The sequence below is a fragment of the Brassica napus genome, chromosome A2, assembly GCF_020379485.1.
Source record: "Brassica napus cultivar Da-Ae chromosome A2, Da-Ae, whole genome shotgun sequence".
NCBI lineage: Eukaryota > Viridiplantae > Streptophyta > Magnoliopsida > Brassicales > Brassicaceae > Brassica > Brassica napus.
In genome coordinates this window covers 20,350,781-20,494,959 of record NC_063435.1, presented here as the reverse complement: position 1 = coordinate 20,494,959, position 144,179 = coordinate 20,350,781, and the positions used below count along the sequence as shown (strand labels likewise).

The 144,179-nt window shown below is 31.2% G+C and overlaps 10 protein-coding genes, 3 long non-coding RNA genes and 1 pseudogene across 14 annotated transcripts; 9 read left to right on the top strand and 5 right to left on the bottom strand.

Annotated features, from left to right (window-relative positions):
• The first annotated feature begins 4,881 nt into the window (after positions 1 to 4,881).
• LOC106401252 lies at positions 4,882 to 11,136 on the top strand. The gene is made up of 2 exons (XR_002659194.2): positions 4,882 to 10,694; positions 10,815 to 11,136. It is a non-coding gene; the product is annotated as an uncharacterized LOC106401252 (long non-coding RNA).
• Positions 11,137 to 28,423: 17,287 nt separating this feature from the next.
• Positions 28,424 to 33,312, top strand: LOC106397596 (LRR receptor-like serine/threonine-protein kinase EFR). The gene is made up of 2 exons (XM_013838214.3): positions 28,424 to 32,648; positions 32,784 to 33,312. Exons 1-2 carry the CDS (start codon positions 30,002 to 30,004, stop codon positions 33,140 to 33,142), a joined length of 3,006 nt encoding a protein of 1,001 aa, XP_013693668.2. The 5' UTR covers positions 28,424 to 30,001; the 3' UTR covers positions 33,143 to 33,312.
• An 11,698-nt stretch (positions 33,313 to 45,010) lies between these two features.
• Positions 45,011 to 46,314, top strand: LOC106398616 (cytochrome c6, chloroplastic). The gene is made up of 6 exons (XM_048759636.1): positions 45,011 to 45,212; positions 45,311 to 45,443; positions 45,561 to 45,658; positions 45,750 to 45,781; positions 45,910 to 45,973; positions 46,039 to 46,314. The coding sequence occupies exons 1-6, from the start codon at positions 45,150 to 45,152 to the stop codon at positions 46,171 to 46,173; spliced, it is 525 nt and encodes a 174-aa protein (XP_048615593.1). The 5' UTR covers positions 45,011 to 45,149; the 3' UTR covers positions 46,174 to 46,314.
• Positions 46,315 to 46,906: 592 nt separating this feature from the next.
• LOC106402294 (glutathionyl-hydroquinone reductase YqjG) lies at positions 46,907 to 48,741 on the bottom strand. The gene is made up of 6 exons (XM_013843000.3): positions 48,604 to 48,741; positions 48,247 to 48,461; positions 47,980 to 48,156; positions 47,681 to 47,905; positions 47,457 to 47,585; positions 46,907 to 47,373 (listed from the first exon to the last, which is right to left on the bottom strand). The coding sequence occupies exons 2-6, from the start codon at positions 48,457 to 48,459 to the stop codon at positions 47,140 to 47,142; spliced, it is 978 nt and encodes a 325-aa protein (XP_013698454.1). The 5' UTR covers positions 48,460 to 48,461; positions 48,604 to 48,741; the 3' UTR covers positions 46,907 to 47,139.
• Positions 48,742 to 50,154: 1,413 nt separating this feature from the next.
• LOC106398615 lies at positions 50,155 to 50,850 on the top strand. Its single transcript, XM_013839142.1, has one exon. It carries the CDS (start codon positions 50,155 to 50,157, stop codon positions 50,848 to 50,850), a length of 696 nt encoding a protein of 231 aa, XP_013694596.1.
• A 1,646-nt stretch (positions 50,851 to 52,496) lies between these two features.
• Positions 52,497 to 53,984, bottom strand: LOC125588332 (TIR domain-containing protein-like). The gene is made up of 2 exons (XM_048759631.1): positions 52,972 to 53,984; positions 52,497 to 52,783 (listed from the first exon to the last, which is right to left on the bottom strand). Exons 1-2 carry the CDS (start codon positions 53,439 to 53,441, stop codon positions 52,519 to 52,521), a joined length of 735 nt encoding a protein of 244 aa, XP_048615588.1. The 5' UTR covers positions 53,442 to 53,984; the 3' UTR covers positions 52,497 to 52,518.
• An 11,897-nt stretch (positions 53,985 to 65,881) lies between these two features.
• Positions 65,882 to 67,651, top strand: LOC106398614 (uncharacterized protein At4g15970). The gene is made up of 3 exons (XM_022709647.2): positions 65,882 to 66,256; positions 66,362 to 66,727; positions 67,031 to 67,651. The coding sequence occupies exons 1-3, from the start codon at positions 66,077 to 66,079 to the stop codon at positions 67,511 to 67,513; spliced, it is 1,029 nt and encodes a 342-aa protein (XP_022565368.2). The 5' UTR covers positions 65,882 to 66,076; the 3' UTR covers positions 67,514 to 67,651.
• Positions 67,652 to 78,073: 10,422 nt separating this feature from the next.
• LOC106397315 lies at positions 78,074 to 80,939 on the top strand (annotated as a pseudogene).
• A 3,184-nt stretch (positions 80,940 to 84,123) lies between these two features.
• Positions 84,124 to 85,422, bottom strand: LOC125584526. Its single transcript, XM_048753149.1, has 3 exons — positions 84,552 to 85,422; positions 84,346 to 84,425; positions 84,124 to 84,213 (listed from the first exon to the last, which is right to left on the bottom strand). Exons 1-3 carry the CDS (start codon positions 85,420 to 85,422, stop codon positions 84,124 to 84,126), a joined length of 1,041 nt encoding a protein of 346 aa, XP_048609106.1.
• A 1,067-nt stretch (positions 85,423 to 86,489) lies between these two features.
• LOC125584525 lies at positions 86,490 to 86,948 on the top strand. The gene has a single exon (XM_048753144.1). It carries the CDS (start codon positions 86,490 to 86,492, stop codon positions 86,946 to 86,948), a length of 459 nt encoding a protein of 152 aa, XP_048609101.1.
• Positions 86,949 to 106,592: 19,644 nt separating this feature from the next.
• Positions 106,593 to 110,028, bottom strand: LOC106400252 (probable LRR receptor-like serine/threonine-protein kinase At3g47570). The gene is made up of 2 exons (XM_013840628.3): positions 107,195 to 110,028; positions 106,593 to 107,101 (listed from the first exon to the last, which is right to left on the bottom strand). The coding sequence occupies exons 1-2, from the start codon at positions 109,836 to 109,838 to the stop codon at positions 106,740 to 106,742; spliced, it is 3,006 nt and encodes a 1,001-aa protein (XP_013696082.2). The 5' UTR covers positions 109,839 to 110,028; the 3' UTR covers positions 106,593 to 106,739.
• Positions 110,029 to 111,074: 1,046 nt separating this feature from the next.
• LOC106399277 lies at positions 111,075 to 112,478 on the top strand. The gene is made up of 2 exons (XR_001279988.3): positions 111,075 to 112,050; positions 112,238 to 112,478. It is a non-coding gene; the product is annotated as an uncharacterized LOC106399277 (long non-coding RNA).
• Positions 112,479 to 113,994: 1,516 nt separating this feature from the next.
• LOC111210066 lies at positions 113,995 to 115,736 on the top strand. 2 transcript variants are annotated; one of them, XR_002661467.2, is made up of 2 exons: positions 113,995 to 115,295; positions 115,398 to 115,736. It is a non-coding gene; the product is annotated as an uncharacterized LOC111210066 (long non-coding RNA). The 2 variants fall into 2 exon arrangements; XR_002661466.2 differs by having other exon boundaries at positions 115,374 to 115,736.
• A 5,199-nt stretch (positions 115,737 to 120,935) lies between these two features.
• Positions 120,936 to 129,411, bottom strand: LOC106362888. The gene is made up of 14 exons (XM_048753139.1): positions 129,305 to 129,411; positions 129,091 to 129,214; positions 128,931 to 129,006; positions 126,756 to 126,833; positions 126,547 to 126,627; positions 126,316 to 126,459; positions 125,739 to 126,180; positions 124,704 to 125,635; positions 124,043 to 124,592; positions 123,009 to 123,664; positions 122,191 to 122,934; positions 121,744 to 121,974; positions 121,189 to 121,661; positions 120,936 to 120,989 (listed from the first exon to the last, which is right to left on the bottom strand). Exons 1-14 carry the CDS (start codon positions 129,409 to 129,411, stop codon positions 120,936 to 120,938), a joined length of 4,692 nt encoding a protein of 1,563 aa, XP_048609096.1.
• Positions 129,412 to 144,179: the final 14,768 nt, after the last annotated feature.

The window sequence follows — 144,179 nt, the reverse complement described above, 5'->3', positions numbered from 1 at the left end:
CCATTAGTGTATCTTTCCCACAAATGATCAATTAACGAATTTTGATGCACCAAATGAGTTTCTTTATCTTTGTTTTTTCTAAATCTACCAAATGCAGGTCAACAACATGGTCAACAACATGAACAAAAAAGACTTGGTCAACAACATGAACAAAAAGCTACTTCTTCATCTACCTCATTTGGACAATACTTTAATAATTTTGGTGGATATGGAGGCAACTTACCAGAATATTAAATCACAACTAGATTTTGACCCGCGCTTTGAAAATGCGGGGTTTTTTATTATAAAGAAAGTTTGATATGAATTAGTATTTTTTGATTGTACGTTATTAGTTTATTTGAGATTTTGTATGTATATATTCTTTTGTAACTCTCTCTTAAGTATGAAAATTTTATTCGGATCCAAAAAAAAATAAACTGAAACCGAGTAAAAGATATAGGTCTGGTTCGGTTCCGGATACATGGTAAATTACCTATTGGGTATGTGTTTGGACATGCGATCTCGGTTTGGGTCTGGATCTTACCGGAGACCCGATCGGGTACCCAAAGTATGCGAAATATTTTGTTTAGATTAGGTATTTTTGGGTATTTCGGATATGTTGCTGGTGTTACAGATATTCTTTTAACCTTCAAGTTTGGGTTTTCGGTTATAGTTTTGGATAAATTTTCAAAATTTTTAAAATATATTTGAGGTATTTGGATAACTTTTTGGTTCATCGGATCTGATTTCAGGTAAAATTAGTTTTTTTGACTATTTGAATATTTTTGGGTATTTGTTTGAATTTTTGGGTGTTTGTTCGGGTTTGGGTGTTTTCGGGTTTGGTTGTTTTCGGGTTTTTGGGTACTTCGGGTTTTTTCGGACTGATCCGGACCCGATACATTCCTGAAAATTATAAGTATTTTAGAGATATTTAAATTATGAGTCCGAACCAACCTAGACCCAAAAAACTAACCCAAACCCAAGCCAAAAAAATTTCAAATATCTAGTTGGCTCCAAATCTTTAGGACTCAAAGGACCCAAAATAAAAAAAGAACCGCCAGGTACCTAACCCAATGACCCAAATACTCAAAGCTACTCTCTTTCAATATATTTGTGTGTATTTTATAAGAGTTGCATTTGTTCACTTGATAAGACTTAAGATTTGTTTGGCATATTTTTAGCTAACTAAATAGTATAAATTTGTAGGATTTTAATATTTTTAAAAAATTTATCTTAAATAATAATTTTTATTTTAAATATTTTCATAAAATTATTTTTTTCGTAATACATATAATATTTTAACAGATGATTTGTTTACTTTTTTTGTCAAATTTGATTTTGTAAATAGTTGGATATATGTTTGACAATTTTGAATTACATTAAAAATGTTAATTTTTTCAGTGTTCAAAAGTTTATATTTTGTTGATAAGCACTTGCCGTATATTAATAATCAGGTTAAAGGTCGTCATGAATATCGAAAGATAAGTTATATCAAGGATTAAAATGTTTACATTGAAATCAATATATGGTTCGCAATCTTTAAGAAAAATGAATTTATCAAGGTAGTAAATTTAGCAAGAGATATTAATATGATTATGTGGAGGATAATATTTCTTTAATTGTCGTATCGAAATTCAAAAAAGAATCGATTATTAATATGGCTATTAATAAAAATGTTAGATGCTTAGAGAAAATAAAGGTAGGATCAAAAAATATTAATGAGTAGGTGCAACAAACCTTTTGTAAGCAGATTTTTAGGATGATTTTTTTTTAATAGTATAGATTAAAATATATAAAGGAAGACCAAAAAAAGTTAGTCTAATAAAAAAGGTCCAACAACCTTGTATAAGTAGATTTTTTCAGAATGTTTCCCTTTTAATAGTATAGATTATCTTTGACTTTATTTTTATGTTATGTTGCTTATTTCTAATTTTAGTATTTGTTTTCTTTGGCTAATTTCATAAAATTATTTTTAATTCTAATGCTTTTTTTTCTCTGGCTAATAATAATAAGTTTCAAACATTTATATATTGTCTTGAAGAAAATTATGTGATGTTTGCATAATTAAATTACATAAATAGTTACAAAATGAAAAGTTTAAAAATAAAAGGACTAGAGTATAAAATAAAAGGTTTACTCTATAAGGGCATCTCCAATGGCACACAAAAAATTTCTCTATATTTCACACTAAAATAGAGTAACTCTATTATAGTGTTGGATTTGCTCCAATAGTTCACTCTATAAAAGAATGAAATATAGAGTAATGTTATTTTTTTACTCTATATTTGGAGTCAAAAACAACATTACTATATATTTCACTCTTATAGAGTAACTCTATTATAGAGTGAACCATTGGAGCAAATCCAACTCTACAATAGAGTTACTGTATTTTAGAGTGAAATATAGAAAAATTTTTATGTCCCATGGGAGATGGTCTAATAGAGTAAGAAATAGAGTTATTCCAAATATAGAGTAAGAAATAAAGTAACACTGTTTTAGAGTGAGATATAGAGTGGAGTTGGAGAAGATTTTACTCTATAATAGAGTTTCGTATAAAAAATAGAGTGAGGTTGGAAATGTTCTAATAGAGTGAAATCTATATATATAAAGTTGAATTTTCCCTTCTTCTGACAAGTGGCAGGGGAATTTTTCGACATATGTCCTCATATTTTTTTTTTGTAGTTTAGATCTTTCTTCTTTTATATTATACTATTTAGTTCATATTTTTTTCATTGTGCACTATCGAATCATTATCACACTAACCTTCATTGTAATTTGAGAATCTATTTTATTAGTCACTAAAATTCAAGAAATAAGTAAATAATATAAATATATTTTACATGTTTTTTTTTGTATTTTAGATCATTCTTCTTTTATATTATTACTATTTAGTCCATCATTTTCTAATTGTGCACGATCTAATCATTCTCATACTAACCTTCATCGTAATTTGAGAATCAATTTTATTGGTCACTAAAATTCAAGAAATAAGTAAAATAATATAAATATATTTTAAATGTTTAATTTATTCACAACTGAATTTATCATAAACTTTCACTATTTTATTATTTTTACTATTTTCTATTATTTCATTTACAAACTATATTTTTATTAAACTATTAAAATCACAAAAATAACCAAATTTAAACCTAAAATCTCAACAATCATTGAGAAAAACAAAATGTCATAGTAATACTAACTCAATAAAGGTCTGGAGCAAAAAAGAGATCAAGACCGAAGACTAACTTACATTACCGGACCTTAGAGTGTTTTGGCCATAACAAATAGAAATAAAGAAGGATATAAAGATAAAATTTGAAACAAAGTAATCTGAGAACACAAAGAAGCTTTATCAAGCACCAACAAAATTAGCAATACACCGGTGCCATCCTCGAGCTATGAAAAAGAGCATAAAAGTCAAATCACCAGAAACTAGATCTTAAAAACCAAGACGAGTGGGGACTATTGACGGTAAGCCAAAAAAGAGAACGACAACACAAAAGACGACTGAGTTCTGATCCAACCCAAGGAGATATAGTTTCTAACATCAGCTGAAATCTAAGGAAGAAGAGGAGCAGCGAATATTGAATGGAACAACCTAAAATGACGCAAGAAACAACCGCACAACTGGGAACACCTGAACCCGATCTACAACAAATACGAGAAATCTCAAGGTGAAGAAGGCAGAAAGAACAAGAGCAGGAGGTGGTCTTTTTCGGCGATGGTGAGAAACACCGCATACCAGAAAGGTAAACAAAATACAAAGATGTTGATGGTTCAACGCCAAATTATGGGAAGAAGACAAAAATATCTTAAAAGTTATAATGTTCAAAAAAATGAAAAAAATAAAAGACAATTTTATCTTAGAATCAACAACTACATAAATGCAAAGTTATTGCAATTCAATATATTTTTATATTAGAAACTCACTTCACTACTAACAAGTACTATACGCACAAAACACATTATTACAAAAATAAAGATAAAATATATAAACATATCACTACTACTACTACATAACATAATAAAAACACCAAATAATGTTCTTAACAAATAAAAGTGACCACATAATTACATTATCCAAAAAATCATATCTTAACAGCAATAAAACAATATTCCGCGTGAAGTGCGAACACCCCCTAGTATAGAGTAATGTTGTTTTTTTACTCCAAATATAGAGTAAAAAATAACATTACTCTATATTTTACTCTATTATAGAGTAACTTTATTATAGAGTAAACCATTGGAGCAAATCCAATTTTTTAATAGAGTTATTCTATTTTAGAGTGAAATATAGAGAATTTTTTTGTGTGTTCCATTGGAGATGTCCTAAGTACGTGTGTAGTATGTGGTTACATGTGGGCACGCTTGTGGGGCCATGATGGGAAAAATAAACGGCGATGCCACGTTATGGTGTTAACCTTCAAAAACCTCTCTTTTTTTTCAAAAACCTCTCTGTTTCATTTACTATTTTAGTGAGAAAAAGATTTGCCATCTCTTTTTTCTGTTTCCTATTTTTTAACTTAGAAACAAAAATCAAAGTGTAATCGTTGTGTACTAGGTTAGTTGGGACATGATGTGTTTATATAAACAGGAAAATGGCATGGGTTTTAGGAATATTGAGGTGTTCAATCAAGCTTTGCTTGCTAAACAAGCTTGGATTATACTCAAAAACCCTGACAGTCTATTCTCTCAATTTATGAAAAACAAATATTTTGCAAATTCGGATTTTCTGTCTGCCTTAGGGATCTCTTGACTAAAGGTCTTTATAAATTGGTTGGAAATGGTCTTTCTCTTCATGTTTGGACAGATCCTTGGATTAGAGATGGACAAATGCTTAGACCGTTGATTAAAAACCCAGTCATTGACATTGATCTCAGAGTGAGTGATCTTATTGATTATGAAAGAAGAGATTGGATCAAAGATAAGCTTGAGGATCTCTTTTACCCTGAAGACGTTAAATGCATCTTAAAATCAAAACGATGATATCTAAAGATGACTTTTAGGTTTGGGGTCAAAATAGAAGCGGTGAATATTCGGTCAAATCAGGTTACTGGTTGCAAAATCAGATTACTAACAGTCAGTTGTTGATAGAAGCATCAGCGTTACCATTTATCAATGAGCTTAAAGTTCAGGTCTGGTCCTTAAATACTTCCCCGAAGATAAAAAATTTTCTTTGGAAAGTCCTTTCAGAAGCTATTCCAGTGGCTGATATGATTCTATCGAGAGGAATGAAGGTTGATTCTAGATGTCAAGTATGTGGACTGGAAGGTGAATCTATAAATTATCTCCTTTTCTCATGTACTGTGGCTCGGCAAGTCTGGGTGTTATCTCTCTTTCCAAAGCCATACTCAGATTTCTCCAGAGACTATATTTACTCAAATTTCCATCACCTTCTCAAAGTAAGTAAATCATCCTCTATGCCATTTGAAATAGCTAGGATGTTTCCTTGGATGCTTTGGCATATCTGGAAAAGCAGGAACGCGTTCACTTTTGAAGGCAAAGGCTTCTGTCCTATAGATACTCTTACAAGGATAAGACAAGAGGTGGATACTTGGTTTGTAGCTCAAAAAGTTGAAGCATAACAGAGTCTCTACCAAGTATTACCAAAAGCTCTTTCTAGTAGAAGTTGGATTCCTCCTTCAATCTCTTGGATCAAATGTAATCTTGCTTACTCTTGGGACAAAAAAACTAAATTGGTTGGAGTTGCTTGGTTACTAAGGAATCATTGTGGAAAAGTCCTTTTGCATAGCCGACATGCTATTTCTGATATTGATAGTCTAACCGAAGCAAAACTTCAATGTCTTCTTTTGGCTATTAACATCATGTCAAAATTAAAAATCTCTCAGGTAGTCTTTAGTACTGAAGCTTATGAATTGATTGGGGCTGTCATTCGTACAAAAGCTTGGCCCTCCTTTGCTTTCCAAGCTTCAGAAATCAACCTGGCCTTGTCAAAAATTCGAAAATGGAAACTACATGTTAAAACAGCTGCGACAAATCTTAGTGCCTATCTCATTGCTCAAAGTGCTTCTTTTGGTCCCTTTTTGTGGCTTCTGGGGTTCCTTTTTGGCTTAGGAATACTTTGGATAATGATATGACTTTCGTTTGATTGTTGTATAGAGCTTGTTTAGCTCTTTTTGATTCCTCACTTGTTTGAGGCTTTTGGTTTTTTTAACCCTCTTCTCTTATACTTGCTACCATGTCTATAAAACTTCAGATGTCAAAAAATAGTATAATCGTTTTTTGACACAGTACGGAAAATAAATAATTTAAAATAAATTTTGGGATAAATATGGAGTTTTTCAAAATCAACTCATTTTTTTTAAGTCAAATCCAAAACCAACCTCTTTTTTTGTCATTACTACTCATCAATGAATTTTCTATATCATACTTATGTTTTTGAATTATTTACAAGATTACCATTATTATTTAATTTTTTATTAATTTTGAAATTCACAAAAAAACCAAATACACCCACACCATTTCTTTTTATTACAGAAATGCCATTATCATCTATTTTTTCAACCATCATGAACCACCATTTTTGAGCTCGTAAAGCTCTAGATTTCAATTTTCAACCACTTTTTTTCTCATTCTAAACCAACAAATCTTCATTTTCTCTTATTTCCTCTACATTTCCATCTAAAAAACTCTCATAGCTTTCAATTTCATAAACAAAAATTTCATTTTTTCGAGTTTCTTCATTAGTGAATCGTTAAAGGCGATTCTTTTTGTTCATATTTGGAGTAATTTGGATGGTTGAGAAGGTTGGAAACGAGCTTTACACAAGAAAAAGATAACTATTTACATGGTTTTCATCATTTTTCAGATCTGTGTCGAGATAGTAGACTGTTTTGTATGTCTACGCCTATATACAGACGTACGATGTAGTCTACTTGTCAATGCACATGTCAGTTTTGCATTTGACCAAACGAATTTTTTTTGGTACCGCAGACTTCCCCAACAGTCTTCGTCTTTATTTTTGACAGCAAAAACAAAAATTTAGGTAGACTTACTAAGACGGCTACGTAAAAGAGGTTAGTTTTGGATTTGACCGAACTTTTGACTTTTTATTATAGACTCCAATAGAAGTCTACGAAGTGTAGACTGCCTGAGAAGTTTGCAAAATGTCAGTTTTGCATTTGACCAAAACTTTGAATCCGTTGAATAGGTTACTTTTGTGTTTGACTAATTTTTTTAAAATTAGTTAAAATTTTATTAAATTGTAGACTTCATATGTAGTCTTCTTATCTTAGAAAAAAAAAAGGTAGTCTACATGTGAAGTCTACTATTTAATTTTGGTCAAATGCAAAACTAACCCGTCGAATTTGAGAGTAGACTTCAAACGAAGACTAAAAATATGTAGATGTGCATTTCTATATACTCGTAGAAAGTCAAACTTGGTCAATTGCAAAACTAACCTCTTTCAAAAAAATTCAAAAATGTAGACTGCATATGAAGTCTACTTCCGAAAGTCAAATCATGGGTGAATTTTGGTCAATTGAAAAAACTAACCATTTTGAAGTGTAGACTGAAATGGAAGTCTACATGTATAGAATCACAACTTTTTTTTCAAATATAGAAAGTAACCCGTAAATTTTTCAATTGCAATAACTAACCCAAAGAGTAGACCTATTTGATAGTCTACATTAGTAAACTGAAAAGAACATCTACATCTTCGTAGATGGAATATGGAGTCTAGAAAAATATATTAAAAATTAATTTGTGTATTATTTAATAAGTTTTTTCAATGTTTTTTTTGTTTGACAGTGTGTATTAGTTAATCCTAATGGGTTTGAGTGATTTTGAAAAGAAAATCTGTTATAATTTTGAAAGTATAATACTTTTGATTTGACTATGTTGTTAGCTAATAATTGTAGACGTATTTGTTAGTCTACCTATATAGTTTTATGAAACATGAAATATTTCTCCGTTAATTATGTAAACTGTATTGTTTCCGGAAATAGCTCTGTTACCTGTTGTATACGGAGAATGAGTGGTGAAAGACTCTTTGTGGGAGTTTGTGGTCAATAATCGGAAAGGAAGAAAAATGTTCCTTGTACATGATTGTTGTACACATGGTGAACTTCTTGAAATGGCACAAGAAGATTACGATCTGGACAAGAAAATAACATAAAATACACATTTAAAATCTATAGATCTAAACTTATATTTTTTAAAGGTCAAGATGAAAACCATGAATTATAATACCTAAATGACAAGATAATATTGTGAGAAAGACTTGGGAAAAATTTAGAGAGAGAGAAGAGAAATGAGAGAGTTTTTGAGAGAGTGGAGAGAGTTTTAGAGAGAAGTGATAGAGTTTAAAAAAACTTGTGCTGCCACTTTAGAGATAGACTTTATAAATTTTATTTATATAGGGAGACAAAAATGTAACTAGGTTAAAATTTACGACACTCTAGACTTCAAATCTTTTGAAGTCTACTAAAATTAAAAATTTGGAGTAGATTTTACTATAACATAGTAAACATTTTTGGAAGTCTACTATAATAATTTTATTACTGTTGTTTATTCTTTATTATTTTAATAATTTTAATATATGATTTACTAAATTTATATCTTTATTTTTTAATAGTTATAGTATATGTTTTTTTACTCTTAAGGAACTCAACTAATTAGTTTAAATATAATGATTTTTGTAAAAACAATTGAAAAATGTAGACTGAAAATGATGTCTCCAGCTAAATATACTTTATTGTAGGTCTAGGAAACCCTAAACCAGAAATCTCAAACCCTAAATGTTTTTCTTTATAATAAAAAGTCTTAATTACTTCATCAAATATCAAATTATACAAAATATATACTACTAAACATTAATAGACAAATTTAAGTCAATAAAACAAAAACAAAAATCTAAATCTAAATCTAACCCTAAGAAGTCTACCACTAGAATAGATAACATGTTATAACCTTTTGTTTCTAAACCATATTGTCTAACACATGGTTACCAAATTAGAGTATATTCTTTAAAATTGTTCAATTATATAAAATTTTAATTTATTTACTTCATATTGATCATTATATATTTGATGATTAGTTAACAATATCACAATAATTATTTTTATACATTTTTAAAATTAAATTATTAGATCAAATTACGATGTAGACTACAGAATAAGTCTACACAATAGACTTCTTAAGAGGTCTACATATATGTACTTACTAATGACATAATTGTAAAATACATTTCTATTTTTTTTGTTTGGTAATAAGAGTTATATAGTATTTTTACCATCATTTTAGGTTGCTTTTACATTTGACTGAAAGTGGGATATACTTTTAGGTTTGATATGAATATTTGGATTGGTTCGAGCAATTCTCCCGGATAAATATGTGGAAACGATGAAAAGGACTTGTGTATTTAATGTCTTGTAGTCATTGTTAGACGTACAGAGCCGAATCTACGCATCAAAAGCTTTATCTCTCTCTATATATGTGATGTCTATAGACTCTTTAGAAAAAAAATATGTTATGTCTATGGACGAATACGTATGGATATAGCTCACCAAGACGAGATAATTGTACATATAAAAATAATATTTATAAATTTTGAAAATGACCCGTCGGTGTGTAAAACAAAATATATAGGAGTTGAATTTGAACAAGAAAAGAAACCTTTTGCTCTCTTAAAAACCTCTCTGAAACAGAAGAACACTAATCTCTGATCTCGCTGGGTGGCTGGCGCCTCCTCGGCTCCGGTCCGCCCCTCGCCCCTTGTTGCTTCTCCTCTCTCTTCGCCTCTCCTCTCCCTCCTTTCCCTTGCTTCCTTTCTCGGTGTTCTAGGAGTTTGCACCACCGCGGGTTTAGATCTGGCACTGTCTCTCTTGAAACTCCGGAGAAGCATGGTGGAGGAGTGGATGTGAGGTTCCTTCGGTCGGGCGTGGTCGTGGAAGTCTTGATCTGGTGTCATATCTGGATTCCAGAAGTAGATCTGTCTCTTTCCTCTGCCTCTTCTTCCTCGATTCTAGGCTTGGATGAGATGGCTCTCTTGGTTGAAGGCGTTTCTCGGTTTCTCCAGGCGGTAGTGTTGCGGTGTTTCGCCGCTTGTTCTGGTGTACTCCGCGGGGTTCCTTGTTAGACCGGACAGTCTATTTCTCAGGGGCTTCTAGGAGTTGATTTCGGTTTGAAATCGTGAAGGTCCGTTACGGGTTCTCCGTTGTGGTGCGTGTGCGAAGTGGAGAGTCGTTGGCCTTGTAAACCACGGTTTCTTCCTTCGGTGGCAGCACGTTCAGAGCCTGCTTGTTTCAGGGGAAAGGTCTAGGGCTTCCTCCTGTCCACTTTGACTTAAGGTGGTGCTTGCTGTCTCTGCTTTCTTGATGGACCTAGGTCTAGGGCTTCCTCCTGTCCACTTTGACTTAAGGTGGTGCTTGCTGTCTCTGCTTTCTTGATGTAGGTCCGGTAATCTGTAGTAGGAAGTTCCTCATGATCATCTATCTCTTCCTCTTTTCGTTAGCTTTTCTCCAATATTCTGCTTCAAGAAATGCATATTGGAAATATCAGTTGGGGATATGACTTTTTCATTAAAAGGTTTGTCATTTCTCACCTTCCAGATGAAGAACTTCTGCTTTAATAAATCGGAAAGACTATATCTCTCTATTTCCTACATCAAAATAATATATAACTAATATGTTTGTAGAGAAATTTATTGAATTTTCTATACACAACGCAAAATCTACTCAAGATGTTAAATTCAAGTAAGATTCTAATACAAATAATAAAGATTGGGAGCGTAGTCTAATTCTTCTGTCAATCGCCGAACTAATGGCATCACCACTGGAATTAGGAAATCATTTTCTTCTCATTGTGGTATGTAGGTTTTCGTTGGTATTTAACGGAATAAAATGGTGGAAAATAAAGGTAAAAAGGAAAGAAATAAAAAAATGAAAATGAGAATACAAAATGAAAAGTTATGGGAACAGTGAACCCCACTAACGAACGTAATGTGTCTGAGACTTGCTAGCATTGTCTTAATAAATTCCCTAAAGCACCACTGGCAAAAAGATCCTCCTACACATGTATACAATATATACATATACTTAATATATGTATAAATAAGGACTAAATATAAATAGTTATAATTTTTAATGGACAAGAGTGGTGGAAAATCATAAATGGAGATGCCACCAGAAAAGGTTACATAACCACAGGTTCTCTTTAGACAATAGTCTATATGTAAGTGTAATATTTCAAAACATAGCTTTATTGGCCAAATTATACTGATCATGAAGTCACTATAAGCATTCTAAATCCAGGAAATTACTTTTTTTCAGTTTTTGAAAAAGAAATTAGAAAACAACATCACATAAATAACATTAGAAAGCAGTTAGATAGTATATTTTTTATATTACTTTAATTTTACTATAAGTGCTATGCAAAATGTGAGGGTAGCACGGTAAAAGAATACACCGATTTTGTTGTTTTATTTGGTTTCTTATATATGTGCGAAGAAAACTCCAATATAGATAAAGAAGAAGTGTCTAGAAATCGCCTTTTCTCTCACCTCTGTTCCATCATTTAATCTTTCACAGGGGAGATGAAGAAGCAGTTGTGTTTTCTTTTCGCCCGTCTTTTCCGGTCTTTTCTGGCTTTCCTCCCGAGTTTCGGGCTCATGACTCTGGGTTTCGGTGGCTTCCACAGCTCCGCTTCGGAGGCTTTTGATTCTGCATCACGCTTCTTTGGTGTTGACGACGGCTTTTCACCGAGATTATCCCGGTTTTGTTGATCGACGTTTCTTTTCTCTTCCTTCGCAATCGACTCTCCTTCCTTGGACTCCTCTGTCTATTCCTTCCTCGTCACGAGCCGCTTCATCTTCGGGCTTACTCAAATCTTAAAATATGTCTGATTTGCATGCAAAAAAATCAATGGTTCACTACAAGAAAACATCGGGATACTGAGGGAAAAAATCGTCGGTATGTCGTCGGAATAACGTTATTCCGAGGACATACCGACGAAAAAAGTCCTCGGAAATAACTCCTCGGAAATTCATAATTCCTCGGAATTCCGTCGGAATTTTCCGACGGAATTCCGAGGAAACAAAATTCCGAGGAAACTCCGAGGACACAATGTTCGTCGGAAGGTTCCTCGGAAAATACCGAAGGAATTCCGATGGTCCAATCCTCGGAAGTTTCGACGAAATATTTCTCGGAATATTTATCGGAAAATTCCGAGGGAAGAAAGTTCCTCGGAAAATTCCGAGGAACATTTGTTCCTCGGAAAATTCCGAGGAACTTTCTTCCCTCGGAATTTTCCGAGGGAATTGAGTTTCTCGGAAAATTCCGAGGAATCCTTTCCCTCAGACAATTCCGAGGAACTTAATGTTCGTCGGAATTTACCGAGGGATAAAAGTTCCTCGGAATTATCCGAGGACCTCCATTCCCTCGGAATTTTGAAAAAAATTATTTTTTTAAAAAATTTATTTTTTTTAAAAATTATTTTTTTTTGGAAAAAAATTAAAATTTTTAAAATTTAAAATTAAAATTGAATAAAACATAAAATAAAACATAGTAGATAATATTCAAATTTAAATAAAACATTCAGAGTTTTTGGAAAAAAAAAAACTACGGGTCTTGAATGTTCGGGAACGTCTCGTTCGGGTACATCCTCTTCATCATGTCCATCATCTGCTCGTTCAGCCTCTTCTGGGTCTCATAGCCCGCCTGTTGAGCTGCCATCTGAGCCTCCAACGCAGATATCCGATCATCCTTGTCCTTCAGCTGAGCCGTAAGAACTTCTGGATCAACATACGCATGTGGTGCAGAAGAAGGAGCAGCCGACCGGGAGCGACGACCCAAACCGACCAAACGTCCCTTTTTCTTTGGAACCGACTGAAATATAAATAAAACGAAGTTAAGATAATTTAAATTGATGATAAAATAAAAATCAAGAAATAATTAAATTGAACTTTTAAAAAAAAAACTTACCGATTCAACGATTTCGTTGATTCGAACCCGAGACAAGTTGGTCGAGGCCGTCGAATCGTCATCATCGGTTTGAAGCTGAGACACTTCGTCATACACCTGAGTCTGGACCAGGTCGACCACGTCCCTCACAAGACCATCATCAATCTGGCCGGTCTTCTTGTTGGTATACGCCCTTTTCATAAGGGCGAGATCATCAACTGGGTGGCCTTCATTTTCTTCCGCCTTGAAAAAAAATAAATTAGACAAACATTAGAGATTTGAAAATGCAAAAAAAATAAAATTCTGAAACTTAAATAATTGAAGAAAAAGCGGTTGAGCTTACCATGCGATCCGCCAGAGTGGCAATAGATTGAGCACCCAAGTTATGCTTGTAGATGCCCTTTCCTTTACGGTCGCTCCTGCGGTTGTTGGAGTTGGTGGAAGAAGTTTCTTTCGTCTCTTCTTTATCCCAATGCGCACACAACTCCTTCCAGACCGTGCCGTTCATCGACTTTGGGACCTTTTAATTTAAAAAAAAAAAGTTTAATAATTTTAAAAATAGTTTAATAAATTAAAAATTGTTAATAAATTAAAAACTACCTTGTTTACTTCCCACTTCTTCTTCCACTCGTACATCTGCTTCCCATAGTTGTCCATAACTTTATGGACAAAATGGTGATAGATAGAGAGCGTATCATCGGCATTCCAGTTGAATTCTTGCTGAAATAGTTTAAAAATAGTTTTTAAGCACAAAAATATAATAGTTTAAAAATTACAAAAATCGTCGTTTTAATAAATAAAAAATAGTTTAATAATTAAAAAAATAATTTAATAATTACAAAAATAAGTTTTAATAATATTTAAAATGTCTAATAAATATATAAATTAGTTTAATAATTACAAAAATAAGTTTTAATAATATTTAAAATGTCTAATAAATATAGAAAATAGTTTAATAATTACAAAAAATAGTTTTAATAATATAAAAAATATAATTTAAAAATTAGAATACTTACCGCAAACTGCTGAAACCACAGATGCTGCTTCTCGACAGGGAAGTGAGTGAAAGTCGGATGTCCGCTGTCGAGGGCCGAGTACATCATACGGTTGATCCATGCGCTGATCCCGTTCCCGGATCGGTTGAACCTAACAAAAAAAATAAATTATTAATAAAAAAATAGTTTAAAAATTAAAAATAGTTTAAAAAATAAAAGTTTAAATTACCATGTTTGACCATGTCCATGTGGATACTCAGTGAGATAGGGAAGATGGTCACGACCGGGCTGTCGAACCAACTCCGCAACCCTCATCACTCCCAGAGGACCAGGTGCAGCAGCGGGACCAGGAGCGGGTGCAGCAGCGGGAGAGGGAGCAGCAGGAGCGAGTAATGGAGAGGGAGATGTTTGGTATGAGCTGTGGGGCGAAACGGAATCCTGAACATGGCTGGAAGAACCCCGAGACTGGCTCCCCATACCACCCCGGCTACGACGCTGGCGAGGCCGGATCTGATCATCATTAGACCTGTAAATTAAAAAAAAACATATTTAAAAATTAGTTCTAATAATTTTAATTAAAAAAAACAGTTTAAATTAAAAATAGTTTAAAAACATAGTTTTTAATCACAAAAATATAAATAGTTTAATAATTAATAAAAAAGTTTTAATAAATAAAAATACTTTAAAAATTTTAAAAATGTTTAATAAATATATAAATTTATATTTTACATATAAAATACAAAAAAAATGTTTTTAAATATTATATAAATGATTTTTAATCTTAAAAAGTTTTATAGATTTTAAAAATGTTTAATAAATTTATAAATCATTTTTAATTACAAAAAAAGTTTTAATAAATAAAAAATAGTTTAAAAATTTTAAAAATGTTTAATAAATATAAATTTATATTTTACATATAAAATACAAAAAAATGTTTTTAAATATTATATAAATGATTTTTAATCTTAAAAAAAGTTTTATAGATTTTAAAAATGTTTAATAAATTTATAAATGAATTTAAAATGCAAAAATAGATTTTATATACAAAAAACGTTTTCAATATATATATATAATTTCAAATTCGATTTTTATAACCACAAAATTGATAAAAACTAAAAAAAAAATTCAAATCAAGTGAAATACATAATCAAACTCCATTTTACACAAATCTACCATTCACCCTAACAAAATCTATAAATCTCATTCCAAAATCATCAAATCTACTTAAAAACCATACAAATCTAACCTAAAAGAGTGGGATAGGGTTCTTACATGATTATGGGGGAGGATTAGGGGAGAATCGCCGGAAAAACGGGAGAGAGAACGGTGGAATCGCCGGAAATCGCCGGAATCGCGAGAGGAGATGTGCAGCGGCGCGGAGAGAAAGAGAGAAATGGGGAAGAAGATCGGGCTCGCCCTAATCTTATGAGGCGTCCGACGGAAAATATCCGTCGGAATTTCCTCGGAAATATTTTATACTTCCGTCGGAATTTCCTCGGAATTCTATGATTCAATTTTCCCGAAATATTTGGCGGCTTCGTTTACCCGGTTAGATGAAAATATTCCGACGAATCCAGTTTCCTCGGAATACCCTCGGTAATCTCCGAGGAAATTCTGAGGAACCAGGGTTTGGGGTTTTAAAACATCGATTATTTTCGCCGTATTTCATTTCTTATACAATTATAATGCATACCATTGAGGATTCTTTGTATAGATGATCATAAACCATGAAATAACACAATTTCAAAAATAATTCTAAGTATTCCCTTTACCGTTTATTAAAGTGTATAAGTGTTTCTCTTACGTTGTGTGGTTTTCGTTCATGCAATCGTAAAAGTGTTTGTTATTGGATAAAACACCAAAGTTCATAGTTCCAAACATCATAATCTGGTTATGACACTTAATGAAGGTTATATACGTGTTATTCAATCCGTAAAACGTTGTTTTCGATTTAAAACCCCCAGTTCCTCGGAATTTCCTCGGAATATACCGAGGAGATTCCGAGGAAATCCTTATGTTCGTCGGAATTTCCTCGGAATATACCGAGGAGATTCCGAGGAAAAAGAATCTATAATCAAATCCCCATCTCCTCGGAATTTCCTCGGTATTTTCCGAGGAAATTCCGACAAACATAAAGAGTTCCTCGGAATTTCCTCGGAATTTTCCGACAGAATTCCGAGGAACTTGGGGTTTTCAATCGAGAAGATCTATTCCGAGGAAATTCCGAGGAAAACCTATCTGTCCTCGGAATTTCCTCGAAATTTTCCTTTAAAAAAAAAAAAAAAAAAAGGTCGAGGCTAGTCTTCTTCCGAGTCGTCATCACCAGATGAATCTGAATCTGGATCTTGGTGAAACTCTCCAATCACTGGTTCATCCTCTTCGTGAACGGCGGCTTCTTCTCCGAAGTCAGTTAAATCGACTACAAGGCCAACTCCACCTAAATCTTCTGCTGCACTTAAGTTGCCGGATGTGCTTGGTTGTAGTGGGTCTTCCAGCTCAGAACTTCCCTGAACTCGGCCTCTCGGGTTGAGTCTTGTAACAGTAACCCATGGATCATCTCTGTTCCTTACCCGGGGGTACTTGATATAACAAACCTGATCGGCCTGAGAAGCAAGAATGAAAGGATCATAATATTGCAGCTTCCGTCTTGAATTTACTGATGTAACACCAAATGCATCTGTTCTCACACCTCGATCTGGAGTGTTGTCGTGCCAGTCACAATAGAAAACAGTACAGCGCAATCCAACCATGCCCAAATACTTGATTTCCAAAATCTCATTTATGTGTCCGTAGTATACATCATCTCCTGATGCAGAACAAACACCAGCATCGTAAGTCGTACTCGAACGTCTCCTCTTCTGAGTTGTGAATGCATATCCTCGAGTACAAAATCTCGGATATGACTTCACAACAAAGTTTGGTCCAACGACCATCTCGCGTATCCAATCGTCAAATGTTTCACCTCTGGCCAAACCATCACTCACATAGGTAAACATCCATCCACCAAATTCTCTCTGCTTCATTTCTTCTAGTTCGTCCTCTGTGGCGTATCTATATTCTAACCGCTTTTCTGCCATGAAAATCCTTTCATATTGAAGAACATCTTCGCAGTTGGTGAGTAAATATGTTTGCAAATGACTGCGCTCCTGATCAGTAAGTCGACGGTCTTTTGGTTTTCCGCTAAGTCGTCCAACGTCTGTGAAAATGTCTGGAACCTTCCAATGATATGTTGCCCGTTCGCCTCTATCATCATGCCGAGCAGGTCTTCTGTTTTTGGTCTGAACTTCTGCTGGAAAGTAGTACTCGGCAAAGTTTGAAGTTTCTTCATTGATCATCTGTGCGACTATAGACCCTTCCACCCTACTTAAATTTTTCACCATCTTCTTCAAATGGAACATATACCGCTCATACAGATACATCCATCTATACTGCACAGGACCACCAAGCTCCAATTCTCTTACCAGGTGAATAACAAGATGCTCCATAACATCAAAAAATGAGGGAGGAAATATCTTCTCAAGGTTGCACTGAATCACAGCTATGTTAGTCTTCAAATTTTCAATACCTTCAAGAGTCACTGATCTTGTGCATAAATCGCGGAAGAAACCACTTATCCCTGCAATTGCTTCATGAACATTTCGTGGTAATAGTTCCTTGAAGGCAAACGGAAGGAGACGCTGCATCATTACATGGCAATCATGGCTTTTCAAGCCAGTAAACTTTCCTTCCTTTCTGTCGATACAGTTACGCAAATTAGATGCGTAACCGTCTGGAAATTCCACATCGTTTGAAATCCAATCAAAGAACGCATCCTTTCCCGCTGCATCAAGTCGGTATATGGGAAAAGGAGCCCTACCACTCTCATCAACATGAAGTTCTGAACGAGCACATATATCGACTAAATCCAGTCTTGACTTCAAATTATCCTTTGTTTTACCTTGAACATTAAGGATCGTGTTCATCAGGTTGTCAAAAAAGTTCTTCTCGATATGCATGACATCTAAATTATGCCTTAGTAGATGATCCTCCCAGTATGGCAGATCCCAAAAAATACTTTTTTTGTGCCAGTTATGTAGGTTTCCAACACCATCTACCGGAAAATGCTCATGTCCACCGACGTCTGGCGTTCTTTCTGCACCAAAATCTCTAAGTTGTGTCTTCAAATCTTTCCCACGAATTTCCGGAGGTGGACTGTCAAACACCCTCTTGTTCTTCGTAAACAAATTCCTACTTCTACGATATGGATGATCTGGTGGTAGAAATCTCCTGTGACAGTCAAACCAACACGTTTTCCTTCCGTGTTTTAGTTGGAAAGCATCAGTGTTATCTTGACAATATGGACATGATAGCCTTCCATGCGTTGTCCATCCAGATAACATACCATATGCTGGAAAATCACTTATTGTCCACATTAGTACTGCCCGCATTTGAAAGTTTTCTTTATACGAAACATCGTATGTTTCAGCACCTTGAGTCCATAGTTGTTGCAACTCATATATTAGTGGCTGAAGAAACACATCAAGTGATCTCTTAGGATGCTCTGGTCCGGGAACGAGAATCGAGAGGAACAAAAACTCTCGTCGCAAGCACAAGTTTGGGGGTAGGTTGTATGGTGTAAGAATGACTGGCCATAGAGAATACTGTCTTCCACTCTTGCCAAACGGGCTGAAACCATCAGTACATAATCCAAGGTAGACATTTCTTCTCTCATACGCAAAGTCGGGATACTTTGATTGGAAATGCTTCCACGCTTTTGCATCTGAAGGATGTCTGATCTCACCATCTGTTGAGTGCTCCGCATGCCATCTCATTGGTTGCGCTGTGCGTTCAGACAGATACAGCCTCTGCAACCTTTCCGTCAAAGGCAAATACCACATCCTTTTATATGGTACTGGAATTCTTCCACTCGTATCTTTATAACGAGGCTTCCCACAAAATTTGCATGAAACCCGCTGTTCATCCGCCCTCCAATAAATCATGCAGTTGTCTCTGCATACATCTATTACCTGATACGATAAACCAAGACCAGCTACGAGTTTCTGAACCTCGTAGTATGAGCCAGGAGCTACATTATCTTCAGGTAGAATACCTTTTACATAATCAGCAATCGCATCCACACAGTCTTCAGCCAAATTATAATCCGTCTTAATGCCCATCAATCTTGTAGCAGATGATAAAGCTGAATGACCATCTCTGCAACCTTCGTACAATGGTTGCTTTCCAGCATCCAACATATCATAAAATCTCCTAGCTTCGGCATTGGGTAAATCTTCCCCTCTAAAATGATCATTTACCATCTGCTCAGTACCTACACCGTAATCTACATCCGTTCTAATTGGATCTTCTAATCTAACCGGTGGCTGAGGTTCGCTAGTACTACCAAGTTCATAATCAGTTTCTCCATGATGATACCAAATTTTGTAACTTCGTGTAAACCCACTCAAATATAAATGAGTCCAAACATCCCATTCTTTAATAACTTTTTTATTTTTACAATTAGAGCAAGGACATCTTAACATACCTGTTTTTGCTTCCGGTTGTCGGTGAACTAACCCCATGAATTCGGTTATACCTTGTTGGTATTCTTCCGTAAGCAATCTCGTGTTCGGATCCAAATGAGGTCGATCGATCCAAGAACGAAAATAATTGGAAGAAGACATGTTTTTTATGAATCAAATTCGTGTGTAAAGAAAGTGAGAGGGAGGATGAAGATATGGTGTGAATGAAGAGGAAGAGGGGTGCTTGTATTTATAGGTGAAATCCTGCCGACGGTCCGAGGAAATTCCGACGGAATTCCGATGCAAACGGCTAGTTCGTCGGAATTTCCTCGGAATTTTTAAAATCCCCCAACGGCTCTCCAACGGCTCTCTAACGTCTATAATATTTCCTCGGAATTCATCGGTTTTTTCCGAGGAATACTAGTTTCCTCGGTATTCCGTCGGAATATTCCGACGAAATGTGTTTTCCTCGGAATTCCGTCGGAATATTCCGACGGAATTCCGAGGAAGCAAAATTTTGTATTTCCTCGGAATTGCCTCGGAAATGCCTCGGTATATTCCGAGGAATTCATTTTCCGTCGGATCGTCCGTCAGAATACCGCTGTTTTCTTGTAGTGGTTGAGGGATGATTGAATCTGTTAAAAATGTGGGTCCAGTGAGCGACTCGATCAATCGTGAAGATGGCTCTGTTGAGTGTCATTCATTACCGGCTCCGGCACCGCTGATGCGGAGATCTGTCGCCTCTCCTCTGTAGCGCCGATGGAAGATGGCTGACTCTTGCCTTGACACGTGTTTCAAGATGCATGACGTCTGTTCACATGGTGGGCAGCTGTCAGTTTCTTCTTCAACGGATTTTCATTTTGGGCTTACGGCTCAAAGTGGTTTTGTATATTGTTGTTCGTTTGTTGAGTCTTCTGTTTCTTGTTTGTAGGACTGGATCCAGTTGGACCTTATAAGTATTACAATATTTTAGCTATTGCATGTGTCATCATTATAATGTTTTTTAATGTTTCTAGATAAATATGTTGGTCCACTAAACATATATTATATACTTCTCATTAAATTTACCATAAATTATTATTGTTTGTCACATACCATAAATTAATTAACAATCTACAATTAGTATTTTTCATTTTTTCCTTAAATAAAAGCTAAGGAATTGCCAAAAGTGAATAACAGATATATTTGAAAATTAATAATTTTAATATAAAGATTTGATAACAATTTACATATTCTCAATTATTTTTGTTTAATTTTATATTATTAAATAAATTAAACAATCATATCAACCACATAATAAAAATTTAGATTTTTCCGTATATGTTATATTTTGAATTTTTAAAAATGACTTTAAATTATGAAAACTGTTAAAATTCTCACTTTGAAAATTTTATGATTAATAGTTTAAAATTTTTGAAATTAAGAACTTAATATTTAAATTTCAAAATTTGCATCAAATTTTCAAAAAAGATTATAAAGTATTAAAAATATTAAAAGTCCACATTAAAATTTTATGTTATTAATGGTTTAAATTCTTGTTAAAAAATACAAATGAACATAAAATCATATGATTAGAAAGTTTCATTTCATAGATAGTAATATTAGAAATATACTATATATATGTAATATTATTTAAATTTAGTTACATGCAATACAAAATAGAGAAAGTAATTGTTTAAATATATTTACCAAAAAATGATTGTAAATAAACAAAAATAATTTATTTAATTTATGTATTTGTGTCAATTTAATTATACACGTAAGGGTTAATAGTTTTTCAATATTCAACATATATATTAATTTGTTTCATCATATGTAAAAATGTTAAACAAATAATAATACTAAAAATAGTGTGTATAAAATATTCGTCCCGCGGGTGTTAAACTAGTAAAGTTATAAAACAAATTCGGAAGACCAAATAATTGGATATATTCTAATCCTAAGAATAACTAAAGCATCTTCTTAAATTAATCAATATATTATTATACTAGGTAATGATGATCTGGACTTTCCAATAGTACTCACTGTATATATGATAAAATATATCAGATGAGTGTTCGCTAAGTTGGAGAATGGAGAGCATATTAGGTAGAGATTTTGTGTACTTTTGGAAACACATGCCAATTTTTTCTAAATAATATAATTAGTGGAGATTGATCAGAACTTAAGGCTAACTAGTCTGTATGATTATGTCAGCATAATCTTTTATTAGATAGTCAATCAAATAACCTACAAACTTAATAATATGACCCACTTGCCTTTGGTTTTTGATCTATATTTATTTATTACTACTTTATTTCGAGAAATGGAAGGTTATAAATAATCATCACATTCACATGCCCCCATTAACGAATGACCACCGAAAACACGACAAGTATATAAAATGGCATAATTTCATAAATATTCTATCGATCAATAAATTTTGAAAATATAAGAAAATAAAACGCAGACAAGTATATACGTTTTAATATTTAAAGATTCAGTATTTTTTTCAAATATTATTAAGTTATTTCTAAAATTTATAAAAGTGAAAATAAACAATTTTAACTAATAATATTTAGTTATTCAATTAATGGAATAAAACATATCTTAAATAATAAAATTTTATTTAATAAAATTAAAAGATTTAACAAATCAATAAATGTACTAAAATAAGCTAAATACTTATAATAAGAAATGAAATTATTTTAATTTGTTTTTCTCTCTGTAATGTGTGTTTATCATAATATTTAGTGTAACTACTAAAAGTTTTTTCTTATAATATATCAAATAATAAATGCAATATTTGAGTCTATATAATTCTCTGTCATTTTGCCAGAATAATCAATCACATAAAAAAATTATTCCTAAGTCTTTATTCCGATATTAATATTTTATTATTTAATTATTTTTTTCGTGATTTCATAATTTAAAAGTATTTACCAATCAGAATAAATATAAACATTTATCAATATGCAGAAATTAAATTATGAATAAAATTAAAGTTTCACTATCTTAAAACCCGCCCAAGAGCCAACATAAATTTGCTTGTTTATATGCATATACAAGATTTCTTATAAAGTTAAAATTTAAGTATCTTAAATCTATCAAAAGGAAGCTATTTTGTTGTTATCTCGAGGTTGAAGATACACTTGTTCTGGAAACCAATTTATTAAGACTCTGAATAAAAAAATCGGATCTTGCGGATCTAGCAGATCAATCGGATCGAGTGGATCATGCAAATCTATCAATCTAAAATATATGTTTGAGTGGTAAAAGTGGATAAAAAACAATCTAAAATATTATACAAATTAAAGAAATATATAAAAGGTTATATTATTTATTATTTTCCCAATCTATACTATTATTTATGAAGTGAATTAGCTTATTTGTCATGTTCTCCATGATTTTAGGTAATTTTGCTTATTTATCATATTCTCCATGATTTTCGGTAATTTTGCTTATTTGTCATATTTTAAATAAAAACTACATTTATCTAAAAGTTTATGATTGTATATATGGTATTTTAATTCATGGAGGATTTGTTTAACACATGTACAAAGTAAAACTTGACCAAAAAATAATTGTATATATGATATCTTTAATAATAATAAATAATTAAATTTAATATAAACTATTCATTAAAAACAATTCTAAAATTATTTTAATCTTATTTTTAATATTAAAAATAAAAGATAAAAATTAAAAATTAATCTAATAAATTGAATTTTTCATAACAGAAAAAAATGTTTAAAGGATTCAAAATTTGTTTATTATTATGTATATAAAGATTTTCAAAAATATTTACAATACGTGAGAGTTTTCAAAAATTTAAACACAATAACGAATATATTTTCTGATGAATTTTTTTATCATATATAAATAATTTGATGCTTGATTTAAAAATTTTGAGAGCATAAACAATAATTAATCATAATATAAATTGGTAATGACTAATACATCTATTAACAAATAATTTTTGATGTCACAGTGATTTTGATTATTTTTAATATCCTCCATGATTTTAGAAAATTTTACTTATTTGTTAGGTTCTCGATAATTTTAGTTAGTAGATTTTTTTATATAATTTGTAGAATAATTCCTTATTCACACATAATATGTTAACGTTTCCATTATTAAACTTAATAATGATTATCTTATAATTGTTTTTCTAAAAGTGTATAATTGTATATATGGTACTTTAATTCATGGGTGATTTGTTAACACATGTACAAAGTGACGCTTGACCAATTAATAATTGTATATATGATATCTTAAATAATAATAATTATTAAATGTAGTATAAATAAAATTATTTTTAAAAAGAATACATATATAGTCCAAAAGATTAATTATGAAATACCATTAACTTTATGTGTGTTTATAAATATTTCTACGTTATACGTGTGATTCGTTGAAACATAAACGTTTATTCAGTAGATTCAATTTTTTATTATTAATGAATGTAATGTATAAAGAGATTTTTCAAAAAAAAATATAATACTCGATTCCAAAAATATGAACGCAATAATGAATATATATATATATATATGTATATATAATTATATGTGGGCATAAATTATTTATAAATATTTTTGATGAAATTTTTGTCGTGTATAAATAATACATTGTTTGATTTAAATATTTTAAGAACATAAACAATAATTAATCATAATATGAATTGCTAAAACATATATTAATAAATAATTTATGCCCGCATATGCGGGCCAAACATCTAGTTAAAAGTATTTTTAATAACCATTGTACTCGATCAAACTCTATTAAAAGTCTATTTTTGTCAATCGGAATTTGATTACATCTTTGTGTTACGAAGATATCATTACCCACATTCTTTTCTTTCTTAATCTTCTACAAATAATCACTACTAAATATCTAGTGTGGTTTTAAGATTCACAACTCTTGATTCATCTAAATATTTACAACTCATGCCATTGCCTTAATAATAGCTTTCTATTTAAAATTAGTCACTAATTATCAACATACACAATTATTAGATACTAGATCCTTTCTCCATGCTACGCGCGGATAATATATTTAAATTTGTTACATTTATCATTTTTATTTGTATGTGAATTTCTGTATATTAAGTTATATATAACTAATTTTTAATTTTTTAAATATATTTTTAGTTTGAAGTAAGTATTTCTATTATATGTAACATAATTAACTAATAAAATATGAAGAATCAAGTCCAAGATTTTAGAGTTATGTAAAAAAATATAATTATGTATAGAACATAAATTATCTTAGTTTAAAAGATCGAAATCTCATCTTGAATAAATTCATAAAAAGAAAATGTTCTCCAATAACCTGCTTAAAATATAAAACCCCCCCCCAAAAAAAAAGTTTATAATATTTTTTACGTGTAATAGTTGAAAATTGACAATTGAATATCGATCTAGAATATTATTTTAATATATCTAATGGTAAAATATTAATTATAGTAAACAAATTTTGAATTTTGTAATATTACATGAATTAGAAGTCTTTAAAATCTAAAATCTATTTTATTAACATAATATATTTTTTATTCGTTTATTATTTTGACGTTACAAAATATTGCTTTACTTTTATTTGTATATTAATTTTTTAATAATTTAGTTTCTTTCTATGTAATTTTAAAATTATCAAGAATATAATATATTTAAAATTATTTATTTAAATATATCCAAATATGATGTCTCACTTTTATGTGCGTTTACGTTGAGCATATTTAATTTGTAGTTTGTATATTTAATAACATCTTATTGTGTGTCGTTCTATGGTTTTAATAAATGTGTTGTCATTTTATTTTTATTACTACTAACATGATTTTTTAGTGATCAGTGATAATATATTTTTAACGTTATGTATTATATTTTATCGTATATTTTTTAACTCTTCATGATGACACTTTTTTTAGAATCATTTTAATTAGATAATATGTTTAAAGATGTAAAAAAAACTGTTAGGGGTAAGGAATGTACGGGCATGTCTCTCTCCTCTCCATTCGGAGATGGAGGCATTAATATGGGCAATGAAATGTATGAAGAATTTATGACAGTTTCAGGTTACGTTTGCTATGAAGTGTTCTCAATTGGTGAAGATGGTTTCAGAAACTGAAGAATGACCAGCATTTGAAATCTACCTGGAAGACATTAAGCTTCTCAGAAGAAGTTTTCTCAACTCAGAAATCATTCATGTTTCTTGGACAGCGAACCTTATGGCGGATAACTTAGGACGCAGTGCTAGAAAACAACTGTCTTTCGTCGTACACATGGTTGCAGAGTTACCACTTTAGTTTATAGAGTCAACATGAGTCTGTGAATGTTTGCTGTAAAAAAAAAAGTAAATAAAACTGTGTATGTTATAAATTTATACTTTTTAGTGTAACTGAGCACTATCAATTATGAAAATTATATTATGATTTATTTTACTAAATCTTTCTTTTTGTGTATATTTTTTGTTTTATTTTGTATTTTTACAATTTTATTGCCTTATTCTTTAATTGCAGAGAATTGCTATTTCTAATCTTTGTTTCATATACCTTAATAGTCTTCGGTTGATTTTTGTTTGTTTTCTTTCTCCAATTATAATGTACAGTTCGACCGTTTTTTTTTTTGGGATCAAACTACTAATATCATCAGATAGAAAAGCATAAACTCCAAGAATGGAGTGAGTATTTGTGCTAAAGAGAACTGATTTACCCACTAATATAGTGAGATATTATAATATTAGAAGGTATGAAAACTCTTCTTTGTTGTCTTACGCTGGACATAATTAAGTTGTTGTCAATTGATTCTATATTTGTGATAACTGGAAATATATCTTTATGTATTCTTTACATTATCCTTAATTGGTTTACGGTTCGACCATTTCTAATATACTGAGAGTAACATAATATTAGATGTTGATTATCTCCTTCCAATTAGGAATGCACAGAATGAGAGAAATTCAAGGTGAGACCACTTTACAAATTTTTCTTCATATTTATATAGAGTTAGTTTATAGATTATTCTGTCTGTTTCAAAATGTAATCAGTTTTAATTAAAATATGTATTGTTTAAAAGTTAATATTTTAGAAAATTGTTATTTAATATATAAATTTAATCAATTGCATAGTAATTTACATAACTTAATTGACCATACAATATCCAATAAATATAAAGTTACAGTGAAATATAAAAACAATTTATATAGTGAAACAAAAAATACTTTGAAACCATTATATTATAAAACAAAGGGCATATTCAAATTATATTGAAACATTAGAATAGCAAGAATCAGAAAAGCTGAAATCTCAACGTCGATCATTTACGTCGGCAATGCCATAGACCATCTCCAATGTATTCTTCTATTTTTTTCTCTAAAATAGAGAAATTTTATAATAGAGATGTATTTTTCTATTTTCTCTCCTGAAAAAGAATATTCTTGATATATTCTTTTCTAAGTTTACAAATAATACTTTTTCTTTGTGAAAGTTGAAAACCAACCCAATTTATTTTAGTATTTTATAAAATTATAATATTATTTACACTAAATATTTCTTTACAAACTATTATGTAAATAAAAAATATAATTATATTTATATAAATAATATATTTCACTAAAAAAAATATTTTCGGTTATAATTGTTTAAGTAAAATGTTAAAGGATCATTTTGTAAAACCAAATAGAGAAGGTGATATAGCAAAAATATAGTTTCTCATTGGCCGATTATTTTCGCCTATGTGGACACTCTATCTAAGGCTTATATCCTTCTCTTATTACTTGTTTGATATAAACTACTGGTACCACAAATATTAGTGAAAACCATATACCCACGTAATCCTCCATAAAATATGTATTATTCAATGAGCATATATTAAATTCAGAACTAATTTTCCTTTAAAGTTTGTTTTCTACTCCAATAATAATTATACTATATAAATGTAATCTCTATAATATTATTTGATAAGTCAGTTTCCTACGTGACGCGCTCACGTTAATTGTTACGATGGTTTATTACAAAGACACCTTTATATGAATTAAAATATTATATCCAATAGTTATTATTAAAACTATTTAATAATTTATGCTAGTTAAAATTTTAAATTAGTTTCCTTTTAATATTTTTCAAATAACATATATACTAAAAAGGGAAATTTGATATAGTTAAAGACGAAAGTTATATATACAAAAAGGAAAGAAAATATATTTTATAAAACTATATTTTATGAAAATATATTTTATGAAACTATATTTTATATATAATATTAATCAAATTTCGTTTAAACTAGAATCAAAAGTAAACGTGCTTTTATTTGATGAAATATGTATGACTCAATATAAGCCACAAAATGAATAACTTAAACTTGGAAAAATAAAGAGAAATTGCCACAAATACCACATTCATAGTACCACTTTTCATGTTTACATTAACCACTTTTACCCTCACTTTTAATGAAGGGTAAAATACAATTATACCCTTAGAGTTAACTAATTTAGACTTAGGGTTTAGAGTTGAGGGGTGGAGTAGGGTTTTTGAAATGTGAAATTTATGATTCTAATAAATATATAAATACTTAAAAAATTTAAAAACATTTAAAAAAATAGTTTCAAACATAATTTTCATTTTTCAAAAAGAAATTTGAAAAATAAAATAAAAAGAAATTCAAAAAAAAAAATTTATAAAAAAGTTCGAATTTGAAAAAGTATAATTCGAAAACATATAAAAAAATTTACATTTTTTATTTTTTTATTATTTATTTTTATTTATTTTTTTATTTAAATAATGATTTTTATATATATAAATAACAAAGGCATAAGAGTCTTTTACCACTTAATGAAGAAGGTATTTTTGAAAATGTCTCATTATTGGTGGTAAAAATGAAAAGTGGTACCATGAAAGTGGTAAACATGTAATTTCTCCATCATATATTAAACTATGTTAGCATATATATATATATATAAATATAATATTCAATATTATGAAATTTAATATGTTTATGATTCAAATTACGTTTTATATCATTTAATAAATATATTGTATATAAATTATATTATGTATTATACATAAAATAAGGTCTACATCATTGGAAAAGTTTATACTAAACTATTATAAATATGTATCATTTTGCTCCGCAAAGTTTATATGATAATCAAAAATCATATATCATATAAAAATGGTAATTTTTTTGTATGTTGATATATAGTAAATTACAGTCTTATATATTCTAATGTAAAAGGTTTTTCCTTGTAACAATAAGAAAATATGGGTTAACAGAAAAATACAAAAATATTATGTGTCCTTATAATGTAAATTTTCTTTTATTCTTATGATTTAAATATATAAAAAAACTAAAATTCCCGGGTATTCTTATATTTTAAACTGATTTAACACTATCAGAAACAATAATTCTAATTCTAAATTAATATCCAATAGAAATCAATTAAGATGACCCCAATTATTACTAATCAGCCGCAATATTTCTAAGAATAATCACGAAATATTACAATTGTGTTTCATTAAATATTGTATTAAATATTCATGGATATCTAACTGAATAATGCCAGAAAATCCCAAAAATATATTCAAATACACAAAATACTCCATATTTTACCAGAATCTGATCCGAAAAATCAAAAATACCCAAAATTTAATCCGGATATCCAATTTCTTAAACAAAATTTGAAATTTTACCTACAACCCGAAACTATATAACCGAATACCCAAACCAAAAACCTAAAAACGATCTAATACTAAAAAATATTCAAAATACCCGAATATATCTAATTTACACAACATATTTAGGGTATTTTGGGTATCTGATCGGGTCTCTAGTCGGACCCGGGCTCGGGTCCAAAAAAAATATCCAATAGGTTCTTTCCTCTCGAATGTATTTTCTGGTTAGTTTTGGTTTAGTTTTGGGGTCCACGTAAAATGTCTAGGCCAAAAAGAGTTAAAATATCTCAAATAAACTAATTCAAAAATTATATAATTTTTTTTTAATATAATAAGATTTTATAACATAATGATGTACAACAAACCCAAAATACTACTGCATATCAAAATTTGTTTATAATCCAAAAACATGTGCTTTTGATCACATCTAATAATCAATTAAGTTTTGAGTGTTCTTCAATAAACATAAGCAATTGGTAAATTGATGGTTTGTGCTCGTATCTGGTAATCCAAATTTAAAATTGATGAAATCAATGAAGCTGTGCGCCAAGATAGTAGTCTGAACAAAAGTGAAATTGTCACTACAGTTGTATTGCAATAACTACAAAATTGTTTTTCTTATAACCACAAAAATGTTGACTGGTGACTTAATACGTTTTGTGCATTACACCGCCCAGAACACTGATAGAGATTGATAGAACGGTACGTTTGGTTCAAGTAAATGAGTTCAAGAGTCTAGTTTCAACAAAGTTTAATGTAGGCCACACACACACAATGATGGATTGTCAAGTTCGTAGACTTTTGTGTTGATCGTTAGACATCATGTTTACGTAACCGGTGCTAGAAGACTCCAAAGAAATATGTTCCCACCAAACGCGTACTCCAACAAATCACTATAAATTGTGAAGCCTATGAAGATTCATTTTCATATGCAACAGGGAGAAATCAATAAGAGATATCATAAAAATGGGTTTGAGTGTTCATCAGCTTCTTTTTTTTCTAATGTTTTACGTTTCAACATTTTCCATTGTTTCCTCAGCTTCCTTTTCGTTAAATACGGATAGGGAAGCTCTGCTCTCGTTCGAGTCCCAAATGAGCCAAAACCCACAATCACTTTCATTCTCTTGGGACCCAAACACATCTCCTTGTAATTGGACTGGCGTGACTTGCGACACACGTATCAGAAGAGTGGCTTCCATCAACCTCTCTGGTCATGGTCTCTCCGGTTCCATAAGCCCAAGTATTGGTAATCTCTCTTTTCTTACATCTCTCCAACTTCAAAATAATCAACTTCGAGGTCCAATTCCAAAAGAGATCACAAATCTTTTTCGTCTGAGGGTTCTTAATTTAAGCTCTAACAGCTTAGACGGATCCTTACCTTCCAACCTAAGCAAGTTAATAGAGCTACGAGCCCTTGATCTAACCTCAAATATGATCACGGGTATCGTTCCGAACCAACTTGGTGATCTCAAGAACCTAACTATTTTAAACTTGGGAAAAAATCTGTTGCATGGACCCATTCCACCATCTCTTTCAAACATTTCATCTCTTACCGTTTTAAGCCTAGGCACAAACTCTCTTAGTGGTCCAGTTCCTAACGAGTTGGGTCGTCTTCAAAGGCTTCAAGTCCTTGATCTCACCATAAACAACCTCTCTGGAACAATTCCTCCTTCTATTTACAACATGTCGTCTCTAGAATCATTGGTTATTGCTTCAAACAACTTTTGGGGTCAGTTTCCTAGCAACATAGGATACACACTTCCAAAACTCTTGGTTTTCAACGTGTGTTTCAACAAGTTCAGCGGAGAGATTCCAGCTTCTTTATACAACCTCACAAATATTAAGGTTATCCGCGCTGCACACAACCTCTTAGAAGGGACCATACCATCAGGATTAGGAAATCTCCCATTCCTAGAAATGTACAACATTGGATTCAATAAATTAGTTTGGGGTAGAGATCAAAATCTTGATAGTTTCATCAAGTCTTTCAGTAATAGCTCCAAACTTAACTTCCTTGCATTTGATGGAAACCTCTTGGAGGGTGTTATTCCGGTATCTATTGGCAATCTTCCGAAGAATCTTTCCAAACTTTTCATGGGAGGAAACCGCTTCACGGGTATTATTCCTGAGTCCATCGGCGATCTGACAGGATTGACTCTGTTTAACATCAGTGACAACTCACTCACTGGTGAAATCCCTCAAGATATTGGAAGATTGAAAGGTTTGCAAGTGTTAGAACTCGCGAGAAATCAGCTTACTGGGAGAATACCAGATTCTATTGGTGATCTTGGCGCGTTAAATGAGATCAATCTATCGCACAACAAACTACAAGGTAGGATCCCACCATCATTTGAAAACTTCAAGAATATGTTATCCATGGATCTATCCAGCAATATGCTAAATGGAAGCATACCAAATGGAGTTCTTAACCTACCTAGCTTGAGTGCCGTCTTGAATCTATCTAGAAACCTATTTTCTGGTCCAATTCCTCAAGATATAAGTCGCCTCGAAAGCCTTGTGAGTCTAGATCTCTCTATTAACAACTTCTCAGGCCACATCCCTTCATCTATCAAAGATTGTCAAAGCTTGGAGAAGCTAAACATGGCTGGCAATAATCTAGACGGACCAATCCCGGATGCATTAGCAGAAGTAAAAGGTCTAGAGTTTCTTGATCTCTCTTCAAACCAGCTTTCCGGTGTTATTCCTCCAAGACTTCAAGATTTACAAGCAATGAAGTTCTTGAATATTTCATTCAACAATCTTGAAGGATGGGTCCCAAACCGTGGAGTTTTCAAAGATCGTTCTAAAGCTTATATGGAGGGGAATCCAAAGCTCTGCATTCACACTTGTCGAAAAACTCGGACGCACAGAAAACTTTTGAAAGTTAGCGTTATTACATGTGCGGTTGGTCTGATTGCAATATGTGTGATAAGTTTCTTGATTTGGAAAAGAAAGGAAAAGAGGTCTACCACATCTACCTCATCATCAAATTCACTCCTCAAGGAACCATTTATGAATGTTTCATATGATGAGCTCAGGAGAGCTACTGAAAATTTCAACCCTAGAAATCTTCTTGGTGTTGGAAGCTTTGGATCGGTATTCAAAGGGGTGATACGAGGGGTTGATGTTGCGGTGAAAGTCATTGATCTCAAGGCAAACGGATACTACAAAGGCTTTATAGCAGAGTGTGAGGCTTTAAGGAATGTAAGGCACAGGAATCTTGTGAAACTAGTAACTTCTTGTTCAAGCATAGACTTCAAAAACAATGAGTTTTTGGCTTTGGTGTATGAGTTTTTAAGCAATGGAAGCTTGGAAGAATGGATCAAAGGTAAACATAGAAAACCTGATGGGAGTGTTGGGTTAAGTCTTGAAGAAAGAGTGAATGTAGCCATTGACATTGCATCTGCATTGGATTATTTGCACAATGATTGTGAAGTTCATGTGGTTCATTGTGATCTAAAACCTAGCAATATTCTTCTAACCGAAGACATGGTTGCAAAGGTCGGCGATTTTGGGTTGGCTCGTGTGTTGTTTGACGCATCCGATGATTGTCATCACGCTTCTATAAGCTCCACACATGTCTTGAAAGGCTCCATTGGTTATATTCCTCCAGGTTAGTTGCTCACCTTTAAATCTTATAAACAGTCTACATACGCTAAACTTGTTATTACTATTCAATATAGTTTTTTTACTACCTTGGTAACATATTTTATATTCTCAAGCTGATTTGGGATTGTTATATATGCAGAGTATGGGCTTGGAGAAAAGCCATCACAAGCAGGAGATGTATATAGCTTTGGAGTGATGTTGTTAGAGCTCTTGAGTGGAAAAAGCCCAATGGACGAGCGCTTCGAAGGAGATCAAAATCTAATATCATGGATAAGTTATGGGTTTCAAAGTAACGCAATTATGGAAGTGATTGATCCTAAACTTAAGGGACTCATCGATGTTTCTGGTGCACAACTTCATGCAAAACTTGATTGCCTTAAGAAAACTATTGAAGTTGGCTTGGCTTGTACTGCGTATGCAGCTAGCGAACGGATGAAAATGAGAAACGTGCTACGTTTGTTGAAAGAGGCCAAGGGCATGCTTATCAAGGGAAACTAATTGATTATATTTTCCTATTAGTTATTTTAAGTGAATATATAAGTTTTCTTTTGTCGGGAATATATGTTTATCTTATCTCTTTAGTTATAATTTTTGTTTAATAAGGGTCATTCTGTAGTAAGAACTTGTTGCTTGTAATTTTCTGATAATAAGGATGTTGAATAGCAGTAGTATTGTGGCAAACTTCAAAAAACTCCGTTGTCTCAACTAATGTCTATGAATCATGTTGTTGTGTGATTTTTTTTTTGAAAGAATGTTATATTAATCCAAACCAAAAAAAAATTGTTTTGACATTTTGTGTTATATATTTTTTTATAAAATTAGACATAAGCTTCAAGAAGCTATCTCGTGGCAAACTATAAAGCTAAACCACCCGTGAGCGCCTGGGCACGGATGGAAGAGAGATCTTGTCCACCATCTGGATTAGCTGACTCGGTGACATTGGTCTTTCTCCATTTTTACGTTGGTTGTGTTCCCTCCATATATCATACATAGTTGCTTGGAACACATATCTCACAATGTAAAACTCTGTTTTGTCTCTGTTTTGATCGACCAGCAGTTGTATAAGTTGGTTCCACTGGTAGGTATAGCGCGTAGATAGCAGCTTCTGGGTTAATCCTTTCCAAACCTCCTATGAATGGCAACATATACAAGGCACATGCCAACTACATACTCAATTGTATATAAACAATAAATTCAGCCAGTAAGAACATCTTCCCAAGTCTTTTCAAACGCTACACAATCAATTGCATATACATTTTCTATATTTTAAAGTTAAATCAATACTATTAAAAGGGAAGGAGTCCTAAAAAATCTACTTAGAAAAGATTGTTGCACCTACTCATTAACTAATTAATTTTGGTCCTACTATTAATCACTTCCATTAATTACTCTATTATACACAACTAATTAAACTAAGATGTTACAACAAGAAATGTGTGTTCCTATTTCTTCTCGGATATAAATTCATCTTCATCAATACTATTAAAAGGAAAGGAGTCCTAAAAAATCTACTTAGAAAAGGATGTTGCACCTACTCATTAACTAATTAATTTTGGTCCTACTATTAATCACTTCCATTAATTACTCTATTATACACAACTAATTAAACTAAGATGTTACAACAAGAAATGTATGTTCCTATTTCTTCTCGGATATAAATTCATCTTCATTGACATATTAAAATGTATTAAATAGTGAACGTTTCATAAATGTTTTACAATAAATAATATACTACTATTGTCATTTTAAACACAATTTGTTTTACGCTATATCACCTTTCCATTATCATCTAATGGTAACTGAACAAATCCTTATAGCATATATCTATGTACATATTTAAATTCATATTTAAATATCAGTTGAAATATATAAAAATAGTCCTAATAGCATGTTAACCATAACGAAACAAAAAACTTATGAATTTCATTTTATATAATAAATATATATGAAATCGGAACAATTATAGCAGACATAGTAAACTGAAATATGATTTTTAATCTTTTTTTTGGTCAACATGATTTTTTAATCTATATTATTAAAATAGGAGCGTTCCTTTTTTAATGAAAAAAAAAATCTTACCTAAAATGATCTTACTTTTCGACGGTAATTTTAATACTTATTAATTACATTTTAATTTTTTTTGTTTTGGATTTATAATAAGAGAGATTACTCAAAATTACAAATAACAATGTACTACAACAATGTGATATTAGCTTATCGGGGCCATATCAAATTCAACCACATGATATATAATTTTCTAAAAAATCATATTCATTTATTTGAGGCAACATGTTTGTTTTTTTATAATTTTAACTAGATTCAAATCTTTCTTCTAACTAATTAATAGCGGGGTTTTGGATTTTCATCAGATTCTATTAGATTTCCAATTAACGAGTTTTTCATTAAATCCGAACCGGATTATATATAGAGCGGTATGCCTACCGATTCGACTACGGGTCTGAATTAGATATTAAATACTGCTTGAAACTTAAACATTATAATAGAACAAATTTTAAATTAAATGTTTTCTTATAAAAAGTTATTATTCATGAAAAAAATTATTAATATTGTCAACAAAAAATATATATGTCTTTTAAAAACGGACCAGAAAATAGTAGTAATTTCTAAACTAAATAGAGATAAAAAAAAATAGTATATATTGATGGTTAGAGCTATAAAAAAATATATGACAAGAGAACCTCAGTTTCAATTTAAAATGGAGGATTCATATATTATAATATTTCAATATGGAGAACAAATTATTCTTCAATAGAGAATATATATATTATTAAATCATACATATCATCTCTAAATATACTTCAAACAAATACCACATTTTCAAAAAAAAAAAACAAATGATAAAAACATAAACCTCAGTTGTTAAGATTCAAAACAAAAAATGAAAATAATTTTTAAATCAATAAGTGGAAAATAAACCCGCGCTTTAAGCGCGGATCAAAATCTAGTTTTATAGTTAAATACATAACTAGACTATATTACACATATTCTTATCTCTTATATAATAAAGCACAAGTCACTTAACAAATCAGAATTTGACATGTGGAAAATGTTTTAAGAAAAAATTGATTAAAATAAATTTCTCATCAACCCCTAATTTTCAGCAACTTTATCCTATTTTTCTCAAAATATCACATCCACGTTTATAGTTAAGTGATCATGACTTCAAACTGTTTATTTTTCCTATATAAATTCTGATCTAATGATTTACTTTGTGCTTTCTTTTCCCTTATTTCTATCATCTCCATTATCCATTTTCATATCTACAGTTAGGGTTCATGATATTTTTTTTTGCAGCAATTCAAAGCTTTTATTATTGGGACATTTGCTAAAACCAACCCAAATATTCAAGTCAAATGTAAAAATATACCCCACTTTCAGTCAAATGCAAAACCAACCTAAAGGAGTAGTGAAAGTATTATTTAACCCTTATGACCAAACAAAAAACAGAAATGTATTTTACGTTTCTATCCTTTGGAAGTCTACACGTAATAAAAGAAGTCTATATATATATAGACTTCCTACGAAGTCTACTTTATATACTTGTTTTGTAGTCTACACTCTAATTTGATCTAATAATTTAATTTTCAAAATGTATAAAAATAATTATTGTGATATTTTTAACTAATCATCAATATAATGGATAATATGAAGTAAATAAATTAAAATTTCATATAATCGAACAATTTTGAAGAATATATACAAATTTGGTTATCATGTGTTAGACTATGTTCATAGTTTACAAACAAAAGGTTCTAACATGTTATGTCTTTTAGTAGTTGATTTCAAAGGGTTAGATTTTAGATTTTGTTTTTTTTGTTTTATTAACTTAAATCTGCATATTAATGTTTAGTAGTTTATATTTTGTATAAATGAGACTTTTTGATTATCCAGCAAAACATTTAGGGTTTGAGATTTGTGGTTTAGGGTTTCGTAGACCTACAATAAAGTCTATTTATCTGAAGACGTCTTTTTCAGTCTATATTTTTCAATTTGTTTTACAAAAAATTATTATATTTAAACTAAGTTAAGTTCCTTACGAATAAAAAAGTGAAATCATATACTATAACTATTAAAAAATAAAAAAATAATTATAATAGTAGACTTCCAAAAAGGTCTACTATGTTAAGGTAAGATCTACTCCAAAATTTTAATTTTAGTAGACTTCAAACGAAGTCTACAGTATCGTAAATTTTAACCTAGTTACATTTTTGTCTCCCTATATAAACAAAATTTATACAATCTCTCTCTAAAGTGGCTACACAAGTTTTTAAAACTCTCTCCCTTCTCTCTAAAACTTTCTCTCTTCTCTCTAAAATTCTCTCAATTGTTTCTAAATCTCTCTCATTATCTTCTTTCTCTCTAAAATTTTCTCAAGTCTTTCTCACAATATTATCTTGTCATTTTAGATATTATGATTCATGGTTTTCATCTTCTCCTTTAAAAAATGTAAGTTTTAGATCTATAGATTTTAAATGTGTATTTTTATGTTTATTTCTCACAATATTATCTTTTTTTGGTAGGTATTATCACTCATGGATTTCATCATCTCCTCTAAAAATGTAAGTTTTAGATTAATAAATTTTAAATATGTATTTACATGTTTATATTCAAATAAATTTATAGATCAAGCTCTCTACATTAATTTGCTACTAGTTTACCTTATAAATTCTATTATGTAGGGTATTTTCAGATTTAAAATTATTTTCACATTTCAAAATATATAGATTTTTTTAGATCTGAAAATTATCAGACAGTGTAGACTTCTAAAGAAGTTTATTAAAGCTTGCAGACTTCATATGAAGTTTACTAAACCACAAAGTTTAAGCAGACTTCATTGGAAGTCTACAAAAATATGACTTTAATTTTTTTTTCTATGTTTTTTTAATAATTTTATCTTATTTTGCAGGTATTTTCTTCCATAGTTGTTCTCTTCTCCTCCTAGAAATGTAAGGTTTACATCTATAGATTTAAAATATGTGTTCTAGTATTTATATTCAAATAAAGTTACATATTAAAATTCATATTAATATGTCTTTAATTTATAACTATTTTGTCTATTAAATCATATTTTTAAAAGTTTTTTAGATTTAAACTTATTTCATATTTTTAATGTATTTATTTTTCAGATCTATTTTTTTTTGATAGAGTAGACTTCATTTGAAATCTACTTAAAACTTACGGCTGGTAGACTTCAAATGAAGTCTACTACCCTTGACTTTTAAGCATATTTCATTAGAAGTTTACTCAAATATGATTTTAATTTTTATCTTATTTTTCATAATTTTATTTTATTTTGCAGGTATTCTCTTCCAATGTTTTCAAATCATCTTCCCAAAAATGTAAGCTTTCCATATATTCATTATAAGATATTTTGTGTTTATAATGAACTAAATTTATAGATTCATAAATTATCTTTTTGCTTTGTTACAAGGATGACAAAAAACCATTTTTGAAATATTTTCCAGAACAAAGTATTTTCAAATTTTCTAAATGCACACTTTTAGATATGAAAATTTTCCATTAGTGTAGACTTCAACTAAAGTCTACTAAACAATAACTTTACGTAGACTTAATAAAAAGTCTACTAAAATATGATTGTATTTTTTATCTTATGTTTTTCTCATAACTCTATCTTATTTTGCAGGTACTTTTTCCAAGACTTTATTTGAAGCATCAAGATTATGAAAAATTAAACATACTCAAGAATACTTTTTAATATATTGCTCTGTAATAACTTTCATAATAAAATGTTAATTTTTAAATAATGTTTTAATGCATAATCTATAAACATTGTATTCATTTTTAGTTGTTTTCACTTGTATGATATTATTATTTTTTTTGTTAGATATCAATTTTTTCACAAGATCTAACCAACCAAACAAGTAAAACCACCATAAGCTAAAATAATAACTAACACACATGTGAGAAGAAGAAAATCTATACAAAATTTTCCCAAAAATTTTCAAAAATAACACTAATCAAAACAATTTGTAATAAGTATCAAGTGTATAATTATAACACATTAAATTGTGAATTCATCCAAGACCATTAAAATTTTACTAACATACACTGTAAAATAATTAAATCATGAAAAAATATGATGAATAATACACAAATACACTTTTAATATAATTTACGACGTAGACTTCAACTGCAGTCTACATTTGTAGATTTACAAAAACGTCTACACTTATTATCTAACATATAGTCAATCCAAATTTTTTTAGTGTATTTGGCGCAGGCTTGATACACAAAGGCGTACAAAGTGTGTCTTAGATAACTCGATCAAGTTCCGTACTTGTCGATTATTCGTGACAGGCATAAGAGGAGTATTTTCCTATTCGGAGTCATTTGTTTTAAATGATGTTTGGTAAGGAATAGGTTAGCACCATCTTCTCAATTTTGTTGTCCAGATCATAATTTTCTTGTGTCATTTCAAGAAGTTTACCATGTGTACAGCCATCATGCACAAGGAACATTCTTCAACCTTTCCGATTCTTCATCCTTTTCGAATATTTTGTCATCTAAAATGTCTTTGGCCTATGCTTCACACTCGCTCTAAGTTTCCAACCACATCCTTGAACACGACACTTAGCCATATACAGAGTTTTCGTTGTCTTATATGCTGAGAATGTAAATTTATATTCCACAGTCACCGACTTCAGCTTTGAAACAAGCTCTGCCTTACTAGCAAAACTATAAACGAAGACTTACAAATACGTCTACAATTATTAGCTAACAACATTGTCAAATCAAATGAATTATACCTTCATAATTATAAAAAAAATTCTTTTCAAAATCACTCAAACCCATTAGGATTAACTAACACACACTGTCAAACAAAAAATCTAGAAAAAATTTAATGAATAATACACAAATTCACATTTTTATAATTTTTCTATGCAGACTTAATATTCAGTCTCTGAAGATGTAGACGTTCTTTTCAGTTTACAGACGTAGACTGTCAAATAGGTCTACTCTTTGGGTTGGTTTTTGCAATTGACCATTTTACGGGTTGCTTTCTATAGTTGAATAAAAGTTGTGATTTTGTACATGTAAACTTTCTTTTCGGTCTACAATTTAAATAGGTTACTTTTTGCAATTGACCCGAATTCATCCAAGATTTGACTTTCAGAACTAGACTTCATCTGCAGTCTACATGTTTGAATTTTTTTGAAAGAGGTTAGTTTTGCAATTGACCAAGTTTGACTTCAAATCAGTAGATTGAAATGAACGTCTACGGGTGTGTAGACTTCTTGTGAAGTCTACTCTCAAATCCGACGGGTTGGTTTTGCATTTGACCAAAATAAAAAAGTAGACTTTATACGCAGTCTACATTTTTTTTTAAGATAAGAAGACTGCATATGAAATCTACAATTTAATAAATTTTTGATTGCTTTTTAAACTTTTTGGTCAAACACAAAACTAACCTATTCCACGAAGTCAAAGTTTTGGTCAAATGCAAAACTGACCTTTTATAGACTTCGGTGGCAGTCTACATTCTGTAGAGTTCCGTTGAAGTCTATTTTGAAAAGTCAAAAGTTCGGTCAAATGAAAAACTAACCTCTTTTAGGTAGACGTCTTAGTAAGTCTACCGAAAGTTTTATTTTTGTTGTCAAAGGTAAAGACGGAGACTACTGGGGAAGTCTGCGTTAGAAAAAAATTTGTCTGGTCAATTGCAAAACTAACCCGTGCGTTGACAAATAGACTGCATCGTAAGTCTCCACGGAGGCGTAGACATACAAAACAGTCTACCGTCGCGACACAGATCTGAAAAAAGAACGAAAACCATGTAAATAGTTACCTTTTTCATGTGTAAAGCTCGTTTCCAACCTTTTCAACCGTCCAAACTCCAAATATGAGCAAAAAGAAGCATCTTTAACTATTCACTAATGAAGAAACTCGAAAATATGAAGTTTGTGATTATGAAAATGATAGTTATGAGAGTTTTTTAGATGGAAATGTAGAGGAAATGAGAGATTTGAAGTTTTTTGGGTTAGAATGAGAAAAAAAGTGGTTGAAAATTGAATTCTAGAGCTTTAGAGCTCAAAAATGGTGGTTCATGGTGGTTGAAAAAATTGATGATGATGGCATTTTTGTAAATAAGAAGAAATGGTTAGGGTGTATTTGGTTTTTTGTTAATTTCGAAATTATTAAAAAAATAAATAAAAATGGCAATTTTGTGAATAATTCAAAAACATAAGGATAGTATGGAAATTTTATTGATGAATAGTATGGACAAAAAAAAGGGGTTGGTTTTGGGTTTGACTTGAAAATATGGGTTGGTTTTGAAAAACACCCTTTATTATTTATCACATGGATTAATATCTAGAAATCCATTATGGACAAGATTTTAGATCGATACAGTGGAATTATGGCAAGAAACGGGTACATTTATTTTGAAGAGATTCTATTTTTGACTATTACAATATAGCTTAGAAATTTCTCATTCTAATGATTTACAGACTCTTGAAGCAATAGTTTTGAGAGATGTGAAGGAGAATAATCAAAAAAAATTCTCGTGGAAAGTCCATGACTACACTCACACGCAGTGAATTTTCAGTCAGTCAAAGGGGACAAATGGAAGAATCAGGTTTTGGCATGACAGAAAAGGTTTTACCTATTTTTTACTCCTTAATATTTGTTGCTTAATTAATGTTTCTTTTGTTGAATCAATTACTTTTCAGTAATCACCACTTCAATTGAGTTCGACCATAAAACTATGACGGACGTATCATGGATCTTTTTCTTTTCGGAATACAAAGGTGAATTTACTTTAATTAATATTTATTTTAGCTGGAATTTAATCAATTATTGCTGGACAATTCATTATAGCTGAGTAAAAATCAAAGAAATGTTGTAATTTTCATTTTATAAATTCAACAAACTATTAAAATAAATATTACTAGATTTTTCACCCGCACATCCGTGCGGGTAAATATTTATTTTATAAATATATAACAGATACCATCGCAAAAATTTCAAAGATATAATTTACATTTTAGTGTTATATATTGTGTAAATCTATAATGTTATTGGTTATGTTTCTTATTTGATATTATTAATGTATAATGATTTGTTTTATACATTTTACTTAATTATTAATTGTTATTATATATTAATATATTTTGGAGTTTGGGAAAATAAATTCATAATATGAAATAAAAAAATTAAAAATCTCCTTCATTTTTTTTCTAATTTTTACAGACTGAATACAATACAGTTAAATTTTTTATTTAGTTATACTATAGAACTGATATTTTTTAGCATAATTTATATTTCTATGTTATTTATTTTAGTATATTGTGGGATTTTATAAGTAAATAGATTATAATAATACTATATTATTAATTATGAAATCAATCGGTGCATTAATTTAAAAATATTTTTAAATTTTATTAAGATTTTGTTAGATTTTTTCCAACATATTTTGTTATAAGTAAAAATAAAATTTAAATTTACAGTTAAAATTTATTTATTAATATCTATATAATTTAAGATTTTTTAGAAATGTTATGTATTAAATAGATTAACTTAAATAATCAAATAGATGTAATTGATGAAATAGACCTTGTATAAATTTTTATTGTATTTCTTATAATAAAGATCATATAGAATATAATTATAAAATTTGAAAAATAGTATACACTTTTATTTTATTTTGTTTTATAATAAAATATTATTTAAATTAATGTATAATGGTATATATTATTAATTACAAAATTAGTCAATGGTATTAATTTAAATAAAATATTTTAAATTTTTAGAAAGATTTTGTTAGATTTTTTCTGAACATTTTGTTATAACTAAAAATAAAATTTAAATTTACAGTTAAAATTGATTTGTTATTAATATCTTTATATATTTAATAGATTAATAAAAATAATAAAATAAATGTAATTAATGAAATGAACCTAATAAGGTTAGTATGACTTTTTTATAGTAGATAAAAATGGTACTTCTCTTTTAATAGAGAAGATGGGTTAATTATGTTCAAATGTTTGCTTTATAAAAATATACTAGATTTTGACCCGCGCTTTCTCAGCGCGGGTTTAATTTCGGAATTAAATTATTAATATTTTAAATAAATTTAAATATGATAATGTGGATTCACATAAACATTGGCATTGATTCGGACCAGACGTTTTCAAAACGCGGTTTATTGTTTGATTCATAGACATAATTTTTTTATATATTTGGTTTAAATAAACACTATTGTATATTTAATAGTATAGAAATTATAAACTGGGATAAATATATATAGAAACAATTCTGGTCACATTTATTTATATGTATATTAACTATCAAAATACACAAAAATAAACAAAGTATATAAAATATTGTTACATGTTTAAATTCTGTAATAAGTTGATAACCATGAATTTATTAAATTACAAAAGTTGTGACATACATAACAACTTATATCTTTGTATACTATTAAAAAAGAAATCATCTAAAAAATCTACTAACAAAATTTGTTGCACCCATTCATTAACAATTAGTTATTCTTCAGTCATATAATAATTTAGTCTAACATAATCGTTTTAAAAATTATCCTTACAATATAATGACATATTATGTTAATAAAAAAAATATAATGACATATTATTTTTTATGCCATCATATTTTCAGAAATTTTTTACCTTTAACAATTTTTAATACTTCAGCCTTAAACAGTAGAACCTCTATAAATTAATTTTTAATAAATTAATAATCTCAATAAATTAATAAATATCGCCGGTTCCAACTTGGATCGGTTCAAAATTTGACACAAATCGATAAAATAATAAGATAATATTATTTTAGAAAATTATATGTAAATATATGGTCCCATAAAAATTATAAATTAAAAAATTTTCTGTATACATATTTTATATAATTGATAACCTTATATTATTTGTTTTATAATCTCAATGTAAGTATTTTTATATTCTTGTAACACTTCATATATTTTTGATAAAATTTAGTAATATTATATCTTAAACCACATTTAAGTTCTATGAAATATATAGTATATACACCAAATAATATAATAAAACTAATATAAATTTTAAATTTCAGAAATAACAATTAATATGTATACACTAAAATCAAATTATTTTCTTATCTTAAAATAAGAAATCTATATAAAGAAATTTTTGTAAATTACTCTCTCTATAAATTAATAAAATTTCAAAATTCCAACATTATTAATTTATAGAGGTTCTACTCTACTTAACACACACCCACCTATATATTAACAACTCGATTACCACCTAAGCATACTAATATTTAACGGCTCATTTTATTAAATTAATATATCTAACTATTAATATATCTAACACAAACGACCTACTTACATTTTGTCGAGCTTACTTCTTAGACATAAACTTGATGTTTCCTATTCTAATCATCCTCACTCAGTACACGATTCACTTAGTATTATTAGAATCTCATCAAAAATATATTGTTCAATGATATCAATATATTGATTGAATAAAAATCAACCCCAGAGAAAATATATATTTGGTTTTAAAAAGATATATATATTTTCCAAATATATAGGTGGATATAAAATTAATCCCATAACTGATTGTTAACATTTCCAAATATATAGGTAACAATAAAATGTTTCCAATTTCTTGAAGCTCCGGCAAAATCCAAAGAAGATTTGACACCAAATCTTGATAAAACGGTGAATTTCATGACCCTGATTTCATAGATGGTGAAGGTTAGTAATTCTCTTATGTCTGAGTTTCTAGTGAATCATAGTTAGAACGCATGTATTACCATATATTTATAGAAATATGATAAAGGTAACAATCAGTTTTCAGGATTAAGAAATATTACTTAATAAATAATAATTAGAGAAATATTCGGTTATGTATTATTATTAGTTAAATATTATGGTAAGACTAAAAATATTGTTAGTTAATGAAAGGATCCAAACAACTTTCATAGGTAGATTTTTTAGGACTCTTTCCCTTTTAATAGTATTGATGTTAGGTAAATTAACATAAAATGTCGATGATCTCTTATTGAATAATAAATATTTAAACTACAAACTTTTATAAAAATTATTTGACCGCTGACATAATTATAATTAAAATAAATATTATTTTAAAATATTATATGAACAGTGGCACATAATTTTAGAGATAACTGCACGGAAACAAAGAGATTGGGGGTAACACTAGTTATATTAGTAAAATACAATTCCTTCAGTACTGATATACTTAAAGTTTCTATCAATTGACAAATAAAATGAATTTAAACAGATTGAGTGGTTGACAAATCGGTAACTTGTAACCATTCCGATTGAGTGAGAGTAGATTACAAAAATTCATAAATATTTCCAACTCCTACATTAAAAGTTACCCTATACTGTAACTTGTAACCATTCCGGTTTTCTCAGCTGTACCAAATCGGTAACCGGTTAAACCGTCTAAAAAGATAAGACGGGCTATTCCACTTCATCATCCATCTACAACTGCAAAATCAAAAGATGAGGCTTCACTCTTCTTCTGCCTCTGCTCGCTGCTGCAACTTATTTTGTTCCTCCCACAAGGTTCTCTGTCTCTTTCGTCTATTGTCTGTATATTTGATATAAGTTGTTTTATAAACACGACGCTGACATTTATATTCATATGTACTACTGTTCGAAAGGCCAACGCAAGAGAAAGCGAATGGAAGTTTCAAGTTCCTGTAAAGCACAAAGATTTGGAGTTTCTGATCAAGAGGTTTGCTGCTCCGCTCACGGCGGTTCTTCTTGCGGTTTCACCCATCTGTAATCCTCCAGGTAACACTAATAAAGAAGTTTAGATCAGTCCTCTGCTTCTGAAACTGAACAAGATTGGGAGAAAATTCTAGAATGTTTTCATGCTGTAATGGTGATTTCTTGTTTGGTAAAATTTAGAATCTCTTGGCCAAACTTTGGATATACAAAGAGGAGCAACATTGTTTAATAGAGCTTGTATTGGGTGTCATGATACAGGCGGAAACATTATTCAACCAGTGAGCTTTTAACACTTTTAATGAAAAATCAGTTATGAATCATTCTTTGTTCTCTTCTTCTTGTCAATGAGCTCATACTCTTTCTTTCCAGGGAGCAACGCTTTTCCCAAGTGACCTCCAAAGGTAAGAAAAATCAATGCTCTATGCTCCCAAGAGATGTCTTGTGTGCATCTATCAGATTCTGACAGGGAATGTTCGGACAGAAACATCTTTGTCTCTTATGGTTTGCTGTGGTTTTTACCTTTCTATAGAAATGGAGTTGATACTGAGGAAGAGATATACCGTGTTACCTACTTTGGAAAGGGAAGAATGCCGGTGAGATCTTCTTTCCATTTAGCTAAATGATCTGAAGAGATCTATGACTGATGGTTTACTTACAGGGATTTGGGGAGAAATGCACGCCGAGGGGACAGTGTACCTTTGGACCGCGGTTGCAGGACGAAGAGATCAAGCTTCTGTCTGAGTTTGTAAAACTCCAGGCTGGCCTAGGTTGGCCAAACGTATCTACCGATTAGCTAGTAGCAACAAAGATTAGTACAGTTTAATACAGTAAAAACGTGCATCATTACATTGATGTTTATGTGTACCTTTCATGTCTAAAATTCAATGTATGGTGGCAAATAATATGAGAATCGGGACGCTTCATTGCAAACAAATGCTTATGCTCCAAGATATTCCATGAAGTGCAACAAAACGAAAACATATATGTTCATAACTTTTTGCCTATTCTTGGCATTACAAAAATTATATTCCGAATATCTTTCCTCTAGAGAAAACTGTAGTGGAAAAGAATAGTGATTGTACCGTTGAATCCTCTGGTATGTTGTGCAGTGAAACTGTGAGAGCAAGCATAAGTTCACTCCTTTCATGGAGACTCACTCCGCTTTTGGTTTCTTTGCATCGGATTCACCTAACTGCAACCAAAAAAGCCATTCTCTGGTTCCTTAGTGTTTTGATGGAGTGGGGATCTGTTCTTTGAACTTGGAATAAACTGATGTTCTTCAATCTCAGCCGCTGAGTCCAACACGGCTTCTATTTTGGAATGTTCAAGTTGTTTTCTTCTCTAAGAACTTGCTGGACATTCAAGTTAATAGGCTCAAAGTTCTAAGCCTTTGTACACCTCGAGGGTTTGGACACACTGGGAGATCGTGGAATCAATCGCAGCAGCACACATTATACCGTTCCTCCGTTCTTGCACAGTTGGCTGCTTTCAACAAGCTTCCACAAACGTGGTTACATTATAGAGTGTAAAGGGCCAAGAGATCAATGGATTATTGACTTGCAGCACACACACACAAGTATTACTTGTCTTTAAAACTAATCTTGGAACATACAAATCAATTTGCAAAATTCAGACAACATAACTTGCAACACACACACACACATAAGTATTATTGACTTTTAAAATTGAAGTACAAAAACATGTTTTTTTGAAGGATGTTATTTTTAGGACAGGTGATAAACATTGGTAATTGGTCTTTTCACGAGGAGAATCTGTCACGGTCGTGAAGCGAAGAGTAATCGATGTTTGGTCCATGAGGGATGATCCCAAACGGGTTTAACGTAGGGTGGCTTCCGTAATAATGTTGCTTGATGTGATCCATTTTCACAGTGCTGCTCATTCCATTGATTTGGTATACATCTTTTATGTAGTTGAAGATATTCGGATACTCTCTTAAGAGTCTCTTGTTGCATTTGAAGTGAACCGCGTAAACCTGCAACACAACAAAAGGATAACGTCAAGAATCTGAATGGATTTATGTGATAGGAAAAAACAAACAAGAAGATTCAAAAATACCTCATCAAATCTTATGAGGGTGACGAATAATCGAACATCTGCCTCGGTGAAAGTGTTCCCACAGATGTATCGTTGTTTTCCGAGTACTGCCTCACATCTATCTACTGCTTCAAACACTTGGTTCACTGCCTGCAGAAAGAAAAAAGAAAAAAAGACCAACATCTATTATATTAGCTGTTCTGTTTTTTTTTTCTACTTAAAATAAAAATTTAAGGATTTTATACCTCATCGTAGGGTTCTTGTTTCCTAGCAAACCCACATCTATAAACACCGTTGTTTATCCCGTTGAAAACCCATTCATTAGTCTCATCAATTGCTTCTTTAAGATGAGAAGGGTAAAGATCTAGTGACGGATTTTTCGCAACACCGTTGAACTCAGTGTTGAGCATCCTGATTATCTCTGAACTCTCATTGTTAACCACAGTCTTAAGCTTCTTATCCCACAGAATCTGAAACAAAAAAAAAAAACAGAGACTTTTAAGATTTTCAAGAAACATAACAAGAGAGAATTCAACAAACTTACGGGAACAGTGTACTTTCCCACATAGTTGGGGCTAGCAATCTCATAGAGCTCTCTAACAGTCTTAGCACCATTAAGATAATCAGGCTCAGCTCCAGGGAGCTCAGAGTTCGAATCAGGGAAAACCCATCCTCTATGGTCATCAGTTTCTTTAGTTCTTCCCCAAATTGTGTGGCACGACTAAACCAAAATTAAAATAAAAAAAAAACAATGCTTTTTAGGGAAAAGTATATTCAATAAAGCGAAAGAAAAAGGGTGATTAGTACTGACCGAGAAGGTGATAGCTTGGTCAAGACCTTTGAGCATCAAGAAAGAGAGACATCTACAAGCCCATGGACAAGCGTAGGAAATGTAAAGATGGTATCTTCCGGATTCAGGTGGGAACTGGGAAGCAGGATCTTGTGAGACAAAGCTGCGGAATGTAGACGCTGTTCTTACAAAAGCTCCTGATTCTGATGTCTCATCTACCCCAGACCTGGCCATATCTGTGCTTTGCACAATTAAAAGATGATTCCTTTTTTAAGTTTTCAAGAAACGTCACATGATTATATATCAAATCGAACCTATAACACAATTAAAAGATTGATTATTTGCTAACAAGATCGGAGAGGAGAGGTTGGAGAAAACCTGATGATGGTGTGTGTTTGAAGACAAGATCCAACAAAGATAGAGAGTGAAAGTCGCTCTTTTTGAACGATGACTTTTTGTGGCGATAAGGAAGGAAGGAGAAAATGACTTTTGCCTTTCGTTAGTCATTGCTTTTGTCACGCCCCAACCGAGTTGTTAACTCAGCTGCTTTTGTCACGCGTACCGTGTTAACTCAGTTCTAGAAAAAGCGTGACGACTTTTTAGAACGGTTTATACGTCATGGATGACCGGGTCTTTTGTAACAGTTTGAACTAGGTCCGGGCATTTCGAGTATCCGGTATCATTTCGGTTCGGTTCGAGTATTTCAGCTAGCGGATAGTTTGAATAGGAGGTTAGAGAATCCATTTACTACCTAATCTACTTTTGGTTCGGATTCGGTTCATATAGTAAATTAGGAACGGGATTACGATTCTCATTTGGTTTTCAGATTACTTTAGATATTTTGGATAAAACTATCTGGATACTTTCAGATACTTTTGTGTAGTTTGGATACTTTACAATAATTTAGTTTTCTTCAAATATTTTCGGATATGTTATTACTATTTTTATACATTTGGATACCCGTTCGGTTCAGGTTCGGTTCAGATTCCGTACGGTTATTTCTGATATAGAAATATATGAACCATTAGAGTATTCGAGAGTTTCGGTTCGATTCTTTGGTTCCGTTTTTTTTCCTAGGTCTAGTTTGAACCATAAAAATGATTATCCAAAGAGAATGAAAATGAGCAAGATCTGAAAAGAAAAGCAAAATCTGAAAAGAAAGTTACCAAGGTACATTTTCAAGACTATATCTTGGTTGGTCAAATGAGAATCATCAAGAAAAGGACTGATGAATTCATGAGTAGTTCCACAATGTCATATAAACCATTCATCACATAATGTTTCAGTGCACAATTGCTCGACAAAGTGTAGGCAATCTCTAGTGTTTTCGGGATAATCTTAAACAGGTTTTCTCAGCCGCCAAAACCCCAAAAACGGATCTGAGAACAGATCTGGAAAAAATTGTTCCTCCAAAAATTCCGAAAATTTTCAACAAAATTCTCAGGAAGCTATAACCTTATGAACAATATTTTCCAGAACTAAATCCATAAATTTTATTTAGATCTGAATTTAAATGTTTTCCACTAGATAACAACCAAAGATCAAGCAGTGAAGTCAGCTTATTGGGTGCAGTCAAATATAATAGTAGGGGCGGAGGAGAAACAAGCAGTGATCCAACCCAGTCTGGATGCAATCTATCAACAGGTGTGAAATCTGGAAACAAGCCCGAAGATCAAGCACTTCCTATGGCGATGCCTAAATAATGCTCTCTCGGTGGCCGAGAACATGGTGCATAGACACATAGGAAAGAATAAAGAATGTTGCAGATGTGACGGGGTGGCCGAGAGCGTCAACCATCTACTATTCCAGTGCAACTTCGCACGTCTGGTCTAGGCCGAAGCTAACGTTCATATCCCGCCGGCAGGTAAATGGAGCGACTCATTCTTTTCCAACCTACATTGGATCTTAAATCTAAAAAAAGAGTATCCAATGGAGGTTATGGAAGAGGGTTTAGTTCCATGGCTACTGTGGAGAATCTGGAAGAACAGAAATGAGCTTTTATTTAGGAGTAAGGATTATCAAGCGGTAGCCACGATAGCGAAGGCACGGGATGACGCACAGGAATGGAATAGTCGAGTGAAGGTTGAAAACGTGGTGGTGAAAAACCCCATAACAGAAGAGCAAATTGTACGTTGGGATCCTCCCCCAAGCTCACGCCTAAAATGTAACACTGATGGTTCATGGAAACAGGAAGATGGAGCAGGAGGTGGGGGATGGATTTTACGTGATCATGAGGGTAGAATGTTATGGGCATGGGCAAAGAAACTTCTGGAAGTAGGATCAGCGCTAGAATCAGAGGCTGAAGCTCTGAGATGGGCAGTATCTTCATTGATCGGCTTTGGATACAGGGATGTCATATTTGAAACAGACTCTCAAGTGTTAGTGAAGATGATACATGGTGTGGAGGAGATATGGCCAAGAATGAAGCCTATCATCCAAGAGATTAGCATCCTACTTTCGAAGTCAGCAGGTTCTGAAGTGAGGTACTATAACAGGAGGGGTAACAAAGTTGCAGATAGGATAGCGAAGGAGACTACTACATTTACGTCCATGGTCCCTAAGTTGTATTCTATCGTGCCTAGTTGGTTAGGTTCTTGTGTGGAGGCTGATAAGCTTTTTGTATGACATTGAATTGGCCAATATGAAGTAGTTGTTGAGTAAAAAAAAAAACAACCAAAGATCTGGATCCAAACATACCCAAAAAATTCAGATCTAACACATATCCCATAATACTTTATCTATCTTAAAACTTAGTGAAAAAACATATTCAATAATCTAAATTTTTCACACAATAATAAAATCCGAATTTATATTATAAACTTTAAATAAATTCGAATTTCTTTTAGATCCAAACAAAAAATCAATATGGTGCTCTGATACCAATTGTTGGATTAATTCAACAATGATTCATCAATAATGAATCCTTTAACCATATGATACTCTGATTGAATATACTTAAGCGGAAGCGTACCTGTATCCATCGTTTTTAGGATCTGAAATTAGGGAATGGATCTTCCAAATCAAACCCTATTTGACTTTAGTTCTCTATTGATGGGATATAGAGAGATTCTGTATTTTCGGCTAGGGTTACTTTGGGGACTATAACCCTCTTTATATAGAGAATTAATTTCTAGTTCAGTCATTCATTAAACTAGAAATTACTTAAGGTATCCACATATAAATATTTCATAACAATTATGCCCAAACTTTTACCTTATTCACAATAGTAACCACTTAAATAGACTAATTGATTAATGGCTCTATCACATTTATTCCTTAACATATGTGACCCCACCAAATGATCTTACACTGGATCCTTGTGAAGAGAGTTTTTAGTGTTCTCCCCTTCAACTCATGGACGTCTATAAAGACATTGATCTCACCCTTTCTTAAGGCCCTTACGAGTTGATTCACAAAGTTTTCTCTGAGCTCATCGCCACGGAAGTTGATGAACACCTGAGGGGGACGCACATGTACTTTGGACTTGGCCTTTACACCCATTGGAATGATCTGTTAGTCGTCTGAGAGACAAAAGATGATATAGCTGTTGAGACATAATTAGAGATTAATCTTATATTCAGGGTCAACGTCTCTACGCGTTTCTCAGGGTTTTTGTTTCTAAATAAAGAACGCGTTTCTCAGTGTTTGTTTAATATTTAGGAACGACAAGAGAAACTACATCACTCTTCTCTACTTCTAGATCTCACGGGTGGTTGAATGAACATCTCATGGTGGATTGGTGGGTTTTTTTTTAAATTCAGAGTCTATCACGGGTGGTAAATCTTCCACAGTCAAATCGCAATATAACTCTAATTTATGTATAAGTTTTATTATGAGGTCTACGTTGTCTTTCTCTTGACATCAATTAACTATTCTAATACTCAAATATGGGATGGTTGGATAACTAGATAGAAAAAGCAACTAACATATGAAAATAGGTTACTTTTATATATTTTAGAAAAAAATATTATACAAAAGTGAAATTCAAATGGTAATACAAAACAATATACGCATTACATTACATTACAATAAATTTTTAAATAATAAACTAATATATAAATATATATATACACTGAAATAGCCTTTTCCATATTTTTCATCTCAACTAAAGACACCATATATATATTCAGAACCAGAAAATTATAAGCTCACAGACAGAAGCAGCGTAATAAAGGAAACATTTTGTTCTTTGAGATTGTAAATACTAAATACAACTAAACAGATGTACAACAAAAACAGCGTGAAGCCATTTGACTAATTAGAGTTGGTGATCGATCAAGAGATATTATCTATTTATCTGTTATGTGTTGATAGACAATAAAGCTGGTGCAAGACACCAACCAAAACCGGAACACCTAGCAAACACTTAACAGCCTTGTAAATTCTCACATCAGCGCAAAAATTACGCGCTATGAAGATAATAAAGAGGAAAACCGCAGTTGAAGCCAAAACAAACACTAGTCCGATCGACATACTTCGTCTTCTTCTTCCTCCAGCGGAGTTTAGTAGCTTGCTTTTAACCGTGCTAACTATTTCTCTGACAAGACCTAATCCCGTTCTGCAAGCATGGATAACAACTGTTCGATTAGACCTAACAAGCATGGATGAGTACTGTTTTTGTTTTGATAAGTAATTAATGAGAACTGATTGATAATGTGTGCAAGTGATGGATTAGATATTGTTATATCAGTGTTACAAAAAAAAACAAAAACAATTGTTATATAAATTCATCAAGAAATTCATTACCCGTGTTCTTCTGAGGTCAAACCGGTTGTGTCAGCTATTGAACTCAAGGAATCCTCCCAAGTCAGGATCCTAAGAGGGTCATTTTTATATTTCTCCCTCATTTCCTTGAAATGATTGCCGAATTCACCCTCGAGGCTCTTCACGTCCCTCTTGCTCACATCGTAGAACACAGGAATCACCAAGAGTCTGTTTTGTTCAGAGTGTTCGTGAATCTTTTGAAGCTCGTTCAAGCACATCTCTGACTCTGTATACCTCTTGGAGAAGATGACGACCGCGATGTTTGAATCCTCGATCTTTGTGAAAACGTTTCGTATCTCTCTCCTATTTGCTTCTCCTCTGTCAATGAAAAGGTTGAGTCTTTCGTCTCTCAGTCCCCACACAAGATATCTGATGAAGTTGTCACGCAATTCATCTCCGTGGAAACTGATGAACACCTGAGGAGGACGTTGGTATGGTTGTGGCTCTGCCATTGGAGACCTGAGACTTTTCTTGTTTTGATATTTTCTTGATCTTAAAACTTAAAAGCAACACAAGGTCAAAAGCTGAAAACAGAATCTTATGCACGTTATATTTCTTCTTTAGGATTAATTCATTTCTAAAGTCTACAGCTTGTAATTTCTTTCTTTAATGTATACGGGTATTTAATATTTAAGCAAATTTCAACGGATGTCTTGTCTTTAATAATTAGGCCCGGGCATTCGGGGTCCCAATCGAGTTTCGGTTTTATCCAATCGGGTTTCGGTTTTTCGGGTTCATCAAAATCAGCCCCATTCGGATTATATGAAAGTTCGGTTCGGGACCGGTCCGGGTTCTATCGGGTTCGGGTCGGGGTTAGTGAATCTTCAAAGAACCGGTACAACCCAATATACTTTCGGGTTCGGGTACCAATCGGTTTTTCAGTTTAAGTACCTGATTTTTACCTATTTTATAACCAAAACATCAATAAAATCGGTTCTTCAGTTTTAAAATACCTGATTTGTACCTATTTTGTAACCAAAACTTAAGTAAAATCGATTAAAAAATAAGGAACATCAACCGTGATCATTCAAAATCAAATAAATAAAAGCATAAAACGAAAACCAAGTTCTCATGAAATGAGAAACATTTTTTAACGAAAACAAAATCAAAATCTAAATACTTCAAGATTCAACGGCCATCTTTAACCATCAACCTTCATATACTAGAACCACCAACATTCATGTAATAGATAAGTATTTTAGATGTTCAATATTTCTTAGTGTATTTTGGATACATATTAGGAATTGAGATCATGTTTGGTACAAGATCTTTTCGAGGTTTTGAATGTTTCGGGTTCTATCGGATATCCATTTATATTCGGGTTCGGTTCGGATAATACCCATAACCCGAAATACCACAAAACAAGACCCATTTGGTATTTACGTCGGGTTCGGATCGGTCCGGATTCATTTTATCGGATCGGATTCGGTTCGGGTTTACGGGTTCGGTTTATTTGCCCAGCCCTACTTTAATATATTGTGACATTCAAGTATAATCAATAAAGCCAATTCAAACATGTTCTACGCTACTCCTACGCATATTATGTGAAATCCAAAACCCGAACCCAAACAGAACAGAAAAAAGCGAAACCAAAACCGGACCGAAATTACAAAAACTTAAACGATTCCTATATATCTAAATCCGAAACCTGAAACTGAACTGGAACATAACTGAACTTAACGGGTATCCGAATATTTTGAATATATTAAAAATGTTAATTATTTTTAGTTTTATTATATATATAATATAATTTATAAATAAAAAATATTCAAAAAACCGAACTACCAGAATTACTCAAATATTTTTCAGTTTTTAGTGTTTAACTCAGGTTTTCGGGTTTTTGGTTTGCGGGTTTTAAACCCGAACCAAATCCGAATTATTTATAATTCAGTTCCACTTCTAGTTTTATAAAAAAAAGTAGAAACCCGACCTGAATCCGACATTTTCCCGAACCGAACCGATCCGAAAACTGTTCGGTTCCTAAACGGTTTCTAAACATGCCAACCCGATTAACCCAATAACCCAAAAACCGAATAAAGACCCGAACCGTAAACTCGAATGTCCAGCATTATTCTATGCAATCGACTTACTTCATGTATGACACTGAGGTGTTATTGGTTTATATATTTTGATGGATTTAAAAATCCATATAGTATTTATAAATCCAAGTAAAATATGCAAATCCGGAGGTTTTCCCTCGGATTTGAGTCTTTGTAATTTTAACTAAAAAATCCAAATAAATTCATTCAAATCCATTATAAAATCAAATATATTAGTAAATCCGTACGATTGAATAACACTTGATTTGATATAGAATTTATGAATCATTAAACCAATAACATCTGATTTTAATATAGATTTGAAAATCACAGAACCAATAACACTAGATTTAGTTCAGATTTTCAAATCTATTAAAATACAACAACCAATAACCCTTACTAAATATTCAAGCTTGTTTATGTAATATATTTCTTTAATATATAGTTGCGTTTCTGTACTTTGACCAGGCAAAGGTAAGGGAAACGAATTACAAATCTTTCTCAACAAAATGGTTATTTATAACAAACTATCACAAAAATAGAACATCTAACAAGATCACAGAAAATTTCAATGGTATGCACCCAGAGCCGTGCTCACCTTATCAATTTTGGGGCATTAGCTCCAGGTCCCCTCTCACATTAGTACATTTTGGGGCTTCCATATTCATAAATCATATAATCAATATATGATAATATGATAAAAACTATAATTATCTCTTAATACTATTCAATAATATGACCATTTCTGCTTAGTTGTTGTGAATATTAATTTCATTGTATATTTTTTATTTTGAATGTTGAAAACATTTTTCTACATAATTTGAGTTTGTATATACAATTTTCAGTTGTAACCAAAATATAACTTTTGCCATTAATTTTCATAAAATTAATTTTTCTTAAAAGTAATTTTAAAATATAAGATAAGAAAATAATTTATTTTCTGGTTTGTATTAAAAAAAATTAATACGCATATTTGATATAAAATAAATTATTTTTGCCCATAATAACCTTCGCACGGTACTGTATGCACCAGATGCTTGTTAATATATATATATATATATATATATAGTACAATGATCTGTGGCTTTCTTGCTAGCTTGGTTCTCTCTTGCTATGTGTTTTTCGCTGTTAATGTTCATTCTAGTTGACTTGTGGTATCCTCAGACCAGGTTTTTAATTTCATGTACTATTGGTTTTATGTCTTCTAGAACATGATCTTTAAGGGGGTCGCATACTCCAGAATTTTTTTCCTGCTGATTCTAAATGATGCTAAATCGACTCAAAATCCTTATATTTAATCGTGAGGCTTAACTTTGACCAAACTAAAGAACTCCGTCTTGTAAATGCGACCATGAACCGAGTAATTAAACCCTCTATCAAGTGAGAATCAAACAAGCAAAAGAGCAACATGCACCAGTCATGCCACTTAAGAGCAACATTATCCATAGCACCCCTAATGGGGTGCTTAATCATTTTTTTAGGATTAAATATGTGTTAAGCATTTGATTAAGAAACTTTTATATTTTGCACCTCCAATGCAAGGTGCTTATTTTGGGGTGCTTAATAAAATGAAATATTAAACATTGTTTCACAAGAATCGAATGTTTGCAAGGAGGACTAATCTTGGAAAACAAAACCAACAAACTGAACTTTAGATTCTATCATCTTTCATTTCTAAATCTCCAAAGCTAAATCAAGTTTTCCCTATTACATAAGTCCCATGAACATAAGTAAAAGACATACGAGTAAAAAAAGTATAAGCCATTTAAAGTAAAAGAGATCAAGTTTCAGCAAACACACTATTTAGTAAAGGAGTTACAGAGGCATCAAGGGCCAAAACGGTTAAAAGAACATGTCACCTTGAGCACTTAACGAGGAACAAAAACAAAAAGATTAATCTTGGGCTTTTACCACAACACAATATGACACAACACTACATCAAACGGTTCAGTCCCACATCGAGAAGACTAGAGAGATCAAACGCTAGTCTGTGATTCTTGCACTCCCAATGCTCCACTCTGACCTGAAACACAAACATAAGCATTTAGATTCATCATAAACGAAGACAGGAAACACAAACACAAGCTTCTTCAGAGACAGGAAACAAGTGATTCATACACCTTCCCTTACTTTATTTAGCAACAATGTCGCCTCCCTCTCGTTGATAACTTGATTTCTTCAAGTTTTTTTTTTTTTTTTCACAGAGAAAGATCATCCCAACATTTAGATACATTCTTATGAATCTTAAGCAAAAGATTAAACAACCATACTTCTCGATGTGGTAGGAGGTAATCTCACATCAAAGCATCATCTTTTATTCCTAATCCAACTGTACCATTTCGAAACAGAGATACACTTCGAATTCAAAGCATCATCTTTTATTCCCTTGCGATTCCAATGTCTATACAAAAACGTCTCTACGATTCAAAGATTCCATCTCTGTTTTGCCTTTTGATTCCTAATCTAACTCTACCATATTGAACACACCACATGCAAGCAGCAAAACCAATAAGCTAACTTTCATGAGAATCGATTAACATATAAAGCATCAGATCTTGAACCGAGGTCGAATATTCAGAACCAAAGTTTTGATTTTTTTTTCCAAGTTCTCATTTACAATCTCTGGCAGAAAAAGAGCTGTATAAAAGAAAATAAGAACGATTACCTCATCCTCTATGGCTGATCTGAAGACGAATGATGAGAGGGTTTGGTTGGGTAGGAGAAGGAGAAGGAATCGAGGTTTATGGAATTGAATAAGTTCAACGAACCTGGACATGCGACGGCAACAAGCTGCAAAGCCACCTTGTTTGAATGGTGTTGTCCGTCAAGAGAGAGATTGTCGAGAGAGAGAGAGATTCGGAGAGAAAAAGGCATAATTAAGCACCGTCGCTTGTGCAGCTTAATTAAGCACCGTAGCTTCCCTTAATACATTATTTTCTTTTTTTTTTTAAATCCGAAAATCACTAAGCACTCTCCTAAGCTACTGCGTTAATGGTGCTCTAAGAAGCTAAAGACTTAAAAGCCATTAATGAAAATGTGAATACTGATAAGCTTTTATAGCTTTAGTACTGTGAGGAGATAAAAGGACTAAAACGAGTTTTCATATGCTGAGCTGGCATTTGAGGAGATACTCTACTTGGTTCAGAGACTTTGCTGTTGAACAAGAATCAAGTATAAAAAAGCACAAGGTCGTCGTTTAAGGAGGGGGATAGCTTTGATTTGGACTGAGTCGAGAGATTTGGAAGGAATGAGAGCAGCTGGGTTACGCCAGTGTTCTTGAGAAGATTTTGCTGGGGTTAAGCCGACGGATCTCAATCCGTTGTGATTCAAAGTTGTATTATGTTCTTTTAAATTCAATAAATCATTGTTTGTGTTTGGGATTGAGTGTAGAGAGTGATTGTCAGAGAATCTGTATCTAAACTCTATCAATTGGTGCGGTGGTCAGCTCGGATCGAATCCTAACGCGAGAAATCAGATCATTGCGGTGGTGTTGTAGCTGATCACCGGTGATGGTTTGTGCACATGGATTTCATGGTTGGAGGAGTTTCTCGTGCGGGAGGATTTCACGGACGATGACAAAAATCTTGCTCAAAGCGTCATGGAAGGTGAAGCTATATCGTGGTTCCAATGGTGGTTGTTCAATAGTTGGGAAGCACTGAAGGAATCCAGAGAGGGTCGAGGCCAGTGAGAGGAATCAACGAGACATTCAGAAAGGCTTAGAACAGTTGTGTCGTCAGTGGAGCGAATTGCAAAGCCAAGGAGTATCTAAATCTTCTGATCCTCATTTTCAGGTAACGAATCCACTTTGAATTGATGATCCGAAGAGTAGTCATCTTTTGTCTGAGCCTCGCGGTGGTTTGTCAAAGTCAAGTGGTGCCAAAGTTTGATGGTTTTATGCCTTATGGCTGGATTTGTCGAGTGGAAATATTGTTCAGAACTGGCCAATATTGTGAAGCAGCTAAGATTGTCTTGGTGTCTGAGAGCCTAGAAGGGAGATGGATTAGATTGGTACAATGATGAAAGGTCCAAAGAATCATTCTTGAGTTGGTCAAATTTTAAGATGAGATTACTTGCTCACTTTGCTCCAGCCAAGATGTGATACTGCTCAAGGAAACAGTATCCACGAGTGCTAAGAAGACAGAACTTGGTTGTGTGAAAGCATCATCTAACAGAGATTCTAAGTGCAGAAGTGGTTCACGAAATGAATTGTGTATAAAAAGCTATAACAACATTGGAGAAGATTGATTCTGTGGAAAAAACTGATACCTGCTTGTCTGCCACCATCTCAACAAGCGGAGAGCGGTAAACAACTTCAAACAGCATCGGAAACATGTTCCCCGTCAGATTTTGGTCTTATGTTTGGATGGTTTTCATGAGGAAATCGATGATATGTGTTTCACTTGAAGTTGATCGCGGAAAGGCTTTCCGAAGAAGAGGTTCACAATCTTAGAGAAGCCTTCAAGATTGTAGACAATGAGAAGAGCGAGAGAGTTACTTATAAAGCGTTCTTGAAGATTCGACACCAATCTTGACAGCTTGGATATCAATAGATTGCCACAATGCTTGGATCCCTAGCTATAACAGGTCTGACTCCTGAAACATATCCCATCAAAGTTTTCATTTTGTTTCTTACCCTTTGTCTTATGATATTTTTTTTAATACAATCTGATTTGAACAATGGATTCTACTTCTAACATCTTTCTCATAGGTGTTTTGATGATTTTAGCATGTTGTTGCTTAGTTTTTTTTTTAATTTGGTCTATAGCATCTTCTTCTGCGTTCATAAGCTAAAACTATGACTTTATGTGATTTATTTTTGTTTTCACGTTCTTTTCAGTATGTACATATGGGAAATTGAATTTGGAGTTTGAGGTTTGAATGATAGGTGTCTGCATTCAGATTGGCTTTGAGGACCAATCAGACACTGTCACGCTTTTGTGGAATTTCTTCATCAAGATGTCACACTGTCACACAGATATCAAACTAAACACTAAACTTGGTGGAGACTTGATGGATGTAGACAAGCTCCTCCTAGACTCTAAGGCTGTTCCATTCTTCGATGAGGGAGAGAAAGCTGTGTGTTTAATGGCAGCGACTCAAGTCTCATTTATTGGTGAACATCTCTCACTGTCTCTCCTCCGGACGGTTGTTTATCAGTCTCCTCTAAACCCTAATGCTTGGTAAAATTTATATTCTGCTCCTGTCCTCTTCTTCGCTGATTGTCTATTCTCACTTCATACGAGGTTGTTTCTGAGTTTTAGAGGTGTTTGTAAAATTTAGTTTCATTGGATACCCAATTGTGTAGTTTGCTCATATGGTATGCTCTCAACTCTCTTCATAATTCTCAATAAAAACACAATGATGGTTGAAGAGAAGTAGCTTTAATCTTATGTTCTTTTAGAATGCAGTAAAGACCTTATAGTTTTCAGTGAATTTTCTTTATTGCTATTGTTTTTCTTTTCTTTAGTTTTGTTGTTATCTTTTAGATTGGAAAGAGAGCTTGGTCATTCTTTTCGTGCTGCTTTCTATTTTCTGATGTTCACTTTATGCTAGGAATTGGCTGAGCCATCTATAAAAAGTGCCTTCGGTTTGTGAGTGCAACAAGGGATGAGACGTGTAGTTAATAACCCAATTTTTTTCTTTTTACTGGAAGACATTGGCATTAGGTATTACATTATTGTTAAATCCAATTTGTATGTTTTTAAAGCTTTTGGTTAGTGTACTCACGTTGGATCTTTTGAGGACTGTACACTAGTGACCAGGTGGGATTATAGCAGGTCTTATTTGATTAAGGACATTGAGGACGGATGAGTATTACAAAAATAAATGTCTCTTTAGACAAGTGATTTTGTCCTGACTGGGATCATACTAATGCAATTATCTCATTGTAGAATAATGGACCAGATTGAAGCTTTTAGTCAGAACAGAAAGAGAGATGGAGGATACTTTAGTGTTGATGGGAACTTTGTAGAATATGTTAGCATTGGGCCGTTTATATTTGTTTTTGTTCATGCTTCACCTCATATTTGTTGATGCCCATACTCTGGGTTTATTTCAACAAGTTGAGGATGAAATGTATAAATGTTTCCTTTTTTGGACAAAAGTATAAATATTTACTTTAAAGATCACTAATTTTAAAGAAAGGGGAAACTATGATCTCAAAATTGCAATGAATGTCAGGTAAAAAGAGAAGATCAATTAAAAGCTCAAAAAGAAGTGTTTAAAAGCGTTCAGATTAGATGGAGCCACTGCGAATGATCCAAGACTCACTAAAAGATATTATTCCAAAACAAACTGGGTTATGCAAGTGAAGAAGTTGACTAACAGACTTGGTTTGAAAAAATTAATCTATATCCATTCAATAATACACACAACAATAAATCGAAACTGTAAATTAATTGTTAACAAATAAAAGAATTTGTTTGAACCATGTGTTCACCAAGGTTGAGACCTCATAAGAAGAGTAAGAAACGTTTATATATTTACTAACTTAATCTTTGACTTTTTATTCTTTTCGCAAAAGTAAAATAAAGTTTTAAAATGGAGTTTAACAAAAACACTAATCCTTCAAATCATAAGAAACTAAAAAATGGAAATAAAAATAACAAAATTGAATAATAAATATTTTTTAAAAATTAAGAATACACTAAAAATTATTTTCTTTTTTTTCCCGCCCGTAGGGCGGGAACGGGCGGGCCTACCCTAGTAACTATATAAATAGAGTTGACCATGTTGGAAGATGTCATGTTCTTTAGAAATTAAGAGCCAAAATGGAAAAAAATATCATTTACGAATCTTTCTTAATGCCAATTGTAAAATGTGTTTTAGTATACATGAAAAGATATGGGTAGATTCTTACATATGACTGAGGCGTTGAACTGAAGATGTAAGATGTCTGCCCTGAAGTAGTCGCTGACATAGTTGCTGAAGCAGACATCGTGTTGAGTGGTGAAGACCATTTGGAGTCAAGATGATGAACTAGAGTTGTGTAGACTTGGAGAGCAAGAGAGTATCTTGGAGATATGGAAAGATGAATAAACTTGAGGAGCAAGTTTATGACTTAAAGAAAGAGGAATAAGTGCATTCTAAGAAAATGAAAGTTGCACTTATTGTTATGGAAGATGTCCATACATGTTGCCTTGGAGACTAGAGTTTCGGGAACATGGAGAATAACTGTAAGATAGCTATGGGATCGTCTGTATAGAGGCATAGACACATAGGCTGATCTTATAGAAAGAGAGAGAAGCTCTTGGAAGTGTTTTGGGTCATGCTGAAGCAGTAGATGAAGTACTCGACGGAAAAGAGACACAAGCGGGTAGCTTAGGAATTTTTCAGTAGCAGTTGTTACGGTATAACAGACTGTGTAAAGCTGATTAAGCAGATCTTGTAATAGAGTGTACAAGGCGATTTCTAATAAAGCTTAAGGGTTGCTTGTAGTTGTTTTGTCTCTTGCTTTACTTTCTGTGTTACTGTATTGTGTTTGCATCTTGCACTTACATGAACAAAAATAGATCGATCTTTTTTCCAATACGGAGGATGATGACACTGACAACAAGTTTGTGAAAATGCATGATCTGGTACCTGAAATGGCTTTGTGGTTAACATGTGATATTGAGAAGCAGCAGGAGAGATGTGTTGTGCAAGCCAGTTTGGGGCTACCTGAAGTACCACGAGTCAAAGACTGGAGTATTGTGAGAAAAATGTCACTGATGAATAATGAGATTCAAGAGATATCCAGCAACGGTTTGATAGTAAAATACCTATTAATCAAAAATAGGAACAAACCCTGCAAGGTTGAGGTCACGGTGGATGTCAAAAGAGAAGAAACAGAGCTTCTCTTTAGCATCATACATACGAGGATACAGTGAGTCCGTGAGAGGATGGAACCAGGCTGACGAGCTCGTCGGTGGCGCATTGAACGACAGGGATAGAGAGTGGCGGCTTGGTGAGGAGAGAGAGGAGGAGGTGGGGGTGATGTGGAGAAGAGAGTGGTGGCTCGGTGAGGAGGAGTTTGGGTGATACGGAGAAGAGAGCGGTGGCTCGGTGAGGAGGAATTGTAAAAGGAGAGCACACTACTACAACCAAAGTCTCGACTCTCTCTGCGTGTATGTTGTTCATATATGTATTCAAAATATATTTATTTATTTATTTTCAAGTATCTTCAAATAATACTTATGGAGATGTTATTTTACAAGAGTTGTTTTAACTAAAAATAGATGCGAAGTCTCCTAAAATCTGTATCAAAACTTTTTATTACTAAATATTGTTTTCAATTAAATAACAGTAGATTTGATATAACTTTTAGAAAATGTTAACTGAATAACAACAAATTGTAAGTGAGTTTTAGTGACTTTACACAAATCACATATTGAATAAAACTTAATTTTAAAAACTTTTTTAAAATCATTGATTGAATAACAAAAGATTCTAATAAAATCTCAAAATCCTCTAAAACCCTCAATTTTATTTATAGGTGTAGATTTGGAGTTTTTGAGCAAAGAGAGGTCCATCAAATGAGGGATAGTGGAGACGTGGATCAGTGGTGTTAAAGAAAGCTTTAATGAGGATTATTGATTGCAAGGTACGACGGTTACCTAGGTTGATCGAAGATGCAGCGGTGATTTTTTGTGGAAGAGATGAAGTTGATGTATTTATAGATTAAGGAGGGGTTAGTGGGAGTAGAATTTTTATAGAGTTGGTTGATTCTAAAAGTCAAGAGATTTGTTAAATTTGTAAAGAGTTATAAAGAGTATTTCATATTTTAAAAGTTTATGAAAATATTCTAATTCAAGGATTTTAAGAATCTAGAGGAAATATGCAAGATTTTTGAAGTTTTGTCTTATGAGTAAAATTATATAGAATTCAATTTCCAATAACTCTAGATTTGATGGAAACTTAAAATCATTAAAAATCAAACTTTTTGAATAACAAGAGATTTTGTAAGTTATTAAACAATCATCAAACCAATAACACTAGATTTTAGTAAAAATCTTAGAATCCACCAACCAATAACAATAGAATTGGAGAATTTCAACAATCATTACAAATTCATATCCCACTATGGACTTATATATGATTTCAATTACATAGTCTAAACTATCATAGACAAAAACTTATTTAGAGAGATATGTGTCGAGCTGTAGTAAGTCTAACCGATGATGTGGCAGTATGAAGTGGGAAAAAACTCTCCTTTATACAAATAAAATAGATAGATAGATATTAGTATTTAATTTTACATATGTATTACAATATCACACATCAATATATCATAAAAAAATAAACTTTGAAATATTAAATACAAAGTAAATTAATATATAGTTTACTATTTTAGTATAAATTATTTTTCTTGTTATTAGCAATTTATAATATCAGTTGTAGAAAATAATAAACTTAAAATTTGTTTCAGAAAAATAATGAAATATAGAAACGAAAACAGAATCAAAAGAATTATCGGAGTCAAATAACCCAAGGAAGCATCAAACAAGTATGTTAACATAAACAAAAGAAAATTAAATGAACTTTCTTTTGTTTTCGTTTCTAGTTTTTTTATTTTTCTGAAACAATTTTTTTGTTAAAAAAAAACAAAAGAAAGTTACTGGCAATAACAAATCTAGGTAAAGTGCAATCCCATTAATAGTTCCGATGAATGGTGGAAACGTGACAAGACAAAAAGTCAGAAATGTAAACCAAACTAAAAAAAAAGCATATAATTACACTTGTCAACTATAAACTCATAAATAATTTGTAAAACATATAAAAGGTTTGAAAAAGGTCTGTCATGGAAGCCACAAACATTTTTCAAAAGTATTAGCTGATTACTAGTAATAGGAAACACCCACGGGTTTACACTCTACTGGACAATCAGTCCACGGATTATAGTCAAATTATAGTTTTCAATTATCAATTAATTATTATGATAATCAAGCCGGGTTTATGAGATTGATTTGTGAATGCACTTTTTTGTAGAGGACAACGACCAGCCTTTAAATTTAAAAGTATACTAGATTTTGACCCGCGCTTAGAAAGCGCAGGTTTTTTTCCGGTAAAAATAAAAATTTAAATTGATTTTTATTTTGTGTTCATATAAATTTTTTAAGAATAGAGTCATCATGATTTATATTGATGTGATCAAACATCTGCGTTTTTGAAATTTGGTTGAAATGTTTTTAAAAATGATGTTTGTTTGTTTAATAGTGTAGGAATTATGAAGTGTAAATATATATGTTGGTATTGGAAAGATTATTTCACACAACTATATATATATATATATATATATTAACTATCAAAATATAAAATATAAAAGCAAATATATAAAAGGGATTTAATCTATAGTTATTATAAAGCTATATTATTGCTTATATAAGATATACGATGGCGTTTTTCGGTAAGATAATAGTCTCATTTAGTTAAATATAAAGATTTGTCCGTATATTCTAAAAATATTCTTTATAGATCCGATAAATAAACTCACATGCTGTTATAATAAACGCTGATGTCCTTTCAGTTGATAAAGTTTGTTATAATAAATAGAGTTAGACCAAAACATATTAAAAGGAAAGGGTCCAAACAACCTTATAAGTAGATTTATCAAAACTGCTTCCCTTTTAATAGAATAGATTATAAAATAAAATTTTAAAATTCTCTTTATATAATTTTGGGCTAGAATTTGTATAAATTTTTTTTTTAAAGCTTTAAACCAAAAAGCATGTGTCATTACGGTTTACCCATGACCGACTTTCCCACCAGTTACAAACTTTTCTACATCCCTGTAGTATAAGGAATTCAATTTTATGTCATCTCAATGATTCACAATATAATAACAATACACGATTCAACCACTTGTATATATTTTTTTGAATCAGTCTTTCTTAGCTACAAATATACTAATAAACAAGAAAACAAAACAATAATGCCAATGATGACTTTTGGCTTGCTCGTACGTTATTATAAGAACCGACAAAAAACCGAAGACCAACAAGAAGAAAGGAAACATAAGTTCTTCATCTTCCTCCTCCTCTTCCTCTTCGTCTCGCAGTAAACTTCTTGATATGATCGGACAAAAGGAAGTCACAAGAATCTTGATTCTGTTTCTTGGTTTGACTGCTTCATGTCTGGTCTTATACAAAACAGCTTATCCTCTGCAACGACTTAATGTCAACAATCTCAGCTCTCTTGTCGCTTCTCCATCTCCACCATTACCAAAGTTATCAGAGATTTCTCAAGAAACAGTAAGCTCTCACAGTTGATAGATCCGAGTTAACTCTGTTTTGCTATACTATCTGATTATTAGGGGTCGAATCTGTAGTTTTAACTCTGTTTTGTTGTTGTTTCAGGCTAAACGAAAGATCAGTTTCAAGGAGATTTTGGAGAATGCGTCCACGAAGAACAATACAGTGATTATAACGACACTGAATCAAGCTTGGGCAGAACCAAACTCTTTGTTCGATCTCTTCTTAGAGAGTTTTCGTATTGGACAAGGAACACAACAACTGTTGAAACATGTAGTAGTTGTTTGTTTGGATGGCAAGGCGTTTGAACGATGCTCACAACTGCACCCTAATTGTTACCACATTGAGACCACAGAAACTGATTTCTCGGGGGAGAAAGTTTACAACACTCCTGATTATCTCAAGATGATGTGGCGCAGAATCGAGCTTCTTACACAAGTTCTTCAGATGGGGTTTAACCTCATATTTACGGTATTAATCTACTTTCTTAAATCTTTTTCGTATATTCCCTGTGAGGGAAGGGTAAAACTATGTTAAATTTTTTTATTTTTTATTTGGAAAGCAAACCTTTTCTAACAGAATTTGAACTTGGAATCATTTAAAATTCCTAGCTACTAGGTAGGTGATCTAATAGTTTTAGCAAATAGGTCAACTCTTCCTTGGTGTATGGTCTTAAATCTTGATTCTTGTCCAATAAGTTTTGTGATTCTGCAAGAGTTTTCAAATCATATCTCAAAAAATTTCCTAAAAACAATTTTGTGTATGTACCTATAGGACGCAGACATAATGTGGCTGCGAGATCCCTTTCCTCGGCTATATCCAGACGGAGACTTTCAAATGGCATGTGATAGATTTTTCGGAAACCCTTTTGATTCAGACAACTGGGTCAATGGAGGTTTCACATACGTGAGATCAAACAATAGAAGCATTGAGTTCTACAAATTTTGGCACAAATCTCGACTGGACTATCCAGAGTTACATGACCAAGATGTGTTCAACAGAATCAAGCACATGCCTTATATCACTGAGATTGGAATCCAAATGAGATTCTTTGATACAGTTTACTTTGGTGGGTTTTGTCAAACAAGTAGAGACATAAACTTGGTTTGCACGATGCACGCAAATTGTTGCATTGGATTAGAGAAGAAGCTTCATGATCTGAATCTTGTTCTTGATGATTGGAGAAAGTACCTGTCATTGTCGGAACATGTGCAGAACACGACTTGGAGTGCTCCTATGAAGTGTTTGGAGGATTGAGGACTTTGTGTTTGTTCGGAGGATCGATGATTTTTTGGGATGAAAGTTATTTTAAGAATGAAGTGTTTATTGTGGTGTAATTGATTGCTCTCTACTCTAATTCTCTAAATAATCAAATCGGTTTTTCTTTTCTGGTTATAATTCTCTGAAATTTTGATAAATGTTACAATTGTTTAGAGCCAATATTTTTATACGTGAATCGGCTCTAATGAACTGAGCTTGGAGCTGCTACATAGTACGTACCAATAATGAGAGTGAACCTAGCTCTGAGTGATAGGCTAAACTCAGAGCCCACAACTTTCTACGGAACGAATTATGCTTTGTCGAAAAAAAACAAGAATAATTAGGCCATGATTAATCGAAAAAATATATGGGAGAATTATGGACCTGTAAAAAGTATTGTAATAGGCCTGGGCATCTCGGTTCTACAATATCTCACAGGACGTTTTGTTCTAATTTTCATTTTTTCTTTCATTTTCATTTTTTTCATCTACTCGAGGTATCTATGCTATTAAAGCAGAATTCTATTGTTCTTTTTACCTTAGTCTGCTATTTTCTTTACTAACATTGCATGTTTCATTAAGGGCAATCAAATAATATTAATAACACTTCTATATTGGGTCATTTTTTTGAGATCCAGTCCACATCATATCTCTTTTGGGCTATTTGGACCGATTAAGAAATCATATCCAATTCTCACATTTTTTTTCTTCTTTTGAGCCATTGAGTCCAAGTTCAAATATTTTTTTTCAACTATTTTTAATTATTATTATTTTTTCTTTTCTTAATATAATTTAAGCATTCATAAAAAAAATTGAATTTTTTCATTGAAAATTATAAATCTTTATTAAAAGTATAAAATATTTTTTATTAAAATATTAACCACATAATAAAATTAATTTATCAGAGTTATACCAACTTAATTCATTAAAGAAATAAAATTTAAACATAAATAGTTATTTAAAATGAAATACGATAAATAAAGATAAAAAGTTTAAGTCTTTTATAAAATAAAATACAAATATATGAAAATATGACATTTACTAAATATTTGTCAACTGAAAAAAAAATAAACCCGCGCTTTCAAAACGCAGGTCAAAATCTAGTTCTTCACTTCTGAAAAAACACAGACTAATCTCCAAAATCTCCAAAGGGAAGTGTAATCCACAGAAGGACCTTCTCTCTGAATATTTAAAGAAAATTCAATACATAGTTTCATATCCGTGTAAACCACTAGACCATCCATGTGTGGTTTTCACTTCATTTACGTTTTTCATTTATGTTCTCTAAATTATCTCTACTTTGTCATATTTTTTATTCTTTATTCCCATAACCATATCCATATGTACCATTCATGCTATTATATAATCGTAATACTAAGTTATATATTGTAACTTAAAATTTAGCTTAAAATATAGTAACAAGAATAAAATTTATTAGAAGTACAAACTCAAGTAAAACAAACTTAATTTATTAAAAAATAAAGGAATGCAACGCATAACATTTAAGTAATATAAACTTATGTGGATAAAAGATAATCTAACAGCTATGAAATCATGTATTATGTTAGTCTCCTAAACATTATTTAAGAAGTAATGTTTCAAAAACTCCGTACATGTCATTATTGAATTTATTTACACAACAGAAAAATGACATAGTTTCTGAAAATATGACATCTCATAGCTAATTTTTCAAAATATGACAATTTAATTTATATAAACTTATATTTTTGGTAAGTTCTCCAAAATATAGTAATAACTCTTATATCATTATTAACATTAATAAAAGTAAACTAATAGTATATTTACAAATATAGAAATTCCATGGCATTGGTGTTTTACAGATGGTTCTTGGAAAGATAATGATCGGTTCTCAGGACAAGGTTGGTTTAGTACCCTGGAAGGTTTTGATGGTTTGATGGGGGCAAGGAATATCAGAGCTAGTCTTTCCCCTCTTCACGCGGAGATGGAAGCTCTACTTTGGGCAATTGAGTGTATGAGAAATATGCGTCAATTTTGGGTTACGTTTGCAACGGATTGTTCTCAATTGGTGAAGATGGTTTCAGAACCAGAAGAATGACCCTCTTTTGCAAGTTATTTGGAAGATATTAAAACCTTGCAAGAAAGGTTCCTCAGCTCAAAGATCATTCATGTATCACGAACGCATGATTTGAAGGCGGATAGTCTAGCACGAAATGTCATGACGCAACCGTCTTTCATCATTCACATGGATGCGGAGTTACATATATGATTTACAGATTCAGTATGAGTCTGTTTTCTTTAAATTGATGACAAAAAAGCAATATTTCCATAGATTAAATTTAGAAAATAAATATACATATATTTTTCAAAATTAATTAGAAGTGTCTTTTAACAAATACAAAATTAAGATACTTTTAATCAAGTAAATGTTTTGTAACTAGTTAAAACAAAACCTATTAAATGATGTAAATAAACAGTTAATTCATGTTTCCCAATTATCGATTTATTTAAGTTTAATCGTGATAGATTATCTAAGTTGAGCGATTGACAGTTAATTTATTAGATTAATTAACAGGTTTATTTTTCTCAGTTTAATGTATCTTATATAAAACAAATTCCCTAAACATTATTTGTAATGTAACTTTAAAAAATATCTTACATGTCATCAGTACATTCATTTTCACAAAAGATGACATGACTTCTAAAAAATATGACATGAAATCAAACTAATTGTAACATGGAAAATTTCATTTATGTAAATTTATATCTTTGGTAAGTTTTATAATCCTCTAAACTGTATGTTTAAAGTTTTTTTTATCAAAAATTGCTTACATTTCATCATTACATTCTTTCTAACAAAAAGATGACATGACTTCCGAAAAATATGACTTTTTCTATTAAGCTAATTGTGACATGGACAATTTCATTTATATAATTTTATATTTTTTTATAAGTTTTCTAAAATATGGTAATTGCTCATATATCATCATTGAGATTAATAAAAGTAGACTAGAAAATAATATATTTGCACATATATTAATATATCTATAGATATAAAATTTAGAAAATTTATACACATATATTTTTTTCAAAATAAATTAGAGGTGAGCCTTAACAAATACAAAATTTAGATTTTATTAATCAAGTCAAAATTTTGTAAACAGTTAATTTAGATTTCCAAATTTTTATTTTATTCACGTTTAATCACAAAATAGATAAATTGAGCGATTGGCGGATTGTTTTATTAGAATATTCAAATTGATTTTCCTAAGATTAATTTTATCTTATATAAAGCAAACAGAACCAATATTAATTAAAGAATTTATATATATTCAGACATTAAAATAAATATAGTTATTGATATTTCCATATTTGTGACTAAATACTCATGGTAAAAAAGTCACTGATATTTGTTTAAAATGTTAATTGTAACATATGTTAGGAATTTTACATGTAATTATTAAGAATGGAACATATGTTCTAGTTCTACAAGAAAACTGCATCTTCTAGGAATTGATTTTTCAATATATTTTTGCATTTCAATAAAGGTAAATAATTTTTTGAATTTAACTCGATTATAGTAAACATTTACATGTTTTATAAATTCAGTAAAACATAAGGAAAAGGTATGCAAAATATAAGAAATATTTAAGCAAAATTATATCATTAGGATAAAATTTGAAAGAATGTCGGAAATATATATCTCTTCGTACATTGGCACATATATAAGAGAAAATACATACAATATAAGAGTCTTGTGGATACGTCTATAAATATATATATTTTGAAACAACGTTTATAAATATTTCTAAACCTTATAAAAGGTATTTTTATTGCCAGGAACATTTATTTGATAATTGACAGTTAATTATTGCAGATATATTTAACCAAAAAGAATAATTATGGCATATATAGTGTATTTTCGGAACAACCTATCAATATTAAGTACTAATTAACTAGTTAGGTGACTCGATCGTTTCCTTTTATATATTGTAAGTGTTTAAATGTCAGTAAAACTGAAACATATGTTATTTTAATATTGAAGGATTAGTAAATTGGATCTAAACATTAAAATAACTATTGATCTCATAACTTATCAATTAGATAAATTAATACCTTTTTCATGGAAGTATAACTAAATGCAAAGATTTATGTTTTGGTAGAAATTATCCACAGACTAAATATCTGATTGAATGAAAGATCATATTTATCTTTAAATTTTACAAACTTTTTTACTTTAGAATAAGGAAACAAATAATAGATTATATTTGTTAATTTTTACAAAATAAAATTGTAGAGAGATGCATTTCACAAACTGCTACATCCTCCATTTCCCGGGGTTTGTACATACGAGTAGCACAATCAATCTGGAGGCTGCTATTAGCCGCACATCTACCTATGAAGGTATAACCATCTAATTTGGAAGGTTAAGCAATATCCATTTCTTTGAGTAATATTATAAATATATTAGCTAATATCAAAATTCACTGGCAGTGGGTAAATTGGAAAAAGTAACATGTGAAATATAGCAACTAGAAAAAAGAAAATTATGTAGTAATTCTTAATGTTTATTAATATTATAAACTATATACTTTTTGTTACATTTGTTATACTTTTAAGTAAGGAGGCTAACAAAACCGAAAAAATGTTACAGGATCTGATTTCTGGTAACTGGTGGGTGGCTATGGGCGTTATCAATGTCAAGGCAGTCGGGTATTGGCCGGCTGAGATATTCACGACCCTATCCAAACACACAACAATGGTATAATAACCCATATGGGTACCAAGGAATAGACTTTTTTTATAGACTTTAATGAAATATAGAAAAATAAGACAAGGGCAAGACTTTAATGGAATATAAAAAAAAAAAATCAGCCTTTCATAAAAAACCATTTATTTGAAAATTTTATTATATTATTTGGAATGGAACATATATTCCCATTCTACAATAAAACTGCATTTTTAGGAAAAAATTCAACTTAATTCTGCATTTAAATAAGACAAAAATATTATGAACCTTCAGAATTTAATTTGATTGTAAGAAAGATTTACATGTTTAGGAAATTTGGCAAAACATAAGGAAAATGCAAGAAAAATATAATAAAATTTAATCAAAATTATATAACTGAGATCAACAATGAAAGACTGTCGGAATATTATTGTCGTGATGTAGTATATCCATTGTACTCTAAAGGCTACGTTAGAATTTATGCATGAAAAATAACTAACTAATAGGTATGAGTTTTAATTATATTTTTTTGTAGGTTTATCTGTGGTTATACCATGATTATCAGCCAAGAGTTTTATATATATTGGATGGTATGTGTGGTATTGCTTTGTCTAATTTCACAATCTGAATTTATATATAATTGCAGTAATTTGAATTAATAAAATTGATTTATGTGCACACATCATAGTCTGATTTATAGAATTGAACTGGATGTTATAACCTTAAATGTTGCGGCTTCACGGAGACCAGTCATTATCGCAGTTGAAGGTGCGAGCGGTGGAACTTCTAATTTTAGAGGCATATAAGTCATGACTATTAAGATGTGGATAGTAAGTAACTAAGTATATATGTTGTTGATATATTTTATATATATAAATGTATGCTAATTAATAAATATGATCAAAACCTTGGGGTTTGGTGGCTTGGAATGATACTTGAGCACGATGTCCTAGAGCTGGTCAGAGAATGGTATGTAATCTTTTTAAACCGCCTACACAATCATGCATAACAGTGGAATGAGGCGGCAAGATCATCAACAAGCAAAATTTCGGCCAACATACAACAACCGAAATGGCACCAGATATCTATCTGACAGCGGGTTTGGGAAAACAGCGTATATGCGATACCTGGAAATCACATTGTCTGAAAACATCTTTGAGCTGCTCCAAGACATCTATGTAGGAGTTTTTCATCGAGATTATTACCGAGTAAAAAATTAAAACATATCTGCATTTGGGGCCATATTTTTTGTTACAGATGGCCTAAACAGTTCTCACTCGCAATCCATCTTAAGTGACACTCATCTCTTGTTTATTTTACTTGCTATTTGTAGTAAGTTCTTTTGTTTGTGTGTGGTTTCTTTGTTGTATTTTGTTGAGGAGTTAATATGGTACTTTGATACATGTAATGGGTTGTTCTAGTATGAACGTCTAGATATATATTTAACTCTCATATAATTGATTGTCTTAGTATGAACTTCAGACATATATTTAATTAACTCTCGTGTAATGGTTTGTTTTAGTATGAGCATCTAGATATAGTAAAAACTTTATAAGCTTACTCGATACATTAATAAACATAATTAATTAATAAAATTTTCAGTTCTTAGTTGGGCCAATATATACAATGTATGACACAATTCGATAAATAATAAGATAATAATTTTGAAATTTTTATGAAAATATATGGTCTTACTATAAATATAAATTAATAACAATATATATGAATATAGACTAAATATTATATTGTTTGTTTTTTTATTCACAATGAACTCTGTTTGAGTTTTTATTCAATTCAAAATATTTTGATATAATTTTGTTATTTTACACACATTTTAGATAAATATTTTCTCAACATTAAAAAAATGAATAAGAACAACTAAATATTTTATATTTAAAATATAATCAATATAGTTTAATAATTAATTATTATTCTTATCTTTACATAGAATATACTTCAAATATATAATTATAAAAATGAATTCTTAGAAATTAATAACTCTATAAATTAATAAAATATCATATTCTTAATATTAGTATTTATAGAGTTTTTATTACTGTAGTTATAACTAAAATTTCCATTAAACAACCACAATATGAGAGCAATAGCATATATGCCTTAGTTGTAATTTACAGAAATTTCAGAGATTTTTATATTTTATTAATTAATGATGATAAATTCTAACTTCAAAATAGTTAGTGAAAAATAATAAACCTTTTAAATTGGTTTTATCGAAAATAATTGATTATTATAAAATGTGAAGCATTTATAGTTAAAAGTTAATTTGTAATATGTTTGAAGATTTTAAAATAAATCCATTATTAGAATTAGACAATTTTATTTTTACTTGTCACATACTCACATTTATTACAACCAAACACAATAGATAAGCTAAGTGCAACAATTTACGAGAGAGATGATGATTTTGTAATATTACTTTTGGAAACAACTCCGTTGAGACTCTTTAGGAGAATGAGATGGAGATTTTTCGTTAAGTCCACTGTAATAGAAGGATTGACGAGTAACAGTCAATAGAACGAGTAACATGTCAATCATTTGTGGACTTCACCTTCCGACTATCTCAGCTATAGTTCAATCAGTCTGCGTTTTATATGGTAAACACTAAAGACTCTACTACCCTTCCACCTTTTGTGATACCAGAGCCAGCGCCTCCTGTTCCTAGATGATATGCCTTTGGATATGAAATAAGAGGAACAAGAATCTGAAAATGCGTCAAACAAATAATGTGAGCCTACAGAGGCTGAAGCTCCAAACACCAACCGCAACAAGAAGAATTAATGAACATGATGATTGATATTTCTCCAGGAGATGATTGAAGTCTTCAATCAAGTTGCATTGAGACTGTCAATGTTTTCTTTGTTTAGGTCTTTGCAATCAAAGTTACTGTATTTTGTGTGACACAAAATCGATGAAGAAGCAGTATATGTATATTGGGAGTTTCATTTTTTCTCTTGATTGTACAGCTTGTGTAAGAATGACAAAACTTATTTTAGTGATCTAGCTGGTTAGTTTGGATTGTGACCTGACATTGTAGATTGTAATGCTTACTGGAATGCTCAAAAAAATCTTATACTTGCTTCTATTAGAAACCCGGTTCCAGTTTACCGAATTCTCTTAACCATATATTGTATATTACTGATCTTATTCTTCAGTTGTATAGCTCTGCCTTTTTCCTAATAATGTGGAGGATATATTCTTTCAGAAAAATCTATATACCCACATAAGGAAGGGATGTTTGAAAGACTATCAACCGTTTGGAAAGTTCCCTTATCTCGTGACATTCAATATGCTTTGGTGATAATGAATTTCACAATTGACTTCGGTTCCATTGTGGAAGCATTTGATTTCATGTCACCTTTAGTGTGGTTTAGAGTAGCCTTTGATTAATCTTCTCTTTCGATCCGTTGAATTTTGAATGCTTTCTTCACCACCTCTTAATTTGGACAATATTTTTTTTTCTGTTTTTTTAATGTGATCTCTCTTTTTATAAGGCAAAAACAGGTTAAAATGTGGTCTTAAATTTAGACTTTTAAAAATCAAAAGATAAGTGTTATATTTTTTTTATTATTATTTTTCTTAATCATTGTTATTGAGTTTGTTTATCCAGGGTTTGCCATGTTATTGGCTATTAGTAATGAGTCTAATTCATACCAAAAGCTACCTCAAGAAAGGAGGATTACCACACTTTTAAATGATTCCCCTTTCTCTCATCTCATACCACCCTTATCCCACGAGCTCAGAATTGAACTTGTGGTCGAACCGGTAATCCGACAATCCATATAGATCCAGTTCAAATTTAATAAAAATCAGTTAATTGAAAATCTGATAAATTTTGATAAAACTATAACACCCGCTATTAACCTGTGATTCAATATCGCTTTATTCTATATATACCCAAAAATTCTGATAATATTAATTTTTTAATATTGATTAAGTATTACATAAAATTAAATAAACTTGTGATTCTTTTGACTTTGAAGAAAATTTTATTATATTTTTAATTTTTGTTATTAACAACCTATTATGAGTTTGTATTTTTTTTAATTAAATTTTAAATTTAGTTTTATGATAATTAACTAAGATTTTGAAACAGTTTGGTTTAATTATTTATATTTATAAAAAAATTAGTAATATTGGCTGATTGATTTCTAATGTCAGTAACATGGAATCAAAAGAGGTTAGAGAGGTGAATAAGTAAATGATTTTGTAAAAAGTATGTCTATTAGATCATTTAATCTTGGTAAAAACTTTTATTAGTGGGCCCATTATTCAAGTGGGTTTCATAAGAAACATAAACGGTTGTGAATCACTTTTCGACTTTATGCAAACGGTTATACGCTTTAACGCTGAATCATAAGAAGTAGGTCTACAGAGCAAATAACTGTTATATACTCAATGAAGGATAAACTACCATTCAAAAAGCAGTGGCATAACATGTAATATGTCAGGATAATAAGAGGGCAAATCATAGGGATGATCTTGTTTTAATAATATTGATTAAGAAATATATTAAACCTAATACTAATATAATCTCATGCACATGCAAAAGAGAACATATTTCTATTAAAATATAATTGAAACAGATATTGAAGATAAAATAGAACAATTTCATAAAATATAGTTAATTATAAATAAAAACTCAACCCTTAAGAATTATATACAAAGGTCAAATATAAACAAAATGTGATAGACAATTTATTTTTTTTTAAACCCTAACTAATGAATTACACGAGAACGGAATCGTTTAGCCTAAATGATTTATTTTTCTCAGTTAATTACCACATAATACAGTTTAATTACCACATAATACAATAAAAACCTAAATTAATCAATATGTGATAGACAATTTATCTTCGATAGTGTTTGACTAGTAGAAATTATGTTGATGCATGTTAAAACCAGATTTTGAAAGTTCATGTATTGAATTTAAATTTTGTACTAGTTGATGTATGTTTTCGCACATGTGAAGTATCTATGTATTGATCGTGATCGTGACCGTTGACCCCCGTTGATATAGGAATTAGCCGATTTTTTGTACCGGTTAATGACAACCTAGCTTCCGTAACATTTGACTAACAAAAATTATGTCAATGTATGTTAAAACCAAATTTTAAAAGTTCATGTATGTAAATTGAATTTTGTACTAGTTGATGTATGTTTTTGCACATGTGACGTGTTTATTTACTGATCAAGAATGTTTATGTAGAAAAAGCAGTTGTAAATTTTAGCTAATATGCTATAGTCTAAAAATTTCATTTTAAAAAACCCGACAAAACTCGCTATCGAGTGACAAATTGTTTTTTTCAACAGTGCTCTTACGCCTGATCCGTATATGCAGCCGAAATGGTATACCCGATGACATGTTAAGTAATTTGGTTTGAGTTCTAAAAAATATCCACTATTTAAAACCCGATAAAACTTGCTAAAAACCCTTTAACCCAGCAACCTACCTACTGGTTGAACCACTGGATGAATGAATAAATAATTTTTGTATAGTTTTTTTCATAGGTTTTTAATTACTTTATTAAATATGTTTTGTATTCTAAATAAAAAAATTAATTTTTAATTTTGAAACTTTTTATATCTTTTTATGTAAATTGTAATCATCGCTTTCTTTACTGCCACATATATTTATATATCCTTGAGTTTTCTTTTATTTCTTTTTGCTTATTTTATTCATTGTGAGTAACATTTATTTTATCATGTAAACTATTTTTTTTATTATTTTCATGGATCAAATGCTTTTATCTTATTTTTTTATATGTTTCTAAGTAAATAATGTTTTGTTATGAATCAAATTCGTTGACCTTATTCATTTTTAAAATTTTATGCAATATCAACTAAATTATTTTGTTTTGATATTTAAGTTTTTATGAACATTTCATTATACGACCTAGAAAGATATAGTAAACGATGATAGAAAGAACCCAAAATTATTTAATGAGATTTGATATTAATTTTTTAATCAAAAATTTATTACAATTTTAATGTTTAATTTTTGTTTATTTTTATTTGAAATTTAACTTTATTATTACATTAGATATCTAAAACTTATGTGATTTAAGTCTTAGTTATGTTATATTATATGTTATAACTCATGATTTCTTTACAAGAAAATATTAAATAAGTTTAATATTTTTAAATATTTTATATGTAATATGAAAATAAAAATAAAAAAGACTAAATTTAAATATTTTTCTATATTTATTTAAGAAATGTGAAATTTGTCTTATATTTTTAATAGTTAATGTATAATTATATATTAAAATTAATTAATTTATTAATTTGTGGTTTGTCCCATTCAGTGACCAGGAAAGTAGTCCCGCCTCATATTCCCAGCCATCTTCCTCTATCTAAAGAAGAACAATATTCTTTTCCTTTTTCTTTTTAAATATTTATTATTAATTTCTCCTCACGGAGGTAAGCGGAGGAAGCGTAGGAATCGGTTACTCAACTGCCCTTAGACTAGTGTAGCCCGATAGGACTCCTTTAAATGAGTCCGACGCAAGCCCCAGTCAGCTCCGTCGGAGGTAAATCTAGCAGGGGAAGGTCATATGATCTCACCAAAAAGAAAGAAAAAAAAAACTAATCGTTCGAAGAAGAATTGGTCTTTTTCGATTTCGCTCCATTTTCTCCGTCACCTTGACATCGGGAATCTCACCGGAAAAATGGCGCCGAGTAGATGAGACTTATAACTCACTCCAATCATGATCGACGCGATGGAAAAAGTCCGTCTTCTCGATTCGTATGATGACGACGCTAATTCTTTTTAAGACTCAAGTCGGAGTAACCGGTATGACTTGTGCCGCTTGTTCTAATTCCTTCGAAGGAGTGTTAACTTAGTCAAGGTTCTGTCTTTAAAATAATAGTTTCCATTTTGAATTTAATTGTCTGATTTTCAAGATGTGTTAGAAGACATTAAAGAAAGCGAAGCTATAGAGGATGCTGGTTTTGAAGCAGAGCCTGTTGTTACCGGGGCCAAGACACAAGCTACTTTGGTTGGTCAGTTTACAATAGGAGGTATGATATGTGCAGCTTTGTGTTAACTCAGTTAAATGTACTTCTTCCTGGAGTGAAGAGAGCTGTTGTAGCTTTAGCTAGGGATATTGTGACTGCGATTGAAGATGCTGGCTTTGAAGGGTCGCTTGTACAGAGTAATCAGCAGGATAAGTTTCATTACTCATTCAGCCTGGTGGGAATATCCCTGCAGATGGTGTTGTGGTGAATGAAAGGATGGTGACTGGTGAATCAGTTCCTGTATCTAAAGAGGTTGATTCACCAGGTTCTGTTAACATGTGATGCATGGTGTTCTTTCACATTAAAGCTACAAAAGTGGGATCTGATGCAGTTCTGAGCCAAATTATTAGTTTGGTCGAGACGGCCCAAATGTCTAAAGCTCCTATCCAGAAATTTGCAGATTATGTAAGTTCACTATATAAACCTGTCATCCTTGCTTCTTGTTTAGTGATATATTCATTAACATGTAAATAAATTGATCCACATTTTCAGGTTGCAAGTATTTTTGTTCCGGTAGTGATTGCTTTGGCATTGTTCACTTTAGTAGGCTGGTGAGATCTTGTTCCTTAGTTTTAAAGACATGTGGGATTACTTTGTTCTCCTTTCTTGAATCAAATGATATTATAGGTCAATTGGATGGCTGCCGGAAAAAGGAACTCACTTTGTTTTCTCTCTCATGTTCTCCATATCCGTTATGGTAATCGCTTGTCCATGTGCACTCGGTTTGGCAACCAATGGTGTACTGATCAAAGGAGGTGACGCATTAGAGAAAGCTCACAAAGTGAAATATGTCATCTTTGACAAAACAGGGACCTTGCTTGACTCAAGGGAAACCTACCGTGGCAACCGCAAAAGTCTTCTCAGAGATGGACCGTGGAGAGAGTTTCTCACACTTGTTGCTTCTGCTGAGGTAAGATAAATCTTCTTTCGTAGCTTCTTAGACTGTCGCTAATGCTTTTCATTTTTGTTTCTTAACTTCTTCAGGCTAACAGTGAAAACCGTTGGCAAAAGCTATAGTCGAATACTCTCGTCATTTCCACTTCTTTGATGAATCTGCTGAGGACGGCGAAACAAATTAGAAAGAGACTCAAAACTCTGGATGGTTACTCGGTACATCCGACTTCTCTGCTCTTCCCTTACCAGGGATCCAGTGCTTAGTCACCAACAAGCTCAAGCTGATTATGTTCTGATATGAAACAACTTAGAAGATGTAATTACAGCCATTGATCTCTCCAGGAAAACTTAAACGAGAGTCCGGCCTACAACGGAGTGGGTAGCAGGCTAGCAGCAGGACTGTTCTTCCCGGTTTTGTGAGTGAAGTTACCGCCGTTGGTCGCCAGAGCGTGTATGGCACTGTCTTCGGTGAGTGGTGTTTGCTCTTCTTTGCTTCTTAGAAGGTAAAAGAAGCCGAGGCTTACCACTATCTTGGAGTTCACCAAGGAGTAAGTCTTTTTTTTTTCTTTTTTTTTTTGTGTTAATTGGAGTGATTACTTTGGTTTTAGAAAGAGGTAATAATTTGTTTTCTTTTTTGTTTGTTTGGTGTTGTAATCATGTAACCACGAGATATTCGTCTTGAGATGTTTCTAGTATGTAAGAATTTCTCGACCTTTGTTGTAAAAATGGTTTTTCTTCTTCTTGTGATCGATTGATGTATAATGGCAAATTAGTGTTTTTGTTTTTTCTCTCTTACAAAACCGTAAACTGATTTTCCCTTAGTCTAATGTGATTATAACTGATTGTTGTATATTTCTTCTTTCCTTAAGCGGTCCAGCTTTTCTCTAGAACTTAACTTTTTTCCTTTCTGATCTACCGCTCTGACGTCTTTTTTAGCATTGGAAATGTGTGTAACGATCCATTTCTAGAGTATTTTTAACTGGTTGTTAAAAAAAAGAGTATTTTTAACTTGAAAAAATAATCTATATATATAAAGTTGTTTTTTTTTCCTCATACAAGTGACAAAGAGTTTTTGTGACACATATCATCTAGATATTTTTTTTTACATTTAAAGTTTTTTTTTCTTTTAAATTATTATAATTTTACCAGTAATTTTTAGAAGTTTATTTCAAAATTGACTTAAGTATTAGAGAGCTTGAGCTAAGAGTAAATGAGTTTGTTATTCAACTGTAAAATGCTCAAGTGTCTTTACAATCTGTACAGAGTAAAGTATATATACATACGGTTCAGTATCATGAAAACTAAACCATTGGTTAGGCGAAATGAAACCTTAACCAATCTAATCAGAACTTGGTTTATATATAATTCTAATACCCTCCCCTCAAGATGGAAGACATAGACTATGTATTCCCATCTTGTCTATCAAACTCTTGAAGAGACCAGGCTGTATCGCCTTCGTAAGAACATCCGCGAGCTGTAATGCAGACTTGACATGGAGAGTCTTCAAGAAACCACTCTTCAAACGCTCACGGACCACATGGCAGTCAATCTCAACATGTTTTGTTCGCTCATGATAGACTGGATTAGAGGCAATATACAGAGCTGATTGATTGTCGCAAAACAAGGTTGCTGGTGCCAGAGGTGGACAGTGCATCTCTGTCAATATAGTCGTCAGCCAAATAAGCTCACAAGAAGCATCTGCCATGGCCCTATACTCTGCTTCAGAGCTGCTCCGTGACACCGTCTGTTGTTTCTTCGACCTCCAAGATATCATTGAATCTTCCAAAAACACACAATAACCAGTAATAGACTGACGTGTATCTTGACAAGCTGCCCAATCATCATCTGAGTAAGCTGTAAGTTTCATCTGAGACGAAGCCGAGTAAAAGAGACCCTGAGCAGAATCATTCTTCAGATAGCGTAAAACTCGATAAGCCGCTTGTAAATGAGTGTCTGTGGGAGCAGACATGTACTGGCTTAACTTGTGGACTGCGTATGTTATATCAGGTCTCGTATGAGTAAGATATAACAACCTTCCTACAAGTCTTCTGTATACTGCAGCATCAATCAAAGCAGTGCCAGTAGTAGTCGAAAGTTTAGCATTTGGTTCCATAGGAACCGATAAAGGTTTGCACCCAAGTAAGCATGCTTCTTCAATAAGCTCCAGAGCATACTTCCTTTGATTAATCGAGATACCTGACTCATTTCTGGCAATCTCGAACCCCAGAAAATACTTGGCTGGACCAAGATCACGAAGCTTGAAAGCTGATTGTGCGTCATCTTGAATGTAGTCACAACCGAGTCATCAGTCCCCACAACTAGAATGTCATAAACGTAGACAAGAACCGCTAGAAATGCCTTATCCACATATTTGATGAAGAGAGAATGATCTGAATGTGTCTGAGTAAAACCATCACCAAGTATCACTTCGGAGAGCTTGTGATTCCATTGCCTAGATGCTTGCATCAAGCCATATAAGGATTTATGTAACTTGCAAACTGAGTTCGAAGGCACTTGCTTACCCGTCAACTCTTCATAGCCCTGAGGTAGATGCATGTAGATTTCTTCATCTAAATCTCCATTTAGGAAAGCATTACTGACAACTAGCTGAGTGATTGACCATCCCTTTGCAGCAGCTAATGCCATAAGAAGACGGAATGTACCGATCTTAGCGACAGGAGAAAACGTGTCCAGATAATCCAACCCCTCTAACTGAGTGTAGCATTTAGCCACGACACGGGATTTGTGACGTTCAATGGTGCCATCAGGATTGTACTTGATGGTTTGAATCCATTTGCAACCAACAGCTTGTTTACCTGGTGGCAGTTCACACACAGACCATGTACCACTATCTTCTAAAGAACTCATTTCAGATCTCATGGAGTTTCTAAACTCTTCTGATAGCATAGCTTCTTTGAATGTGTGAGGAAGTTTATTAGTGGTGATAGAAAGAATGAAATTCCTATGTTCTTCATCAAACTTATCATATGAAAGAAAAGAAGAAATTGGATATGAAGTCGTGTGTGTTTGATGAACAGGAAGAGATGGTAATTGATTCAGAAGGAAACAATGATATTGATCAAGATATGCAGGAGTTTTTGTTTGATGTTTTGATCTAGTTCCTGGTAAAGGGTTAACAGAAGAAGATGTACTATGTTGACTAGATGAAGATGTGTTAGGAATATGATCATTTGAATTAAGAACAGAAAGGTTAGAAGAAGGATCAACAAACAAGCTTGGATCCGAAATATCATTCCCTAGATCAAAAAATGCTGGAAAAGGGGAGTCAGGAACAGGTAAAGGTAACACATCTTGATCAAAGAAACGTGAGTAATCAGGAGAAGAATGTTCTTTGTGAAAAGGGAAAACCGATTCATGGAATACAACATTGCGAGAAACATAGATGGTATTAGTAACAAGATTCATAATTTTGTAACCTTTAAAACCATCAGGGTAACCAAGGAAGACACAAGATGAAGCACGAGGACTAAATTTATGTCTATCTTTCAGTAATGTTGATGCAAAACACAAACAGCCAAAAACTCTTAAGTGTTTATATGTAGGAATGATTTTTGTTAAAAGTTCAATAAGGAGATTTATCCTGAAGCAATGGTGAAGGAGTTCTATTTATCAGATAAACTGCAGTTTGAACACATTCTCCCCAATATTCTAAAGGAACATGAGATTGAAACATAAGTGCACGAGCAACATTTAAAATGTGTTGATGCTTTCTCTCTACCACCGAGTTTTGTTGAGGTGTATAAGGACATGAAAATAAATGAACAATGCCATGAGTATGTAGAAGAGAAGTGAATGCCAGCTCATGTGCATTGTCAGAACGGATCGCTTTGATGTTCATATTATATTGAGTTTTGACAAACTGAATGAACTCGGGAAACACTTTAGCAACAGAACTTTTGTCTTTTAACAGATACAACCAAGTAGCATGAATGTATCTCGGATCCAACTTAAACAGGGGAAGACAAAGCAGGAGTATCCAGTACATAGAGATTGTTGCGGAGGTTACCCTTCCCAATCATGCAACCCGGAATACGCTCCTGAAGCATTATGAATGGATTATCAGGAAATATGAAGCAATCAGTAAAAGAAAATAAAATTGTTATGGAACTATTATGTGTAAGAGCACTGATGCTAAGCAAGTTGAATTTGAAATCCGGAATATACAATACATCAATCAAAGTTAGTCGTGTAACAGGAATACGAGTTCCATCATGTAACGTGACGATTGTATCACTAATTGAGTTAGTTTCTGGAAACATTTTCAAATCAAAACACACATGACAGCTTGCACCAGTATCTATTATCCAGAAAGGATCTAAAATATTAAGGCCATTCTTCATTCCCGCAGAAATAAAATGAGAAGTAGGTGTGTTACCTGAAGGTGGGTGATCAGAAAGAGTGTGTGCAATAAGGTGAGGTTGTGGTTTAGAGGTAGAAGCTGTGCCATCAGATAGAGAAATAGTACTGCCGGAGATCTGAGAAAGACTGTCTACACGAGGAGTATGTTGAGTACTCAAGACATTTAGAAGCTGATGGACTTGTTCCTGTGTGACTGTTCCCAAGTGAACTCCCTGTTGATTGTGCATTGATATACCTCCAGTATCCTGTAGAACCATATTAGCCACATTATCCTTGCGAGGTGGCCATGACTGATTCGATCTTTGAGGAGCTTGAGTTGAACCCTGAATCTGTTGTCGAGGTTTATATCCTTGTGGATAACCATGAAGTTTATAGCACTTGTTAATAGTGTGTCCTGCCAAGCCACAGTGAGAACAGATGGGCCGGGACCTATTCTTGTTATAACCAGCGTTGTAAGCTGCCACAAGAGTCGCATCAGGAGTTGTCTGAGAGACATTGAAAGCAACAGTGCTGGTACTCTTCATTGACCTTTGCCTTTCCTCCTGGCAAACAAGGTTAAACACCTTGGAGATATTAGGCCGTGGCTCCATCATCAATATTTGTCCTCTAGTTGCTGTGAAAGTGTCATTGAGGCCGGTTAGAAACTTCAAAATGTGATCTTGCTCCTCAGGTTCAATGATCCTCTTCAAGCTGTCACAACTCATACGGTTACAGCAGCATGTGTATGGACTCTCATGGTTCTTCAACTCCTCCCAAAGCTGCTTCAGCTTCGTATAATAATCACTCACCGATTGAGAACCCTGAGTCTCAGCGAAGATTTGCTGCTTTATCTCTGCAGTCCTCGGTCCATCACTCTGCTTGAACTGGTCATTGATATCTAACCACATCTGTCTAGCAGTAGTCAAGTATATAATCCTCTTTGCAATCGACTTCTCCACAGCATTAACTAGCCAAGTACAGATTATATTGTTGCAACGAGACCAAGATGCATAATCTGGATGAGTTGGATCTACCTCTGGATAAGTTCCATCAACAAACACAGCCTTATTGCGAGCTCCCAAAGATCTAGTAGAATTATTCTAATAGAATTGTGTTGACTGGTAAAGATCTAGAGACACGTTTTATAGTTTACCCAAAAACAAAGATCTGGAGAAAGAAATGGAGCATATCTGAAGTCAAGTCCTCCAAGAAAGACCACCCTCGATGTTTACCATCTTGTATTACTACATCCGAACTTTTATGTATACAATATAGTCTGTGTGTGCAGTAATGCTTTATACACACAGATCATACGAATTCATTTGGCCATGTAAATTCCAAGTCTATAATTAATTATGAATTTATCTGGACAAATATATAATTTTATATGTACACTGAACTTGGATGGTATAGTTGTTTCTTGAATTCTATATACGTGGTCAAGAAGCCTTTTCATTGATCAATGTAAGAAAATAGATATATATGCAAATAGTTATTCAAACCATAATAGGATATTTTTTTGCTTTTTGTTAGAACTATAGTAGAATTGTCAACACCAACGACCTACCTCTATCTCCTATATACATATAAATGAACCATGCATTGAGATTTAGCATAGCACGACAAAATAAAACACACGCACAGAAAGAAGGATGAATAACAATAACTTTACTACAATTGACAGATCCGTCGATAAACGACGTCGTAAAGACGTCATCATCGGAGTTCCTTATCGTCCGCGAAGCTGTGAGACGACGGCGGTCATTTAAGGTATAAACACAACTTGAATGAATAGTTCACTATTAATTCTAACATCACGCTCTTTTATATGTTCTGCCTAACATCACATTATATTATATTTTCTTTTATTCTAACATTGTATTTTATGTTTGACATACTATATCACATTATATGTTATACATTCTTTCCATTCTAAACTCTCATCAATCACCCTAATAAGGGATCAAGAAGAACTATGCCCACGACGCTCCTCAAAGCAAACCCTAGCAATTTCCGAGCCCTGGTTCAGAAATACACCGGCCGTTCTACCGGGATTGATGTTTCCAGCGGAAGAAAAGGTCCGGTGACGTTAGATTTCAGGTCTCCGGCTTCGGTGTTGAAAGAAGTCATTTTCCCAAGCTCCGGTGATCTCCAGAATCACGATTGTGCCACTTATAGGCACAGCGGTTATGGGGAGAGTCACGTGACCTGTGAACGGGAAGGTACCAAAGCGGCGTCCTATCAGATGGGTCAACTATGTAATGATTATATGGTTTGTGGTGGGTATGATGATCATGGTCATCATGATAACCATGATGAAGGTGATCTTGTAAGGGAATACTTGGAAAATAGTAGTTTTAATGGAGTGAATTGTGATGATTTTTACCATGATACGGTATTGTTGGAGGAGTTTATGAGAGATCTTGATTTCTGATTATGGAATTTATGATGTCATATAATAATTTTGATGCAATTCAAACATTACGATAATATTCTTGAATGTTCAATTAAAGTTTTACTATTCCGGTGAAGCTACTGAATGAGCAGGTATTTATTTCTTACAATATTTATGACTTTATTTTTGCCATTGAATATATGGTATTTTTTTCCTAAAAAAAAACAGAAAAACATACAGGAAATATTACCCAATCTTATACAATAAAGGAGAGTTGTCTCTCTCCTCCTTCCTCCACGTCACTATGGAGATAGGGGCTTTTGCCGACACGTGTCAACACCTGGGTCGTTCTGCGTTTTTTTTTTGGTTTTGTTTCTTGCGCTATCTAAAACGTGGACTGGATTGGGCTTTGGCGCATGAAACCCAATGTGGAGCCCAGTCTTCTTCACGTCTCGACCCACAAGCGCATTAGGGTTTACCCCATTTTCTTCTCGCGGCGCGAACTCACCAACGAAACCACTGTTATGATAACTTTACCGTCAAAAGATATCATCATTTTGATCTCAATGATTCTATTAGAACTTCATATCGTGTCATCGGAGGATTCAAATCCAAAAGATTTCATTTTTTCTCATTTTGGTATATGATTTTTACAAAGCAAACGAAAGAAAGAAAATTATTTTTTCTTTATAATTTCTCTCTGTTCATTCACATTCCAGAATGCAAAGATGACGACTTCCACGAAGAAAGACAGCAAAACAGAGCAACACCAAGCAACGAAGGCGGCTCTTCCACTACTCCAAGTCGCTGCCACAACCGCCGCAGTAACTAGAACTACCAACACACTCTAACGCCTCTCCACCACAACGGAAATAGAAAACGACATGACTCTGACGACGAATACGGAGGAACAGTCTCCTGCAACAAGTGTCGTCCTCACCACTCTCACCGCGACAGTTCTCCGTCGTGCCTCTAGAAAGCCACAACAACAACAACCCTTCCTTCATCTCAAGCCCCAACCTCACAAACAAATCCATCTTCCAATCGGAGAAGCCCCAAACCCTCTTCCGCCGCTTCGCTTCCGCCCGGTCTTCCTCCTCCTCCGCCTCCGTCGCAGACGCTTCCAGAGAAGAGCAGTGGCGGTTAGCCGTGGCGGAGCTTTCTCATAAACTGATCCAAGCCACGAAGAAAAAAGAAGACGCCGTCACGGAAGCTTCCCGGTGGAAAACGTCCATGACGGAGCTAGAGAAGAAGCTCAACAAGCTCGAGATCTACTGCCACAACCTCAAATCGGGTCTCGACGAGTACAGCAGCAACAACAAGAAACAGAGCGTCCCTGTTCGGTTCAACGATGGGATCATCCAGCCGTTCCTCGTCTTGGTGTCAAAATCTCGCTCTGATATGAGTCTAATTTACGCTGATTACGGAATTTTAAAATTGGTGAGTTTTGATTTGTTTTGTTTTTGCAACTTGTAATTAAAAACAATGGAATGATCTTTGCAAGTAAATATTTTAAAACTAGCTCTTTTAAAAATAACGTTTTTGTTGGTATTTTTGTCAAACTGATTTAATAAAAAGTCTATTGGTGTTTTATTTGATTTTCTTTTTTATTTGGCAAGTTACTTCTGCTCTTTCACATGCTGGTTTGGAGCCCTCGAATCGGGTATTGATGTCCCCAAAAGAAACAAATGGACAGGTTAGCCAAGTTATGATTTTTATGTATAGCCAATCTTTAAGTTTAGATTTAAAGTAATCTGCTCTGATATGAAAGGTGACTACTGATTTGATTTAGGGGTGAGATTATTTGGTAGGAATAGCCTGCATTACATTGGAACAACTCCAAACCCTTATCAACAAGCTATTTCCATCATTGGAAAGACTTTATTGGTTTTCGATGAAGATAACTTGATCCCATGTTATTGATTCGGTTCGGAGTTCGTAATAACCTCAAAGATCTGGTGTTTTATCATTTAACTGCTAAGTTTTTATTTGGTCTGTGGTTATAGAAAGATTAGTTTCTTTGGTTTTGACTTTCCAGCTACAACACATGATCAAGCTGTCTTTAGTTTCAATTCCAATAATACATATTTTGTTACGGGTTTGAAGAAGTTCTCATGTGTTACAGAGATATTGTTCCCCAACTGCGCCTTGCAGTTTGACAACTGTCTGTGTTCTTACACTTCCTCTATTTTTTTTTTTTTTTGATTTTTTCTGGTTTTGTAACAGGTCTGACATCTTTTACTTAACTATGCCGTCTTTAGGCATTTGCTAGGTGAGCCGGTATGGGAGTGGATGAGCTTGAGCATCTAGAAATTCAAGTAGATACACCAATAAGGCAAATAAGATCCATAAAAGGTATACACAATATCAAGAAATCACAAGCTTGTATCTGATTTGGTCCAAAGAGAATTTAGAACAGTACCAAATCTTGGATTTGTTTTCTCATTGCCAGGCCCGATCAATGTTTGATCAACTGTTTGACCTCAAAACAAAGGTATATAAAGAGCCTCACAAAGTTCAATAATCTCAATACAACCCTCATTGGAAACAACATAGATCTTAAGAGAAAGTTAGTGCCATCAAAATCTTATAGCCCAAGAAATTGAATCATTTGAGATCTTTTACAACATTGATGCCTTTCTCTCTCTATCTATCTCAGTTGGGGGAAAGTGATGCAGCCCTTAATCGATCACTATGGGGAGATTCTTTTTCTGCAGAACATCAACAACAACAATAAGGCATGAGCTCTTATCAAGCAAACGTTCCGAGTAAGAAGTGGGTTTCTTCAGACCTTTACTGGGCAATGTAACATCGCAAATGAGGTATTCATCACAGAGAAACAGTGAAGACTCAATGAATTGACTTTTTTATGGTCAGCTAGACTTATAATTGATTTTTACAGAACGATCATTACAGTCAATGGTGTGACTAATGCAAGCCACTCTGCAACATCACATAATGTTATTAACAGGTTCTTCCCTGGATGGATGGTCTGAAAAATACATAGCAATCTATACGTATCTGTGTTATATAGATAACATATCATAGTTTTGCCATTTGGTTTTTCCAAGAGAACAATAGTTCATGATTACAAAACACTGCTATAGTGATCTATAATTAAGGCTGTAATGTCACACTCCATTCTTTCTTTTTGCTCCTAAATATATAAATGTTTCTGAACTTTTTAAAATACAAAATTTTGTAGAAGCATTCTTTTAATTATTTTTAAAATATTATAGAAACTTAGTTGGATTATGATTAAATTCTCTGGATTAGAATTAAATGGTGAAGCAAGTGCTCTGCATTTTTATATCTATCAAGGTATTATTGATTTTTTAAGATGTGTTTGTACATATATATTCACATGTAGTGGATTAAATTCCAAATAATTGGCTTCTAAAACTTCCCATTACAGCACACCATTAAAATCAATTGGAATATACCACAATCAAACATAAAATTTTCACACACAATTAAAAAATATATTAAAATACTGTACATATAATTTCATACAAACGCAAAACAAAAGGAATGTATTTCCATTAAAAATATAAATGAAATAAATACTGAATTTAAATTAATACAATGTCATAAAATATAGTTGATAACAAATAAAAATCTAAACACATAAGAAATTACAAACTAAGGTCAAATGTTAAAATAAATAAATATATATGATCTAATTAGAAAATTAATTTTTTAATGTTTTATAAAATTAAAATGCATTTTTAGCATAACATAATTTTAATGTAAAATCACCCGCCCGTAGGGCGGGCCAACCCCTAGTATCTATATATATAAAGGAGAACTTCCCTTCACCTCAGCCTGCCACGTCATCACCACAGAGGAAGGAGGAAGCGCCACATCAGCTTCATCTCACGCGTTTGATTATTTACGGAAGCTCTGCGTTTTAATGTATTGTGATTGGTTGTTTCTGGGCTTGGATTGGCTTTCTCTGATTTTGGTGTTTATGTTGCGCTTGTATTGAAAACAATATTCTATATTTTGAACACACAACCGGTAATGTATTTGTACTACAAGAAGTCAAGAACAGAAACTAGATATGTAATCCAATGATGTTAGCAATGCTGTCATTGTGTTATTGCTTATTTAACAAATTCAATCCCCTATGATGAATGTTACTGTAAAAAAAGATATAGGACTAAGAGTCTTATCGCAAGAATATATTATACAGTAGTGACAACGAATGTGAGGGTTATATACAGGGGAAAATTACATGTTTACTACTTTAATGGTATCACTTTTCATTTTTACCACCACTAAAGAGATATTTTCAAAAATACCTTGTTCATTAAGTGGCAAAAGACTTTTATGCCATTGTTATTTATATATATAATAAATCATTATTTAAATAAAAAAATTTTAAAAAATAAAAAAAATAAAAAAATTAAAAAAAAAGCCAATTTTTTTTATGTTTTCGAATTATACTTTTTCAAATTCGAACTTTTTTATAAATTTTTTTTTTTAATTTTTTTTTCGAATTTGTTTTTTTTTCAAATTTCTTTTTGAAAAACGAAAATTATGTTTGAAACTATTTTTAAAAATATTTATATATTTTTAAGTATTTATTTATATATTTATTAGAATCCTAAATTTCACATTCCAAAAACTCTATCCCACCCCTCAACTCTAAACCCTAAGTCTAGATTAGTTAACCCTAAGGGTATAATTGTCTTTTATCCTTCATTAAAAGTGATGGTAAAAGTGGTTAATGTAAACATAAAAAATGGTACTATGAATGTACTATTTGTGGCAATTTCCCTATATACAATCGTCACTATTGTCGTAATAAAAAAGAGTAAAACAAAAACGTGTTTTTTTTTTGTATCTGAAACAAAACCGTGAAGAACACTCAAGTTTTAATTGTCTCTGCCAAGACTTAGCTAGTTTAATTGTCATTTTATTCAAAAGGTATCCATTATCAAATGTTTATATCATTACTAAAGGTGTGGCAACAAAGAGCAAGTACAAAATAGATCCTGATTAGTTCTTTGAACATGTAACTGAGAACGTAGATCGATTGACAAAAAAAACTACCTAGTCATGGAAATTATATATGGGTTATATGTATTTTCTATGTTGATATTGAAATGTTTATATATATATATATATATATATATATATATATATATATATATTTGTGAATAAACGTTACGTGAATTTACTTAGAAGAAAAAAAAACTTAAGAAAGCAAAACGAATTAAGATAAAAATCTTACTGATTATGCGAATTATTAATTTACAATCCATTAGATCTGTATTTGAATTAGATTCAAAACCCGAATTCTTTTTCTTGAAAAATATTAAAGATATCCCTTTTTTATTATTTGAGGAGCACTTTTGCTAATTAACCTTTACTTGATGTATGATTAACAAGATTGCCATTACTGATGTGGCAGATTCATAGTCCTTTTCAGCCCACTTATTAAAAAAGACATAACTTACTAGAGTATTTACAATAGAATGCCATTGGACATATTTATTATATCATAAACTACATATAGACAAAGAAATATAATCGGTTATCGTTAGCGACACATGAAATTTAGTTATAAACCGGACCCTTTAATAATTATTTTGGCTGTCGCATATGGTAACTTCCTTTTTTTTAAAAAACCTTATTAGAACCAACTTCTATTATGACTGGTTTTGTTATATACTAAATAATCAAATCAGCTTTTTTTATCAGAATCTTTTTCAGCATCAAACACTGCGTATGTTGACTTATTGATATGGTTTCTCTCTTTGGTCCAATAGTAATTGGATAATCTATTTAGCTTATTATTTAAATTTTGGTTTCTTATTGTGCATAAACTCATATGAAAATATGTCGGTTTCATCCACAATTCTGATTGATATCAGATTCCAACGAGGCAAAAGAATCCAGTAACTCTGTCGGAGAACCGCTTGAACACAGGAAGAACAATCCAGCAATTCGTCATTCCTGGTATATTCGCACAGTAAATTTCAACATTTTAATATTCATCAGTTTCAGCTCCCTAATTAATCTTCTTTGTTTTCTGCAGGCAGTGCCGGCCCAACTATTTAAGTGGCCTAAAATAAATTATAAAATTGTGACCTTTCATTTTAATATTTAAAGAAAGTTAAAGATACATACAAAATTAATAAAATACAGTTTTATCTTATTTCTTTCTCTATTGGTTTATTTGTTTGACATTTTTTAAAAATAGAACTACAGTCTATAACAAAAAAAAGAAGCAAAAACAGTAATAATATTAAGCAAATAGAAAGAAGAGTTAGAGAAATAAAATATAAAGAACACTGTCGTAAACGATAAGAAAAAATCAAGAAAGGATAAATGTATATAAGAAACAGAGTAAAAAGATGTAACAATTGATTTAATTTTTCTAAGTTTTGTATATTGATTTTGTACTTCTAATTTGGTATGATTTATTATTTAAATTTTGGTTTCTAGGAAAATATTATTTTTAGAAACGGTTCATATGAATAGGCAACTTCTATGTCTATATGAAAGGCTAAAAAGTTGATCCATGTATTTTATCTTTAGTATTTAACGTTTTATATTATAAATCTAACAGCTAAATTTACTTTGTAGTTACGTCGATATGAATATGGAACTTCTACGTTTATACGAAAAACCAAACTATAACATGAGTTTTATATGCATATTCATATAGGAAGAGCAACATATATCGGAGACAACATATTTATGAATTTTTTTGTGCATATTAATCCATGAAATTTTAGTATTAAAAGTTTTATATTATAAATCTAAAAAAAATATATTTACTTTGTATCTACTTTTATACGAATATGCAACTTCTACTTATATAATTATTTTTGTTATACAATTCAACTTTTTAGGAATAAGTAAGTTATTTTCATTAATATCAATGATTCGATTACTCAAAAGTTATATCATTCAAGTAAATATATAGGGAATCAACCCAATAATTTAAATTCAAGTAAATAAATAGGGAATCAGCCCAAGAATTTAAATAAATTGTGGATTTGATGGCGCTTTTGAATATCAAATCCAATAGATCTTGATTTCTATATTTAATTGATTCCTTTTGCTAATTTAAATTTGACTGTAATTTATGCAATAACCAAAAAATAGGAAACTGATATATGCAATCCTCATAACGTATTTTAGTTTCGGTTAAGATAGGAAAGTTACTATAATTGTTTTTTAAATTCTCATGGCTAATTAAAAACCACACACTAAATTTTATGGATTTACTTGAGAAACATTATTAAACAAGTTTTTTTTTAAAAAAAAATAAAAAAATCTAACCAGTTACACAAGTTGTAAATTACTCTTATAGATTTACTTCCACAAAATTTACTTCAATTACACCTAACCAATTACACAAGTTTTTTTTAAAAAAAAATCGAAGCTTATCTTCTATAAACATGCACAATGTCCTTCAATCTTTCATTATATAACATGAAATATTTGTGACTACAAGTTTAGCTTTCTAATATTTATAGATTAAAAGTTTTAATCTCTATTTAGTCCGAAATTTATTTAAATTCTTGGGTTGATTCCCTATTTATTTACTAGAATTTAAATTTTGGGTTGATTCCCTATTTATTTACTTGAACTATACAACTTTAGAATAATCGAATTGTTGATATTAATGAAAATAACTTACTAATTTAATTGACTCATTTTGCTAATTTAAATTTGACCGTAAATTATGCAATAGCCAAAAAATAGAAAACTAATATATGCAATCCTCATAACGCATTTTGGTTTCGGTTTTAAATTCTCATGGCTAATTAAAAATCACACATGAAATTTTAGTGATTTACTTGAAAAAAATTATTAAACAAATTTGAAAAAAAATTATAACCAATTACACAAGTTGTAAATTACTCTTATAGATTTCTTCCATAAAATTTATTTCAGTTACACCTAACCAATTACACAAGTTTAAAACAAAATTGAAGCTTATCTTCTACAAACATACACAATGTCCTTCAATCTTTCATTAGATAACATGAAATATTTGTGACTATAACTTTTAACTTTTCAATATTTATAGATTAAAAGTTCTAATCTCTATTTAGTCAATTCACTCCGCGCATGGCGCGGGTACCACCTAGTTTCTTAATTATAAAAGGTATATCTTACTGTGGATTTCCTCGTACCTTCCAAATATCGATCTTGACTACGAATCTGTCTTTCTTGCCAAACAAATATTGACCTTATACTGGTGCACATAAATTAAGTGACTTCCAGAATCAACGTCCCCTATATATTAAAAGAGAAGCATTACAACATATTTTTGTAGCCACATGTCATCATCACAATCATTCTTAGAATCCTTAGAAAAATATGTTGGTTCATATAAATATATAATAAGCTTTTTATCAAAACTAACCATAAATTAATCATAAATGTTCTTCGTTGTTTCCTTAAATAAAAATCACGAAATTACCTAATGTAGCTAAAGTATATATGACAATTAATGATTTTGAATAATAAAGATTTTATAAAAATTAGTCTATTCTCTATTATTTTTTAAAATTTTAACTTATTAAAATAAATTAAACAACCACATTAACTATAATAAAAATTTAGATTTAAGAATTTTTAAAAACGAATATAAATAACTAAAGTTGTTAAAAATCTCACATTGAAATTTTTGTGATCCATGGTTTAAAATTTATGTTATAACAAGATACAAATAATTGTGAAATTACATAAGTAGGAAATCTCATTTAATAAATATTATATATATGTATATTCATATTTATAAAAAATAAATTATATACCATATAAAATACATAAGTATTTTAATTTCGAATTTGCTTTGAATTTTTTTGATAAAATTTTGAACAATTATTAACAACTTAATATTTAGATTTTAAACTTTCCATTGAATGTTTTTAAAATTATAAATTACTAAAAATATTAAACATCCCACAAAATTTTTATTGTTATCATTGATTTAAAAAATTTGTTATAAAGAAATACAAATGATTAAAAATAATATGAGAATAAAATATTTTTTTAACAGATGTCAATATTAAAAATATACTATATATCTATGTTAATATCATTTAAACTTAATTATACCATATAAAATAGAAAAAAAGTGTTTGTTTGGACTAATAAAATTTATATATGTATTTGTACCACTTTATTTATATATGTAATATTTACTAAACTTTTTAATTATTCAATATATATTTATTATTTCATAATATGTAAAAAATATATAATACTTAAAAATAATTTATATATAATATTCATTCCGTGCAAGGCGCGGGTCTTAACCTAGTATCTGATTGTTTCTAATGCAAGATATAATATGCAATGGAAGAGCCACCTTGGAGAGAAGAGGTCAACGGGCCCCTATGAAATAAATAAAACTTAATATGTAAGCATATTTCTAAGATTTTTATTGTGATGAACAGGATGTCTCGAGTTCAAATCTCATATATGTTTTTAAAGTTAGAATCATTTAATTATTATAATCCTTATAAAACATATATTTAGCTTCACCACTACCATACTTCATCTCTCATACAATAGAGCTTATATAACATTTAATCCACTAATTTCATGTTTGCATATGAATTTAATTCACTAATCTCTGAGGTGGACCTACGTTACGGAATGACGTGTCATCTGCCACAAGTTAAACGTTATATATATGTGTTTGTATTACGGTTGACGAAAATGTATGTAGCTCATTTGGTCTAAATCCTTAGCAACTGACACACCTGTCCCAAGTTCAATTCTGCCTTTATGTTGGGCTCAAGCCTAATGTGACACCCCTTAAATTCAATCATGGGTCCTTACGTTTAATGTAAGGCTACAAATAGATTTTACAACTGAATTCTTTCCCAAGTTTGATTCTGATCTTTCTAAGACCATTTCTAATGGTTAATTCTATTTTAATATAGTGATGAACAAAAAAAAATTGACTCTATATATAGAGTGAAAAGTAAAGTACTATTGAAGCATTTTTACTTTAAATTATATTTTAGAGTGAAAAATAGAATAAATGTTACAAATGTCCTAATATAAATGAAACACACAATTTACGTAAACGAACCAAATAAATAAAAGTAGAATTGTCCATTGAACGAAAATTTTCCTCAATGATCAAGATAGGTCTATTTGTTTTCACTAACACTTTCTAAACCAACAATCTTTTAAGGTTTGTTAAATGTTATAAACCCTATGGTCAAAGTCACTTACATATTGAATATGAGGTTGGATATAATAAGTCACATTGGAATCTATTGTTGTTTTAGACCTTTCACATTAGAAGGCAGATATTTGGTACCATTTGGTTGATCTTGTTTTGGGTTTAAAAAAAAATGAATGTAAGGGACAAATAGAGTTTACACAACTGTATTCTTTTATGAATAAATTTGGCTTACGCTACAAAATCAATTATATATAATTTTGTCATATTGTGAAAAAATCATTACGTTCGTATCTTTATGTTAACCATGTATAAGTGACTAATTAAGCTCAGATGGCATAATTTCAAGAACAATACTTATAACGTTTTCGTGTTAATTATGTTATTTTGTTTATTTATCTTTCAAGTTCTTAAGTTTTACATCTACACTATTATTTGCGAAATGAATTTTTGCATTCGAGCTCTCACGTTGAAAGTTAGAGCAGTTAAATTCAATGAATTTTTTTATTTGATTAAAAACAAATTTATATTAATATTATAAGTTAGAAAAAGATAATTCTTATATATCATGTTTTCATATTGAAATAATATTTTATATTATAAAAGTTAAAAACTAAGATATAAAACAATTTATAATTAAATGTTATTAATTCTGATATATTATTTTGTTATCTTGAAATAATATTTTCAATTATAAAAGTTAAAAAATAAGATATAAAACAATTTATAATTGAATATTAATCAAGTAAAACATTTTTATAAAGTAAAAACTTATATTATTAATATAGGTTCATTTTTAATTATATATAAAATTTATTAAGGATATCATCGACTTTAATCCTTCTAATTTTTAACGTGAGAGTTCAAGTGCGAAAATTCTTATATATTATGTTATTATCCTGAAATAATATTGGGAGAATGTGTGGAATATACCCAATTAAGGTCAAAATTAGCTGAATGCCCATAATTATGGATAATCCAAAAAGAACTAATTTTTTGATACTGTGCGGACGAAAATACTCTCATGCTTTATCGGAAACAAATTACTCTAGATTTATCAACTAAATATTTACATAGCAGGTAACAATCTACATACCAACTAACATATCCCCTATATATTATTTGAGAAGCATTAAAACATTTTTTTTTGTAGCCACATGTCATCACTAAAATGATTCTTAGAATCCTTAGAGAAATAGGTTGGTCCATCTAAATATATAATAAAATTTTTAATAAACTAACCATAAATACATTATTAATGTGCTTCATTATTTCCATAAATAAAATTACGGAATTACCTAATATGGCTACAATATATATGATAATTAATGACTTTGAATAATAAAGATTTGATAAAAATAAGTATATCTTATATTATATTTGTTTAATTTTAAACTATTAAAATAAATTAAACAACCATAGTAACCATTTAATAAAAATTAAAAAATTTCTATATTTTGAATTTTTAAACACGAGTATAAATTACTAAAACCATTAAAAGTTTCACATTCAAATTTTGTGATCTATGGTTTAAAAATTTTGTTATGACATGATACAAATAATTAAAAAAATCATATAAATTGAAAGTCTCATTTAATAAGTATTAAAAATAAAAAATATATAAATATATATATATATGTATATATATATATATCATTTTAAATTAAATTATATGTCATATAAGAAAATAAATAAATATCTTAATTTTGAAATTTACTTTGAACAATTTTTTTTGTGATAAAAAATTTGAAAAAATATTGACAAATTAATTTTAAAAAATATTATAAATTACTTAAACTATTAATCTCACAATGAAAATTTTGTTATCAGTAATTTAATTTTTTTGCTATAACAGATACAAATGATAAAAAAACATGAGCAAACAAATATCATTTAATAAATATTAATATTAAAATATACTATATATATATATTTGTTACTATCATTTAAATTTAATTATATACCATATCAAATAGAAAAAATATTCTTTTAGATTAATAAAATTTATTTATATGTTCACACCAACTTAATTATATAGGTAATAGTTACTGACATTTTAATTATTCAATATATATTTATTATTTCATAATACGTTAGAAACATAAAATACATAAAATAATTTATATATATAACGTTCACCCAGCGCAAGGCGCAGGTCTTAACCTAGTCATCTAATAATTTCAGTATCATCTAACAATCTATGTATCAAACAAATGTATCGACTAACAAATCATATATCAGTTAATGAAACTATTAACAATTAATTAGTTATCTATCAAATAGCCCCAAATCTATTTGTAACAGCTAACACTTCATATATCGATTAAGAATCCATTAAAATCTAAATAATAGCAGGTAATTAATAAAATACCTACTAACGTATATATTATCTAAAAGTTGATTGTGAGTCGAAATTAGAAACATTGGAATGGGGGTGAGATAATAAGATTAGCATTATGGTTGTCAAAAGAATCATAATAAAAAAATAAAGATTTGTGTTGAAATTAGAAGATGATTTGAAGAGTCTATACGAGAGATAAAGATAAGAGTATTATAGTCATAAAAATATTAAAAAAACAAGGGTATATGGTAAATTATATGGGTTTTTGGGTGCATTTTTACCAATTTCTCAATAATATTTTCTATTATAAAAGTTAAAAAAATAAGATATAAAAGAATTTATAATTAAATATTAATCAGGTAAAAAACATTTGTATAAAGTAAGAACTTATATTATTAATATAAATTTGTTTTGATTATATATAATAATTTACTAATGGTGTCATTGATTTTAATCGCTCTAAATTTTAATGAGAGAGCTCGAATGCGAAAATTCACCTCGCAAATAATAATATATATATGTAAGTATTTTTAAATTTCAACATAACTAATAAACGTTTTTGTCATATATAAATAATGTGATGTTTGATTAAACTATTTTGAAAACGTAAATGATAACTTATCATGTTTGTTATGAATTAATAACATAAATTAATAAGTATTCGAAGAAAATTATCGCAAAACACCTAGTATATAGAATGTTATCTTCTCTTCTAATCGATGCACCTAAACCGTACGAGGAAAGGCCAAGTTAATTAAATAATACACAAATATTAAATCATTTATTTATTTTCTTATAAAGCACGTTAAACGTTAGACTAATGTTTTCTATTCATCATGCAAGTTTCTAGATAATGTTTTCCTTTTTGAATCAGTGCAACAATTCGAACGGTGGACGGCTAAAGCACTGACCCGTGCTCCTCGCACCATTACGTCGCTTTAGAAGATGGATTACATCCTTTTACAAAGTCCATCAGATTCGGTCCAATTACGATCGGCCACAAAAGAAAAGTTCGGCCCATTAGGTCACGTCAACCCATGGCGAATGTAAAAGATGATTGTCTATAAAAGCAGGATGAGACCAACACAAAAAAAGATCAAGACCTGAACATATATACTTGCCGGCTAGATTAGGATTTTCACTCATTTACTTTTTCGCCTACTTGTATTTTCTCGACTAGCTCCGACGAGCAACTGGTTATTTTCTATCTATTCTCACAACTTGTCCATCACTATTTTCTAAATAATAAAATGTCTTCGAAATGACCTACCGTCATCCGTATCGAGTCCGACTAAACTCAATTTCAACCGCCGCGAATAGCTACAAAATGTTTCCAGATAATGGTCCTCTACACATAGAAACGCTCTTGTTCCTTTGTTTGCATGACAGATAAGAATCACTTTTATATACAAAAGTGTAGAATATTCAAATACCGTAGAACCTCTATAAATTAATACTCGATAAATTAATAATTTTTATAAATTAATACATTTTGCCGGTCTCAATTTAGGCCGGTTCAAAATTTGACATAAATCGATAAAATAATAACAGAATAAATTTTTAGAAAATTCTATGTAAATATATGGTCCCACTAAAATTATAAATTAATAATTTATATGTATACATATTTTATATAAGTAATTACCTATTATTATATTGTTTGTTTTATATTCACAATAAAATTATCTTTATATTTTCTTAACACTTAGTATATTTTTGATGAGATTTAGTAATATTATATCTAAAATCACATTTAATTTTAAAAATAACAATTAATGTCTATACACTAAAATAAAATATTTTTCTTATCTTAGAATAAATATATCTTGCTGACAAAAAAAATAAATATATCTTAAAATAAAAAATTTAAATAATTTCTTTTAATTAATATTTCTATAAATTAATAAAATTTCAAAGTCCCAGCATTATTAATTTATAAAGGTCCAGTAGTTAGTTACATCGTATTTCTCTTCTCTCTAAGCTTGAACAAAGCTTAGCTGTGAGCCATATCTATAATATAAATACTGAGACTACGACATTTAATGTTTTTCCGAAAATATTCTAGCTAATCTCAGTTTGAAAATGTCAAAGCTAGATGTGAGTACATTTTAGCATATAGAAAATAATATAAAGAGGATTGTCAAGTCCTACAAGTAATTACAAAAAAATAACGAATCTTTAACAAAAAACAAAGCTTGTTAAAAAGTAAATAATAATAAATCTTTCCTCGTTGCATTAGGCATTGATTGGTAGAGCATTAGCATTAGTATTGTGTTTTCCATTATCTAATCAATATTTGTATAAAAACATTAGCAAAATGCTCTTCAAATGTTTTCTGATCAATGTTCTCATATGAAGTTTTTAGAAGATTATTTGCATTTATAATTTATAAAATTAAAGTAAATATACAATTAATTCATTTATTTTATTTAATATATCGTAATATTATTTTTATATCCAGGAAAAAAAATTGATTTCTAAAAGAAATTTAAATTACAAATATTTTTAAAAAATAGTATTTCACATTTAAAATATAATTTGATTATATTATATTTTAAATTTGAAATATTATTTTTTAAAATAGATATTTTAATTGTAAATTTTTGTTTTTAAAATAATATTTTTGATATAAACATAATTTTGAAATTATCATATATATTAAATTAATTATATATTTTTTAATTATATATATATATATATATATATATTAGAAATATATTGATTAGAAATAAATATATTATATACTATATACTAATTTTTATAATAATTTTAAATAGCATATTTATATTGTTCTACCAGTGATTGTATTTAACATTTTAGCCAAAATATACAGATTCTGCAGCATACTGTTTCTATAGCATCTTGCTACTTATTTATCATTTGTTCTCCCAATCAAGGGCTAAAAAATATTCGTGTCGACACTCGTTCTCTTCCCATTTCGTGTCGATTCTGCAGCAACGACCATTCCTTTTCATTCCTGCTATTTTATTCCCGAACATTCCTTTTTAATCCGTTCCTCTTGTTTCCCGAATAGTCACCAGTCAGACCCTTTGTTTTTTTTTTTCCGAGACTGAGACTACGAAATTTAATGTTTTCCCAAAAAATATTCTAGCTAATCTCAGCACTGAGTTATTGAAAGATCATTAACAACAACTAGAGATTTTTTCCGCGCTTCGCGCAGATTGTGTCTTATAAATTTATTTTATTTATAATATTATTTGTCAGTTTTTTCTTTTATATTAACTTCTTGTTTTTCTTTTAATTTAAATTTATATGTTTATAATTTTTCATTTTTCTTATCGTAGATGGAGAATTATATTTTTTATTGATGGTTTTTTGTATGTGACAATGACATAAACTTTTTGAAATTTTAAAATAATGTTATATATAGTACGATTAACACATTAAAGAAGAGAAACATATTCAGATACATTTTACACAGGTTTTATATGCATTATTTTAAACATTATAAATGTATATATTATAAGTTTGAAACATGTAAATGCTTTCTAAAACTAAATACTTGTTATGAGTTTACATAACTTATCGAAAGTTTTATCTATTTTTAAATTCAAATTACAGAAAAAATATCAAAAAGTCAGTATAGATGGATTTTTTGGGCTTTTAAATCAACACTGAAAAATTACATGAATCAGATAACAACAGTTTTATAAACAACTGGATAAAATTTGACCGAGCCAAAGATTTTCACACAATATGTTCTTTCTTCTTCAAATTGCGAAGAGCCTATAAGCACAAGAAAAAAAAAATCATAATTTTTGTTTTCACTTATATAACATTTTTTCTCCTTTACACACGGAGTTTATTACACTGCTATAAGCAATGGAGAACTCTATTCATATAAGATTCACATCTATGCATTTTGACAAAGAAGAATTTTAGCCATCTTTAGTTTCAGAATGGACCAACTTCAGTCATATACACTATATTTTCTCTATGATTCAAAACTTACAATTTTAATATATGTGCAGATTTCCATGTGAAAAGGCACGCACGCCATCTATCATTCAACCTATTACTTTATCCAAAGTAAACACTATAATCTTCGTTTGGTTAGCGCCACAAACTAATCTCTTTGGATCCGTTTACCAAAAAATATGGATACTAATGTCAGAAAAGAATATAAACACAATCAACAATAAATATTGGCACAAGACTATTTGGTTCAAGGAACATATTCCATGTAATGCATTTATATCATGGTTGGCTTTGCGGAGAAGACTGCCAACCAAGGATCGCTTGAGGCGTTGGGGGTTAAATGTCTCCGGAACGTGCGTCCTTTGTAATCTGGAAATAGAGACTCACCATCATCTCTTCTTTGAGTGCTCTTTCTCTCGCTTGATATGGGAGTCTTTTGCTGCTGAAGTTTGGATTTCTCCTCCGGCTGATCTACACTCTGTTGCAGCCTAGATCAATCAACCTCGCGTCAACGCAGATGCACATGCTACTCCAGTCATCAAGCTCTACTTTCAGTCAGCCATCTACCTGTTGTGGAAAGAGCGTAATGCTCGTGTGTTCACAGCTGTCTCCTCACCTTCATCAGTCATCCTTGCCTCTCTCGACCGTATGATGCGTGACTGTCTCCTCTCTTACCCGGCAAGTTCTTCTTTCTCCTCTTATCTACTTCTTTTTTATATTTCTTGTATAAGATCTCCTTAAGGTTTTTTTTACCTTGAGTTGTTGTTGGTTGTTTTTGTTTCCTTGCTCTAATAAATTGTTTAAAAACAACAGTGTAACCTTTCAGAAAATGATAATCTTAATATCTTACCAAAAAAAAAAACAACAAATATTGACTTATTTATGTGAATATATATTTTATTTAAAATCATTATAGTGGACGAAGAAAGCACCAAAATTTTTACAACAAATTTTCTTAGATTCACCTCATCATACTCACCATTTTACCATTTTAATTACATAATTTTACATGAGCTTATTCACTCTTCCCAATTATTTTCTCTTTATTTATAACTACAATATAAAGTTATAAACTATATATATTATAAATTAATAATTTATTTACCTTTGAAGTTTAACGATTAAAAATAGAACATAATTCAATATAGATATATGATTCTATTAATAAATTAGCAGTTACAAATTTGAAATTTCTAGAAATATCAAAAGTTGTATGTTAGTTAATTATTTTCTAAATGACATTTATTTTTAATTCTTTTTGGATGAGAATATTTTGGCTGAGGTGGATAGTCTCAAAAACCTTGAATTTAGTCCCTTTTATATAGTAGGATATCTAATACTTTTCTTCCTATCAAGACTAAGGCTATGTTCTTTTTTTTTCTTCTGTATTTGATACATCATCTAGATATAACATATGAATACAAAATCTGAATACAGTTCAGATATTACATTCCAATGTTGTTCTTTTTTTATACTTAGTATTTGCATTCAAATGCAACATCTAGATAGTAAGTTGTTCGTTTCTATTTTATTTTATAATAACATTTGAATACTAGTAGTTAAAAGACTAAAAATTCATGATTTCTATTTTTAAATAATTAACTACTTATAATATTTAAATAAATATATCTAAAATTAATTTGGTATTTTTTGGCGGAAAAATGAGATTTGTGGTGTTCGTGAAAATCTTTATTTAACAGTTTTGGTGAACAAACTCAATTTGCGGTTTTGGAGAAAAAATTATTTTCCAGTTTTAGCGGAAAAATAATTTTGTAGTTTAGTTGAAATTTTTGATTATGTGGTTTCAACTTGATTTTATGGTTTTGGTGAGAAAACTTAAATTTATGGTTTGTCGGGAAACTTGATTTTACGGTTTCGGCGGGAAAACAAGATTTTTTTTGATTTTAGTGAAAATTCAATTTTACAGTTTTGGCAGAAAATGCGTAAGGTGACAGAAAAACACAACTTTACGGTTTCTACTGGAAAATGCAATATTTATGTTTCGTCAGGATATAACAATTTCATTGTTTTGGTGGGAAATAATAGTTATATTGTTTTGATTTTGTGATTTCTGATTTTGAAGGGAAAATTTGATTTTTGTGGTTTTGGCAGAAAATGAGTTTTTCGGTTTTGGCAGGAAAACGTCTATTTATGGGTTTAGTGGAAAAATCGACATTTTGTTTTGCAAAAAATGTGATTTTGAAGTTTTGACAGGAAAACATAATTTTGTGGTTTTGACACGAAAACATTATTTTACGGTTTTATCTGTAAACTCTATTTTAGGATTTTTGTAAAACTTTACTTTTTGTAGAAATGATTTTTTGCAAAAAGATAATTTTTTGGTTTCGAGGAAAACATTATTTTACTATTTTGAAAAATATATCTAATAGTCATATTTAATATAAACTAGTTATTTTATATGTATGTTGAAGATTATTTTAAGTCTATTGGATTTTCAGATGGAAATGTTGCTTCCAAACTCTATATTTTTTTGTGGAAGCACCATAGCTTAGTGGTGATGGTTTAAATGCTTCTACATTCAGGTCTGAGGTTCAAATCCTAGACCATGCAATTTCTTGCAGATTGTACAGGAAATCCAAGTTTCAATTCCCGGAGCAAGCGATTTATTCAACAATTATGCGATAACGGAAGAAAAGCTTAAAAGGGTTTCTCAACATGGTGCACGTAAATCCGGTCAGACGTGATCTTCATAGGACGGCTCAAATGATGCAGTTAGGTGTAGATCCTCATAAGGCAGGTAGTATTGTCGGTTATCGAATCGTCTTTGTAATCTTCTCATAATTGTAATATCTAAATAAATCCTCGACAAAAAAAAAACTCTATATTTTTCACATCTCAAATACTTTGGTTTTCTAGAGGTTGTGGATTTTACATCCACAAGAGATGTTAGTATAATTATGTCCAAACGAACAATATCTGGATATTTGCATTAAGGCTACAGCATCCAGCATCAAGAATGAACAGAGCCTAGAGCCATTACTTTGCGGAAAGTCTTTACCTGTAAGACGAAGTTCCTATGCAAGAAACGCAAAATACATAGATTTTCCGTTCGTTTGTCTAGGATAGGGTTGATATTAACAGTTTATCACCGCAGACTTCACATAGCAACACAACATAACAACCCGATCACCGTAGACAAACAAACACAATCTCAGTCTCAAACATCAAGATATTTTAGCTTCAAACACAACTCAATTCTGAAAGCCCAAGAAATTTCAAATGAAAGCTGGTATCACAACATTAATCTTTTGTCTACATATAACATACAATACGTTCAAAACACTCAAGCATAATATGAAGAAGATAACATATAAATAGAAAATACGTCTTCGAGTTTGCAGAGGAACGCAGAAACACTTCAATGCCTAGCTCTTCTTCTGGATCTGAAGAACCTCTCTCTAATTGTGATTAACTCTTTTAAAGCTTCACCCATTGCCAACCGGTTCACTGGATATTCTTCACAACACCTAAGTCCCACCTCAAAAACTAGCTTCAAGCAGTCGGCAACAGGGAATCCGATTCTAAGGCCGTTGTGAAGAACCACTTCATCTGCGACATCCAACACTCGCCCTGGCAACGCAGATTCAATATAGCTGTGGAGCGTAAAGTTTCCTCCAAACAACTCATTGGTTGGTCGCTTTCCACTGAACATTTCCAAAAGTAGAATCCCAAAGCTATACATATCACCGTATGTTGATACTTGCCCACCCATTCCATATTCTGCACCATATTTTATAGAAACAAGACTGTAGAAATAAAGAAGTATATACGCTTTTTATTATTTAAATATTGAATATGTGTGATATTTTTTACCTGGTGCAGCGTAGCCAATGGTTCCTCTGACACCGGCCGAACTAAGCTGATTGAGAAAGTATTCCTGGTCGAATTTGAGGAGGATCCGAGCCAGACCAAAGTCGCTGACATGTGCAGTTAGATCTTCATCTAGGAGGACGTTGCTTGGCTTAAGATCACAATGAGCTATAGCTTCATGGGAATGAACATGAAGATAATCCAAAACATAAGCCACGTCTATTGCTATGTTAAGTCTTTCAAGTAATGTCAAAGTTCTAGAGGGTCTACGAATCTCTTCCACTTCATCTGGATGCAACCACATATCCAAGCTTCCATTTGGCATGAACTCGTAGATTAATGCTCTGAATTGATTTCCTTGGAAATCGATACTCGAGCAAGGCGTCAACAGTTTGACAAGATTACGATGCCTTACATTTTTCAAAGATTCACACTCTGCCATAAAACTCTTCAAGGCTCCACGTTGCTGCAAGTTTAAAACTTTCACTGCAACAACCTTGTTCTCGGGAGGAATCAATGCTTTAAAAACAGTACCAAAACAGCCTGAACCAACCAAATTACTCGAAGAGAAACCATTTGTCGCATTTCGAAGATCTCCATAGCTTATTTGTTCATGGAAAGTGCCCAAGGTGGAAGGAGTTGCTTCATTGGTCTTATTCCTCTTTTTGTTTCTGAACCAGCAAAGAGAAACAAAAGCTATGAATAACACCAAAAGCGCAGATACGCCTATGCTTGTTCCAATCAAAACTTTCTTCGAGAAAGAGGAATGCTTGCATGGCTTTAGTTTCAACTCCAAGACGCCTCCACATAGGTTTATGTTTCCAAAAACTGAAACTATAGTAGCATTCTTAAACTTTCCTTCTGTTGGAACTTTTCCCTCGAAGTTGTTAATGGATAGATTGAGATGTTCCAATGAGCTGAAGTTTGCAAAATACCCAGGTATGCTTCCAGAAAGATTATTGTTTGAAAAATCAACTTCTTTAATACCCAGCAACCCACTTATGTCTGGAATGGTTCCATCAAAAGAATTTCCTTGTAGATCAAGTTGTACCATCAAGAGACACTTTCCTAAAGTCTCTGGGAGTTTCCCTGATAGTCTATTGTGCCCAACAGAAAGTGTGCCAAGATGTTCAAGTCTTCCAACAGTTTCTGGCAGAGAGCCGGTCAATAAGTTATTTGACATGTTTAGTAAAACAAGCGGCGCAATTTGCATGATCTCCTGAGGTATAATCCCATCCAGCTTATTATCTTGAAGATAAAAATACAGCAGATGACTACATTTACCAATGCTAGGAGGAATGCTTCCTTCAAAGCTATTGTTAAACAACCAGAGACTTTCTAATCGCGTGATGTTGCCTAAAGAGGATGGTATTTCTCCTGACATTTTATTTGACCCGACACTGAATTCTTCTAATCCTGAAAGCTTTCCAAGAGAGGTTGGAAGGGCTCCTGTCAATAGATTGTTTCCCAAGGAAAGTATTTTTAGGTTTATGAGATTTCCATTGTCATGAGGAATGCTTCCAGAGATGAAATTCGACTGAAGTTCTAATATGTTGATGTTCGTAGATAAATTAGCTATAGAGGTAGACAAGTCACCCGCAAGCCTATTGTAAGCTACAAGTAATGCACGCAGTTGGGTGCAGTTACTTAAAGCTCCAAAAAACTCAAGATCTTGAAAAGAGGGACTTCCAAAAGAATTAGTATGAAGTGACAGGAGTTGTAAATATCGTAATTTTCCAAAGCTTGGAGGAATACTTCCTGTCAGACTATTAATCTCCATTCCCAAATTTTGAAGATTTGAGATGTTTGGAAGTGTTGCTGGAATTGCGCCAGAGAAAGAATTATTTCCGATAAATAACCCTTGAAGGTGTGGTAATAAGTTACCAATATCAGACCTTAAGCTCCCAGAGAAACCATTATCAATGATGTTTAAATTCTCAAGCAATGACATATTGTAAATTGCCTGAGGAAAAACACCTGAGAAATTGTTTGCTGCTAACTGAAGATCCACCATGTTAGCCAACCTAGCTAAATCATTAGGAATTTCTCCTTCCATAATGTTTCCTACAAAGCTAAGTTCTTCGAGGGAAGTCAAGTTTCCTAGAGATGCAGGAAACTTTCCTTTAAGGTTGTTTCGACCAAGATCTAACAAAACAAGTTTCCTCAATGACCCTAGTTCCCAAGGAACAACTTGTGAAAGAGAGTTTGAGTGTAAATGAAGTTCCACCAATCTAGAGCAGTTAAACAGGCTAGTTGGAATCTCTCCTTTGAGAAAATTAAATGACATAAATAGGTGTTTAAGCCTAAACAAGCTTCCCAACTCTTGAGGGATGGTACCACCAAAACCGTTACTAGTGAGATTAAGTGATATGAGAAACGAAAGATTACCGATAGATGGCGATATCACCCCACCTAAATGCAATCCTCCGAGGTTCAGACCAGTAACCCTTTTGTGTTTCTGGCCACATTTAACCCTTGTCCATTTGCAGAGAGGGAATGAGTTGTTCCATGAGGACAGAACAGCCCTTTTGCCTTTAGATACTTGAGACTTGAACTCGAGCAACGTTTGTTTATCAGTTTCATAGGTAAACATGTATCCTTCAAGTAACATTAGAGTACTGAAAGAAAGTAAAAGAAAGTGCCTCATTTTTCTATTTTCTTGCAGGAACGAAACTGGAAAACAAAAATGCAACTTACTAGAAGAAATACCACCGCAAAAAGAAAATTGCAAGACTTGTAGTCGTAGAAAGGCAAAAACATTCCACTAGTCATAACGTCCTTTCTGCGTTTATCATGGGTTTTCTTTTATAGTCAAAAACGTTAATCATGGGTTTACTATTTTATGAAGAAATAAATCAGAGATATTCTAGTTCATATTGACTTCGACCATCTCATTATTTGGATTTTTTGGGAAGAACAGGAAAATATGTCGTGTCAATATTAAAGGAATAGAGAAAGTTATCATCGTCAACTCTTGGAGCGTAAATTAGACGGGCACGTCATGTTTTTATTATTAAAAGAAAGACTATTAGAGCATGTGAGCATTTACATGAGTTTCTCATGAATTAAGTTAAAGAAAATAAGTAAAAACTAAAAAGTAAAGGTAAAACGAAGAGAGAGGAACGATCGATTCGTCTTGAAGAGGTGTCTCCATAAGAGGCTATTTTTCACGTGGCAATCTATATTAACAAAATGGACCATTCGAAGCTTTTTAGAACGTTCACATCAGCAAAAAATTATTTTTTTGAAAAAAAAACACATGATTTTTTTTTTGGTAATTGTTATCACAATATTAAGGGTCTGACTGGTTCAAACGCAGCGGTTGCAGTTGCGGTTGCGGGAGTTTGTGGATGCGGGCGATTGCGGTTTCTAGCGGTTTTAAGAGATTTGTACGACTGGTAATGCGGTTAAAAATTGGTGCGTTTGCGGGTGACTTATGACTGGTTAACTACCAAATGCGGTAACAGTCAAATAATAAATTAACAATATTTACATTTAATATAATTATAAAAATATCAAAAATCATAAAATTATAATAAGTATAAAATTTATATTTAGAAAGTTATAATTTTAATTTTTGAAAATTTATTGAAATTGTTTTATTATAAAATTTTATAATATTAATTAAAATAAAATAGATAAATTTTAATATTTTCATAATTTCAATTTTAAATTTTTTATTAAATATTTTTTCTTTGTATATATATTGTTTTAAAAAAAAAAAAAAAAATTTACCCTCCCGCAACCGCCCGCAACCGCAAACGCTAGCTGGAGCCAGCTTTTGAATTTATGAGATTCGGAGCGGTTTGAAGCGGTTTAGAGCGATTTGAGTGATTGTTGCAAACTGCCGACAACCGCTACCGACCGCAAAAGCTGCGTTTGCGGGTGGTAGCGGGAAAACCAATCGCCACCTAAAAGCATCATTTCCTCAAAATCTATACTGCCACATCATCAGAAATAATTGGCCAATCACAGTGCTATATTATGCCATGTCATCTACTGGTTTTCTTTGCCCACCACAAATTGATAACAACAATAATTGGGCAACAATCTAGGCGCTCCTTCCTCCGATCTCCAAAGACCTGGCTATGAAAAACTGAACATCAACCGTTCCATTATATCTTTTCATCTCCCTTGCAATTGAATTCTCATCTAATACATTTTCTTTGTTATTATAACATATAATGACCGACTCTTACAAATCCTTTCAGTTGAAGAGACCCATCCTCAAACCTTTCAGTGAGTTAAAATCAAATGCCAATTAATTGATGAAATCGTCAAATCTTCTCAGCAAGGTTCCCTCTCTGGTTTTCTTCACAATTAGTTTCTGATAATCACATAGAGGAATATATCGTCACAAGATTGGTAGCCACCATCCTTATGTTAGAAGCCTGTAATCCAACTGAAGCTGGGATGTTCATCGGACGTGAGCGTCTAATCATTGGTGAACAAGTACTCCTTAGTATTTTCCTCCCGTTTTATGATTTAAAAAGTTTGTGGTCTCTAAAGTCGATTCACCCACAACAGACACCGCAAAGGACTTTGGTTTCTGGATCTTTATTTGATTGTTATGCTTTATGTGCTTTGCTGATTATGCTAGTTTGTGGAGAACAAATTGCAGAATTTTGCTTCACAACACTCGGATGTCCTTGAGAACTTGAGTCCGACAGTCATGGACCATGTAGAGATTCTAAGAGAGATCCAGGGGAGACAATCTTCCAGTTAGATGAATATGTACATAGTCTTTTACTTATTCCTTTTAAATTTTGCATTGCAGGACCACCATGATGAAATGGAATCAAGGAGAGGCAGCGGTAGAAGCTTAGTATCAGAAGTTGTATCAACCTTTGTATACAAAGGTATGGAAATTATCTTCTATTTGTTGTCTTACTTAATATATCAATTGGAGTTAATAAAAAAATTGAGATTGAGGGACGTGAAGGACAAGAATACACTCCTCTATGTCCACAGCCAACCATTAAGACTGAGGATTGTGAAACTATAACTTCGGAATCTCATTTGGTGGTACTTTTTGTTGTGTTCCAGTCACCGGCTCGGCTGGGCAGTAAGTTTGACAATCACTCAGTCGAGGACGTATGATCTCTTTCATGTTAATAATTCAAGGGATGTTGCTAACCTGAGGAGGACAAGGATGATGATGAAAACAATAGTAGTTTGTTGTTTTGGTCATTCTTTGACTGTTATTCAAAAAAAAAAAAAAAGGTCATTCTTTGACTTTATTTATCATCTATCACTTTGGTATGGGAAATAACATCTTTGGTAACAATTTTCCTTTTTTTCTTAATTCTGCTCAGATTTGATTTTCTATGCAACAATTAAACCAACAAAATTGGATATATATATATATATATATAATGCGTCGCGCTCACGTTAACTCTCACGATAATTGATTACAATGATACTCTTAATGAATTAAAAATAATACATTTAAAATACTATTATTTATTTATTTATTTAGTTTCATTTTTTAAATTTTCCAAAAAATATATACATATAATAAAAAGGGAAATTTTTATAATGTTAAAAAAATGAATTGAAAAACAAAAACATATGTATATATAATATGATTTCATAAAAAAAGAAAGTTCAAAAAATAGTAATATTACATTTAATAACTATTTTTAAATAATATAAAATATACTTTTGATGTAATAAAATACTTTCTTTGTATCCATATTTTCTTAGATGAAAAATATAAATTTGTATATAATGTGATTTCATTAAAAAAATATTTACACAGATAATCTTGATAATAGAAAAAGAAATATTAATTTTAAACAATACAAAAATATTAAAGTAATATAAATATTTTTATATATCTATCTAAGTTCTTAGATGATTACATAAAACAATTAAGTAACATAAACTAATATATGTTTAATTGACTAAAAATAGTTTATCATTAGTATTATTGAAATGTTTTATTTATTTTTCATATATTTAACTGACTATAATATCTTTCAATTACAGCAAAAATATCGATAAATTATATTTTACTTATATAATATTATTTTCAAATACAATCACAATTTTGTTTACTGCTTATTTTTAAGAGATATTAAAAACTAAAAATAAATTTTAAAAATAAAAATCGTTTGATCAAATAGTTTAATGAGGTAGATATATTATATTTTATCATTATTAAAATTATTTGTTTTCTTAATATTAAATTTGATTTCAAATTTGAGTTTTTTATGTTTGTGAAACTTAATAGAATCATAATCAAAATACCAAAGCAACTCTGGATTCTTATTTTTAAGATTATTTAAAATAAATTTCAGTTTCCATTCAATAAATCAAAAACATAAAGTTATTTAGAATTAATGAAATATTTTAATTATTATAAATATTGATATGTATTCATGAGCTTCAAAAAATGTATTAGCTACTTATGCATGTAATTTTCTATTGATCATCGCTTTATTTTCTAATATTTTTCTGAAAACATCAACATAATATTTGATAAATATTATGAAAATACATGCACATTTAAACGATAAATAAAATTGATTTGATTTGACTTGATTATAATAAAAAATAATTATATTTCATTTTGAATTTTAGAAAATATATGAAAATCATAGATTTAACTACGATAAGAATATAAGAATTGTAATTTATTTTATAAATATAAATCATAGGACAACTCAAAACATATTCAAAATGAAAATAAAATATTAATCAACTGTTATACTTTAGTTTTTTTGTAAAATTTATATATATACATGAGACTTCAGAATATTATCGTTATATTAATTTATGTAATTTAGAATCAGACACTTTAGTTTATTTTCTTTTATTTTGTTCTACGCGTAATATATCTTAAGTTATACATAATATTCATTAAAAATATATTTATATATCTAAGACAACAACCACCTAAATGCAAATAAGAATTAATCAAATTTTAATATATTTAGAAAAAAAAATAATACACTTGAATTTATAGATGCAATCAAATTTACCCAAATGATAATTAAATCGACTGTAAAAACAACAAAACCGATTATATATAACATATATAAAATCATATGTATAACAAAAGTAATATAATATTATTAATATAAATGATGCATACAAATTATAAATTAATTTAAATCAAAACTAAATAGCAATCAATTATTATAATATATTTATTTTAGAAATATTTATACCCGTGCATGAGATATATAATCAGTGTATTTATAAGGAGTGCCTAGATTGGGGAATCAAAATAGGTGAAATGAGAACAAAAAAATAACAACAAATTATAGCATCATACAAACCGCGCATAGCATCATTTACCAAAATAATATAACAACAGTTGAATCCAATAACATCAACCATAACCAGTATTTTAAAATGAGATGCACTACTCCTTACATATAAAAATAGTTACAATACAATTTCACCACAAAATTACTATCTCAAAATAAAAATATGCAAATTTAATTAAATTTAATAATATTATAGGAAAAAATCCGGGCGTAGCCCGGAAAACCCTCTAGTTAATGTAATATTACCATTTTATATACAGTTTAACTTCTTTAAATTAATATTTTATAAATTAATATACACTAAAGATCTCTATAAAATAATATAATTTTATAGTTCCAAATTGAATTTTTGGTTTAATAAGTACATCGATAAAGTAATATTTCTATAAATTAATAAAAAAAAATATAGTTTTGGTGTAGTCTCAACATTATTAATTTATAGAGATTTCACTGTAATTGGTTAAATAAATAAATTTGAAAATATACAATATAAAAAAAACAATATACAATATTACATTTTTTAAATATTGTTTTACCTTGTGTGATTTGTTTTCATCATTCTGTAATTTTCATGTGTTTGTTCGCTACATGCTCGTAAGAGGCACCTTGATCTTTGAAAAGTGCTCTGTTTGTTTCCATTTTAGTTCTACTTCTTTCATCCAATGAAGGCTTATCAGTATTTTTGTGTCTGTTTCTGGTAAAGGTGGTGGTCGTGACTCGTGAGCAAGAGCTGGTGTTGTGCAGAGGAAATGTCTCAAACTCGTCTCCTTCTAGACTCAAACGAATGTTGCAGTCTCTCACTGGAATGCCAAGTGCAACCTTTGAAGGTATTGTGACAGTAAAGCCTGAGACTTTCTTCTTCTTTGCTTATGTCTGTTGATTCATTGCCTTGAAGGTTTATACAGCTAAAACATTGCTCTATACGGCAGACTTTAAGACAATCGTGCTTAAGTATGGGTGTTGAGATAAGTTATCGTGTACTGATTGGTCCCAGTCTCAAGTATGGGTGTATGTCCTCAAATCATTGTATTTAGCAACACTTGTTTTGTGTGCTTTTCAGATACTGCGGAAGCTTGAGGAAAGTGGAAGAGACAGATGAACCTTGAGGAAGGTCGAAGTGAAACAAGGAGCTTGAGGAAGGCGGCGGCTTAGGTTTAGGTTTAGGGTTAATTAGCTTTTGTTTAATATGTACTGGACCTACTGGTTTAGTTTTGTAAAATTACTTTTATTTGTAAACTGATTTTAATTAATAAATAAAATTTCATTTTTAGTTATACCGATATTTCTGTAAATAATTTTAATTAAGAAACAAATTGCTATAGGTTAATAACTTTGTACTTGATCGAGGTGATGCATCTCATAATCCAGCCAATCCATATCTCTGAAACACCTATCTTCCGCATTACAGCCTCAATAAATGACCATTCAATCATATCATATGCTTTACTTATATCTGTTTTTATGGTCATTCTCTTGACTCGTCCACCATGATTGGTTCTCAGCGCGTGGAATATCTCCTAAGCAATCATGATATTATCTGTGATTTGTCTTCCTGCAACAAAAACCGACTGAGTTTCGGATATCCGTTGTAGGAAAACCTTCTTCAATCATTGGCATAAAACCTTAGATATTATTTTATAGCTAACATTGCATAGACTGATAGGTCTAAACTTTGTCATCTCTTTCGGCTTATCCGTCTTCAGGATTAGGAAGATATTAGTATCATTTAACCCCTGCGCCATTGTTCCTTCGAAAAGAAACTGATTTAACCATAAGAGTTAAATCCTCTTTGACAATATCCCAAAACTTATGGTAGAAAAGGCCGTCATTCCACCCCTGGGGATTTTTCTGGATGCATTGCGAAAAGAGCCAATTTAACCTTACATTCAGTTACTGGTCTGGTAAGGTCGTCATTTACTGTCCCAGTAATCGATGTTGAGACCTCTAACAAAGCATCAACTATATTTTCCGGGTTAGCAAACTCAAAAATTTGCCTGAAATAGCTCGTAGCAATGGCTACTAATCCTTCCTCATCCTCCACCACATTTACATTCTCATCTAAGAGTTGTGTGATCATATTCCTTGTTCTTCTTTGCTTCACCAGCGCATGGAAGTATACCGTCTGGTTATTAGAAATCAATATGCATGATTTATTTATTTCATATACCTATATGTATGATATTAATTTAAACGAAATATATCCTTTATATATTAAAGGAGAAGCATTGTAATAAATGTATTCACACTGTAATAGACACGTGGCAACCTCACAATGATTTGATAATAAATATACTAACGCGTTCACACTATATTCATAAATATGTTCATACTATATATTTCATATTTATTAATATAAAACTCACATGCATGGTTCTAATAAAACTTTGGATTTTTATATTCGAATCAAAACAAATAACGAATCAAAAGCTATACTCTATATATATATATATATATATATATATTATTTTTATTGTTTACGAATAAAGTTGGACAAAATATTTATAAATTTTGATTTGATTCGTTATCCGTTTTGATTTGAACCAAAAAAAAATAGATATCCATAACTCTACGAAGCAAATCAAATATTAAAATACAATTAAAAAAAAAGCAAATCACAAATACCTATATTTTTAGGAACGAATATCTAATTTGATATGTTATATGCATATATATACATATATGTACAGAATTATATATATATATATATATGTATTATATATATTATAGTTTATATAAGTTTTACAATATTTTTATGAATTAAATTTATTATATTAGGCATTAAAATTTTAAAAAGTTAAACAATATTTTATTTTTGTAATAAAATGTTATTATTAAAATTTCCAATTATTTTTAAAATTTTATTATATCTACTGGTCAAATCGGATATTCTTTAAAATTTTAAATCATTTCGGATATCAGATTCACCGACTATCCAGGTTGCTAAAGATTGTATCGACATGAATGCCTCCAAATACCCGGATATTCGATATGTGCCCACATCTATTTACGAATACAATTTATTTTTCTTTATATGAAAAAAATTCACCTATGTCAAGGCCTTTTAAATTTTTAATTAATTTTAATTTTATCTTTCATGTATTATATTGAACAAAAATGTCATTTAATATTAATTCATAATATCTTTATATATTTTTCAACTATTTTTATATACTTTTACATACACATATATGTGCACTTTGATGTGAGCACCTTGTGACTAAGTATTTATAACAACTGAAGTATCTATTTTTTTTGGAAGTTGAAATATTTTTTTCTTAATGCTTTTTTCACTACTAACCAAATTTTAGTGAAATGATTTCTCTTAATAATTTTCTTTTCTTTTTCTTGAACTTTTATCTGTTCACAAACTATGATATGAAACCATTGGTTCGAAATGACGACTATCTAAAATTCATAACATGAAAATAAACAAATAATAGTAATTTTTGGTTTTTACCAAAAAAACTTTCGACATGACGACTATCTAAAATTCATAACATGAAAATAAACAAATAATAGTAATTTTTGGTTTTTACCAAAAAACTAAAAAATCAAAAATTCTAACCAAATAAATCAACATAAATATTAATTTAAAATAATAGTTACATTTTAGGAGATTAAAAACAAAAAAAATAACTTAAAACCGAACCGATATCCAGATAAAACAGATTTAATGTGTTTTTATTAAAAATAACGAAACTAATAATCACATCCGTGCAAGGCGTGAGTTATTACCTAGTATCTTATTAAAACAGAAACATTGTATTGGACCTAACATTTATTTTGTAAACTTTTAAATTAAATACTCTGTTTTACTTTATAGTTAAAGCTACATTAAATCACCAATATTCATTTTTTTATATTACTAATTATGTTTTCAAACAATCTTTATACTATTATCTATGTTTCCAAACACCACTATAATTAATCTTGTGTCCAAACAATAAAAAATATTAGATCTCATCTTTTTAATAACTTCTATCAATTTTCTTTCAAATTATTTAGATGAATTAAATAATTCAAAAATCAAATAATTTATAAAACAACAAAAATAAATAGAACTTACTTTTACAGGTTTAAATACTACAAAACATTTCAATCAATAATAAATCAATTAAATTAATGTATTATTTTATTTATATTTCCTAAATAATGGTTATATCATTTATTTAAGTAATATAATAATTTAATAATAGCCATTACATAATATATATATATATATATGTATATATACTAGGATAAGATCCACACTTTGTGTGGGGTGAGACATGCATAAAAATCATATATTCAAAGTAGGGTTGTTCAATCTAGATTTTAGTCTGGTCTCGGCTCAGTTTTTCGATATTTTGGTTTCTAAAAATTTGATACCATATTAAAATCATATATGTTTAGGTTTGGTTCAATTTATACACTGTTGATTTTTGGTTTATTCAATTTTAGTCTGGCATGGTTTGGTTTTTTGATATATTGGTTTATAAAAATTAGATACCATATTAAAATCATATTTATTTTGGTTTGGTTCGGTTTATATACTGACGGTTTTTGGTTTATACCAAAAAAAACTTAAACTATATTTATATTTTATTACATTTTGTCAATTTAATTTTGTATGATTAAAAATCAATTTTATTAAATACTACTCTACATTTTAAACATTCTATTATATTTAACTACTAAAAATCATTTCTAAATAATTTATAGCTATTATAGATTCATAAGAAGAAAATAAAAATGATTAGTAATAAATTAAATTTAAGACAAATGTAATTATTAAAATTAACGTCTTAAATATCAAAATCATATAAATAAAATAAATTACATGTATATGATTATATTATGTAATTTAGATAAAACTATACTACTATATTTTAATTAATCAGTTTATTCGGTTTATATGGTTTGATCGATTTATATATTGAAACCACATCTACACACCACTGTTTCTAGAAATAACATATATTCAATTTATACAATGTTCCAAATCAAATTATAGTAGTATAGTTTAATGTAAATTATTATACATCAAAATATTGTCTCTGATAGACTTATGATTACATCGAATGATGATGATATCGTTGGAATACAACCAATAATTTATATAAGATTAGTTAGGTTAAGGTAGAATAGCATGAACTGTCGCGCAACCTAATAATTATTTCTTTCCTTAGTTACCGTGATATTTTGGGCAATATCTTGGAGGCAAAGTTTGTTTACTATTCAATATAAATTCCCAGTCATACAGAATTGTGTGTCAAGCAAATATATTCGATGTATATAATAGTTACTAGGTGACCGGTCCGCATCCTGTGCGGGCATAAGAAAATTCAAAATATGGACTAAATCTTATATAATTTTATAAGTAACGGATTTTATAATATAATACCACCGTCTTTGGGAGAATTCATCAGGCATGGAAAAAAGATCGCACACCAATTTGAGATGGACGAGAGGGAACAAAGTAGGGAAATTGCCACAAATAGCACATTCATAGTACCACTTTTCATGTTTATACTAACCACTTTTACCCTCACGTTTAATGAATGGTAAAAGATAATTATACCCTTAGGGTTAACTAATCTAGACTTAGGGTTTAGAGTTGAGGGGTGGTAGGGTTTTTGGAATGTGAAATTTAGGATTCTAATAAATATATAAATAAATACTTAAAAACTATATAAAATTTAAAAAAAAATAGTTTTAAACATAATTTTCGTTTTTCAAAAAGAAATTAGAAAAAAAATAAAAAATTCGAAAAAACAATTTCAAAAAGAAAAATTTATAAAAAAGTTCGAATTTGAAAAAGTATAATTCGAAAACATATAAAAAAAATTTACTTTTTTTTTTATTTTTTTATTTTATTTTATTTATTATATATATAATAACAAGGGCATAAGAGTCTTTTGCCACTTAATGAATAAATTATTTTTGAAAATGTCTCAATAGTGGTGGTAAAAATGAAAAGTGGTACCATGAAAGTGGTAAACATGTAATTTCCCCAACAAAGTAACTTCAGTACGAAGAGGCAGATATTGTGTGTACGTATAATTGCAACGTCCCAAAATAATTGGTATGTTTACGAAGAAACTTTCATTCAAAATATGCAATAAATAGTACATAGTTTTATAAAATTCAGATTTTATATATTATATTAATTAGAAATGTATTGTATATCTGTCGTAAAAATCTATGTTGGTGAATAAAATATTTTTTTCCCATAATAATAAAAACACATTTGTGTAGACATAGTAAAAGAAAATATAATTAAAAAAAATTCAAAAAATTATCCATAAAAATATAAATTATGAAGTACAATTGTCGAAAAATAATGCAAAATAATTTAGAAACCTGCAAAAAATTAAATAAATTTTGTAAGTAATTTGTCGGATGAACATTATTTTACGGATTTATAAGTTTCAAAATAAAAGTTAACATGAAATAATATTAAAGTAGACATACTTTCATCGAAATATTCAGAAAACAGGATGCTCCTGAATAGTGTCAGTTCCTAACTCATCAGTACCCATCTGGAAAATACAAAAAGTAAATAATTGTAACAGTCTATATACTTAAAATTTTGTATTTGAAAAGAAAGTAGATAAAAATTACATACCGTGACTATGAAATATTCTGAAAAACTTGTTTGTAGACAACATTCAATGTTTTTGTCTGCGTTTTCCCTTCTTTACCAGTTATTAGGATTTTTAATCCAGATCTCGACTTAACTCTTGAAAATGAAATGTAGAGCTGACCATGAGAGAACACTGGCCTAGGCAGAAACAACCCAACACTTTCCAGTGTTTGACCTTGACTTTTGTTGATGGTCATCGCGAAAGCCAAAGTAACTGGAAACTGTCTTCGACGCATTCTGAAGGGGAACTTGGTGTCAGGTGGTGTGACAAACATTCTAGGGATCCAAACCTGATGTCCAGCAATTTTGTTTCCGGTTATAATTCTACCTTCTATCACATGGGGCAGTAACTGAGTAACAATTAGCCTAGTACCATTACATAAACCATCTGCAACATCCATGTTACGAAGGCACATGATAGGAGCACCAACCTTGAGCTTCAAGCAATGTCTAGGCAGTCCAGCCACTTTAACACTGTTCAAAAACTCTGCAGGATATACGACATTTTCTTCTATATCAACATCGGATGGGATAATACTGTCAAAGCTAAGGTAAACCTTCTCTTCTCCTGAAAGGATATGTAAAACCTATTGTTTAGTTTCTATGTACAAAGTTAATTGAACATAAGAATAACTGATAAAACATGTTACCTGGCAAATGCGAAAGCATGTAATCATTTATTTTATCCACTTCATCATTTGTGGGAGTAAGAATGGCTCGATGTCTATACAAATCCTTATCTGTTGAAGTTTGAAAAGCTTGTCCATAAACCTCTTTTGCCATAGTCTCAATAGGGTCTTCTCCACTATTTTGTATCAGCAAATCAGAAGGGATGTCAATCTCAACTTGACCGTCGTTAGGCAAATTTATTTTTCCATCTCCTATATCCAAAATCCAGTTTGAGAAGAATTAAAGCTCTTTTGCTGCATCATCAGTAAGACCAGCCAGCAATCTCATGTTTTTTGTTAGCTTCAGAACTTTGCAGTGCTCCCAAAGATATGACGAATTCAGAGCCGCCAAAACAGTCTCTGCTCTACCACCTCCAGGTATAACCGGTAAAATCTATCTGAAATCTCCACCGAAAACAACAACTTTACCCCCAAAAGGTTTATCTTCACAAGATCTTATAATATCACGCATAGTGCGATCCAACGTCTCGAAACAGTGTCTGCTCATCATAGGCGCCTCATCCCATACAATTAACTTAGCCACTTTAACTATATCTGCACGATCTGATCCTGGCTCCATTTTCTTGCAAGTGCTGAATTCGTCTGCATCTATCGGAATACCAAATCTGGAATGTGCGGTCCTACCTCCTTCCAACAACAATGCTGCAATTCCACTTGATGCGGTATTTAGAACAATCATACCTTTGGATCGGATAGCTGATGAGAGTGCTCTGTATACGAATCTTTTTATTGTGGTCCTACCTCCTTCCAACAACAATGCTGCAATTCCACTTGATGCGGTATTTAGAAAAATCATACCTTTGGATCGGATAGCTGATGAGAGTGCTCTGTATACGAATGTTTTTCCTGTGCCTCCATAACCATAAAGAAAGAACACTCCACCGCTATCATTTAAAACTGCATCCAGAATCTGATTGTATACCCCTCTTTGCTCATCTGTTATCATCGCCATAAGTCTTTCATTTTCCTTTAGCTGATCTTCCACAACATAATTAAGCTCATCATCTATAAGGCGATTGCCGTTGTAATCTCCAAAATTTTCTGGCTTTGGCATGTGGGGCCATTTCTTGAGGCTACGACCATTGCTGAGCAAATGATTTTCGATCTCAGTAAGAGCAATATTTTTGATCTGCGCTATGGTCAAGTTCATATCTGCAAGTTTGATAATTCTATTAAATTAACATAGAGTTATTTACAATAAGAAAATTTAATTGGACAAAACTCACCAGGTCGTCCAGTTTCTCGCCGCTTCTTGTAAAGAATATCGTCGGTAAGATACTCCCAAGTAGCTTCCCACACTACATGAGGCTGAGACAACGATTTGGAAACCAACATTCTCGCAAAAAGCTTCCTTGCATACGTCGCAGAACTACAGTCACTGGCATCTTTGATAGCTTCTATGAATTCCTTGTCATCATCCATCAATCCCAACGCATAGCAAGCATCTTCGTATGTATGATATAAAACACCATCAACTGTTCTTATATCCTCGTATGATGTCGGCCCTCTTACCCAGTTTAGCAATACTCTTAAGAAATATAGCTCATCACCTGATGGCTGAATATGCGCAATCCTCCCTATCGCAAAGCCTCGTTTCCGTGGTACCCATTTTCTCGTACCTGATTTCCAAACGAATTTTGTTGGAAATTCCGCATATGTCAACTCTCTTGCCTCTGCATATTTTCTGTTTGCTATGAACCAGGCCAAAAACATGGATTGGTTGACAGTCTTTTTGTTGAGAATACTCTCAATAGGTTCATCTTCATCAAAAAATACCAGTTCCTGATCCGGAAGATGAAAGCCAAGTTTCTCTACAGAAGTAGTACGAAAATGTGTAGGAAAAGCAAGAATCCGCCAAGACGACTCGCATGCAGTAATATATCTAATTAAGAAATACGAAAAACATAAATGAGTAAAGATGAACCTTGGCCACAAAATATAAAAGATAGATAAACTCTATTTGTTAATAATATATTTATTTTATTTATAACAAATGAGTTATATAAATTTCATCTATGATATTAGATATTTTTTAAAGTTTATACTAAATCGATAAACTTTCCAAATAGTAACACGAATTGATGAATAGCGCGATCTTCTATAATTGATGAATAGCGTGATCTTCTATAATTGATGAATAGCTTATATAATTGATGAATAGCTTATACAGTTTCTACTGAATTTTTTATATATTGTTATAAATTTATAGAATATAGTACTTTCCAAATAGTTACACGAATTGGTATAAATATAATAATACCTGCAGTCGTAATATGTTTTGATTTCGTCAATGACGCCATCTTCATCTTCTTTATCCATTGCAGCTGAGGCATAATCAGGTTCCTTATGAATATATTTGAAAAGATACTTAACAGCTCGTGTTTGGACGCACCACTCTACATTCATATGCGCGCGATATCGAAGCATGAGGTCTCTGTTGTATGGTACAACAAATCCATTGTCTAATCTGATTCCGTTTTTCTCAATGAACCTACCATCAATCCGACGCATGTAAGCTGGAAATCCATTTGCGTCAATCGATGTCCTGATGTTGAGAGGTTTGGGAAACATCTTAGAACATTTACCGTTAACCATACATACATTATCCTTTTTTGCTGCACCGCAAGGACCATGCATCATACAATCCCCAACGATCACATACAGGTCTGGATCTACTGTCTTGTCTGGTATTTCAGCGGAAATAATCTTATCTATATCATCGGCTGTTGGAAATTTTGATCCTTTTTCCATGAAGACAAGAATATGAGCGTGTGGCATTCCTCTTTTTTGAAACTCAATCGTGTACATTACTGACAAAATAAAAAATAAAATAGTTAGTCAATTTTAACAAACAAAACAGCTATCTACATTAGTTGTTTTGATTAAACAATTAATATAAGTAACATGTAAAGGAGATTTACCTGCAGCAACAGGACCGAATAAGGAGCCGTTCTTTTTAGTCAACTCGCCGATAAGATTATCGAGTTTCATCTTGAAAACTCTACACAATATTTCTGGCCTGTCTTCGGTGGTCAGGTTATATTTTTTCAGATACCTTGTAACTTCAGGCCATTTTGGATTACACGTAAAAGTGATGAAAATATCAGGAAATCCATGGTATTTGCACAGAGCCATGGCATCATAGTAGTGCTGCTTCATATACCTTTTTCCCCCAGTGAAAGTTGCTGGAATGAAAATTCGGCTCCCTTGTTCCGCCATCTTAGCTCCAGCTCTTGTAGCTGCTTTCTGGATTGCAGCGTAACTACTTGACCGGAGCTTTTTCTGATTCAGCCACAAGTAACGTAGTCTACTCGATTCTATCATTGTGTAAGCGTCCACAAGGAACTGATGAAACAATCTGCCTGATCTTGTAATTGTAGGTGCTTCCCACCTCCTCTCTAAAATCCGAAATGCAAAGTACTCACGCATAGTTACATTCTTGCGTTTTCTCGCAGTGCTGTCTTCAAAACCAATAGGAATATTTAATCGAAAGCCATCCTCTCCATATGGAAACAATAGTGGATATTGCAGAGGCAAATACGCCGGATGTAATTCACTTATCCTTTGCAACTTTCCACTTGTACTCTCTAGAACAATATCTCGTGTCTCCATATTTAAAACAAAATCTCCAGGTATCAAAGCAGCAACTTCATTTGCAGTCGGCAGATTATGGGTCCGTCCATCAGATTGTCGACTTTCAATCAATCTCATCCTATAACCTGTTGATCCTTCCACGTCGAATCTGTCTCTTGCAGACCTAAAAGCCTTGACATGAGGGTTACACTGATCTAACATATTCTTCAGAAGAAGAACAAGTGGTTCTCTTAGTTTCTTAGCAGCAGCTCTGTCAGACCTGCAAAGTTTTAAAAAAATCCTAATATAAGTTAACAAAACGTCGACCATACTACAAAGCGAACAATATAATCATAGTAACTTCATATAATGAAGTAAATTACCCGGCATAAGCGTCAAGTCTATTTTTGATCTCATTTAAAGTGTCAATGATATAGAGCTGGGAAAATTTTGGAGCTTGTCCAGGCTCGGGAACTATATCACCAATACGATGATAGTTCTCACCGGACATTCGGAAAACAAATGGTCCACGACCATTGTTAATAGAATGATCTATCTTCCCCCCAAGAGATGTGAAAGAGAACATCATATTGTAAGCTCGTATGAACTCTCGATAATGTTTGCTTAACTCGTCTCCTTTGCATAACAAAGTCATTAACTCCATTGGAGGATTCGCGAGCCGAGGAAGTACAACTTTACCATGTTTACAACACATTGTGAATACAGGATTGGCACTACGCCGGCGTTTTCCAATTCTTTCACCATACCACATATATGCTTGACAAAACTTACAATTCCAACCTGGATCTCCGTCGTCGTAGTAACCTGTGTTTCGTCAAATATCTTCATTAAAAAAAAATAATAATATCGTGGTTATTTATTTGTAAGAAACATTGTAGTAATATTCAGGTCATCACCGTTTTTTTGGTATCCCAATGACAATAGGGGAAGTAACTGTACTATTAGTTTCTTGTGGGATATGTTGTGGTGATGTGTTTATGAAAGTCTCTCCAGCTGGATAGGTAGTGTAAGTCTGATTCTCCTCATCTTCATTATCATTTTCATTTTCAGACTCACTTTCCATTGCATATCTATTATTGTAAGCTGCGTGAAAAAGTGTACTACAAAGTCAAAATATATGATCCATAAATATAACGTTTTGTATATGTATAGATGGAATAGACATTTTACCTTCAGGATGATCCTCGACGATGAACCTTGGTGGAGGAATGAATTCATTGGTTTTGGTTTGTTGGAATGGACTTTGCGTAGCTGAAAAAGATTTATTTAAACATATAAACAAAGGTCTAGCGCAAATAAATTCATGAAATAGGTATAATATTAATTTTACCTTTTAGTATACATCATATTAGTACGATTACAAATCTCTAAAAAATTACCTTCACGAGGTGCATCTTCTACAGACACTGCTGGACCAGTCGGGTTTGTTTGGCGTGTCATGTTGGGACCTTGTCTTGCTGTATAAATTTGTTTAAGTTTAGTCGCACTTTTGAAATAGTAGCATAGAACTTATAATAACGACAAAACATTATTTAAAACCCGTTCTTACCTTCCTTATGTCTTGTCTTTGAATTCACCGATGGAGGTGATCCAATTGTCTTTCGTTTCCTCAAGGTACTCCGGGATATAGTTTCTTGATAACCAATAGTACCTTAAGGAATGATAATTTTTAATTATACGTAACTTGTGCTAAACTATTAATTTATTACTATTTTATTAACTATTTGTATACGATCATACTATATAAGCACTACTTATATAATAAGCAGTAATTAATAAACAATGCTATTACTCGATGGGTGCATGTTGATTCCAGAAACACTCAAATTTGCAAGAGTAGGTGAACTTTGCGTTGAATTATAGGGACCTACAGACATAAATAGAATTCATAAGCTAATTTTCACAAAGGGTTCCATCATTACTCATTCTTTAAAAAGTCTTCTAACTCTTCCTTTGAACAGAAACTTATACCTAGAGGTGGTACAACGGATGTCTTGGTTGGCTTGAAAATCCTGGTAACTGTACAATGTAATGAAAATGAATTTTTCAGAAATGTTTTTAATCAATACAGTAATAAGAATAAACGTGGGGATAATGAAAGCGTTAGGAGACTAACCTCTATTTGAGGTAGTAAGCCCTATTATTCTTTTGTTATTCAGTATTTCCTTTCGCGCAGCTCTAGCTTGATGTGTTAGTCCATCTTTAAAACTTTGAAAAACACAACTTAATGGGACAGTATGTGTCGATGTATTTTCAACGTTTTTTGACGGATTTGACTCTGGTGGAATTGGAATAATGGGTCGAAATACTTGATTCATAACATTCTGCAAGGGCGTCCTAAAAGGATTTATACTGGGCAGAGGTGAAACGTTAGTGATAGATGAGTTTTGTGTTATATTCCCCATTGGAGTATTCTCTTTGTCATTGGTACCTGCGTCAACAAAATAAGTCTGTGAATAAACCACAGAAAAAAAAAAAAACAGTGTATGTTCTACAAAAACGTTAGTGATAACGTATCATTCTTTGTATTCAGTAGTAGGAAAATTCAACATTTATAAATGTTTTTATTTATTTTATAAAAATCATACACTGTTTTTTTTTCTTCTGTGGTTTATTCCCCGTGTCTGTAGACAGTGGATTACTTCTCTTCATGCTTCCCACTCAAAATTAAATGCTTGTTTTTCAGTAACACCAAAACACTACGTATACATTGAATCTTATGCAATTAGAATACATGCTTGAATAAACTTATATAATTTGAAAGAAAGTCGAAGATATAAAGTTCAGAAGCCGACCTCTTCAGCAAAATATAATTGAAATCGATACATGACCATTAGGTTATATCATCTTCAAAATATACGTATAATCCTTTGTTGCCAAATAAAGTTACCTTATCAAATTCTTACCATGTATGTATTCCTTGCGCAAGTGAATATGATATTTATTGGTAAACTATTTATGACAATTTAATTCAATATATTACCTTCTTTTACTTTATTCGTTTATTAATTATGCTTTTTTGGAACTTTAACATATATATAACAACCTTATGTTTGAAATGTCGAATATATAGTTCTATACTATCTTCTAGTGATAAGTTCCGCACTTTTAAAGTTTAAAACAATAATTTTGCTGTAATGTGGAAAAATAAATAGATTAAAGGAGTTGTTATATATAACGAACCAAATAACACCTCATAATTAATTCTCATAAATATAAAACCCAAAAGAGAGACAACGGAAAACATTATGAAATTTGATGAACAGAAAAACAAATTAATTCTTAAACTCTTGCACTTTGACGGGCATATTGGACTTCAACTTAGTTCCTTAAGAAAGGATTAGCATCAGTCCTCGTCCGACTCATAATCATTAAAAATCACAAAATGTGGCTGCAAAAAAAATAAAAATTCGTTAGAACTTATACTGGTCACAATTAATTTTGATTTATCACTATTATGATTGTTACATGTGGATCGAAGTGTTGAATTATTTCTGCATTGTCAATCACTAAATCAACAACATATGCTGCATTATGTTCTTGTTGACCATTACTTGCGATAGTAATCTTAAATAGAAGTTTTCTCCCAATCAAATCAGTTAGAGACTGAGGTAGAAAATGTGGATTTTCCTGTAAAACAATAATACATCTTTCAAAGAATATATATAAATGCAATTTCCTTAGTTCCCCTAATCTTAAAAACGAAGAAAATACCTGACCAGCCTCTTGGACTAACTCAAACGCAGGTCTCCTAATGAGCCTCTCCGCAATATTGTTGAAAAGCAAAAACTTGACTTCTCCCTTTGAGTCATCAGAGACACGTACAACCAAGTAGTAACTAAAAAATACACTATTTAAATTAGTATACAAACATATAATACTGATTTATTACAAAGGCAGCAAGATAAATCTTTATAAACGGACATACCAGTGAATAGCATGTTCAAAATCCGTGTTGCATGTTTTGCAGTTGTATATAGGATTATGTTGAAGATGTTGCACGTTTCCCTCAAAACCATCTCCTTGTCTGGCCATTTTTCTTTTGCAAAAATTGCAGGCAGTGTAGTACCATGGTTTATCCAAATCAATGGCCTCAATTTTTGCAACAACCATATAAGTTCCAGCCTAATTTGAAGCATTTAAATGACAATAAATTTGTAGTTAAATCATATTTGTCTTCCTCTTTCAGAAAAAAAAAACGCTTTCATATGATAATTCCCAAAATATTTACCGTTGGTGCTTCAATAATTTCAGAAATTGTTCTCTTCATGGTTAACATTGCTTCAAGAATACTATGTTTTGACAAAGACCTATATAAAAACTACTTAGATCGATTTGTATAACATACTAACAACATAATAACAGAGAAGATAGAGAGTGGAGATTGTAACCTCTTTGTACTCAATACGATATAGCATGTCGAGTAAAGGTTAGTTTTATTTATAGGAGCATATGAAAAACCTAGCGTCAAATCAGAAAATCCAACCACTTAAGTAAAACTGATTTTATTATTCTTGTTTGAGCAACAAAATATTCTTATTCGTATGAATAAGGACATGAGTACTGGTCAAGTAAACTTCTAACTTTTATTATCTTTTAAGAATGAAGAAATCTCGGATGAACTTATTCAATTGATTTAACGCATTTCCTAAACTAATACATATCGGATCTATTATTACCATAAGTTTAAGTGGTATATTGTTTGAGAAACTATTCTATTCAAATACATACTAATAAGGAAATGAAAGTTGGTCAAGTTATAGTTTTACTTTTATAAGTTTTTGTTGAGAAAGCTTAAAAAATCCAGTCTATATAGTTGTTTAATTGTCACTTCGATTGGTAATATCAATAAGCATGCAAATAAAGCAACGACCAACTTTTCTGAGTACGTGACAACTCTTCATGAACCACAGCCTTTTATCAATGCATGTGTTGTCTCTTGACCTTTTTAGCACATACTTCTAGCACTTACACAGCATTTTCATCATGTACAATCACATCATTTTCCCACCACCATCTTTATAAGTATCGTCCTACAACATCGAACATTACCTATCCGCATTCTCAGCATCGACTGAGAGTAGAAACAACTTTCACAAAACTTAAAATATCAAACAAAATACAGACAGTTAAGTGAATATGGGAGAAGAAAAATCGGTGAACAATTATGACATTGTTTACATCGGTGATTCCTCTAATTCAAACGACGACCACTCCAACTCCGATCCCACCATCTATTTCAGAAACATTTCCTTGTCATATTTTGCTGCCGAACCTTTCGAAATGCTCACCAAGCACAACAGATTCAAGGAACTATGCTTGGAGAACGACAACCCTGAGGCACACTATATTGAGGGCATACTTCAATATTTCGTCCACAAAGAAAAACGCAAAGGCCTCTATCATCTACGCCAAGCATCCATTGGTGAGTATACAAACGGTACTTATCTTTACGGTTTGTTATTGCTTGCATTAGAACACTATCCAAAAGGTAAGAAGTATCTGGATAAACTCCAATGGAAAGAAAATCTATCAACCTCCGATTATTGCTGGAAAAGAGTCAAGAAAACTCTAAGTACAATCCCTGCAATTATGGAGACCCGCTACGATACAGCTATGGTCAACCTTGAGCCACGGACTGAGTGCCATCCCGATAACATGGCTCAAGTATACAAGCATTGTTACTACTCCAAAAGGCTTACTCAATTTGTGCAGTTTGCTATGAATCAAGACTAAAACAAGCAGAGTTTTGGAGATGTATTATCTAAGCACGCATGTAAAATAACTTATGTTTTTTACATATATGATTTATCTATTTCGTTCAGTTTCGTACGTTGCTATTTTGTATGTTTTGCTTGTATTTTTATATAATATAAATTCCAAATAACCTCAGTCTCATTATCGTTTTTTTAATCTTATATAAACGTTTTTTAATAAATGGTGTGTCCGTCAAGGAACATTATATTTCAAAGATCTACGAAATTATTACGCGTATATCCTCTACTCATATTTACTGGAAATCTTAAATGTGTTACCAAATCTAATTAAGAAAGTTACCGACCACATATCTACAATGATCGGCATCTGATGTAATATAAACACATTTAATTATTAATTCGGCAAGTGTGTGATATACAGTTTTAAGTAAGATATCAATATGAATTACGTATTGGTCAAGTAAAATCAGTTCCTAGGTTATACTTTATAAATTTAATATTAGGACGGCTTCATGCATGTTACCTATAATACTTCTGATATTAAGGTAACTGATTTTTCTTTCTTTTAAAAGTTGGTTTTAATAATTTTGATTTTTAGCCGCCTAATCACTTGAATATTTAAGATATTATTATGCTTCAAATTAATGTATATAATATAAGCATAATATTACGACGGCTGCATTCATAGTAACAGTAATGGATAAATATATCAGAGAAACTGATATACGACAAATAAAGATTTTTAATATTAAAATTAAAAAAATCCAACGAAGTAATAAATAAAACCAAATCCAATAATTAAGAGTTAAATACGAAAAAAAAACATATAGTAACTTCAAATCTCAAATTTAGGTGACCATGTTTTAGTTAATGGATCCCAAACAAAGTTACGAACAGCACAGCACTTTCTAATCAAAGACTTTGGATTTACTCCTTTACGTATTTGTTTGTTAGTCTCCATCCAATCCATAAAATTGGATTTATCTGGTTCATCGTGGATATTGACTGAATGTTGGTTTCCGTGTGTAAAGCGCATCATAATGTGATACTGATGCCTCTTAATGACTTTATTGTCTGTATGATTGTCAACTTTTTCGTAACACTGTCACATAACAAACATCAAATTATGAATTGTAAGTACTCCAAACGTATAATAGAAACAAAATATTTTATGTGTAAAAAAACTTACATAGCCATAGGAATCCAATGGAGATTTTTCAGGATCAAAAGTGCATAATTCCTATAGGATCATAAAAATTATCTTTTATGCTGAACAAATTAGTATTGCAAAAAAATTTAGTTCTCTAGCTCGCTAATACCTGGGTAGGAATTGACCAATTATATTTGAGCGGCTTCATTGGGAGAATGTTCGGACGCTATGATTGTAATTTTTGGTAGCAGATTTATAGAGACCTACTAAACACGTCGCTCAATTTAGGGTTTCGAGTTTTGAAATCCGTCTTCTTTATATTTGGGCTTAACTATGTTTTCAGATCGACTTTTAAAATGGGCTTTGACTGTATTAATGCATATAAAAGCCTAATAACGGGGGATCGGTTCCATTATGATTTTCTACATGTTATAATTCATAAAACAAGGTTGGTTTCATTTGGATAATAGTGGGTTCTGGGTTTATTTCTAATCAGGACTCAATGTCATATTGTATAATAACATGTATAAATTAATGGTATTTTTATTATCGGTTTTGCACATTTGATGTTTGTACTCTCTTGGTGATACGAAATAGTTAATTAGTATTTCTTATGTTCATGCCATCATTATTTCAAAATAAAAATAATGGAACGAAATAAATGTCATATATTTCTCAACTCTAACTGAAGAAACTCTTTAACCCAAAAATGAAGTCCTATACCCTAAATCCAAACCGTAAAATTAAAATCCTAAATATATATCCCTGGACCCTGTACTCTACACCTGAAATTCAAACCCTAAACCCTAAACCCAAGTCCTATACCGTAATAACTAACCGCATACTTTCAATTCAAATTCTAGACCATAAACCGAAACCGTTAATTTGAAATACGATTCCCCTATATACTGGTCTAAATCCTTGACCTTAATCACAAATCATATGCAATAAACCCGCTGAAAAGACTTAAAACCGAAGCCGCAAACACTAAACCCAAACCGAAGTATTCAACAAAATTAGCATGAAGGACATATTTGACAATTTTTAGGTTAAATATAGGGCAATTTTACATATAGGCTGCGTTAAAATTTAAAAATCAGTTAAAGTCAATATCTGTAAAACGATATATGCAAATCCCCCCTTTCAAGTAATATTTAGTATGTGTCGTTTTATAATTACGAAAATCTAAATCTAAATCTAATAGTAATGGCTACAATAATGATATTTAAAATATTTAAAAGATTTGTTTAGTCAGTGAACTGGTTTTATATTTAAAAGGGTTTTTTTCATATTAGCGAAGTTAAGGCCAAATGATGAACAAAATCATAACTTATTGTCAAATATTTCAACCTCATTTTTATCACAAAGTACTCTTTAAGTACATCGAAACTACACTGACTGAACACACAAGATCAGCAAAGATTGTGTATAAATCATTTAAACGCATTGTTCAACAATCAATCCCCCTATAATGCAATGATCCAGGCTAATATAAAAGCAGTTCATCAATTCAGTACAATATGTTGAAACTATTGAAAATAACATGTTATTAAACTGGTTTACAAAACCAGAAGATAGATTCCGATATTGGTAGCCGAAACAACACAAAAACTAAAACATTGCAAACTTGGAGATTGTTAAAACAGAGACGTCAGTCAAACATTTGTGGCTCATCCATCTTGAACCAATCAACGTAAGGAATCTTAACCCCATCCATCTTCTCCTTTGCAAGCACCAGTTCAGTCTTTAGTTTATTCTTCTCCTTCCTCCTTGCGTCTTTCTTGAAGAGTTCCTTGAGTAACTCTAATTTACCTTGCACGCGATAGACTTCACGCTCTTCATCATGCTTGGCTGTAATGGCTTCCAATTGGTTCTGATACATAAAGAGCATGGCTCGGTAACGGTCCCTAGTCTCATTCTTTCCTTTGTTGAAAGCCTCTTCGAGAGAATAACTGTAATCTTCAACGATCGGTTTTTTGAGCTTTAGATCTCTGTTGAATGCCATCGCGAGATCTTGCCTTGCATGTGGAGCAAAGAAATATTGATTAACATATACGTCGTTTATGTAAGCAACACAATTAAAAACAAAATTATACTATTGCTAATTCAGATCAAACATAGAGACAAAGCGACTAACAGTACTGAAATATATATATTATTTTGATCCTCAAAATTAATCAACTAACGATTATATAAGCAACACAAATTATAACATAATTTAACTATTTACAATTCAGATCAAACATAGAGACAAAGCGATCCACAGTTAAATATATATATTTAGTTAGATTCTCAAAATTAAACAATACATGATACTATAGAGATCTTACAAAACCTTTTTTTACTATTCCGATAACACCTAATATATCCCTAGAAAGATGATCCACATGTATTGAAAACTCCCCAGATTATATTACTTCAAATTGAAGTAACAAACCGTGATTCGATAATCAAAAAACTGAGTAATGATATACATGTGTTGCTAAGAAATAAAGAAAATGAAAGCTTACAAAGGATTTCTTTTGAGATTAGGAAAGATTTGTAGAGACAATGTCGGCAAGAGAGATGACTGAAATTAGGTTTGATAAAATAGGCGTCATTCAACAGTTTATATAGAAAGATGGGTTCTAGAAAAATGCCTATCCGATTCCCCTATAAATGATAAACCCTTTAGATTCGTTTCCAAATATTTATTAAACATTTATATCATTGAAACTATAAAGGTTTCCAATATATATATATATATATATTACCTTATATAAAGATATAGTCCGAAAAAAAAACAGAAAGCAATAGATTTTGAACTAATATATGGATCGCAATGTAGATCGTTATTTAAAATATTGTCTTCCTTTCCGAAAAGTAGATTCTATCATGTTTAAATATATGTCGAATAATTATATATTTATAAAATATATTTATAATCTTCCACGCATGTCAATAAATTAAATTATAAAGATTTCAAAATATATCATCATTTCCATACCTCGAACAAATATATTTAACTTCACAATTCCGATACGAAAAGACCTGTAGTTAAATTATAGATATAAACTCTTATTACATAATTATTTTGTCAGTACATTTCCTTCTTAAATTTTATTAAATCAGTTTTTTTTTGGTATTCTAAGATCTCAAGAATCCAAACATGATGCGATATTGTCTTTGACATACTCACGCAACCTTGACTAATGTGATTTAGACAAATCTATGAACCACTTACCCCACCACTATAGGTATAACCTACTTCCTCTTCCAGTTCAAAAAACCTACTTCCTCTTCGAAAGTCTTATATACAGAAATTTATATTTTGTAACTAAAGCAACTAAATCAAACGAATGTGTAATTGGAACATGAAAGCCAATTATAACAATAAGAAATAAATTGAGATAGGCTAATATAAAGGCAGATTATAATATAACAAACTTGAAATAGTTTAATAACAAACCAAATTTTGCTGGAAAACTGGTTTTAAAAACCAGAAAATATGTTCCATATTACAACACCAAAATATCAAAAAGATTAAATGTTTTAACTTGAAGCAAACAAGAAATTGACAAGGTTAATCAAACATCTGTGGCTCATTCAACTTGTACCAATCGATGTAAGGAACCTTCACATCAGCCGCCTTTGCCTCTGCAAGCACAAGTTCCGACTCTATCTTCTCTTTCTCTTCGCCCAATGCAGACATGTTGAAGAGTTCGTCAAAGAGTTCCAGTTTACCTTGTACGCGAGCGACTTCAAGTTCTTCAGCATGCTTCTTGATGAGCGCATCATGTAGTTGCTTGTACATGAAGAGAATGGCTTGGTAATGCGCAGTCGTCCCCTCCATTCCATTTTTGAATGCCTCTTCAAGAGAAGTACCGTAATCATCAGTCATTGGAGACTTGCGTTTAAGGTCCTTCTTGAATGCCATCGCGAGATGTTGGTCGATCTGCTTATTATAAACAGTATTAGTTATAAACGTTATATTATCTATGCGGAAAAAAAATTTAGAACGATCAATAATAAGCAGTTGTACACATAAGATCTCCTAACTACTCATTGATTTTTACAGAAAACAAGCCTACCAAGATCATAGACAGGTTTTTGAACAAAAAGACGCATGATGGATACAAAACCTAAAAAGTCTTGATTCAATTGGTAACCGCTTATACAGAAAACTGATGGATCTACATGCAATATATTTGAAAGAAAAAACTAAAGAGAAAGAAAATAAACTTACCGAAAGTTGGAGAGACTCAATTGGAGAAGAAGTGAGATGAAAGATTTTGTTCACAATTATTCACTGCTGTCTTTATAATGTCTAGGGGACTCTCGATGAGTCGTGTCTTTTCACATTACTTATCGAAAACATAAATTATAAATATGTTAATTGTATTTACCTTTCCAATTAATTGTTTTATATACCGACTTAATCATATTTTCCGTGTATGTTTTTATTCTAAATATGATAATTTTTTTCTTCCAAAATAATCTCGATATCCTTTATCTGAAAAAGGTTATTCATTAAACTCCTGTTTTTTAAAAAATTTACGATTTTCACTTCCTGTACATAGAACCCATTGTTTGCACTACCTTGGGTTTATATCTAAGATCTATTTGCATGATTTTTTTTAGATAAATTTTTAGTTAAAGAATCTACAAATTAATATACAAAGAAGTTTTCATATTAAAAAATATAGTCTAATACTGTCTATAAAAAAAACGTCAAAAAGTATTTAATAGTACCACCCTTACAAAATTATGGGCTTAAAGAGTATTCGGGCAATAAATTGGTTTTTAGATGGGTATTACAAATGGGCTGAGATTGTATTACTACCAATAAAATTCTAATAAGGGGGATCGGTTTGATAATAATGTTAAGATTAGTAAAATTTCGGTTACATTTTTTTGTTATTCAGTATTTCAAATGGGCTAACTTTGTATTTATGCCAATTTGAGCTTAATACAAAATCTAAAGTCAGAACCAACCAAAGAGAAGGTTGAATAAGGAATTTTACCAATGTAATGATTCTAAAACGTTACCGATTGGCATAAATACTAAATCAACTGTCAGAGCCAACCAAAGAAAAGGTTGTCTGGTATAGATTGGAATTGGAATAAATTTTTATTCCAACTAAAAGCAAAAAACAAAGATAGTCGAACCAAATCTTAAACAAAACCAAAGACAAAGATACTCAGACAAAGTTTTTAAAAATGAAGCAAAAACAAAGCCATAACACTATAAAGGACAGCAACTCATCATAAAGAGACGGCTCACTCGCCCTTGAGTTTCTTTTGAGAGAGTTTCTTGTTAACAGAGTGTTGATCCTCAAGGCAACTGTCGTCATCTTGTTCGCTTTTTCTTTTGGACAAATGAGTTGCTGTAAAACCACCAGAACCAGAGGAAATATCATCTGCGGACTCCAACATTAGTACCTGCAAGAAAAGATTTAATAGTATCACTATTATGCTCCTATAACAATCAAATTAATCGAAGGTATAAGGGGAAAATTACCGGGTTAGATTTAGGAGGCAAATCAGCAAATTCCTCAACCATTTCATGGTCCTCAGTAGCCAATTTAACAACATACTGAGAACTCTTTCCTTTGATGTTATCAGCGTCAACTGAAATCTCAAAAAGGACTCTCTTACCAAAGAGATCGCTAACTGCTTCAGGTAAGAAGTCTTCATCTTCATTCTACAATTACATAGATAGCGGTCGGATAATATAATTTACTGTGTTAATTGATGTACAATGGAATTTATAAATGTACCTCGTCATAGAGTTCAGCAGAAGAATGACGCACAATTGCTTGAGCATTCGCATCAAACAACAGAAAATTAGCCTCACCGCTATCGTCCTTGACATTGGCAATTAATTTGAACCTGAACAAATCCAAAGACAAAACGTCACAGACTATTTCAATGACGATCTACCTAACTCATATATGTGTATATCTAACCCGATCAATACCTGGAAATAACATCACTGTGTTCTTTGTCACACGTATTGCAGAAGTACAAGGGCCGGTCATCAGCATCAACATTGGTTGTAGGCATCACTTTTTTGTTGTGGTATTTGCAACTTAGATATTGCCAGCCACGTTCAGTATCAATTGTTTCAATGGTCCCCAGAGTAACAAAAGTGCCAACCTATTATTACCCAATGAATATTTTTAAAAAGCAATGATAACACATGGAGTATACAAATGTGTAAAAAATTCAAAAGCGAAGAGTGTAGTTTATATACCACAGAGCTATCAATGATCTCTCTGATGGTTAGCCTCTCATTAAGAACAAAAAACCTGGCACGAATAGAAGTAGCAGTACCAACAGACCATTGGCTACTATCGTTGTTTGTAAGAGCAAGTGAATCATCAGGGAGACTGCCAAATAAAATAATCACACTTTATGTTAAAACGTTTCAATTTACATGATCGATAAAAAATGTTACAAAAATCTATATGTCTTGAACTTCTGCCTATTATGAAACGTAAGACATCTACCACGTACCTTGCTTTGAACTCCTCAATAAAATCAAGTGTTGGGTTGAGCAGAATATGGGTCGAATTATACCCGCTAGATATGGAGTAAGCACCTACAAAGTATATTGTCTGGTTTAATATGTTATGCTCAGTAACATAAATATCAAAACCGGAAGAATATTATATACCTTACCACTCTTTAATAGAACAGAATCTGATCACACAAATAATCATGGTGGACATGTTACTCCTACTGTAATCGTATACTTGTTTAGCATAACAACCCCACAGAGTACACATCATCTTCACATTACTGTATAATATAAACTTAAGTTAACTTTCAGTTAATAGAGATTATCTAGCAAAGTATAAATAAGATTAAAAACCGGGTCTTACTTTGGGTCACGCAACTCAACCAAGAGCCTCATGTTGTCCTTTCCTTTTATTATTTTGTTTTCTAGAGACCCGAAATTAACTATTTGGCCAACCACATCTACATTTAAAAAAAAAGACTAAAATCAGAAACAGGTAGTAGTAAAGTGAAAGACTCTTTAACTGAGTAAGAAACTAACTCACCAACCAAACAGCTATGGTCCAGATTTCCACCAAGAATATCAGAGAAGTCCGCGAAATACTTTTCGGGAACTGCACTTGGAAAATCATCAGCTATTCCAAAAAATGTTGTGTGAAAGAAGCCAATTTTGTAAGGTTGTGGCGTCGTACGGTATTCACCAGTAGCATCATACACTTTGAACAGCTGGAGGACAATGGTATCTCCCTCGCGTAGCTTGTCATCGAATTTTTTGATGAGTTGTTCACCAACTGAAGCATGAATTCTTGTCCCCTAGACAAAAAGATATGAAGTCTTTATATACGCAGAATAATTATATAAACGATGCTTCCAAAAAAAAAGCATATTTAAAGTTACTTACTTCTTTATCAACAACCACCATTTCAATGGTGTTTCCTGATTCTTTGTTATAGTTTCTCCACAAGCGAAGAATCATAACTTCAATACGGGACGTATCTTTACGTGGTTTTAATTCTCTCACTAAAGAAACAATATTTTTTTGGCTCGCACCATTGCCATTGTTCTTGTTAGAGCTGAATGTTTGTATTTTAAACATTCCGGCATCTCATATATATATTAAGCCGATTTATTTATCATATTAATGACCCCTAATAAGATTGAAATCGTTTAAAGAAATATTTTAATTGTGTATTGTCATAAATTGATTTGCATATGATATGATTTTAACTTGCGCAAGTAATATAATAAATACGAAAACAACTTCCGCATGTAATTGATTTGAATAATAAGGAAAGTTGGTAATATGCAAATCTTGCGCAAGTAATCTAATTATATGGGCTTAATATCTATCTAGTTATCTAATTATATGGGCTAAATATCTATCTAATTATCTAATTAAGAAAACCAAAATTGAAAATATGAAAACCAAAGGACCGGATACAGAAAGGAATGAAACCGACTGAACAAACGGATTTGCATATGCTTTCAGGAGAAGAGAAGGTTTACCTTATCTCTGACAGTATTATCCCATTGAGATCTTAATCGTTCTGCAATTAGCAATGCAACAGACCATTGGAATTGTTTTGTAAAGCTCTAAATCGTGCTAATGAAACAAAAAAACAAACTTTAAAATCACAAGATAGTACTGTCCAAAAGCTTGTTGAATTATTAAGGAGAAGGTAATCTTACAGTCCTTCTTCAGAGACTGAAGTCGAATGAAAGTTTGTTGTGATAATACTTCTGTGGTCGTGGCAATGGTCTTGTTTAAGAGAAGCAAGACCTGAACAGCAAGAAGGTTAATCAATCAATTAGATACAAAAGATTCAAAATGTAAATAAGCAAAATGTAATCAATCAAGAAACATATGTCGATTGGAATCAGTGTTATCCAACAATCTTTGTATCATAGCAAAGTAGTCGAAACCAATCAGAGGTATCAAAAAACCTTCGCATCATATCTTAAAAGTCGAATCCAATCAGACAAGCAAAAAAAACCTAAAATTCCGAGAGACTCGATAAACTTCACCTCGTCTGGTTGTCGATGCTGTTAGCGATGGATAGGATTGAGTCTTTATGTTATGGAGAACAAAACTCATCTGGTCGGACTGCCGAAGTCAGATTGAAACCATCTCCCCCTTCAATTGACACGCGATTGGAAAATTTTAAAAGAAGAAAAAACTTCAACATAAACGACTGCGTTTTCAATTACGCGGAAGGGAGTGGAAAAATAAATCAAAAAGAAAAATTCCAAAAATTCAACCAATAGAATTATAACGTTTTTCCTGAGAAGCTCTATATGAGTGCCACCTTAGAAGAAATCACTAAAGCGACTTCTCTTTTAATGTATAGGGGGATTTGATTAAGCTTTATATATTTATTTTTTTCTTTAATAGATAAAAACATAATATATATAATATATATACCTACCTAAATCACACTAATTCTAAAAGTAGGTAACACGGTTAATGAAGATTTTTTTTTGTTATAAAATTAATATTTCGAAATTATTTGATTGATTTATGGTTCGGTTAAATTGAAATTTCAATGCCACATAACCAAAATCAACGGTGTATAAACCGTATATTAATTATTGAGCCCATTGATATTGTTTTGAAATGTTTTTCATTGTTCTATACTCGGATATATAACAATCAATGATCAATTCCTTCCATATTATACAATTTTCATTGTTTACTACTTGGTTTAATAAAGAAATTAGAAAAGTTACTATTAAATAAAACACACTCACTTGTTTAAAGAAAAAATTGACCACTAAAGAACTTCTATCATATCGTCCCTGATATCGTGAAGATAAGTATGACCGTTAAAGAACATATATAACATACGTTGGTATGTGTTGAGTTTTGAACAAAACATTACTCTGAAATTATTTGGGACAGCTTGGTATACATAATGGTGAAAAACCTTTATTGAAGAACCTTACTCATTGTAAAAATAACTCATTATAAAAAAATCAGTGGGAAGAATCATATGTGGGAATGCGTTCGTTATGAGAACGATTACGAATTATTACAATAAAATTGTTTGCACTGTATTAAATCGAAAATGAAAAAGGTTGATGTGAATCATAAAAGATAATATTATATAAGCATACTTTTGGGCAAACCGTACGTTTCTTGGGCGAACCATAATTATATGTCGCAAACAATTTTATCTTTATTGAAGTTAATGAGAGAGTATTAAATTTATTATATACATGTATGTTTGATTAATATAAGTTTTCCTAGCAATTAAATTTTGGACTTATTAATTATTCAATTGATTCTAATGGTGCCATGTAAGCCAAATTGATAGCTTAATTAAATGACACCTAAGCAAAACTCTTTTTAATTAATACAAACTTAAGGTTACAACTTTTTAAATGATTCTCGATTAATATATAGGAGATAATGCATTATACATTGTACAATAAATCATTTATATTCCATGAGCCCAAAATCAGATTTCAGAATCTTTCCATAGAGAGCTTTATTTTATTGGTTATTCTATTCCGGTCTGATTATCTAGATCATCTCAAGTTTGAGTAGTAGAATAGATGTTCGCAGTTAAAAAAAACATTTTACAATAAATATAATAACAAAGATAATTATAAAAAATAATTCAAAATATATGTTATCTAAAGAAAAATGCTTAACACTAATTGTTAACAAAACATTTAAACCGATTATAATATAAACCAATTTATTAACAAAATAAATTACACAAAACAATTATATAAAATTAATTAAATTATATATATAAAAATATATATATATATATTTTTTCATAGAAATGTTGTTTTATTGTTCAAACTTGAGGTGGTTTGGGTAACGAAACCGGAATAGAATAACCAATGAAATAAAGTACACTATGGAAAGACCATTAATTAAGTTATATAAAAATGAGTAATATGATCAAGACATATATATAGTTCTTAATTATTTTATATCTACCATTTTCTCTATGTATATAGTGTGAATCATGTCTAGTTTAATAAGAGAATCAAAAAGTTGTTTTCACTGACTCCAATCCTATAGCACCACACGAAAAATATTGAGAAAAAACTATTATATGTCAATATATTTTTTTAACTCTAATTTATTATGATCTTACAAATAAAATATGAAAAATTATTATGATCTTACAATTACGATATGAGAAAGATTACATAGACGATTTGATATATCAATATATTAATAAAACACTTTGTTATATGTAAAAAGAAAATATTTGTATATAGCTAACAAAGAAAGGTCTGAAGCAATGTGTTAATTGATAGATGATATATAAATATGTTTTACATCAAATATATTTTAGAATTTTTTTAGAAAAATTTGTATGTATTACCTTCTAAGGAAACAATTTCGTGAAAAAAATATATAAAAATCTAAAATAGTTAATAACAATCAATGGGAGTCAATACAAAATATCTGATGAAAATTCATACGATATTTGTTAAATTTACTTGACTTAAAAATCTCTCAACTTTGAGACTTACCAAATTCCACATAAATTTTGGTTCCAATAACCCCTCCGTATCCACTATAAGATAATTTTACATGCATTGCACCACTACGACGAACAGTATTATTTATACCAGACCTAAAATTTGCAGTAAGTTTGGCTGTTACATTTTCCGGGAATCATATAGTAGATTTTTTAATAAACTTTATATTCTAGACTTTTAGTTTTATCGCATTAAATATTTTTTTGTCAAACTCTGAACTAAAGGGATCCCGCTTACTTAGACAATATATTAGTAAGTTGCACAAAAAGACAGTATATTCGTACTCCCTCCATTTTCAATAAATGATGTTTATGAAAAAAAATAATTTGTTTCCAAATAAAGTTTTCAAAAAATTTATGAAATGTTAAATATTTAATTTTAGTAAGTTTGTTTACATTTATTTCTTATGATCGGTTGAATTGGTTTTGTCTTTTTTTTTTTGGTCAAATAATTGGTTTTGTCTAATGATGTCTTTCTGTGAAACCTAAGAGACCAAGAAAACATAGTGTAAAAAAAAAAAAAACATAGCATATATATTTTTGGTTGCATAGCAGAGGCCAAAGGGTCATATAAACTAGGTCTGGAACGGATCCGGATATTCGGGAAAATTAGGATATCCGGATCCGTGGATTTAATATCCGGATCCGGATTCGTAGTTTCCGGATACCCAGATTTTCGATATCCGTCTCTATATTCTATTATCCGCGGATATACAGATCCGGATCCGCAAAAATAATTAAAAAATTAATTTTTTAAAAATATTAAAATATTAAAAATAATACATAATTAAATATTTATACAAGATTTATAAATATATATATGTCTATAATATTGTAAAAACTAAAATATAATATTATAAAATTAATTTATGTATAAATATTATTATATAAAATATAAATATTAATAAAATTTAAAAATTTAATGTGTTC

Bases quoted from the DNA above. Each gene is read 5' to 3' on its own strand.
- LOC106397596 (XM_013838214.3), top strand. From the start codon at position 30,002: ATGGGTTTGAGTGTTCATCAGCTTCTTTTTTTTCTAATGTTTTACGTT. The intron at 32,649-32,783 runs GTTAGTTGCTCA...TTATATATGCAG, and splicing joins CATTGGTTATATTCCTCCAG to AGTATGGGCTTGGAGAAAAG.
- LOC106398616 (XM_048759636.1), top strand. From the start codon at position 45,150: ATGAGGCTTCACTCTTCTTCTGCCTCTGCTCGCTGCTGCAACTTATTT. The intron at 45,213-45,310 runs GTTCTCTGTCTC...ACTGTTCGAAAG, and splicing joins TATTTTGTTCCTCCCACAAG to GCCAACGCAAGAGAAAGCGA. The intron at 45,974-46,038 runs GTGAGATCTTCT...GTTTACTTACAG, and splicing joins TTGGAAAGGGAAGAATGCCG to GGATTTGGGGAGAAATGCAC.
- LOC106402294 (XM_013843000.3), bottom strand. From the start codon at position 48,459: ATGGCCAGGTCTGGGGTAGATGAGACATCAGAATCAGGAGCTTTTGTA. The intron at 48,157-48,246 runs GTCAGTACTAAT...ATTTTGGTTTAG, and splicing joins ACCAAGCTATCACCTTCTCG to TCGTGCCACACAATTTGGGG. The intron at 47,906-47,979 runs GTAAGTTTGTTG...TTTTTGTTTCAG, and splicing joins TGGGAAAGTACACTGTTCCC to ATTCTGTGGGATAAGAAGCT.
- LOC106398615 (XM_013839142.1), top strand. From the start codon at position 50,155: ATGGAGGTTATGGAAGAGGGTTTAGTTCCATGGCTACTGTGGAGAATC.
- LOC125588332 (XM_048759631.1), bottom strand. From the start codon at position 53,441: ATGGCAGAGCCACAACCATACCAACGTCCTCCTCAGGTGTTCATCAGT. The intron at 52,784-52,971 runs GTAATGAATTTC...CCATGCTTGCAG, and splicing joins TTGACCTCAGAAGAACACGG to AACGGGATTAGGTCTTGTCA.
- LOC106398614 (XM_022709647.2), top strand. From the start codon at position 66,077: ATGATCGGACAAAAGGAAGTCACAAGAATCTTGATTCTGTTTCTTGGT. The intron at 66,257-66,361 runs GTAAGCTCTCAC...TTGTTGTTTCAG, and splicing joins CAGAGATTTCTCAAGAAACA to GCTAAACGAAAGATCAGTTT. The intron at 66,728-67,030 runs GTATTAATCTAC...ATGTACCTATAG, and splicing joins GGTTTAACCTCATATTTACG to GACGCAGACATAATGTGGCT.
- LOC125584526 (XM_048753149.1), bottom strand. From the start codon at position 85,422: ATGTGGTTAGATATCAATGACCAGTTCAAGCAGAGTGATGGACCGAGG. The intron at 84,426-84,551 runs GTAACACACCTA...AAATGTTTCCAG, and splicing joins TTCTGATCACCCACCTTCAG to AAACTAACTCAATTAGTGAT. The intron at 84,214-84,345 runs GTATTGTATATT...ATAATGCTTCAG, and splicing joins CACGACTAACTTTGATTGAT to GAGCGTATTCCGGGTTGCAT.
- LOC125584525 (XM_048753144.1), top strand. From the start codon at position 86,490: ATGCCCACGACGCTCCTCAAAGCAAACCCTAGCAATTTCCGAGCCCTG.
- LOC106400252 (XM_013840628.3), bottom strand. From the start codon at position 109,838: ATGAGGCACTTTCTTTTACTTTCTTTCAGTACTCTAATGTTACTTGAA. The intron at 107,102-107,194 runs GTAAAAAATATC...AATATGGTGCAG, and splicing joins CATTGGCTACGCTGCACCAG to AATATGGAATGGGTGGGCAA.
- LOC106362888 (XM_048753139.1), bottom strand. From the start codon at position 129,411: ATGGCCAGACAAGGAGATGGTTTTGAGGGAAACGTGCAACATCTTCAA. The intron at 124,593-124,703 runs GTAAATCTCCTT...TTATTTTGTCAG, and splicing joins ATTCGGTCCTGTTGCTGCAG to TAATGTACACGATTGAGTTT. The intron at 121,662-121,743 runs GTAACATGTTTT...ATATCCTTTCAG, and splicing joins CATGCTTTCGCATTTGCCAG to GAGAAGAGAAGGTTTACCTT.